This window comes from Archocentrus centrarchus, chromosome 23 (assembly GCF_007364275.1).
Source record: "Archocentrus centrarchus isolate MPI-CPG fArcCen1 chromosome 23, fArcCen1, whole genome shotgun sequence".
Lineage (NCBI taxonomy): Eukaryota > Metazoa > Chordata > Actinopteri > Cichliformes > Cichlidae > Archocentrus > Archocentrus centrarchus.
Genome location: NC_044368.1, coordinates 6,898,045 through 7,042,223, shown reverse-complemented (window position 1 = coordinate 7,042,223; position 144,179 = coordinate 6,898,045). Strand labels below are relative to the sequence as shown.

General features: G+C 40.5%; 2 protein-coding genes across 4 annotated transcripts; both read left to right on the top strand.

Annotated features, from left to right (window-relative positions):
- Positions 1-378: 378 nt before the first annotated feature.
- ppp1r12a (protein phosphatase 1, regulatory subunit 12A) lies at positions 379-57,954 on the top strand. 2 transcript variants are annotated; one of them, XM_030720356.1, is made up of 26 exons: positions 379-753; positions 26,030-26,160; positions 30,444-30,562; positions 36,237-36,396; positions 37,022-37,166; positions 37,238-37,312; positions 37,404-37,495; positions 38,648-38,805; positions 39,009-39,133; positions 41,657-41,881; positions 42,023-42,114; positions 42,375-42,488; positions 43,310-43,456; positions 44,332-44,496; positions 45,436-45,600; positions 47,384-47,474; positions 48,326-48,499; positions 48,606-48,774; positions 50,147-50,268; positions 50,416-50,481; positions 52,066-52,082; positions 52,222-52,339; positions 53,029-53,133; positions 53,225-53,272; positions 54,293-54,343; positions 57,832-57,954. In XM_030720356.1, the coding sequence occupies exons 1-26, from the start codon at positions 517-519 to the stop codon at positions 57,916-57,918; spliced, it is 3,198 nt and encodes a 1,065-aa protein (XP_030576216.1). In that variant the 5' UTR covers positions 379-516; the 3' UTR covers positions 57,919-57,954. The 2 variants fall into 2 exon arrangements, with proteins under 2 accessions (XP_030576216.1, XP_030576217.1); XM_030720357.1 differs by lacking the exon at positions 57,832-57,954 and adding an exon at positions 55,520-55,708.
- Positions 57,955-73,168: 15,214 nt separating this feature from the next.
- Positions 73,169-142,493, top strand: pawr (PRKC, apoptosis, WT1, regulator). Of its 2 annotated transcripts, none has more exons than XM_030720457.1 (7): positions 73,169-73,301; positions 73,575-74,262; positions 117,504-117,629; positions 125,076-125,110; positions 129,318-129,444; positions 134,558-134,662; positions 139,611-142,493. In XM_030720457.1, the coding sequence occupies exons 2-7, from the start codon at positions 73,699-73,701 to the stop codon at positions 139,695-139,697; spliced, it is 1,044 nt and encodes a 347-aa protein (XP_030576317.1). In that variant the 5' UTR covers positions 73,169-73,301; positions 73,575-73,698; the 3' UTR covers positions 139,698-142,493. The 2 variants fall into 2 exon arrangements, with proteins under 2 accessions (XP_030576317.1, XP_030576318.1); XM_030720458.1 differs by having other exon boundaries at positions 73,201-73,301; positions 73,578-74,262.
- The last annotated feature ends 1,686 nt before the right edge of the window (positions 142,494-144,179 follow it).

Sequence of the window (144,179 nt, the reverse complement as noted above, 5' to 3'; positions counted from 1 at the left end):
AATAACCTGTATATCACTGTTTTCTGCTGCAGTTACATTCACTGATACATCCTATATACCTGGATTGTCACTTCTGTTTTCCCAGCTATATCACGGCAAACCATAGCTTAGAGGTGGTTAAAAAATATTAGCTGCTGTACATTAGAGTGCCTCTCTTAGAAAATGCTTGTGAGCCAGCAGAAGGTTATGCAATATTTTTAAGCACTCTTGTCTTATTTGATGGGCACAGTGTATAAGGGATTACCATGCGCACTCACTCACTCTCCCTTATAATCTGCTGATAGTGACGTTATACTGCAGTTCCTGGTCTTCAGTTCTCGCGAGGATACGGAAAACAATCCAGACGCTCGCTCTCGCTCTCGCTCTCGCTCTCTCTCTCTCTCTCTCTCTCTCTCTCTCTCAGTTTCCCCCTCCTCCCCAGCCCTCCCTTCCCACGCCCCACTGCGCTGTGGGATAGTGGCACTATAAAGTATATCCTCTCTCGGAGAAAGATAAGAAGCCCGAGACAGGAGGGGGATGAAGATGGCGGACGCCAAGCAGAAGCGGAATGAGCAGTTAAAGCGATGGCTTGGCTCGGAAACGGACCAGGAGCCTCCTGTTTTGAGAAAGAAGAAGGCGAAGGTGAAGTTCGATGATGGCGCCGTGTTTCTGGCCGCCTGTTCAAGCGGTGATACCGAGGAGGTGCTCCGAATGCTTGACCGGGGCGCTGACATCAACTACGCCAATGTAGACGGACTCACCGCCCTCCACCAGGTTTGTATTCGCCTGCCGTGTGTGTTTATGTCAGCCGCTGGCACCATTAGACACAAATATCGACTGGCTTTTAGCAAAAGCTTTCTCTGGTACACCTGTCAAATGGAAGCCATTCTCATCCCGTTGTTTACCTACCTAGCATAGTCGTCCTCGACGCAGAGAAGGGATGAACACGCTGGCTTCCTCCTGAGGCTGGTTAACTAGTAAACAGCACTAACTCTGCATACACTTTGCAGAGTACAAGTGACAAAAAGCGGCAAAGTCAAACACTTCGCTTCCAGAACTAATTTTACTTTATGCCTCCATAAACTATCCTGAGTCTGAAGGTGCAGTCTAATTGCAGTACTGCTTCGTTTTTCGGATTGAAACACTGGCTCATTTTATGTTGTAAATTACAGTCAAGTCGGTCATGCATCCAGTGTTTGTATGGTCCATTGATTACTGTCGGATGCAATTTAGTGTGTTTAGGAGTTTAACATAAATATTGCTCATGCAAAATCAGTCCAGCAATGCATGGCTGCTACCTGGCTAACAGTAAAAGCCGTTTTGTTGATAAACCGTCCTCCGCGACTGTGGCTACTTGCTAACTGCATTAGTTATAACGTCATTCGGATACAGGCTAATATTACCATAGCAGGGCAATATGTACCTGTCACTCTGACTTAAATATTCACCCTGTCATAAATATTGTGCATATTAGTTTAACTGTGACAAAGGAGTGAATGTTAACAGCGCACTATTAGCCCAGCGGAGTGCCTGCTAACGCTGCTTTAGCATGCTACAAAAAAATGTCGCTAGCTGTTTGGGGCTTTAGCTGAGGTTAATTCATTCATTAGCTGGCCGGAGAAAGGGCGTCAGTGGTAAATTATGGGCCTCCTAATTTGACGCCGTTTTGTGTGTATTTAATCGAAATGCTTGTGTAATTGATGCTTTTGCTATACCGGGATGTTAGCCCTGCCAAGCTAATCATTTGCCCGCTAACTAGCATCTGTACTTCCACAGCGAAAAACTGAAAATGGCACTTCATCTTGGTTGCTTTTAGTCAGTGACGACAGGTACTGCCGCTACGTGTGCGGTAATTTCAACCCAAACAGGGTGAAATCCCTGATTTTTAAAAGCTTTACAAACTACCAAGGATCCAGTGATGCAAATGGGCTGCTTGATCGTGCGGTATGCTTACATAAAGTTAGGACCAAATTGAATTTAGTCAGGTATACAGAAGCTAGACTTGAGTTGAAACATAAATGGCAAAGAATAGGATCGTGTAATTATGAATGAATTTGTTTGTTCTGTGCCTCTGATGTAGCTTTTACTGTTAAACAAGTAAAAACGTATTAAACAATAAGATTTAATAAGATGAGGTGTTTGTACTTGCTGTATCAAGAATTGTGCAGACATTTTTTTTTTTAAATATCTGCCTGCTTTTGTACTAAGAACATTGCAGTTAAATGAGGTGTAAATAAGCAGGGTTCAGGGGAATTCGGGGGGATTCCAAAGATCATTTCACTCAAACTGATTCCGTTTCTAGTGCTTGCGATCCTGCATGGGATTGAACGATCAGAACAGCACTGCTGTTTCAGAATGAAGTCTGTTCAGTAAATAATAGAGAAATGAACCAGATTCAGAGCGTCGCGACACTCAAAAAAACAATCTTAGAAATACTGTGTGCCTCATTGCCTACAGAATTTCCTACAACGTTGAGTTGTGCATCATCTTCTCACATTTTCTTCAACTGCAGCTACTCACCTGGCTGCTGTCTGTGACATCCTTCAGAAATTACATGCATGATTTGGCTTTGTGAGATGGTGCAGTTACATTGATAGGCTGATGGAGAGAAGCAGACACAGTCCTGCAGAAAAAGATAACCCTAATCTGACCACTGTTCACCGCATCATTCGCAAGTTAGACCTCGCGGCTTATGATGCTGTAGAACATGTTACAGACCTGGGTCCTTTTCACATATTTATTAATTGTGAAACTGGAAGGTCTGCTGCTGATCTCAGAGAAAGCAGAATCGCCTCCTTCCCTGTACAAAGATGCAGATGTGGGTAAAAGGGGGTAATGCGCTGGAGATGACACTCTGTAGGAAAGCAGAAAAATGTCATCAAAGCAGACTGTTTTCTGTGTGATATGTTGGAATCTACCATAGCGGAATATTTATTCAGCTTGATATTCTTTCAAATTGACAGTATTTTTGCACTGTTGAAATTTGAGATTATTTCACATTAAATATTGAAGTTTTGGCACACCTGGACAAATGGCAGTAAGGGGAAAGGGGATTTAAATTCATTATTTATATAGTTATGATTGATTCGAAACACCTTTGTCTGAAGAGGGGAAACAACACCCCCCACCCTTCTGTTTTTTTTAAATCCCCACAAATTGCGCTCTGGAAATAAATATTTTAAATTGAAGGCATAAAAGCACCAGATATTGCTGGTGGAAATGAGCATTTGTTCATCTTGTGTGCACTTGCGTGGATAGTGTTTACATGGTGTAAGGATTTACAAAAGTATTCACATTAAATGTTTTATGCTTGCATAGATCTCCTGTGATGTCACCTCATTACTCACCTCCACATGTCTAGTCTTAGTAATTATGAGCACTGCTTTATGCACCACCTTGCTCCATCGTGTGTTTGTCCAAGATTTACACCGCTACACAGATTAAAATTTTTAAAAGCAGGTTTTCAGGCATGGGTCATCAGCTTTGTCTATATGTGATTTCATGCACGTTGGTAGTTTCTTTATTAATTTACCATTTATAAAGAGACCCCAGCCCCCCACCCCCATGCAGACTCATTGGGTGGAAACATTGCCTTTTTTTGGGCTGATGTCCAGAGATGAGTTTGAGTGAGGAAAGAATTTGCAGTGCTGCTCTCAAACCTAACCATCTCTGGAGACAAGGGGCTGCTCTCTCTCTCTCTGTGTGTGTGTGTGTGTGTGTGTGTGTGTGTGTGTGTGTGTGTGTGTGTGTGTGTGTGTGTGTGTGTGTGAGTGAGAGAGAGTGATAGGCCAGCATGTGATCTCTGGGTTTGGGGTCTTACTAAGGAGCTGAGGAAGGGTGATAGAGGGATTTGTGTTTAAAGGGCTAATCCTGGGTTCAACTGTTGTTAGTTTTCTTAGGTGGAGTGAAGATGAGCTGGGTAGTCACCTGTTTTGTCTTAATGTCTTTGTGTGGCTTTTCTTATTGATTTTTAGACAGACCAGAAAACCTCTAGAGGATAACTATCCTGGTGAGAGATTAACCTCTGCCTTTGTTATGAAATGTGCCATTTTGCTGCATGAGGACTCACTCATTGCTGCATTCTGAGTGCAGCAATGTCACTCCCATTACTGGTGACCGGTGCAGGGTTATAAATACCACCACTGCCGCCACAAGTTCTCCTAACTGGGTTTCAGGAGATGATACTAAGTTTGGGTATGACTCAGAGTCTGTAGCTTTGCTTTGTAGTGTAGCTATGGTATAATCTCACATTTAGGCAAGAGGTTGTCTCTCTGAGTCATGAACCTTGTTTCTTTCAAAGTGACCTGTTGCTGATGAACCTGTAAACACCTCCATGTATTTTTGCAGAACTCTTACGCACATGGATGCTGTGTAAGATGATGTTTGACCAATGACAATAATCAATGATGTAATTACAATTGTATACAAACAAGAACACCACGGTGAAAAGTCCAACTTGTGCCAGGTCATGCTAGAGGACTTTGAAGTCCAGTTGCATAAGGACCAACTTCATTTTCTTCTCACACATCTCAAATATGCACATTCTACAAGATTTTAAATTAATGACACACTTGTTAGGGTTACCGTGTTGGAGCGCACACTATCTTCATCAAAAGTCCTTCTAGGCATTCACTCTCACTGAAGGCACAATCTTAACTCTAAATATTAGACATGTTTGAGATTATTGGGGCAACTCTTCTCAGTTTTTAAGCAGTACCAGAGATTGAAGACTGGTTCTGTAAAATTCTCACATTGCCAAATATCAGTACCCACCAAGGTCCTTGGCAAGATTCCTCCTTGGGTGAAGCAGGGCTAAAATGTCCCCAAACTCCTGTAGTCTGAGCCAGCATTAGTAAAGCTTAAGTAGTTTGACAGATTCAACTTTGTGATTTGATTTACTGAGACAAATTAGGTCACCCAAACATGCACTACACAGACGCAGGTTGAGGGTAGAGAGGGATGTTCAAGTGAACGGGGGATCTCTTGGACAAGTGGAGATCCCATCAGCTAAACTTGTCCCAGAGGGTCACATTCCAAGTCCTGTCGTTCTAGCTCGTGCATTCTTCACATGGCGGTCGCTGGAAACCATAGCAAAGCGGGAGCAGAGAAGACATTCCTCAGCTGTCACCTAAACCCCTCCCCTCCAGTCATTCCCTCTCTGGCTTGCCTTTCCCTATACAATGCCAATGCCCAGCAGACTGTTGCTCACTGAGCTCCATCAAAGCAATTAGAGTGGAGGTAACTGGGGCTTGTCGCTTAACACAAGAAAATCTCCACACTGACCTACACCTGAACTTTTTCTTTAGCACTCAGGGTTGCTGACCCCCCCAAGGACCAAGGTGACAGTACTCAGCTCAGCTTAACATGTCAGTTGAGCATTACAATGCCTATGCTTTGTTGACATTACACACCCTCATTATTGCCCTGAAGTCTATGAACATTATCTTGCACTGTCTCCATGACGACTCGAGGGTTGCTAGTCACTTGTGTTGGTGGATTTGCATGGACAGAGTGGGAGTTGCATAACAGAGCGCACATAGAGAGACTCTCTGGCGGTGCTTACCAGTTTGAAATAAGAGTCAACCTCGTGGACCTGTAATGGAACAGTTACAGTCCTATGTTGTGGATGATGTGAGGTGGCTGTATTTCTTTTCATCCGGAGCAGCACCAGTCATTTTAACACATTACATAATAGCTGCAGATCTCGCTACAGTCCCAAACATGAGATTCTTAGCTGTGTCTGAGGCTTGCAGTTGGCCAGTGAGAGGAGCAAAAAAAGTCTTTGACATGTTACTGTCCCCCTGATAAACACAGCATGACATTCTGTTACAGAACCTAGGCCTCCTGTCTTTCTGCTTCAGAGAGAAGATGCTGCCATCTCATTTGGAGAGGCCCCAAGATTGCTGAGCTCTAAATATCTGATGTCCCCATTCTGTGGTCTCGAACAATGTCCTACCTAAATAACTATCTCATTACATATCACAAGTAAAGGCTTATCTGCATCAAGCACAGAATTGTACATTCAGTTTCAAGCACCTGTAGTGAGCTAGTGGAGCTGTCCTGCAATATTGATAAAGTTGCAATAAACATCTGTCTTCTGTTGAACTTGCATCTCTGAGATAGTGGCTCCATTTCATTGCTGACAAGCATGCAAAGTTTCCCTCTTACACTAAAATTCCCAAGTAATGCACACGGGAGATGTGCATTGGTTATTGGTCTCCTCGATTACTGATATTCTGTATCAGTCGTGAAGAAGTCTTATTGGTCAATCCCTACATTAAAGATCTTTTTACACTCACTTGTTCTGCTAGCCAACAAAATAAAGGTCCAGGTTAGCGACTTACTAAGAGAGGCTTATAATCCTCAAAAATAAGTCTAGCTTGATGATCTGCCTGTATAATAACCCCCAGATTTGTCTGTTAGATAAAGACTACCTAGGATTACATATTTTGGTGATGAGCTGGAATGCACAGTGATGTGAGTACTTCAGCAGCTTGTGGGGTTTTGGAGGGGGTGTACAGCGTGTGGTCGAAAAGCTTTAGGAAAATGAGCACAGATGACAAAGCAAAACTCTAGCATGTAAATTTAATTAGGAAGCCTGTTAAGATTTGGTACAATATGTGAAGCATTTTTGAATGCGCTGCCATCTGAGATGTCTGGTCATCAAAAGCAACATGATTAGGGTCTGTTTGAATGCTAGGGAAATCTTTGGCTTTCAGGTAGCTTTAGAGGGTGTTTATTTTTTGACTGATACTAACCTATTCTCGAACATGGTTTGGATATTAAAAACACAACTCAAAATGACTTGAAAGTCCAACTGTTTGTTTGATATTTAATTCAGTGTCATTAATTTGTTGCTTACCATAGAGGACCTTTAGATATACTGGAAGCAAGATGTTATGAGAGCAGTCATTGCGTGTAGGATGTAACAATACATGGCACAAAGGCGCTTTGATGTGTATAGGGGATGTTTGTTTTTGTTAGAACTAGTTTTGTGAATGAGTTTATCTAAAGAGGTATTCGGGCAATGAATGATTATTGACAGTGTGATAAATAAAACTCCATTTTAGAATGTTAGCTTAATTAAACATGTACAGATTTATTTATTTTTAATTACTACAGTATTTAGGCTGAAATGTGTTCTTTATACCCAGTAGTTACTGCCGATTTTACAAGTCTGCTTTCAGATCACTTTTTTTGTAAAAGGTTGCACAAGGCCTTAAGGTTCCTTGTTATGGTTTAAGGGCAGACTAACTGGAGCTGCGTAGTCACTCATGCATTTCTAACATAATGCTGAATACATTAAAATTTAACTTAATAATTCATGGATATGAATGTAGACTGTCTAGATTTTGTTCTTTGTCTAGCCCAAATAGCCTTCACCGTCACCCTTGAATATGTTTGAATGTGCCTTTTTGTACTCAGTCTTAATACCTAATTACTGCTTACTATAAGAGTTATGTTTGCATATGGTTTATAATTAGACATCACTGTTTAGTATTTCAGAACCTGGTCTAAAGGCATACAAAGAGAACCAGTTGTACAGTCCATATGAAAGATGGTATATTGTTATTTAGTCTCCATTTTGCATACATTTTATATATAATTGTCCTCTGACAGCATTGCAGTCTTTAGAAAGCCAAGGAGATAATATTGCATCATGAAATTAACTACATGAAGCAAAACACAGCTTACAGAAGTAAACTGCAACTGCCTATTAAATTAGTGGAATGGCTGTCCACAATGAAAGGTGTTGAACTTCAATGTACTGTATGTTCGCATGTAAGATAAGCCTCAAATTAACTTCTGACAGAACTGCAAGACATCTAGCATAATACTGGATTCCAGTCTGGAATGAATCACTCCAGCACTATTGTAACCGCAGCCTGCTTGAGTATATATTGGAGTCCCACAACATATTTTACCTGCATATAATTGGCAGGTCTCTCCTTGTCAAGCTGGCCCTCCTTGCTGTTTCATTCAGCTTCCTTACCAACCCCATAATCATCAGCAGGAAGTCCCTGTGGTGTTTGCGCGCCAACACCTCACAACATGCGAGGTCATCTGCTGATTGTGACACGTCTACGATACTTCCTTGCATACGATATTGAGATAAGGTGTGGTTTAAAACTGAACAACACAAATGAACATAATAACAAGCATTCGTAGTTAATATATCAGATCAGAGCATATGTTTATTTGTAATTGGTGAATGTTGTATGGCTGCTTGAAAATGGCAAAAACAATATTTCTGATTATTGAACACAATTGTTTAAACCTTATGCATTGTATTGAACTTGACGTCTTTACAGGGGATTGTCTTGAACTTTAGACATTCTTCATTTGAATTCTATTTAAACTAATAAGGGAAAAATGGAGGTAGAGAGTTGGGCCCAGACTAGTGGATGTTTTGACCATAAAGCACGTCTTGTGAGGGCAACCGGAGTCTCTAGGAGGTAAAAAACAGCTCCCAGCAACTGTTAAAGATCCTTCCACATCCTTTTGCCACATGATCCTTTTACTTCTAGATGCATTTTCTTGACCATGAATGGATTGATCTTCTTGAGGCTCTTTCCTTTTGAACTTTCAGTGCAGTGGCTAAAGCTTCCTGCTGTGAAGGATGCACTTTATTTATTACGCAAGGCAAAATGAGAGCTTTGTAGCAAAAATGGAGGCAAAAAAGTAATTGTTTTATCCTGGTTATCTTGTTTTCATGATCATTGAAGGCCAACATTGTAACTTTAAATGAAAATCTAATAAGGTGTTATCATTGAGTTTACATGAAACTGTTTGACCTTTTGAAGAAGGAACTGTAGTGTAAGTTGGTGCAGATGATTCCTGTGTGGTTTTGACACTGCTTGTGGCAGGGATAAAGTGACAGAGACATACCCACCATAGGACCTGAAATGGACAGACTTTGCTGAAATGTTTCGGATGAGCATCACTGCAGGTTGGAACTGGTTCACCTGGGGCTGTAACTGCTGGGATCAAATTCCTCAACAGAGTAAACCTGCTGCCACGTATGAGCAGTGCTGATGTGACCTTGCCCAAAAGTGCATTTCATGTCAAACAAAACATCTTATGTCACACTTAAGTTTTTAGCCAGTTGTAATTATCGCATTTCTGAAAGCTGGCTGCACTGCTCTATAAGAATGTAGGAAAATGAGACGCTGATTTCAAACCAAAGGCTGCTATTTTTACCAGCCCCCTTCTTCTAAGCGTTTTTGATGAGGTCAGTGTTGTGCTTTCTTTGATGGTTATTTATCACTCTTAAAATTAGACTGCATTTCTTTCACTGCATCATGAAAGGGCCTGAGAGGTTGATGATAAATAAAATGCAAGCTCAACTGCAGAACTAGTAAGGGATTTCGTCAGATGCTTTAACAGATTAATGACGACCACTTGCCTTTCTGTCTGCCCCCACTTTTTCAAGCTGTGCATAGTATTGAGCTCCTGTGAAATGTTTGTGGGATGACTTCAGCTTGTTTTTTTTCCCACCCTGTGGCACATAGTGCCTGTCTTCTACTTAAGCCCGGTCTTCTTGAAGCGATCCCGCTGTTGTTTGCTTGGCGGCAGGCGCACGTCTCATGCTGAGTGTTTTTTATGAGCTGTTTTTGAAGTGAAAACACCTGGACCCAGACACCGTGAATTCCTCATTGTCTTACAGAACAGCGAGTACAATTAAGGCAGAGGCTGCATGTCCGTTTGTTGTCTGTAAGGGTGAGGTTACATTCTTTTCATTTACTCTCAAAATGGCTGCATCTTCAGCTGACAAAGAGAAAACGGTGATTGGCCCATTATACTTAACCTGACTTTGACATAATATCCATGCGCCTTTATGCGCCTAATGATTGATTGATACTGCTTCCACAATATCACAAAAGATACTTCATCCCCACTAAATAGTCCAAAAATGTTGCTGCCTTCACTTGTCTGCACCAGAAATGCTACACTACTTAAGTGATTATTCATATTTTATTAATGTATGACACCAGATGTTAAGCATCCAGAAAGCAGCAACCTCCCCATTCTGTGATTGTAAGTTGTCAACAAACATGTTGTAAGGTAAGACAGATTGCAGCTGGACAAACCATCGCGCTTCTGCTGTAGTTCAGTCAGGAAAATAATTGTACGTCAGTTGTGTCAGAGTAAACTGGCATATAACCACTCGACTGGAACGCCTTCCTTCTGCACAGGTGTGGATGTTAATCCACACTCAGCAGACTGATCGAACATCATGTGACAGCAGTATTATGTATGCATTAGTTCAGCTGCATTAAAAATACAGTTTGATTATTGATGAATGTGATTAATGGTTTCAGATATCTATTAAATAAATGCTTGAGTTGACCTGACAATGTTAGTTTGTCCATTACATTGACCTAAATTATGTCTCATTACTTCTGTTTTCATTTGTGCACATATTTAATGATAATTTTGAACCAAATTACAAGAAATTTCAAACTAAAGCTCTTTAAATATTTATTTTTAAATGTCTTGCAGCACACCTGCAGTACCTTTACGACCTCTCGAGGACCCAAACTTTGGGAATCACTGGACACTGGAAATAGCTTAGCAGAAAGCTCCCTAATACAATTGTTGTTCATACAATTGTCTTAGTGCTGATTCAAGAGTGGCGATGAGATTGAATGAACCTTCTGATTGCTGTGCTGCGCCATTAGCGTTCTTGTAAGCTCATGCAGGCCATACTTTTCCTGCAGCTAAATGGCAGTGTCAGTAAATGGGCCTGGGCCTGGACCTTGACAGTCTAAGTACTTTGGCTGGTGATTCAAAGAGACTTACATAAGTATGGCCTCTGTGTATGCTCAGAGCTCATGCTTTCTTTTTGTGTATCTCTTTCATGTTCATGTTTTGTTCCTCAGTGAGCAAACAAGAATCGATAGCCTGCCTAGTAAAGAAAAATGAGTGGATCTTTACTGATGCAAAAAGTAAATGTATAGAAGGATGAAATTAAATTTCTCCCTCATTTTACACACTTTTTTATTAAAGCATTTGAGCAGAACTAATTATACTTGATGACAGATGGCAAGTGCTAGTGATACTTCAAAGTCAAAAAAGTCGCACTATTATAACAAAAAGTCTGATTGCAAAATAAGACCTGATGAAAGTTAATTAGTGTCTTCAAACTCAATTTTATTTCCCTGTTTTATGGAGCATAAATGTGAGGTCAGTGAGTCCAATCAAGCTATGATGTTAATAGACTGTAAAATTAATAATTAATGACCCAAAACCACTCAAGCTGCTGTATAGAGAACCAACAAATTATTACGCTTTGGCACTAAAACCCAGTCAAGTTATGATCCTCAATATCAAGATCCTGAGCATTTTCTTTTAAAAATAGATCATGCTCATGAGGGGAAAAAAAAGCATTTTCATATATGTTGATGGTAAAGACCTATGCAGTTCTTTTAATTTGTTAACTAATTATCGCATGATGGTGATTATTTTTTTTCGCTGTATTAAGTGACATGTCACACATGATTTATCTCTGAGGGATCAGCTGCATAGGGGTGCATGTTTAAGGAAGCTACTCATTAATTACTAATCGATGTGGCTAAGTTTAAAATCAAATTAGCATTTGTGTTTGAAAGACAGTAAAAATAGATGTCTGTCCTCGTAGAGGTAGTGATGGCTGGAGGGATCTGGGTGTTGGGAGATTTCAGACCAGAGAGGAACAGGAAGTGGCTGTTTATTTTTCTCATTTCCTCTTTGAGGCTCCACTAGTGAGCTTGCTCCTTCCACTCCCTGTGCTTTTATCACTGACACCAACCTGTAACACAGACACATGTGCACACATGTATATTGCTCTTTACACCACCAGGTTCAGGCTCTCAAATTTTTTTTTCTTTCTTTCATAGATTACTGAGAGGTCTACATTCGATCTGGGTATCATTCAGTTTGCTATTTCAGACTCACTTCTGGCAGAGATTATATAAGGAGAAGAAATGGCAGTCAAAGAATCTGGAATAGAAATCAATGTATCAAAACAGTCAAATTGGAAACACATTAGTCAATCGTTTTGTTGCAGTGATGCATAGGCACAGTAGAGGTCCACTAGAGTTTCAGCTTTGCAGTGGCGGGTGTATCTCTTCATTCATTTCATAAAAAGTTAGGATGTACTGTACTCTCCTTTCTTTTTCCTGGCTTATATCTGTAATGCGGATACATGACTTTTGCTCTGTGCTCTTGTGGGAAAAGCAGAGATGCTGTTTGCGATGTCACTCTGAAGTAACCTGTTTAAATAGCCACAATATTTTGTAGTAAAGGTACCTCTTTTTAGATTGGATCTAATTGGAAAGACTATACATGTAGTTATTATGTAAGTGATCATTGGATTCCCTGTTCATTTTAATATGGGCTTAAAAATAACTGCCCAGATCTGTTTCAAGGTAGTTGCTGAGGTGTGAGACTTGCTTCTAGATGCACTTTGTGAAACTCGTTTTCTGGACTTGAGTTTACCCATTTTTCACCCATCACACAGGCGTACAAAAAGGTAAAGTACTCCATACGGAGTATGGAGTACTTTACAATGAACAAAACAGAATCTACACACACAAGATTTCACTATATCGAGCTTACTTTGAGCCACTTGAGTGTGAATTTAGTCGTCTTCGCTGTCTGATGGTAGTAGCCATTTCATATGCATTGTTACTCTGGTGATCCATATTTATATAAATTGATAAAATGCCTACCAGGCAGATTTGCCCTTTCCATTTAACCTCTTGTTGGTGTGAGGGGTGACAAAGTGCCATTACGTGGAAGGGGTGTACTGTGGCTCAATGCCTCTTCAGTCAACTGTCAGTGACTGCTTACTGAACCATCTGTACAGAAGCATCCACATAAGGGCTCTATTATATGGAAATATCAACAGAGGTTGCATCTCTCCATGGCAGTCTGACCTCTGCCTCTCTTCTCTCATTGCCCCCTTGTGCCATTGGACCCCTGACATAGAAACAAACTTGGCTCTCAAGTAAGGCTATTGTTTCGGCTTCTGTGCAAAAGCCCAGGCAATGCATACAGTTACAATCTTGCAGGCCTTTTTTCCCCTCTTCCACAATCCTGGTCTCTTTCCATGGGAATCCCAGGGCCATATATGGTTGTCCTCAGTAGCCGCAGCAGCAGTTAGAGCACTGAAGCCAATGCTGTGTGTGTGTGTGTGTGTGTGTGTGTGTGTGTGTGTGTGTGTGTGTGTGTGTGTGTGTGTGTGTGTGTGTGTGTGTGTGTGTGTGTGTGTGTGTGTGTGTGTGTGTGTGTGTGTGTGTGTGTGTGTGTGTGTGTGTGTAGTCTAGTTACAGCTCCCGACAGAGCTCATCTAGTGTAGGGACCCAGCTGGTCGCCCTGCAGCGCTTAAGCCCTCCCCCTCGAACCCTCTGGCCTCATGAACCCTGCCAATAGCACAGGAGCTGAGAGCTCTTTGTCTCAGACGTAAATACACACACACCCACATGCACAGACGTGTACTTTCAGATGTATACCATCCTATTAAATAAAATATCCTACTCCAGTTTTCCTACAAATACATATCTCTCTTTGTTTTCCTCTCTGGTGTGTTTAATTTTTAATGTTCCTTACAACTCTTTGTCTGTGTTGGCGGGTGTGTGTGTCTCTCACACACAAACATGCAAATGCAGACACATAGGGCTCTCATACTTACATGCAGGCGGTAAGAAGGAATTCCTTTTGTGGAAGTGGCTGTGCGCCTCTGAGCCAGTGACGTAGCCCACGAGGAGTGGCCAGAGCGCTGATGCCTGAAGCCTCAAGGCTAGGAGTATTACTTATCTGGGAATTTCTCCACTGGTATGTTAGTCCAGGGCCTTGCTGCTTACTGGCTAGGTGGTAGAAGAGAGAAGTTATACTATCTCAAGGGGGAGGGAGAGAAGTAAAGTAAGGAAGGCCAGCTCTGAGCTCCAGCTGAAGCTACCTTACTGTCCATTCTGTTGCTTTATAAAGGAGAAAGCTGAGCTTTCCCTATAAGCTTAAAAAAATATATGTTTTTAAGCTTTTATTGTTGATCCCCTTAACACCAGTTCTGAAAGCTACTGGGCCTCTTTTCCTCCTGATTTTTGTGCATGCAGAGCTAGATAATGCCTTTCTGTCACACACTGGAGTCAGTTTCTGCCATCATCCCATCTCAGCACTGAACTAGAGTAGTTTTACATCATCCAAGATGAAAAATGTCCTTACTGAAGGCGTTGGATGACTGGAGCGTATTGCTTAAAAATGAGCTAATAGAGTTGTTTTTCTGAGTCTTGATTGGTTTCTTGTAATGAATGGTGGTGGTGGTGGTGTCAACCCTCTTTTCCAAACAGCCGTTTTTTTTTTTTTTTCCGTTTTTTTTTTAAAGGGTGTCTGACTCTTGTGGTTGTGTAGTTGCTTTGATCCTGACCAAACACTTAATCACAGTCATAGTGAGAGTGACTCAAGCCTTCTGTGGTCTGAACCTTCTACACAGTCACCCAGCAATCAGACTAGCAATCTTCTGTTTTACTGCTGTTGTAGATCTTATTAGGAGGTGGGGAAAAAAACTAATGGGGAAAGGTCCTTATGAAAACAGACTGCGAGGTGTGTGAGTTATCCTGAGCAATCTGGACATTGTTCCTAAACAGATATGCCACTGTTGAGTTGTGAAACACATGCTGCCATTGGCAAATAAAAGCAAAGATCTTTCCTGGCTAGATTCTGTCTGATTATAGAAAAATCATGGCTCATATGCATATATCAACAGTACTGTAAATTATGCTCAGGGCAAGATTAATTCATTTCGTGTTAACCCAATGTGGATATCAGGTTGTTGAGGGCTTACTTTATGGCCTTTTAATACTAATTACACGATAATCTTTCTCTAACAAGCAATTAAACAGATAAGCAGTAATATACAGTCTTGCCAACATGTGCTGCCAGACAGATGAGCTGAATTTGCTCATGGGTTACACAATGATAATGAAATCTGTCTTTAACGTTGTGGCTCGATTATGTAGTGAGTACTACAAGTGATGCAGAGTTACTGCAATTTTTACACGCTGTGTGTGCTCTGTTGTGCAGGAATACATAAACACATGTTAAGTGGCTGACACTTTTGTCACTTCTACACATATTTCAAATGTTGCATTAACACTTCAAATGAACTCTGAAGCACTAAAACAGGTTTCGAGCCTAAAATGAATTTTATACAGCAGTTGCTCAGTTTTTAAGCTGCATGGATTTCCACATATATCTGAATCTTGTTCTAGGTCTATTAGCCATTTTTACTGCAAATCATTACAGTATGGAAGTGGAAAATTATAATAAAATCAAAGCATATAATACTGAAAACCATACAGATTTACAGGGCCATAAATTACCTCCCATTATTTATTACCCTTGCCACACCAAATAGTCCAGTTTCTGTAAACTATAAAAAGTGAAAGGAGCAATAGATTGGTAAATTAATGGTTAGGAAACATTTTTATGATTTCAAAATACCACAATGGCACATACAAGTATACACAAGTGACTTACTCAAGCACTTGGCAGTTAAAAACGATACTCTACATGACATTCTGGTTATGTGAATGCCTGAAGTTCTCCTGTTTTATACGTCATCTGTGGTACCAGTTGATGGTACTTCTTAACAGCCAGACACACAACTGTCAGTCACGGGTGTTACCGTGGGTGCGCGCCATTGACACTGTCATTCACTATACAATAGCTGGCAACATAATAGGCTGGCAGCCTGTGCCAGTGACTTCCTTGGCACTCTGAGGAGTAAATTGTGCAGAAGACACAACAGCAGCTTTCTTCAGGGTGCTCGAGTCAGCCATCTGAGGGTGCTGCTAAAGGAAGTCAAGAAGGGGAGTGGTCATGAAGTGTCTCCTTGATGTGGAGTGGCGCTAAATTAAGCTTGGAGCTCTCTGTAAGATGTCCCACTAGATAATAGACCTACCCCTTTTTTTGTTATGACATTCAGTAGCTATACCCTTTCCCTATAGCAGGCAGAAGACTTTGTTCCTCATAAAGTGTTTTGTATGGGGTGTCACATTGCAGAAGCAAATGATGAAAAGTTCATAACTGCATGAATTTTGCTAGTGGTTCGGGGCCTTCTGTTGGTACAGTGTGGTTTTAACGTGGGCTAGACACAGGTTTATGTAAAGATGTAAATGTGGGACCCATGTAAGGAAATGACAGGTTTGGGTTTGCATTTAATAAAAAGTGAAAACCGTTAAATTGAAAATCAACCATCTGCAGTGTCCACCACTGTATCACAAACCAGCAGGCTACAAGGTCTGTCCTATGCACTAGGAATTTCAATTTGAAGAGAAGCATACACTCAGGATTTTTTTCTTTTTTTATTAGTCTACTGTTCCTGTTTTTACATGCAAATGTTATTACTTAATGCCATTCTAACTGTTCAGCTGATGTCTATTTACATGCAACTTTCTCTTCAGGCTGAAATTGGGAAATTAACCCTTGCCTCCGTTTCTCTTCCTGGCATATGACACATGCAGCCCTGCTCTTCTGTCTGAGTCACAGTACCTTTTAGCAATTAGCATTACAGCAGGTGAGTAGCTCTACAGTATGGAGTGCTACGCCAGATTGTACTGAAGCACTGCAGCCAAGCCAGTGTAACAACTTTTCTTGTGAACTCCTAAGTCAGATTAACAGCTTAACAAAGAAACCAAGGAGTAACTGTAATATAGATGCACATCACATTAGGTATAGCTTTGGGTGAGTGGCTTTATATCACTGCATTGAGTTTAGTTTGTTAAAACAAATGCCTTATTTACAATTTTACAAGTTAAACACAAATAAGAATTTATAGCACAGTTAAATAGAATACAATATAATAAAATCTTAAAATATCTTAAAAATCTGAAATCAAAACAAATGTAATAAAGTAAAATAACTATAAATACATTTTAAAACTGTATTGTAATATGTAACAAAAAAAAAAAAATCAAGTTCAACAAAGCAAGAGTATGGAACGGCTTACTAAATGTAGTTAAAACAGTGTAGCAAATATCAAAGGCATAATTTCACAAGTATTTTTTGACCATAAAAGGTCCTGAGTTGCTCCGATAACTGTTAAATGTTCTGTCTGCAAGAGGTTTAAAAAAAAAAAAAAAAAGATGGCACCACAAGATGCTCCTTTCGTTAGTTTTGTGATGTTGTCTTGCTCAGTAGTTTGCTGCAAGCACTGCCTTCAAGGGTTATCCAACGAACCCCCGCGTGTTTTTAAAATGAAGTCTTTTCTCTATTTATTTATGTTTCTTACAAAAGCCCGGCAAGGCCTGAACCCATGTTCTCTCTTTGGCTTTTTTGTCATGGCAACACGCCGGCCTCCTTTCTTCGAAGCACGTCACGGGTGCATTTTTGGCTTTTCCCATCTTGTATGCAGCACTTGTATAGAGTATGGTTTGAATTCCTCCATATTATCTCAGGATTAGGTTGACACGCGTGGTATTGTTGTCTCTGTCCGGATCTGCTCCATATTTATCTCTGCTGGATTGGAATTGTTTAGTAATTTAATTACACAACTGTGCTTTTAAACAGCCCTCCATGGTGCAATAATTTATAAATATGAAAAGGAGAGAGATGTACATAGTCCTGCTTAAGATGTGTGTCCAAGAAATTCATTGGCAGCTGCACTTCTTTGAAACCTTGGCCTCATAGAACAAGTCAACAATGAAAACACTGCTTATATCGAGCATTTGATGACTTTATTTAGCAAGATTAAGCCTGATGACATGTTTATGATCTGTGTGTATTTCCTACTGTAATGTTTACAGTGGTTGAGTAAGAAGGCAGGTTTCCCTTTCCTGTTGCACAAACAGCCATTTGAGGCCAGTTCTTTGTTGACAAATGCAAGCATATAACACAGACACATTTTATGATTTAGAGCAAATTAGATGTCGTTTGTGACTGATGTTAACCCATCAGTTCAGGTAGATTTGCACTGGCTTTAAAAAGCATTACAAGAGTGCATTTCTCTAATAAACATGGTGTTTTCTGTTTTGTCACTTTCAGAGTACTTTTAAAACTTTAATTTACAATCTTTATTTTCTTCATGTGATGCTTCTTTTGTATTGCATTTAATGGCTGAACTGATGGACTCTAGTGATCTCTAGAGATGGCAAATTTCTCCAAAAAGCTTTGCTGATCAATATTTTTCCTGCATAGAGAATTGTGGTACTGATAAAGAGATATTTGCCAGCCTCAAAGATGAAATCCCTACTTACACTGTTGTAATGAAATTTTTCATTCATTTTAGCTTGGTTTTGTTAATCTTGGATTCATTTGAGTATAATTGGAATTTCTTTTTTATCAAATGGTGAGAAATCATCGAAACATTGATAGGTTTTTGTAAAATTGGGTAACATACTGCAAAGGCAATGAGTATGTGGCAAAGATACTTCCTAGATTGTGTAGTCCCCCTGCCCCCCGAAAAATCCTGGTTCTATGTATGCTGTGCAAGATTAAGCAAAACCTACCACAGAAACATGAAAGGACTGTGGGTGAATGTAGAACCTATTTGTTGTTACTGATTATTTTAAAATTGCAATAGGGTCTTGTTGGCAGACTTTATTCTCATCCGGACTTCACTGTATGTTCTTCCTGAGCCACATCCCACAAAACTGAAGAGATTAAGAGAGCTGTTTTCCGAAGCTAACCACATAATGCACATTAATGACCGGTCAAATAGAGCATCCTGTGTCCATTGATTAGTTCTTGATTTTTATTTATTTATTTTCCCCCTTCCCAGAAGTGTCACATTGTCTTATGGAGGACCTTTTTTTTCTGAAAGAGCAGCAAGGTCTCAGCCATTATGTTTTATGGCAGCACAGACTTCAATGAGTTATGACTTTATTGGCTCCATGATGAATGTTGGAATTAATGTCGTTTAAGGGCTAATTAGAGAATGGCTTAGTATCATTGAGAGAATTTATGCATAATTTGGAATAAATTTGAATCTTCCAGTATAGTAAATATATTAATAATGGAAATAACTCTCCATTCACCAAATCTTTTTCTAACACAAATATTGAAAATGCTTTTTTTTTTTTTTCTTCTCTTCTTCTTATGGTATATCAATATAGCATCTCTTTATGTGTGACTGGACTTTAGTTTAGCTAGGGATGCAGTGATATTTTGACCATATTGGTTTTGTTGAATGGTACCAGCCTATCAACTCACAGAATGACTGGAATTCACATTATTTTGGTTTAATCTACAAATATATTGAGAAGATTAATTTAAGTAGATATTTTTGTGCAAGTTATTAAATAAATCACATTTTAACTCAGATTTAGTTTATACTTTGGCCCTTTTTTTATTTTTTATTTATTTATTTTTATTTTAATCTGCTCAATGCTATCCATTAACTTGCCTTCAGGCTTCACAAGGCCTTCTCTTTTCCTCTGAGGGACACTGGCCAAACAGGTTTAAATGACTACGTGTCTGTTTCAGAGTTAGTCACTACATGTCAGCACACTACAGCACCTATATGTTGCTCAGGGGGTGATTGTGCTGTATAAATAGGATTAAGCTCAGCTGGAGTGTGCAGTCTTTCTTATATCAGCATGATAACCAGAAGTGCATGGCATGCTTAGTTTATGATGTGCTAGAAAGAAAGATTGATGACGCCATGGTACTTGTTGTAAGTCTCATTGCTCTTTTTCTTTCCCTTGGGTGTGGGCTCTTTTAGGGTCATTGAGATTTGGAGATGATAAAATGTTCTGTTAAGTTTGTCATTCTGAATTAGACTTTGTAACCCTGCGTCTGTATCCAGATACAAAGCAGAAACCTTTGAATTTTACCTGTTTCAGTCTGTATATGAGAATCTGATTGGACAGTGACTATAATAAAGCAGAACAGAGCTGTTGATTCAAAGGGAAATTGTACCATTGCTTTCCTCTGTGCACAGTTCCAGAGCATGGACATCATTTCTTTTGATGATGCTGTAATAAATTGGAAGTTTTTCAAGTTATGAAAATGTCCAGTTTTAGGATACCAGGTTAATGAATATTTTCTCCTTACAATTGAACTTGTAGCTAATATCATCTTTTATGTAATGGGTTTTCTACAGCACTTGGATTAAACATCTAAGTAAATATTAGACATTCAAAGTTTTATTATTTTTAATTTTTATTGTATTTATTTAAACCTGGACTTAAAAATTTGACAAAAAAAATGTTGCCAGTGCTGTCTTCAAGGTTGCCTGCTTTTGGTAAAAAAAATAACCAGAACTTAACTAAAGAACAGCTGGTTATTCATCAGCTGTTAGCCTGCTTGGAAATGCCTAACGATTAGTCATTCTACTTAAGTCAAAGACTGGTTAAAGTAGAAGATTTAGAGTAACTTTTAGGTTTATGCACAGTGTATGTACTACAATAAGTATTTGGACAATTGTTAGATTACCCTTGATTCATACTGCTGTATTAAATCTACAGCGAACTCTTAAGTAGCTCTATACCTCATGCGCAGAGGTCTGTATGATATGAATATGCAGTGTAAACAATATATTGATTGGAACAAGGATAATATCGCTGAAACAGACTTTAGTACGGTCTAATTGCGTCTGGCTTCCTGATAATGACAGTGTAATAGAATGTTCTGCAAGTGTGCTATAATGGTGCATGCATGCTGGCAGTACATGCATAGCAACATTTTGCAGCGTTATCAAATTGAATTTAATCAGCCTGGATCAAGGAAGAGCCTGCAACATATTCAGTTTAAGTTTGTCTGCTTTGTGATAAGATTGTTAGATTTGGGTCAAAAGACAGCCTGAAATCATACTTGTTGGTGTCGTTTGTGTTTAGCAACTTTGTTTTTTTTTTTTTTTTTTGTTTGTTTGTTTTTTAGCACTGGTGCAACTTTCTATTTTCTTACACATAAAATGCTTTCTGCCTTTGAACAAACTTTAAATTTTCTTTTTTTTTTTTTTTTTGTTTCTAAAAAGGTTAAATTACTACTACAAACTTTGGAACTATTTCAACATCAGCTTGCAAACAAAACTCTTATCTTCCCTAATTTGAGCCCATTTTTGGGGCTCCTATACTAAGCATACTCTTGATTCAGGCTGTTCAGTCTGGCACCTGTCAACCACAGAAAATTACAGCCATTAAGGGATTACCTTTGTTGGGCTCCAGTAGCTGCTGGGAGGAGTCAGTGGAGGAAGGCTGGTGACGCACTGAAGAGGGAGGTCGCAGGAATCACTGCGTTCACCTTAAGGGGCTTGTTTCCATTCTTGGACAAATACTTTGAAGAGATAATAAGCGTGGAGGATGACCGAGGGGGAGGATTTAGATGAGGTATGGGGGACAGTTTTCAGATGAGCAGCAGAAAGCTGTAAAGATAGCTGCCAAGTATATGCACATTTTGCAGCTGTGGGTAAGGGAATATAAAGTACTAATCTATATTTATTTTTGCAATTCAGATTAAAATGTCAGAGTAAAAAAAAATGAGACTGTTGCCTCTGCTTTTCATGTGTGTTATCATTTGTGTTGTTGCTTGTGGAAGAAAGCCTTGATGGACTGTACTTAGAGTTGAAACAACCAAGCGAACAGCTTACTTTCACTTCCTTCCTTCCTTCCTCGGGTGCCAATTGAGCACACTCAATAAGCATCTGTAATTGCCACTTATCTTCATTTCCAATCCTACAAGGCAGTAGACTCATGAATCCTGGAGGCTATGCAGAGCAAAATGGCCACACCAAAGACAGTGATAAATTACAGCTGTTGCTCCTCATAGGGAAAAAACATGGGGCTCATTATGTAATGGTAAAAGTCTACGTGCTTTCTGTCAGTATGATGGTTATTATAATTGCCTGCATGTGCAGAATTTTGACACTCAAAGGCTTTGGCCTTCCCCTAAAGGAAAATCACAAGAATTGTGATGGAAATACTTGCCCCTTTTTAATTTTCCAAAAGGCCACCATCAGTCCAAACAATTGGTATCTGTAGGTTTATTCTGAGCGATGTGTGTAGATTCCATAAAATGAGACAAATTCTCCAAAACACCCAACCCGTAATATTTGATCAGACAATTACATAGTAGAGGTGTCTCAATATAGAGGCATTGGCAGCTTGCAGGTCCCAGTGTTGCCCTTAAAGAAGAATAAATATAAATAAAAGTAACAATAACCCAGATTATTAAAACTGAAAAATTGATATTGTGTTGAAATTGCACATCTGACAGTTCACTAAATACTCCAGCATCAGTGTGGTTAGAATTGTGGACTTGCTGTGCAAGTAGTTTTCGTAGCCACAACATATCTACACATTTTATGGATGAGTAAAGAAAGGTTGACTACTGCTAAAGGTATTCACTCATTGGGTGCTGCAGCTACTTCTCTTGGGAGAGACTCTTACCACAACAAACCTGAACAAAAGTTAGACTGAGTCACTCACAGGTGCAGTGGTTGTTATTTTGAGTAAAGGTTGTTGAGGAGTTAATTTGTAATTGTCTCCTCTCCTCCCCACTTCTGTTTTGAATGTTTGAACCAGCACTAGCTCCTGTGTGCTTCATGTGCTCTGTGTCACTGGCCTTTTTGAGGCACTGCAGTTGTGTAAAAAGTGAATCAGCATTACTTTATATCAGAGTTCAGACTGGTTAAGGTAAATAGTTTATTCACTGTTGACCTTATTGGTGAATTCCCATGTTTTGGCCTAGTATGGGGTAAATTATGTCCTGGAATAACTAAATGTGGTAATGTCCATTCTGTATAATCTAACCTAAATATTTTTTTCACTGTGTTGGAATTGGGATATTTATGTTGACATGCATGTACCTTGATAAGTACTTGGCTTGCCTTTAATTAGTTTGCTCAGCTGTGGCCATAATGCAATATCTGTGCTTTTAGGTTTCTTTTTGAATCATTTTTGGCCAGTTTTGCCAGCGCAGCTCCTGGATAGGGACCACACAGTACTGTTAGCACAGAGGCACATAATTCACCTGTGATGATGGCATCAAACTAATAAACCTGTTTTACAAATGATGAGAGCTGCAGACTTGATTGTTGAGTCCTTTTATAACAAAGTGCGTCTGCACCTTCAGGGACTCGGACCCACATAAAATCCTGCAGCCTCATACACAAACACTCATTTACATGGTCAGTAAGCTCAGGGAGGCCTCTGCAGGCGCTCTTTAGCTGTGGTGCTGTAAACGGCCCAAATTTGGACAAGGATTCCAGCCAGATAGCGGTTTGCCCCGAACGTGAGGCCATCATGCGTTCACGTGTCTCTGTTTCCCCCGTCAATGCTTTTGTTGTCATAGCAACTACAGGCTGAAAGTGTTCAATTATAAGTTTGAGAGTTTTCTTTTTTTTTTTTTTTTTTTTATATTGTGTAAGTGGTACTTATTTTGGATTTTAAGTGTTTATCTTGATTATTTACTACAATGGCTGGCTGTTAATGTGGAATTCCCAGATAATTTTTAACAGTTGAGCTTTTTTTTTTTTTTTATCTAATTTATTTTTGGGGGAAGGAGGGGGGCACAGATTCACTGTAAAATAAACATTAGCTTTTAATACTACAACTTCAAGACCTTATTTATGACCCCTGCTTTGCAGGTCACCTAGTCTTTGATGTGAGGCATCTTTTTACCCTCAGGCTCTTTGTGTGCATTGAATAAAAAGTGCGTTCCTCTCCTCTTCTCACTACTTCTGGTTTTATTCACTGCCTGATTTGGATTTCAGCTTTTGAGCAAGTAAAACTGCTTCCACCCTGATTGTACATGAATTGTATGCAGTTTTTAATAGAGTATAAATTTAAAAAATATATAATTTGATAATTAAATCCTGATTTACTTATAAACATCACGCAGTTATTGAGCTTAAACATGACTTTAAAAAAAAATAAAATAAAGAAATGGAAACAGTTGAGGGGGATTCTGGGTTTTCTGGCAGCAATTGTTTTTGACCATAAAGCCCATCTCTCAATGACAACTATTGACCCTCCAGATGGGAGCAAAAAAAACTCCATGCAGCGTCTGACTTAAATGCCACAGGAGGCTGCACAGTAGCCACAGTGCTGTCATGAGAAAGCTGAAGCTCACCAACCAGGTGAAAGGCCCTGATGATCCAGAGAGCGGCAGCTACAGGCAACCGAAAGTAGTCCTTCCACAGGTTCACCTATCGAAACTTTGACATTTCTCTTCTGGATGTTATCTTGCTAACTTGAGTCTTGTATCATAGCCAGTTGGCATCATATGCAGTGCTTTGGTTGCCATTCTTTCTGTCCTTTTCCTCCTTTGTATTGACCTCACACTTGTTGTAAAAGCTAGCAACCATCAGTTATGGAGATGTGCAGCAAGATTCCAACAATAATGCAAGTAAATGGGCAGCAGATGCTGAGAGTGCAGGAAAAAAACTGCTTGAAGATATTGATTCATACTTGAATTAGTTTTAAAAAGAAATGGATGAATAAATTCAACAGGAATAAAACAGCTGATGATTAGGTGTGCGTAAAACTGATGTTACTTAATGGTATAGAAAGAAAAAATTCTCATTTGGCAGTTTCACCGCTTCCTAAGGATCTACATGGTAAAGAAGGGATGCAAAGTGAAAGGAGCAAGGAAGCTGCATTAGCATAATGAAAATCACCCATGGTTGTTGATTTAAACATTGGTGCTACTAGAATGAACCCCTAGACGGGCATTTTAAACACCTTCCTGATGGCCGCATTGGACAAACGCAAGGCTGAAATTCACATGAAGAAAAACAAAATGAAAAGCATTTTTTTGCTTAGAAAACTCAAAGCTGTGATGGGTATATAATAACCTTGGCATGCCTTAAAACATTGTTTGCAATCTAATGAAAAGGAAATGAGGTTTTAACAAAAAATGTAAATTTTCTTTAAGCATTCTATCAGTACTTGACTAACAAATAGAAAATGCAAATTTGTCCCTACCATGATGCAATTTTGCCTTCATAATCTAAGCAAAGTCACAACACCTCCCACGTCATGAGTCAGAACATCTTATATTAATCTAATTTGTGTAGGTGTCACTTTCATTTTTGTTGTGCCATTCAGATAGTTTGGTTTGGTGGGGGCTTCCAGGAAAAGGTTCAGTGTTATCGCCACTAAAGGAATGATACTGCTTTATGATGAACACTAACTGCAAAACTGCTCATATAAATACCAAAGGAGACTTTGTGTTCCTGATCTTAAGTGACTCTCGGTGATGTGGTGTTTATCCTCCTCTTTTAGTGGGTGGTCCTCTTGTGTGCTGCACAGTAATGTTACTTTGGACTGTTTGTGGTGTTTTGATCAGAGTAAAATTTATAGTTAGGATGGGTCATTTGACCATGTGCATTTGTAAGAACATTTATAAAAAAATTTTTTTTTGGTTGTTTCACTTTCTTAGTTTTGTCACAATACTGGATTTTCAGATTTTAGAGAAGTTGCCAAAAGAGGGCCTAAAAACAAACAAATGTATATTAAATAAACAAGGCTGTGACACGATAAAGATGACAGCACGTTAAGTAGGAGGAGGTGGGAATATATGGGCACTGTGGTACATCAACTGACTTTGAGAGAGCAAGAAAGTGCAGCTGGTATCGGTTTATTAATGTTGCAAAAAAATAATTGAAAATTGTTTTAATATGCATTCAAAATTAAACACTTGAAAATGTATAGCATGTGTGCAAAACTGACCTTTTTTTTTTTTTTTTTTTTTTTTTTTTTGTTTTTGAGGTTTTGTGTTTCTACATTGTATAACTTGCAGGATAAACCAGCAGCATATACTGTATGCACAGCACCCCACTGCCTCTGTCAGCAGCGTTATGTTATGTGGCACTTCTAGCACCCCTGCTATGTGCAAGCATTTTGTGAATGCTTCAGCTGCCAAAATCTCCCAACAATGCACATGGCAAACTGTCTGAACCAGTGTAATACCCTTTCCATGCAAGATGTAACTATAGCACAGGGCATCCCACTGACATAAGCACTTGTGCATGTGTACACAAGTGTATCCACGTGCACTTGAAAATAGTTTAACACAGTGAAGAGGTTGTGGCCTTACTCCTTTTCTCCCTTTTTCTCCACTCTTTTAGGCATGCATAGATGACAATGTTGACATGGTGACTTTCCTGGTGGAGCATGGGGCCTGCATCAACCAGCCTGACAATGAGGGCTGGATCCCCCTCCATGCTGCAGCTTCCTGTGGATACCTAGACATAGCAGAGTGAGTATCAAGAGGCCTGTTTAGTGCTAGTATCTGTTTCATCAGGTTTGATTTCTGCCGACTCATCTTCCCTTCCTGTTTTGCACTGTAGCTTATTCAAAGATATTTTGTAACTGCTGCACTCCTCATTGAACCTTTGCATAAAGTTTTGGTGAAAATGTGAAGGACAAAGTGACTCCAGGGCTGACACAGCTGATTATATAATTGAAAATAATAATAATGGGGGGGGGGGGGGGGGGGGTGTGACTTTAGGCCTGCAATAATTCAGCAAATTGCAGTAATGATGTTCACAGCCCTACTCGGCTCCAGAGTGTGTGTTTTACAAGATCGTGGTGCCGTGTTTTTCCATAGCAGAGCTTGCTTAAAACATCCGTTCTGTAAGTTAGCTGTTTTCTCTTTAAATCTCTACGTGGAAATAAGTGTGCCTATGTAAATAGTTCTATCTCTTACTGGTTGGGCCTCTTGTGGAGTGCAATATTTGAGTCGTTTGATCTGCCCCCCCCCCCCCCCCCCCCCCCCCACTCCCCTCTAAACAGTAAATAGTGCTGAATGTCTACAGTCGGTTTCAGATTTGGGTTTTGCCTGTGCAGACTGTGCATTTAAAACCAGAGAGCTGTCTATGGGTGAAAAACATTCAATTCTGAAGCTGTTAAACCCTATAGAGCATTTTACCTGCTAAAGAGGAGACTGAAGGGAGTAACCCCCTAAAACAAACAACTGAAAACCTGTGAAAGCACCACGAACGAAGAATGCAAAAGTTTAGTGATGTCAGTGGGTCTCAGGCTTGATGCAGTTATTGCAGGCAAAGGATTTGCAACTAAATCCATCCATCCATTCGCTTTTCCAATTGAATCTAATTGAATAATTGATCTTTTCAAAACTTTTGCTCACAAGAAAAATGGGCGGTTTCAAACAAGATTTTATTTTCTAAACTGTGTATCAGATCCAGATAAAAGCTGAGATGTTCTTTTGGCTCATTCTCTCGTTCTTTTGGTCCACTGCAAAAATAAAGGGACTGGTCTCACTGTTCAACACTTTTGGAGGTGAGTGTATTTCTATATAGCTACTGCTCAGTATGGCCCACTGCAGTGTTATCATGTATTCTCTCTGTACAAATTGGATATCGAGCTATGTGCCTGAGATATTAGTGCTATTGACACCAAGAGCAAAAAACAAAACTCCCTGAAACAGACTGTCTACAGCAGCCTGAAGCTTGTTTGGGGATGGGGGGTGTTCCTTGCTTTTGGGGGTTGAATAAACCTAATGAGCACATTGCATGTCTATTGTACTTGAGTAACTTGAGTGTCTTGAGACCTTCAAAAAACAAAAAACCCAGTAAAATCATCTTTATTACAATGCTTGTAATTTTTCTTTGGCTCTGGCTAAAACCTCTTTAGGGGGTATGCAGGAAAAAGCCAAGATTATAAAGCTCCTTGAGGCCAATTTGATATTGGGCAATGGAAATAAAATAGATTTGGCTTAAATACGTCATCCTTAATGACTGCCAATTGGGAGTTTGTTGACTCATGATGCCATTTCTGAAGGTGTGCCAGAATCAAAATGCCAAAAGCCAATCATAGTCAGGGCAACACACTACTTGTCACATTTAGACAAGAGCAGCAGCCCATTGTTTCTGTGATGTAATCAGATATGGAGTGATCAGGGTCATCTGAACTAAGCTCTGGAGTTGCACTCAAGTATTTCCTTGCTCCTTTCCTTGTTTTTTTTTTTTTTTTTTTCTTTCTTCCAGGTAAGAAAACTGCTCATAGGGCAGAGATGCTATCAAAGGATATTTAAACTAGCTAAAGGGGGCTGATGGAGCTCAGTTGTGCTCATTGTTCAGCTTGTTGGAAGTGTGCTATGACCTGCTTTATTTGTTACATTACAGGAACCTGGCTAAGAATTTAACCCCCCCCCCCCCCCCCCCCCCCCCTTCCAAAAAAAAAAAAAAAAAAAAAAAAAAAGAAACCCACAAAAAAACATTGCAAGTAGTTATAGGAGGAAACTAGCTTCTCAGAGCAGCAGGCCTGCGTTTAGCAGGCATCATGAACTTGACATCAGCACGAAAAAACAAGAAGCTTTTTGTTGTCACATTTTGAAGGAAAAGGTCAAGTGGCCATCCTGATATTTGTGACTAATGGAGACATCATGTCATGGAGAGAGAGACTCTGCAACTTGATGTGGGCGGTGAGCTCTCAGCAGGCCCATTTTAATTCCAGCATCTTCATTCATAACAACGGGAACTGCAAAGTAGGGCTGTATCTGTTCCTGGGAGTGACCACAGCCTTCTAATTGTAGGCTTGGTTCAAAACCTCCAGCCTGCAAAGCCATGAAAACTAGTAAAGCCAACTAAAAATAGGCAGAATAGAAAGTCCAGTCAAAAAGAGATAAAACTTTGAAATGTAACTATGTAGTCAGTCAGTTGCCATTTTAAGGGGGGGTCATAAGAACAGCATGTTTCAAGTGGCATGTTGGTCTAATGAGAAGGGCTTGAATTGCACCACAGCTTTAAATGGAGGCAGCTGAACTCAAGATGTAGAATGGTTGAATTTTTTTTCAATGACTGCTGAGGAGTCAAGTGTTTCAAAGGTGAAATTGCCAAGTAGCCATGAATGCAGTGTTAAATTTTGTTTATTTATAGAAAGTTTCATTGCTTAAGCTGTGATCTTTCCTGCTTTCAGAAGACTGTCAAGGAGTTTAGATGAAATCATTTAGTACAGATTTGAATTATCTTAAAGAGGTATTGGTTTTGGTAAATCAAGGGGGGGGTGGCTGTAGCTCAGGAGGTAAAGCAGCTCATCTACTAGTTGGAAGGTTGGTGGATCCTTGGGCAAGAAATTGAAACCTGATAGAAAGCACTTAGATTTAGAAAAGCACTTTTATGAATGGGTGAACCAGGCATGTTGTATAAAGTGCTTTGAGTGCTTAAGTAAAGTAGAAAAGTGCTAAATAAGAGCCAGTCCAGATACCATTTACCAAAATGAACAAGAAGCATCAAGCCACCGCAACAGTTTTAGTCCTCCTTGGTATTGATTGGCTAATTCTTTGGAAGGCTTGGTGATGATGAAACACTGTTCTTCAAAAAGAAATCCCCTCATTTGGTGTTATAATTCAGATTGTTTCCCATAAATGACACCAAACTATTTCTGTTTTAATAGCTTCACATTCTGGCTTCACAAAATATTCCATTCCATTCATTCATTCATTCAAACAAAATGAATTTTTTTTTTTCTCTTGTTTTTTCAGATCAAGTAGAGGAAACAATTATCATCAACCAAAACATCACAATTAGCACTTTTTTTGTTCCTCAGACTGAATTCTTTAAGCCATGGACTAATGCAGGGAAAAAAAAAAAAAAAAAAAAACACTCCACCAAGCTGGTTCCAGCTTTCTCAGTCAGCAGCTCACAGATCAGCTTTGCAGGATGGAGCCTTGGCATGGACCTTTTTGTCCTTGACATGAACTGCAAACAGTCCATCTGTTTGCAGTTCATGTCATTGAGCTGATATGCCTATCCTGAAGAAAACCTTTAACTTTTTTTGCTCTGCAGTAAGATGCACCATCAGCCTGAAAATGACTTCATCACCAAACCCATTTCTAATGGAATAAGAAAAGTATGCACAATTTTACTGTGCACCTGTGCATTTAATGTTGAGGTAATGATTTCCATCTCCCTTGGGCCTTTACCTGGCATGCAATCCTAGATCATAAATTACTGGGGAATCCTGTTAGAGCAGGTTTTGATTGCATGTATGTTTTTTATGTGTGGGGAGCAAAAGAGTTAAATTTGCTGAAAAGCAGTTCTGGAAGAGCCTCGTCCTGTCAGAATGGAAATGTTTCATCATCACTGACCAGTAACTTTTGAAAATTGTTTAAGATTATTACACATGGACCAGGATTTATTCCACTCATCGCTAAATTTTCTTAGCTTCTTAGCTGTGGCATGTTCACTGTGCTTACAGAGAAGGTAGAGGACCCACTACACACTATGTCAGGGTAATGACTGTCTAAACAAGAATGCAGGTTGTGGTGTAGCTGTTAGCTAATGTTGGCATTGAACCAAAAGCAACATTGCACGTCACATAATTTTGAACTGTTTACTCATTTGTTAAAGGAGGTGACATTTGCCTTAAGCTTTTTATTTTTCCACTCTTGAGAGACTAAAGTTGACACCGACTTTTTTTTTTTTTTTTTTAAGTGTAAATATCAGCTACATTGAATATTGTTTTGGAAAAATATTCTGTTGCCACTTGTTTAACTGTTTTGTGTGTTCTATTTTGTAGATATCTCATCAGCCAGGGTGCCAATGTAGGCGTTGTAAACAGTGAGGGGGAGACACCTCTAGATATTGCAGAAGAGGAGGCAATGGAGGAGCTCTTGCAGAATGAGATCAACCGGCAAGGTACAGCATTACACTCGTCTTGAACTCTGTTCTTCTAGTGTATTAATATTTTTGCAAAAGTGAGCCCTTATATAAGTTTACAGGAACTCTTTTTATTTTTGTCATAAATCTACAGTGACATCTAATCTTACCATTCCGTGCCCCAAGTAAGTAAAAGAAACCCACACAAGCAAGACTGGATAATCTGCTTTTAGTCTCTTGGCAAATATTAATTATCTGGCACAGGGCTATAGAGATTCATTTAGTCCTTAGTTCATTTAGTCCTGCTTATTAAGGACTGAATAATTTTATATTCATGCTTTTAGGTTAGACAATGTAATGCTACCTTTTGTTGCCACTGTGTTTAAACAAAGTCAGCATGTGGCTCATCAGCGTTAATGTTCATTCTGACTTATTGTTGCAAACCGTGAGGCACAGATGATTCTGTCTCCAGGTAAAAACACCTGTGAGCTTTGAGTAACATGTTATCTCTGCCTGTGGCTGTGTGTTGAGGAGCTGCCAGAATCTCGCACACAGTGAAAATCAACCCACGAAGCAGTGCAAACATAAGTGAATCAAAACATGGCTTTGTTTTTTTGGAATAAAGGAAAAACCCTGTATACAGCACATACAGTTTGTCTCCTGGTCACAAGTTGTTTTGGTGCATCTCTATGAAATTGTTTCTCACACGAGGAAAAAAACTGGATGCTAAGCTTTTGGTAGCTTAAGTTTACTGTCTACACACCGTATAAATAGCTCACGGTTAAGCACTATTGTGTTCCAACTTAGTCATGGACAGGACACACTTGAAAAAGAGATTTTAATCTCAGTGTGTTTTTTTTCCTGGTTAAATAAAGGTTTGAAATGAAAAATCATGTGACTTCTAGAAACAGGCCGGCTGGCATGCTGGAAGTAACAGCAGCTAGGGGCCTCTTTTGTATTTCATGCTTGTATGAGTGTGTTTTCAAATAGGATCTCAATTCTCTCCGGGTGCCAGTAACCTGCTGTTTTCCCCAAAACTTACATAATATAGGAGAGTGATCCAGTTGTGTTATGACCACTCGTGATGATTCAAAACCGAAACGTCAGGTCTTACTATTTTTGGCCAGGGCACTCTTGATAAAAGGCCCTCCCCTATGGTGAGGGGCCATGCACAGACGTGCTAACTGGCCCCAAGCCAGAAGGGTGCTCCTCGGCTCATATTCACTAATAAAGTCAGGCTGGCTTGCCCTTCTCTTAGGCACACATTGCACTACTGCTAGCATTTTAACATCTTTTTCTTTTTCTTTTTGTTAGCATGCAGCAAGAAATGTTACATTTTTGCTTAAATACCTTAAGTGTTTTTGTCGTTTAGAAGGATCGCTCAAAATGTAGTGGACATGTTGCATGATTTATTTATTTATAAACCAAAGATGGTACTTGGTTCAACATTGAATGACTAAACGTTATTAAATTCTAAGAAGTTTTTTAGGGAAACGTTATGAATGCACCATGATGTTTTTCATCACATCTACACATACCAAATTGAAATACCGGTAAGTAATATTAGAAGACATGTTCTCAAGAAAATTATTAATCTGCATCTATACACTCTTCTTGATCCAGGGACTCAATTAGAGGGAATTGTTTGGAGGGAGTTTTTAGTCTTGGTGGAGGCATGCAGTCCTAGACTGCTTTTCCTAATCATTTGTATTAAGATTGGAAATGCACACCTTGCCCATTATACATGTCTTAGTTTTGTCATCAAGTTCAGAAGGCGTGTGTGCGTCTGTGTGTGTGCGTCTGTGCGTGTGTGTGTGCGTCTGTGCGTGTGTGTGTGCATGTGCGTGTGTGTGTGTGTGTGTGTTCCCTCTCAGTCTTTAGGGGAAAAAAGGCTCTCTGAACTGTCAGTCTGTGTTCTCTTTAGTTCAGGATTCAAGTATTTGAACGCTTGTGGCATCCAGTGATAATTGCACCCAGAGCACTGTTTGCACCATATTATGTAATGGTGGGTGAGATTTGCACCCACCCAAACATCAGGTTTCTTGGCCAGTGGCTGCTGTCAGTTTTGATTTGCCCGATGCCTAATAGATGCACTGCCTGGTCCATCCTCACACTGCCTCCTCTGCAGTCCATTCCAGATTTCATACACTTCTTTGATCACTGAAAACATATTCCATATGTGGATATTAATAATTTAATTATGAAAACAGTCTTGCATAAACTGATTTTAAGATTAAATCTCTGCTGCAGAATGAATTTCCAAAGCTTCTGGCCTAAAGGCAGCTGCAGACAATCCACAGCTCAGTCCTTTATGCTAGAGGTAGCAGGCAGCATTATGCAACTAGCTGTTGTGTAACACTTCTGTATGTTTGTAATGTGATTTTTCTCCTGGCAAATAGATGCCAGTCATGAGGTAAAACTTGTTAGTGATTGGCCGTGGTTTCCCTTTTGCAGGGACAATCCCTAGATGCTCTCCTTGACCCTTTTGTGTCAAGTGATTTTTAAGTGCCCTGCCATCTTCCTTGTGTTCTCCATCAGCTGCATCATGCAAGCTGCTGCCTGTCCCTGTAATGGATTGAATTTGGACAGCCTCACAGTTGATTCAAGGTATTGTTAGCTTGAGAAAAGAGAAATAATGTGGATTCAACTAACAGCAGCTTTTCTTCAGGTCAAAATGTAGCCTCATTTCATTTGACTTCTCTTCACATCTACTTCTTGGGTGGGGTGGGGTGGGGAGTGGGGGGTTTGTTCTTGGTTCATTGTGGGTTTCGGTTAAGTTTTCTCTTTGGCTTCATCAAACAATTTGTATAGTGGTAATGAGACAAAGTGGGACCCAATGCCTTTTTTGGTCTAGTAAACCTTTATCTTCATCTTTTCATTGCTCAGGTAGAAGATGTGCTGTTCCCTTGTAAAAACTTTGTGAACTGCTGCCAACTCTTCCACTCGCCTCTTGTTCTGTAGTCCTACTTGGCCATTAGGCTCTCTGCTTTTTATAGATGCAGTGCAGGCTTCGTCCCATGTTGCCCTACCTGGCTCGTCCCAATTCACAAGATTAACCCAGTGGTTTTTAGACTTTTTCAGAAGACATAAAAGGTTTAGACTCTCCCCACAATTTGTATGATTAATAATTCCCGTTAGCTTAGTTTCCATAAATAAGTCATAGTTAATCAAATCAGCTTGGTTTAACTCCGCTGGTAGATCACAGACTACTAGTGGTTCCTGATACTTTGTTCACCTCTTCATTGACCCAACCAACCTAGTGAGATTTAGATTACATTTCTTCTATTTATCTGCAGTAAACTTGTGGGTGTTTTGATTTGATTATACAAAGACTGGCACTGTATGATTTTTTTTTTTTTTTTTTTTTTTTTAAAAGAGTTAAAACAGAATGAGAGCATTTTGATAGAAATACAGTGACTTACCCGGTCCAGTCTTTGTCCCAAAGCTGCTCTCTTTGAAATGAAACTTGAAAGCCAGTCAAGACATAAAGCCACTCTTTTTCTATTTGGTTTCACTTTTAGACTTTAGGGCATGTTGCACATTAAGACGATTAATGAGCTATCTTAATCAGATATTACTATTTCCTTGCTTAATTAGTGTGGTGGTTTTGTATGGTAGATTTAAGATTGCTCAAAGAGATATGGACAGATTTGCATGAAAATTTCAGCTGTCTTTGCACAACTTGAGCTGCGTCTACACAGGAAGCAAATTCCAGTGATGTGGCGACCAGACACCATAAAAAGTTAATGACATTAAGTGACTGCGGGCAAAAAGAAAAGCATTGGTAACATGAAGTGAGCAGATCCAGTGATAAACTTTGCGGTGAGCGATTGACGCAACTACCAGTGTGGGCGCAGGATACTGGTGATTGCCACAGGTTAGAAAACCAATTAGAGCCTTCAGTGTTCACTAGCAATCGGTGTGACAAGTAAATTGGTCCCCATGTGGACTCCGCTTTAGAAATCATTAAAAAAAACGTGGCAAATTAAAATGAAATCCAGAGTTGACGGGTTTTTATAATTGATTCAAAATTGACTAACAACTCAAACTATGTGTGGAGGAAAAAAAAAATAAAATCTGACAACACATCAGGTGTGAAGAGACATTTGTGCATATATGTACTGAACCTCTGATGTCCAGATGACTAAGTAAGTTGCACTTCAAAAGTAAAGCATTTGTTAAAAAAAAAACAGATATCATGTTAGTTATTGGAAATACGGCAAACATCATTAAACCATGAACTATAATATCTCTGAGATTCACATGTGTATTATGTGGAGCAATTATTTAGCCTTATGGTTAGAAGCAATGCTCTTGTTTTAGCTTGCATTGAGTGAGGGTTTTTTTTTCCCCCCTATGACATTTAATACTCACTGACCTGTTATCAGATGAGATACTGGAATCCAGTTGACTGTGTCTGACTAACTTTGTTTAGAAATAAAGTGTTCATCTTGTGCTCCTCTCCAGCTAGCTGAAGCTAAACCCCTGGGCAAATGCAGACTTTTCCTCTGCCCTTTCTTCATGCCAGATTTGTAGACACAGATGTCCTTTCATTGTTTTGAAAAGCTTGAGGTTTTCAATCATTCTAGGGTTTCAGGAAATGAGTGATGACATTTCCCTGGGTGCAGAACAAAAACCTATAAGATCAGCTGAAGTTTTGGCTCTCACCCCAGAGCGCTTTTTGGATCATTGTTTATACAGTTCGTTGGAGTTATCTCTCACAGATTGTGCAGCAGAGCATTTCAGACTGTCTTGTGCTCCAACTAGGTATCATCAAGACAGTATAGGCATGTCTGTACAGGCTGCTCTACATCCGGTGTATAGCTTCAGCATATTGACCCACTTAACCAGCTGGAGCACGAGTGTTTGCAGCCACTGTTTTATTACTAAATTGACAGATTATTGGCACAAAGCTGTTGCCTAGAACAGAAGAAATGTTTATCACCTGAACATTTTGAGATGGTAGCAGAATGTTTTCTGTTTCCCTCTATAGAAAATTTCTTAATGAAGTGCAGCAATGCCGGGCTTAATAGAATTACAGTTTGAATTTGTTCAACAATTCATCTCATTCTTCACAATTGAAATATTTTCTGTTATCTCTGCTGTAATCCAGAGCAGAGCTGTCTGAGTTGGTGAAAAATTCATTCACTTATTTAAAAACCAGAACAAAAAGACCACACACACACACACACACACACCCACCCACACACACACACACACACACACACACACACACACACACACACACACACACACACACACTGAAACTGTTCAAAACCAGTAAACTAAGAAAACGAAGCAGGTGGACGTCACATCCTGGCTTTATGTTCCCTGATTACAGAAGGTTGTAATCAGGGGACTGAAGTGTGAGAGCTACACCTAAGCTGTGGTGACTTTTACACTTGGTATGTGGTAGTACAGGTATATAATGGTACATTAACCCTCCAGGGGTGCCAGATGTAACAAATATTCAAAATTTGCTGCTGTTAGTAATGTTTTTTCCCCCTCCACAGCTGAATATGAATTAACACTGTCTCTCCCAAACATTTGCATACTTTACTCTGGATGTAAACAAGTGGAAATCACAAGTATCTTGATCGAATTGTGCCTCGTTCTCTCTCTAGATTCATTGCTGCAGCAGGCAGCTTATTCCTAAGTAGCAGCTAATCCCTGGGTGTTCATTCCACACTATCATTCTCCTCTATCTTATCAGGGGTTGATATCGAGGCAGCCCGGAAAGAGGAGGAGCGCATCATGCTGAGGGATGCCCGGCAGTGGCTCAACAGCGGCCAGATCCAAGACGCGCGGCATGCGAAATCTGGAGGGACGGCACTTCATGTAGCTGCTGCGAAAGGATACGTTGAGGTTTTAAAGTAAGTAGTAGTACACAGACTGTAGAACATGTAACAGTTTGTTACATAAAGCTTCTCCCGTGTGTTACTTTGTTTAAACACTATTTATAGTAAAGATGGTGGTGATGCCTAGTGTCACTGCTAATACCAGACATATCTCGGTCTCTGCATCTTGTCATCTTGCCTTGTTCTGACATCGTCTCTGTGGGTTGTTAATACAGTTGCACTGCTCAAGGATAGAAACCGCAACCGCCTGTCCATCTGGTCTGGGAAGCCAGCCAGCACACTCTGCTGCCATAGATAGCTCTAAGATCTCTGATGTTTAGCACAACTACCGAACACAGGACAGAGATCCAAATGTTTTCCAGATTTATTGGCTGAAATATTTGCTAAGCTCACCCAGCTTTGCTAAGGGATGACTAAGATTTTCAGATTACGTCTGTTTTTTGCTTTTTTTCTTATTCTTTTCTTCGGCAAATCTATATCTCATAAAACTGACCTGGGGTTATAGTACTGATGCACACCTAAGAGCCTGAACCCTGGCAATACCTTGAAAGATTGGTTTACAGAAATAAATCTGAGAACCCCCTCTGATAAGTCAGCCTGTAACTCCTTCTCTCACCCTCCCCCATGTCTTCTTGTGTAGGCTTTTAATCCAAGCAGGGTATGATGTAAATATTAAAGACTACGATGGCTGGACTCCTCTACATGCAGCAGCACACTGGGGCAAAGAGGAGGCCTGCAGGATACTGGTTGAGAATCTGTGTGACATGGACATCATGAATAAAATGGTGAGTAGCTAATACACTCAGGAATCCAGTGATTGGGTCCTGTGCCATCTTTAACATTTGTTTCCCTTCAGGGTCAGACTGCTTTTGACGTGGCAGATGAAGATGTTCTGGGATATTTAGAAGAACTACAGAAAAAACAAAATCTGGTGAGTCACTTTGGCACCTGCGCAAAGTTCTTGAAAAAAATAGGAGAAGCCTTCTCATGACATAAGTGTCTTATTATCTTCTGAATTCCAGCTGATGAGTGAGAAGAAAGATGTTAAGAAATCTCCTTTGATTGAAACAACTACCACAGGGGACAACAATCAATCACTGAAGCCAATCAAGAGGTAACGTTACAGTGAGACATGATCAGTGGAAATGGTTAACTGAATAACATTTTTGGACATGTTCAAAGCCCCCTAAAGCAAAGGTATGACTAATGAAATGTCTTTTTAGTTAAAATATGTTGTGACTTGTCATCTTTTATTGTTTTCTACATAGTCTGTACCTCTGCACCTCCACACCAAAGATATTCCTAGTTGACTAGTAGCTTTTAGTTTGATCAGTTAGGAATCTGTAAATGGTTTGACTGTTAACCCTGCTATATTACAGACATGCAGAACAATGATAATGAGCCTTTAACACCTCAACAGCCATTGATTTGGCATTAAATCTCTTAGGGTTTGATTGCCATTTAGCCACATACTAAATAAACATCTGTAAAATCCACGATTATACTTTGATTGTTCTAAAAGTTTCCCTTTGGTTATGCTAAAGTAGATGCAAACCTAATTCAAAACACACTGGGCTTAGCAGCGTTGTTCCGGCTCCCAGTTCAGCTTGCAATCCCACTAAATGTCCTGCAGTGCATCCCAGAAGCCGCGTTTTCCCACCCTCTTGTTAAAGATAATGCTGCGTCTGTTTTAACAGAAGCCACGCACTGCGCAGAGCAAATGAGGAGGGCTGGAAGGGAAAAAGAAGGAACACCATGGAGAATCCAGTCAGTTTTCAAAATAAAAGAGGACGTGCAAGCGTAACTAGCTAACTCCGTTGATGATACCACACCTTATCTTTGTCATAGGTTGGCTGAATCTACCTGCACTTTATATTTAGTCAGGCAGGTAGCCTTCTGTTCCCATTTCTTTAACAAGTGGGATTGCTCTCCTGCTCACTCTGTTTTTTTTTTTTTTTTCCCCCATTTGAGTTTCATAATATTGGCAGACTATATTTTTAATTAAAATCTTTGTCTCCTTCTTTCCTGTCATGTTTTTTTTTTTTTTTCCTTGTTTCAGCTCTGAAAGTATCTTGTCATACATCCTGTAATTGGTCATGAGTTAGACACCACCCCCCCACCCCCCCCCCAAAAAAAAACTGGATCAAACTGAAAGCTCTTTAAAAAAAAAAAAAAAAAAAAAAAAATCCAGACCAAATTACTCAGGTGCAACCCCCTACTCTGCACTGATGCTGTGTTACTATACTGTTAACTTTGTGTGTTTCAGCAAAGAAACGCTGCTTCTGGAGCCCGAGAAGAGTGCTCCTCGCATTGAGACCTTAGAACCTGAAAAGGTGGATGAAGAAGAGGAGGGCAAAAAGGACGAATCAAGCTGCTCTAGTGAAGATGACGAGGAAGAAGATTCAGAATCAGAGACTGAAGCAGGTACTTATTTTAGACTTTGTGTGTGGGCTATAAAGCTTGTGCATTTTTCTGGTTGCAACTTTAACTACCAGCTCAGTTTTTTTTTTTTTTTTTTTCCTCTCTTCCTGGGCCTTTTATACTACTTCTATGATGTATTTATGTATGTATGTTCAATAAGCCTTATTGTGATAATTATCACACCTCCTTGTTTTTAACTTCCCCAGAAAAGGGTAAGCCTTCAGCAGCAGTAAGCAACAGCACAACGCCAACCAGCGTCACGGTGTCCTCTCCAACTAGCCCGACTAGCCCAACTAACCAGGTGACGACCCCCACTTCACCAGTTAAAAAGGTACGATCCGGTGAATTCGTCATTTTTTTTTTCTTTTTCTCTGAGGAGGAGAAAAAAAAAAAAAAAAAAAAGACAAACCTGTCAGAGATAATTGGCATTTGAGGAAGTCAGGCACTGCAGCCCAGCCATGACGTAATCACATCGCTGTCCTCCCCTCAAACGCCCTCCCGCTGTTGCATGAAGCCCCGGCACATTTGTTCTACTGAGACATGTTTGTGCCTCATTGTCAACACAAATCAATGAAAATCCTTTTACTTGTTCTCACTCTGCAACAGAAACCTGATTTTGCAGTCAGCTGTTTACATAAAAAATTTCACAGCTTAAAATAATTAGAAAAGTAAGTAAAAAATAGCTCTGGCTTGCTTGAATGAGAAGAGCATATAATTGTAAATGGCATTTAACAAATATGGCAGTAGGGTGCACAATGAGAATGTGATTTCCCACTTTTGAAACTGCTGCCCTCTGCTGGCAGAGTAATGCCAAGCATTTAACTAAAGAGAGCCCTGTACATTTTTTTCCCTCTTGGACTGAAATACCTAATGTATTTATTTAAAATGTTGTGAATTAGCCTTAAGTAGTTTAGAATAATAAATATAATTTTTTATTTTTTTTGTTTCTGACTTCTTCTCTTGAAATGAACTTCTTGTTCCTGTCCTTATTTGAAGCCTATTTCTCACTCACATCACAATGTCCTCTGTCTAATAAGTTATGAATGTCCAGATCCAAGTGTATGGATCTTATTTTGAGAACATTAATGTCAGTGAGCATTGTGTGGTGGGTCTAGGCTTTAAAATGCCTGTCTTTGCTGATCAAGTGTGTTTCTTTTGCTGCTGCTTCTGTCTTATTCTCTGTCTCAACCTCTCTGTCTTCCTCTATGCCCTCCCTCCCTCCCTCTCTGCATCTTTCTCACCCTGGGCTCTTGTCTTGGTTGGCTTTAGTTTGAATGTATTACTCCCCTCATGCCTGTGGCGGAGCCAGGCTGTCCTGCATTGTGGCGTCAAGGTTTGCGCAAAACTGGCATTTCTCTAGTACCCAAAAAACTTATGGTGAGGCCTTGGTGTGCACCAGAGTTCTATAATCCTACCTGCACCCGTGCACTGACAAAGCACTAAACACACCTAACCACTCTGACCTGATCCAGACGATGTAGGGTTTTTCCACTAGTTTGAGTCCACCTGCTTTAAGGGCACTGTGCAGCCGCAGTAAAGCTCTCTGTGCTTCCTGAAAATTCAGCTTTGAATCCTAATGGCATTTAGTTTTACATCCGTGTTAATGATGTAAACCAAACATTTCCTGCTGTTGGTTCTTCATGCTAAAAGCTTTCTGCTGGTGAATGAACAGGATGCTTTTATTGTGAAGAAAAAAAAAAATAGAAAATGCATGCACACCACAGAACTAAGCTTCATAAGCAGGTCATTTGAAACCAGTTGACCTTTCTGTGCAGTAAGGATGGGTATTAAGAGTTAAATTACTTACTCTTACTGACACTGCTTATGGAATCGGTGCTATTACGTTTTTTTTTTGCTTGTTTTGTTTTTTATTTAATTGTATAATTTATATTAATAGCCTTACATAAAAGTACTTATTGTGACTTCTTGTTTATAAGTTGTTTAAAACTTTCCAGTTAACAAGTTATCAACAGAATGTGATGAAATAACTATCATCGCATTTCCAAACATTTTTTTACCATGCTGAAGTGATATCAGCTGAAGTTGAAATAGGGCTGGTCTGTACAGGTAACTCTGCTGCACAGTGCTGCAGCTTGTGAGAGCGAGAGTCGCCCCTGCAGCTCACACACAGGCTGATGAAATGTGCAGCAATAAACAGGATATTTATTTCCTTAAGTAGACCAGCACAGAGCAGAGAACTGGTTTCAGTACCCATCACTCCTGTATGGTGCAGTGGAAAAACACTCACAACAAGCCAACACGGTGCAACTAACTGTGGATATTCATCGCATGACAAACCATGAACAGTGGAAAAACCAAAATGGGGATATAGCAGCTTTTCACCAATTATCCTTGCATGGTGTTTTCACTTGTAATCACCAGATGCACTGTCTTAATCCTGCTTTCATTTCTTGTCTGTACGACTTCTGTTGCTTGTAATCTTCTAATAGTTTTTCAAAATGTATATGTTGGCAGGCAAAACTTCCACAGGCTAAACGAGCTGTTGCTAAAAATTACTGAAGTCAGCGTCTTCTGAAAATGCCGTATATCCAGGAATATATTTTACACTTAAGTATTGCAGTCAGGAAGAGGCATATGTTTTTATTCTGAATATAGCAATGATCATGGATCTCACAGCTGCATGTTTTTGAAAATGCTCTTCCAGGTTTCACCCTAAAAAATAAATTAAAAATTGCAGCACTTATAAATTAATCCAGCTTGTTTTTGACCATTGTTTTGACCTGATTGACTTGTTACTCACCATGATGACTAAAAATCTCTAAACGTCTTCATACCATATTTATGTATGGGCAACTGTGTCTCAATTAAGCTGCTGTCCTGTCCTCTTATTCAGGTCATTCAGCCTGCTGGAAAGGTCTCAACTAAAGTGGAAGAGGAGAGGAAGGACGAGTCTCCAGCGTCGTGGCGTTTGGGTTTGAGGAAGACGGGCAGCTATGGAGCGCTGGCAGAGATCACAGCCACCAAGGAGGCTCAGAGGGAGAAGGATACCACTGGGGTGATGCGGTCAGCCTCAAGTCCCCGTCTCTCCTCATCTCTGGACAACAAAGACAAAGAGAAGGTCAGAAGTGATAAAACAGTTTTTGGGATTGGTAGATGATGCTGCTTCTTATTTCTTTATCGATCAAGATAAGTGAACTTTTATGTAGCGTTACTACACAGCTCCTTTACAGTTATGTCCTGCTTATTCTGCTGCCTGCAGGAAAAGGATAAAGGAACCCGGCTTGCCTATGTGGCTCCGACCATTCCGAGGAGGCTGGCCAGTACTTCAGACATTGACGAGAAGGAAAACAGGTAAGTTCCTGGAGCCAAGTGGCTTTGTACAAACGCACATTGGCTGTTGCTCACTGCTGGGTGTCGCAGGCAATAAGCCCCAATGCTGTGCATGGTGTGGCCTTAAGCAGCTGCATTATTTATTTTTTTTTCTAATGTGCAGTAATTAGATTTAGTAATCAAACACATCAGGGAAGATTTCATAAAATGGGAAACTCATTCCTGTCGTATACATGTCGGTTTGGAAACATGGGGTACAATTTTAGCTTGTGCTTCCTCAGGGACTCTACTGCTCTGATACGTAGCGGCTCCTACACCCGACGACGCTGGGATGACGACCTGAAGAACAGTGAAGGAAGTGCCTCCACTAACAGAACTCCCAGCTACCAGCGCAGGTTAGCCTCGGCTGCCTCTGCCATGAACCCCATTCCTATCAGATCTTTGATCTGATGTGTTCATCCATCATAAGGTTGCCTTTGTGTAGCTTTGGAACTAAATTAACTTTGTACACATCGATTGTCAATTTTATCAGTCACCTGCAGGGCAATTTGCTTTTAGTTCTGTCATCAGAGATATGTATGCACATGCTTCCATTTGCAGCAGCTACTTTGAAAGCCATGTAAATCAGCCCAACGCCTCTCTGTCACCGCCACAGAGTCTGTTGCATGACTCTACGGGTCCTGTCAGGTTGCTGTGCCACTGAGAGATTTTAACAAGCCTACATTCAGTCTAATAAATCAGATAAATAAGAAATGCCTAGTGTTGCTCATGGCACAGAACTTAGACGTGGACTTATGCTGCATTCATGTCATATGGAAGAAATGCTGACTACACCGATGAAATCACATTAGTATGTAAAAGCTGATTGGGAGCTTGTCGTGTCTTGTATTTCTTCAGATTCCTGCCTTTTGATGTTGCCAACCAAGGCACCCTTAAATCTAATTTTGAAATGAGGAGAGGGGGAAAAATGAGACAAAACATCTTCCAACCATTGGATGAATTTAGATCATCCCATGTTTTTAAACTCCTGACCAGTGCTTTTATTTGTCCAGCTACTCCCAAATGACATGAATGCAAAAACAGTGTGTCAAAGCTTAATAGTCTTAAATACGTATGTTTCTTGTTCTCTATGTATATATGTGTATGTCTGTGTGTGTGTGTGTGCTCCTTCACCGCTAACATGCCTTTCTCGCCCACCTGCCTGCCAACACGCTAGCACTTCCCATACGCTAGGGCGGAGCGGCAGCACGCGGGACGTGCCAGCCAAGTCTTCGTCAACCTCCAACTTGGACCCTAACACCTGTAATACTAAACCCTGGCAGCCACCTTCCTCCCACTACCAGTCTTACAGCATTTACCGCAGGTACACCAGCCTCAGCGAGGCACCACCACCTCTACAAATACCTGTCTTCTCTCACTCCCTGCGTTTCTGCTCGGCTGGAGTGCCCACCATGTGTTTTGTGTTCCCTGTTTTATATTAAATGTCCTAATTGATGTTTATATCCATCTACTGGATAAAGGGTGGTTAAAACGTTAAATAAAGTCAGAGTTTAATGTGATCCACGGTGATCTATTACATTTACCATCTTATTACTTGTCCAGTACTTTTCCTAAACTCCAGTCCAAACAAAAAGTATTAGTACCTTCTTCAAGCAAGTAGCCCCATGTTTCTTGTTTGGATGAATACATACATGTCCTGTATGTGTAAGTGGTCACTATGATCTGTTTACAGGCATTAATATAGACTGTGAATGTCGCAGGAACTGTTTAAAAACACTCATCTATCTTTTTTTTTAATACAAATTATTATTATCTTATTATATGATTCAATATGAGAACTCATTAGTTTGTTTGTAACTTTAATACTGCAATTAATAATGCAGTTATTACCTCACCTGGCCAAAAGACCAATGAGTTTATGCCATAGATTACCAGATGAGTCTTTTAATTATTGCATCTAGAACTATGGAAGAAAAAAGATGTCACTCTTGTTTTAATTTGCCCAAAAAAAGCTTTAGAGCAAACAAGCTGTCTTTGATGGAGAAAAATGCAATGCAGTGTAGCGTTCGCCCCTTAAAACAAACTGGTTGGACAATTTTTTTTTTTTTTTTGCCTTAAATAAAAAAACAAACACGCACACAACAGTCGTGTCTTAAAGTAAAAGTCGAAACTGTGATTTGCCGTAATCAATCAGCTCTACTTGCATACATTCCGTCTTACTGGTCATTCTTCCTTCAGCGGCTCATTTGGCAGACGACACGAGGACTTGAGCTCCTCAACCACTTCCTCCTCCACGACCACCTCCACCTCCTCATCTGTTACCTCGCCCACAGGCCATCGCGGCCTGCTCTCAAGCCTGGGCTCCTCCTCCACTCGCACTGGCTCCACCAGTCTCACCAGCAGGTATGATTTTTACACCGGGGGGGGTAGAGAGACAGACGCGGCTGTAAAACATAGTTTGTACATATGAATCCATACAGTAAACAGCTGGTGTCATGCACCCCTTCTCTAGGCAGCAGAAATACTGGTTGGTTTAACTATTCATTTACTATTGTAACCCCACCTTTAACCAAGGCCGGCAGCTTCATCCGTCTCCCTCGCTGTGATGGAAAATTGCAAGGGGTGTGGACTGCTGCAGGGAAGGAAGGCTATTTGTAGCATCACTGCTAAGATTAACCACAGAAACTAAGACAACCTGATCTGGTATCTTTTGTATGCAATATATAATACTTTGTGCTAAATGCCATGAATTTAACCATGTGATTTAGTTTCAAATTGATCTTTAATACAGTTTTTATACAGGAGAATATTTAGCCTGCTCCATGAGATTGTGCTCAACTCTGTCTGTTTTCTGTTTGTCTTAATAGTTTAAGAGTAGTCAACCAGTTTTTCCTCCAATTTAATCAACTAGTAAATTAGTTGTCAGGAGCATACCTAATTTCCAGAAGTTTCTCAAAGCTTGAACAGGTTTTTTTTTTTTTTTTGGTTGTTTCCTTTCTTCTTTTCTCTGTTAAATGTGTATCCAGTACAGTTAGTGGACTTAAACACTTCATCGTATTACTAGGTTTTGTTTATTTTGTTAAAACTCAGCAGAAGTGGTGCCAGAGACTTAGCACTGTGGTGCAACCCATACAAAATAGTAAAAAGATGGTGACCTAACTCTCAAAATAATTGTATAACAAAGTAAGTCCGACATGATCATCTGGCAGGCAAGAAAATGTATAGTAATTGGCCCTGCAGTGTTTATATGGGCTTAAGATCCTTGCATTTTTTTTTTTAATTGCAGCAGCTGAAAGGGAATCTGTGAGCTAAAGTTTGTGTTTAAAATGTCTGTATAAACAGGTACTGGTCAGAAGAGAGTGCAGAGAGGGAAAGGGAGAAGGAGAAGGAGTCGGCTGCTGTCGTCCCCACTATAAACACTGGCTCTACTACGACCACCACGTCTACCACTACCACCACCGCCATATCTACCACTACCACCACTACCACTGGCACCGAAAGACGCAGGTAACGCAAACACCCACATACATATATCCATTTTATTAGTTTTCCTCTTAAGCTTGTGATTATTATTATTTTTTTTTTTTAATTAAAAAGTGGTTGTAGTTTTATTTCTGGTAGTCTTTGAATAGTTTTTTTCCATTTAGAAAAGCCGCTGTCATTTCCATAGGGTTGTGTTCACTCCTAGGCTCCGTACGGACACTCTGGGAAGTGAGTGAGAGTTTCTCTGTGAAAGGGGAGGGATATGAGTTTGCGCTTGCACGTGTATATTTGAGTGGGGTTGAGTGCATGTCTTCCTGTAGCAGCGCTGAAATAAGCCACCTGTCACGGTGGGAGTGGGGCCGGGCTGCTTCAGAGCCTGAACTGCTCCAGTGACTTCTCCTTATAAGGAAGGTGGGCAGAAGCAGCTCATTTTCCTCAAGGCCAAGGCCCCATTCTGGGCTGAATGAGTTCATACTTGTGTGTGTGGCCAACAGAAGCGTGCTTCAGGCTGAGACAAGCGATTTACTGTTTTATTTTCCAAACTGTGTTGCCTTTTGAGCTTCTTTTCTTATATCTGTGCTTTGTTGCTATATTACAAATGTATATCTCTAGCAGGCAGCAGTGATTTTTAGAATGGCTGTTTTTAATTTCCCTTGTGAAAGTGAAGCATGGATGCCTTCTACTCCAACCCAACTACATAAAGTACTAGAAAAGCAGTTAAGTTAAAGGCTTCTTTAGTTAATATTAAATACTTTAAATAAGCTACTGGGGAAAAAAAAACACCCATACCATTAGGAAAAAGCTTTACAGCAGTATTGTAGAAGAAACCAGATGTCCAGAGAGGATTAATGGGTTACATGTCTGGCAGTGAACACACCCAAATTAAAGAGAACCTGCTACTTTAAGACCACACAAAGTATAAAACTGTCTTTGTCACTTCATGCTGGGACTTTCCAGCACACAATGGTGCTTTCTTAGCTCCATCTGTACACTTTTTGTGACATTTTGTGATGTGAATGTATGATTGAAGGCCAGACCCTGTGAAGGTCCTGAACCTGTTTGAGAAACAGTGCTGAATGATTTAGTCTAGTGTAGTCTTCATATCAGCTGAAAACAAAACATCAGCTGACAGTAATAACTTTTGCCTGGTTCTTTTTGGGGAGTTCAACTAAGCTTTTCAGGTGGCTAAAGCTGGATCCTGGAAATACTTAAAAGTAAACTGCACTGTCTCTAAGCCTCTTTTTTTTTTTTTTTTTAAGCTTGGGCTGTGGTTTACGATAAGAAATAAAATATTAATATACATATTCCTATCACATTAACACATTTGTTCAATGTTCTTAAACTCAACAAAGTACTTTACTGTTTTTTGTTTGTTTATTTATTTTTTTGTGCTTGCTTGTAGATACCATATTTTCACTTATAATATGTTTCCACTGTGAGCTTGCTTTTAAGTTTGAAATAAAATGCTCCTAAAGTCTTGTTTATAACTAGAAATACCCTGTGTAGTAGTTGTGTGAGCAGGTGTGTTACTAGATAATGTTTCTAACAAATCTGTGCATTTCGAGGTCTTTTCTGCTGATTCCAATCTTTTGTTGACATCTGTTTCTTTTGTGGATGGTAAGAATCAATATAATGAGGACAACTACAACGCTGTATAGGAGAGATGAGATATCTTTTAATAGATAATTTTCCCATTTGATAAGTCTGAGAGTTGTTTGTTTTGATTTTTTTCTTTTCTTTTTTTTTTCTTCCAAATCTTTAACGTACGTGTGTGTCTGTGTCTGTATCTTGTGTCTGTACCTGTCAGGTCATACTTGACTCCAAAGCGAGATGAGGAGGCAGAGTCTCAGAGGAAAGCTCGCTCCAGGCAGGCTCGACAGACAAGGAGGTCCACCCAGGTTAGTTAACCTGTGTCCCCTTTAATATGCTGACTCTTCGTCTGCTGTATTTACTTTCTTGTATTTAAATTGAAAATGGTAGATGTCCCTGTTAAACAAAGTTTATGTTCAGGTAAACCCTGCGAGTCGGAGGCTCAGGCTTCAGACTGCTCTAAACCCTGTTTTTACTGTTCTTGGCTCTGTATGTCGTCAGTGAGAGCCGGTATCCAAATATGGCCATCTCAAGCCCACAGCGCTGTTTCAGCTCCACCCACCTGCTCCTCTAACCTTTTTGTTTACAAGGGGCAGCCAATCAGAAGAAAGTTGGCTTGAAAGAAAGGGGAAGAAAGCTAAAATGCTTTTTTTTTTTTTTTTTTTTTTTAATTAAAAAAAACAAAACAACCTAATATTGCAATTTAATCTCAAAATTGCACCCAGGATGGTTGGACAGGTTTATCTGTCTGCTGGCCAGCAATAAAGGAAGTAAAAATTCAAAGAAGAAAATCTGGTATTTAGCCAAGGTTTAACAGCATGGCTGAGATCGGTACCGCAAATGTAAGTGTGTCAATCTTGACATGGTAAGAATTAAGGTAGTGGAAGAAATCACAGGAACACACTTGTTTTAATCTACAACTCAAACCTCGACTGTACCACAAAAGCCTAAAAACCTGAGTCTCTAAACTTTCCCATCAGTTTTTTTTTTTTTTGTTCTTAAATAAGACCTGTTATTTTTGTTGAGATAGCCCAGAGTTGTGTACATATGAATCAAACTAATAAATCACCAATTCTGCTGCAGGCCTAGAATGAGTAAATATTAGACTGATTTTTAAAAATCATCCAAGAAAGAGAGAAAATGACTTTTCTTCTTCCAGGGTGTGACTCTTACTGACTTGCAAGAGGCCGAGAAAACAATCGGCAGGAGTCGTGCCACAAAGACTTGGGAGGAGGAGAAAGAGGAGAAGGAGAAGCAGGACAAGGAAAAGCAAGAGGAGAAGACGGAGACGAAGGAGGACGATTACCGATCTAAGTACCGCACCTACGAAGAGGTACATCTTTATTTAATTTTATTTTTAACTTTCCTGAGAAGTATTGCTGCAGTTACACAATATTTTGGCTAGCCTAACCTCTTCATTTCACCCTCCTTTGTCCCAGCGTTCCAGGCCTTCATCTTCTTCCACCTCCACCATTTCCACAGTCAGCACTGCCTCCACCCCTTCCTACTCTAGCACCACGTCCTCCAGCACTAGCTCCCTCAACAGGCCTAACAGTCTGACGGGGATCACCTCCTCCTATAGCCGTTCCTCCAGAGATACAGAGAAAGGTCAGTATCTTTCATATCTGACAAAGTTACTGAAAAGTTGAGGTTGAAATAACTTGTATAAAGCTGTATAGGCACAGTCTGTAGGTGCCTGATGCTGTAGCTGTCGCCACAGTTTTCACAAGGGCCAAATGTTGATTAAGAGCACTGACACAGAAAGGGACTGGATTGCCTTTTAATTTAAGTACCTCGTCAATTAACAAATAAATCCATGAAGTGTCCCTGGGAAAATGGAAAGCAGCTGAAGGAAAGAGTAACTGCTTTGTTCTGTGACCAAACCTTTGCTTTTTTTTTCAAACCCTCACCAAGTCAATTTGTCATGATTGTGCATTTTATGGGGTCAACTCAACACTTGTTGAACCTGAATGTGAACTTAGGTATTTGACACCATTTGTCAACATTAATTAAAAAAAAAAAGCAAGAAAACTGTTAAGTTGAAGGAGTGTCAGAGGTGAAAACAGACTGGAGTGTAAACTTGGCATGTCAGTGTGTCCTACAGATTTAGATTCTACTTACGGTGGGGTGAGGGTGTGTGTGCGGAAAGAGGCATACTTTTCTTAAATGAGCTATTGAATAATACTAATACTGCTTTTAAGTATTTGATTTACCAGTCTATCCCTCTATAGTCCAACCCTCAGCTATGGTCATGAGATCTGGATAAGGGCATAATGAGTAAGGCTTCAACTACAAACTTTTGAAATAAGTTTCCTCCGTAGGCTCAGCCTCAGTTACAGTGAGGATCTCCCTGTTCCTCCGTGTTGACCAGTTGAGCTGCTTCAGGCATCTTGTGAGGATGCCTTCTGGGCATACTCCCTTTTGAGGTTTTTTGGGCAACTCAAAGTGGGAGGAGACCCTGGGGTAGACCCAGAACCCGCTGGAGAGAGAATAATCTAATCTGGCCTGAGAATGCCTTGAGATCCCCCAGAATGAGCTGGAAAGTGTTGGGCAGAAGGGTGTCTGGTATATACCCTGCTTAGCCTGCTGCCTCTGCAACCTCACTTCAATAAGAGAGAACGTTTTGACAAATAAACAGATGAATCTACTGGCTTTCCAGAGGTTTTTTTTTTTTTGGTAACCCTAATGGACTCCAGCTGCATGTTGTTGGACTGCAGACCAGTTTTGCTCTGCACCCTTGGTGAGATCAGGAGAGATGCACATGAACCAGTTTTCAGCCCAATCAGAGTATTCCTGCAAAGCACAATATGAAGGATAGGAAATCACAAGACAGAAGGGCAAGGGCTAGCTGATTAGGGACTGGTTTTGGTTCTTTATAGTAATGTTTAAGAAGATATGAAATACTATAATTCTATAGCTGTCTTTATGTGACATAATCTGTGAGTACAATAATTGTTGACGTTGTTCTCTATGAAACCAGAAACAGACAAGAAGGAGGAGGAAAAGGAGGGTGAGGACAAGTCTCAGCCCCGCTCCATACGGGATCGCAGGCGGCCCCGCGAGAAGAGACGTTCCACTGGGGTCCCCTTCTGGAGTCAGGATGTAAGAGATTTGCACACAATATTAAAAGATTTCTCTTTAGTTTTTGAAGTACTCATTCATAACTCGTGAACAGCTCCAGGTGTTTTTCTTTGATCATTCGGATAGCTGAAAGCTGCAGCTAACCCCTCATATCTTTTTAAACTCCAGGGTGATGAAAATGACCCCGACCAACAGTCCGACTCAGAGGAGGGCAACGCCAAGGGAGAGACACAGGTAACTCAGCTCACAGGGCAGAAAGTAGATTAAAATGACTTAAGTAGAAGCCCTCCAGCCTGTTAACCAAATCAGGCTAGTCTTTTTGCTCTCTGTGTATCCTGAGACTTCCGTTTGATTTTTGCCCTTTTGCATTTCTTTTCTATTCTGGTCCTTCTTCCTCAGCTCATCTCATGTAGTCAAAGCCAAGGAAGTGGAGCGCTCTTTGATATTCAGTCTTCTACTCTGTACAGCAATGATTTCCTCCCCTCCCACTTATCTTTTCTGTCTGCGGCCTTTGAATTTTACCCCCCCACCCACCTTCCACCTTCCGGTGATTGTCTGGCGTCTGAGGTGACCTTGCAAACCAAAGCGCACTCAGCAGCAGATCAGTGGGCTTTAAAAACATGTAGAAACACAAAAGGAAGGAAGTGCAGGTCTTTTAAGGTCAGCTCACACACTTCAATAAGATGATTTTTCTCAAGTTGAAATCTGGCGTGAACTTTTTTTTTTTCTTTTTCTTTTTTTGTATAAGTCACTGAGAGCCACAATTTGTAAGAAATTTATAAAGGGCTCTGGCCCCTGAAATAAGGATAAATAGGTTGAGGACTCGGGTGCATTCATACGGTCTTTAGAAGCCACTGAAGCTGCAGCTCTGAAAATATTGCCCCCTGGGTGCACTTCCTGTTTGGATGGGAGTGCCTTTTGTAGTATAACAGAGCGCACAGTTTTCCTTTGAGTACCGTCATCGTGGGGGTGAGAGGGAGATGCAACAGCTGTTTATCATCGCTTTCTGTAGGACAGTAAAAAGGGTGGACCAACAACAGCGTGCCCTAGATCGGAAATGAGCAGTTATCTGTGTAGGGATTCAAAAACATACAGGAAACCCTCTTCCCTTCCTGCTCAGCTCTCTTAATTACAAGCACAACAATTTCTTTTTGAGTCAAATTAGCAAATATTAAGCTCATCTAAGCTTATCCTGGTAAGTGTTGGAGCTGAAACAAAATTCCTGGTTGCTTCCTAATTGGTAGAGAAGAAGAGAGTAAAGTCATGAATATGAAAAACGGCTAAGCAGAATATGTCCAGAATATGTCTTCAAAGCCTTTCTGAATAATGTCGAGAAGCACTCTCAGGGCTTTTAAACCCAGGGTGTAGCATTGTTGCCACCGCGCTCTGTCCACCTCCGGAAGGAGACTGCAATTTTTAAAATAGCTGGAAAACCGACCTCTCAACCTGCCCTCCCTATCTGATGTCTGGCTTCATTGTCGTGGCTGTGGCACTACACAAACACAGCAGATATGGAGGCGCAGCGGGCGCCTCAAGGCTGTCACTGGCATGTCAGCTGTTAGTGGTTACTGTGTTTGTATGTGCATGTAAAGCAGTTTGAAGGAAGCTGACTACATGGGAGTGAAGGTCAGGTGCTGAGACAGAGAGGCTGCAGATTAAATAACCGGTTCCATCCTTCAGTTCACTGTTTTTTAAGTCCTCCATCAAAAGTGGATCTTCAAATATCTTAGCAGTTCCCCGAGTGTAAAGACTGAAAACATTTTATGGCAGAATAAAACATTTTCTAACATTTTTGTTTTGTTTTTTGCTTTCCTACAGAGTGACCGATTGTTCAGGTAGGTTTCCCCTCCTTCGTGTTAAATTCCGTGTGTGTGTGTGTGTGTGTGTGTGTGTGTGTGTGTGTGTGTGTGTGTGTGTGTGTGTGTGTGTGTGTGTGTGTGTGTTATAAACAAATGCGTGTCATTACTGTTGCAGGAATGAGAGCACTTCATCCTCGGATCGTAATGACGCCCTTTTTACCCGTAGCTACAGTGAGAGTCGAAGGCCATATTCCAGCCAACTGGATAAAGATGACGCCATTGACTACAAGAAGGTATTTATTTTCAACAGCATTAACTCGTACATACAGTACTGTGCAAAAGCAATGACCCAGATTTAAATTGTATCTTTGAAAAAATAAAATAAATTGTATCTTTAGGCACTTTGACTGTAAACCTATCATAAAAATGCATAACTTGTTTGCATTTCGTTAGCTTAATCTGTGAGAAATTCCAAAGATTCAACAGGCATGGAATGTTTTTGCACCACCAAGGTGATTCCCACTGTGTTTTACAGCAATCTGTAAAAAATGGCGGAGGCTCTGTCACAGTTTGGGGCTGCATTTCAGCCAGCGGTGTCGGGGATCTTGAGAGACGTTTTGGAATTGTGAATGCAGAAAAGTACAGTCAGATTTTGATCCATTGTGCAGTACCATCTGAAAAGTGCTCCGATCGGCAACAGCCTCATTTTTCAGTGTGACAGTGATCCCAAACACTGCGAATGCAGTAAAAAAACCAAACATTGATAGAAAAACACACAGTTGGAACACTGTCAGTGGTGGACTGGCCTCCCCAGAGCCCGGACTTCAGCATTATTGAAGGTTTTAGAAGGGTTTTGTTTTATATTTGAGGCTGTCTGTGTGACTCAGAATTAAAGGTTTTGTTTTGTAAGCTAAAATATTTTTAAACAAAAACTTGACGGTTGCACTTACTGACTGTTGGATGCGATTGCCTTTCTCTTCAGCTCTACGAGCAAACATTAGCTGAGAATGAGAAATTGAAGGCCCAGTTACGTGAGACAGACCTGGAGCTGGCAAACTTGAAGTTACAACTAGAGAAGGCCACACAGGTATGCAGAAGTCCTTCATCAGATCGCTAAAAATCCCGATGCGATGATTAAGGTCTCTTGACGTATTCCACTGTTTTATCTTCCATTGCAGAGGCAGGAACGCTACGCTGACCGATCACAGCTTGAGATGGAGAAAAGGGTAATGATGGAGCTAGTTTAATAACCCACCTCTGTTCCAAATGTCCTTTTTTTTTTGTTTGTTTAAAAAAAAAAAGACCTTTTATTGAACATGTATATACCTCTGTCTCTCGAGTGTCTCTCAGACTAAATGCAGTTTATTTCAGTTATATTGGTTAAGCATCACAATAACACTGCCCCAATGGGTTTATGTCTGAAGGTAACAAGCAGGCCCCAATATCATCTGGGTGGTGGTATGATCTTACCCTGAGTTTTTGTATTAGTCTCTCCTCTGCTGCTGGCTGTCATCTCTCACATAGCTGAGGGTCAAACGGAGGCCCGCCCTCCCTCCACGCCACCCAGAACACCGCCACCTTCTCTATTCACCTGTTTTTGAACCTCAGAGGCAGCGTGTGGTCACCACTTTTCAAGACTGCTTATTTTTGTTGTTTTTCCCAGTGTGTGAAAGTGTGAAGTACCTCAATTTGTGCAGAAAGTTGAATTGTCGGCTTTTATATTTATATTTATGTGCATGTGTGTTTTCACTCTTTTCTGTAATGACTCTGGCATCTTCAGCTGCAGCTCCTGTAGCCACAGCATCATAACCAGTGGATATTTAAACTTGAGCCATTATTTTTAAACCCCTGCTTTCAATCTTAGCAACATTTGAGGCCATCAGACAAGTCTCATCTCTCTTCACAGCCTTTTACAGTATAAGAATATCCTTTTTTTTTTTTTTTTTTCCTCTTTTTGTTGTTCCCATGAACCATGTCTTTAACTTACCATCCAACACAACCTTTAAACATCTCCATCCTCATTTCTTGGCTCATTTCTGTCTTTAGACAGTTTTAAATTCATTGAAGGTCTGAACTGGCTGCTGCTTGCAGATGCCTCACGAGACATGCGTGTGCTCAAGTGTGCCCTGTCACTACATCCTCACCATCTCCCACGCCTCTCCTTTCCTGCTGTGTGTTGAGCCGGCACTGGACTGCGTCTTTGTGTTTGTTAGTTCAGATTTAACTTGCTTTTCTCCGCCCAACAGGAAAGAAGAGCTCTAGAAAGGAAGATTTCTGAGATGGAGAAGGAACTTAAGGTACCAACACACAATCACACACATGCATACATTTTTTTAAACTGCATATTTATACACTATGTGTCTTTTCATATTTTGTTGCTGCTTTCTCAGATCTCTGTAAGGACTAAATCTTTAAAAAAAAAAAAAAAAAAAAGACAAAAGTTGTATATAAATGTCATTTTCCTTAAACTATACTGTCTCTTTCTTAGGATCCAAAGAACAAATATAATAATAGTTAATGAAGGGAAAACAACTGCATACAATATTCAATAAGTTATGAACCAAAATTGCAAATTTTATCTTAAATATGAGAGAAATAACCCAAAGATTACTACAGAGGTCATCATATTTTTCTCTAGTATACTTTTATTAAACAGACACACATCCTACAGTCATGTATCAACATCAGTATCAGTGCATCACTACTTATGTAGCTCCTATATCTCTCATATTTTAATGAGTCATTCTTTAAAGGCAGTTTAAAAGACTGTTTGGTAGAGATGCCAGCAGCAAACGTTACAGGTGTGACAGTTTTAAGTGACTAGTTTAAAAAAAAAAAAAAACTCACTAGCCAAATGGCGTTAAGCTTAAGCTCAGTTGTGGTTAGATTTTTATATTTGGACCAATAGAATTCACCGCCTCTGTCCCCATGTGCGCTCCTTATACACCTGCTGATGTCGTCTTTGCTCTTCGGGGCACGTCTGAGGTCAGCTGCTGTAATATTTGTTCACTATTAACATTTAAGCCTCTGTACTGAGATGGCCAATTAAGTATTCCTTTTCTGGAAAATTGATTTTTAAGCTGAGAAAAGAGGGGAGAAAATCTATCAAACCCTAGTAAGCATGTGTTGTTCTGTCACTGATAACAGTGTGTTTATTTTTAGGTCTTAGGCAGCTGGCTGATCTTATCAGTGTCACTTTTCCATTCTGTCTACAAGCATCAAGCTGATCCTCTTAATCATTCCTTCGGATTCCAAAATCTGTCCCCATTTTCTAACGATCTTCCTTTTGTTTTCCCTTTTTTCCTTCTCTCGGCCCCTCTTCTTTATTAATTTAAATTGTCCTGTCTTTCATTAATCCTTTCTCTCTTGATTTGTCTCCTCAAACATGTGTCCTCTTCTGCCACTCTCGCTCTGTCCTCCCTCCTTTTCTTTGTTCTTTCTGTGTTGTGGTTGTTCTTTTCCCCCTCCTGCAGAACCTCCCCCAGGTAAAGCAGGTTCAGGCCCTACGCCAGGTTAAGGAGCGGCTGCAGGCTGAGAACCGGGCCCTGGCCCGCGTGGTGGCAAAGCTCTCGCAGTCGGCCTGCAGCCAGCTGCCCACCGTCGACCTCTAGGCCACGTCCGTTTGTCTGCCACCATCTCCTCCTCTTCCTCTGCTTCTTCTCCTCCTTCTTCCCCCCTTCCAACCCCATTTTTCTCATGCTCCATTTGCGCTCTGCCCCGCACCCATAGACAGGCAGGTGTCCAGCCGCCCAGCCATCACTGGTTTTGTAAATGATCCCTTCTGCCTCCCCTGAGCTTTTGTTTGTTTTTTTTTTTTTTTTGGATTGGGGAGGGTGTCTTTGATTTTCACAACAGGACACTCTCCTTTTGCAGTACACGCCTGTCCGGTGGTTTGCACACCTCCCAAACACATGAAAACATTATCCAAATACCCCAAATTGCATGTTAATAACAGATTGAAGCAAAGCTCAGGTAAGTCTTCACAGTGTGACAGATGTACTGTACTGTGAAGGAAAGTGTCCTCTTTGACGTTTCGACTTGTGATGCTTTCTTCAGGGGGAGCTCAGTAGTTCAGTTTGGCTTGTTCTGGCTTCTTTGCATGAAGTGGTTTCCTACAGCATCAGTTTTTTTTTGGACGGAGATCTTCAGAGACCCAACCCACCTTGCCCTCCCCTCCTCGTCTGTACATGAGTTTAACAAATGTTTAAGACGAATGCATGCACAGATGGGTTTATCTTGGACTTTGCCCTGTATGCAATATAAAGTTAATATTTAGTCACAGTGTCATTAGTTAAACTAGCAGACAGTTTTTATACTATGTAGTCAAGCAGGACTTGGATCTCTGGGGCAGTCTCCTCTGAACCCTGTAGAACACCTCTGTACAAACGTGTTTTTGGAGAGCAAAGTCATTTATTTAATCAGTAATTCATATTGAAGACGTGCTGTTGCCCAAACGGGAGACGTTTCAAGTCTATTGTGCTTTTATAGGAAATATTTAAACCTCGCAGAAGGCCGGCCAATGCCAGGATTTATTAATTATAGAGCTAGAGAATGTCTGGCCTACTTATTACAGCTCATTCAGTGATGTGTTGCTGCCTATAATACAGTAATATGAAGACATTTAAAAGAATGTGTTCTTAAGTCCACTAGATGTCATGAAGAAAAGGGAATTGATTCATAATCTGGCTTTACTTAAGTCATACACTCACATTTGAGATGTGATCGCAAAGTTCTGCAGCTCTGCCTGTTGAGAAAATTAAAAACCTTACCTGATTTTAAACCTGGCGAATCTCCTCTTTGAGGTCATCTCCTTGTGCAGCCCTGCACTGCTTCTAGAGCAGCTGCTACTTTTAGATCAGACCCTTTCTGACCACTTCCATGTGTATCTGCAATATTTTAAACTTGAACTACATTTTGAAGAAGAGGAAAAAGAGCCCAGGTGGGAGCGGTGAAGGAAGATTGTGTTGGTGTGCATCATCAGTGCCGTGAGCAGGCGTGAGACGACGCGAGCCAGCTCAGGCTGTTTGTGCTGAATGTTTTCTTTCAGATTTGCCAGCGTGCTGTAATAGGAGCCCACATTAACAGTCTGACCCTGGGAGGCAAATTAGCAGTGAAAGCTGGATAAATGAGTAGCATGCTCGCTGCGTGGCACTTAATGCAGGAAGAACCAGCGGCTGTTATTTTGACATGAAAGTTTGATACAAGTCAGGCACAGATGTTTCCTCCCTGCACAATTTGAGGTGAAATGTCAGATGCAGAAGTGTAAGTGGTCAGAACAGGATCTTCTTAAGCTGTTTGAAATTAGCTGCTGCATTGGAGGCGACTCAGAGATGCACGAGGAGACAACTTTGAAGGCGCGATCAGCTGATTGTAAGTGGGGTATAGTTTCTGATTTGCATCTGTGATCTAGAACTTTAACCAAAAACAATACTTTGACAGTTTTGATCAGATGTTTTCCTCCTCCTCTGCTGTGTGTATTTTTGGGGCTGCCTGCAGCAGCCACTTAGATTCTGCATGGCTTTCCCAGAATCTTTGGCCTGTGGTGTGCCCGCTTTTACTTTTTCTCTCTTGACTTGGAACAAAATTTTTTTTCCCTTCAATTTAAAAGAAAAAAAAAGTCCAAAATTGAGATGCTGTGATTCCTGAGATTGCTTTACAAAGGCTGCTATTAACAGTTTGTAAAAACAGGCCTGACTGGTTTAACAGCGTGTTTACGTGGCGAGACTTGTCTAAGCCTTGTCTCTGTGTCTTCCTCCCCTCCCTGTTTCCCTTTATTCCCTTTCAGATGCTCCCAGACTTGAAAGCAGACAACCAGAGACTAAAGGACGAGAACGGAGCGCTCATTCGAGTCATTAGCAAGCTTTCCAAGTAGAACATACCCCCCCCGCCCCATCTTCTGCACCCCCCCCCCCCCCCCAGTCCCCCATGGCAGTGACTAATGGAATTGCACATTTAGATATTAATTGCAACAGACATCAGAGACAAGACTCCTGTCTTTTTGGGTTTTTTTTTTTGTTTTGTTTTTTTTTCCTCCCAACTCTCAATCTCCCTTTTGCTCCTTCACCACTGCAGCATCCACCCATCATATCCATCCATCCCTCGTTCCGCACCTCCTTGACTTTAACCCGCCAGATTGTGTGGCTGCTGTCCTGATAGAACCACTGAGTTTACAGAGCAAAAAGGAAGAAGGCTTGTGCGTGTGTGTATGTGAGTGTGTGTGTTTGTGTGTGCGTGTGTGTGATCAGCATGTAAAATTATTGCGGGCGGGGAAGCCTGAAAACTATTTAACCAATAAGCCTTAGTTGTACATAAAGAGAAAAAGAAAAACACTTCAAGCTCTTCTCTCTCTTTCTCTCTCGGCTATCTTTGAGAAACCGATATCCAGCACCTGATTTTATTTGTGCCACAATCTCTTATTTGATGTAACTTCTCGTTTCCTCTTCCGTGTTGTACTGTGTTGTGTGCTGTGCAGTCCTTCACTCCCTCCCTCCCTCCCTAAACCCTCAAAGTGCCACTTCTGCCTAATATCAGCTCCTTGTGGCGCCATCTTTTTTTTTTTTTTTTTTTTCCCCCTCTTTTTCACCCTCCACACACAGATCACCAATGCGCGCACACACACACACACCCCCTTTCCCCCCCAACTTTTTTTTTTTTTTTTTTTTTTTGTACCTCTGCCTGTCTTCCTCCAAGAGGGAACATTTTGAATTCTCGCTTTAGCGAAATGAGGCGGACCTGGTGGAATTTAAGCTTTCACTGTACGTGCAATATGCATTTTTTTTTTTTTTAATGCTTTAATAATGATGAGTCCATCACAAGTAGGATTTTTCACTCTTCCACCGCTCCCATCGCTCACCACCTTCCCTCTTTTTTTTTTTTTTTTTTCCTTTATTTTTTTAAAGTTTGTAGTGTAGGCAGTTTATACTCTGTATTTCTCACTTTGTTTTAGCAGGTACTGAGTGATGCTGTATATACCTGTATGTATTTGTTTGAGACCAGCACATGGCATGCATTTATGGTTCCCGTCTGTTACTATTAAAAATTTCAGAGGACAAAAAGGTGTGTTTTTTTTTTTTTGTTTTGTTTTGTTTTTTTTTTTTTTTTTTTCTTTTTCCTTTATAGCCTAAAGACATTGGATACAGTACAGTAGAGCCTCTCTCATTCACGGGACGGCTGGCAGTGTTCAGTGCTTTTGTTTTCCGATTTAAAATAAGTGTTCGCACAATTGTAAAATTAAAAAAAAAATTAAAAGTAATCGCTTCACTACATTTCACTTTCTTTGTATTCAGTATCTTGGAAGAGTGCTGTTAATTTTGTTTCCTTTTTTTTTTTTTTTTTTTTTTGTTTTTTGTTAAAAGCTCTAGTATTATAGCCAAGGTGTTGTCACTAAAAGAAAAAGGAAAAAAAAAAAAAAAAAAGATTATCTTAGGTATTGCTAATCCAGTCCTTTCTACAATGTCTACATGCACTGTCGATGCCATGTGAGGGGTCTTGATGTCAGGTTAACGCAAAATCGCCACCATCAAATATTCCATTCATCTGAGAACATTTTATGCATTTCAGTGGCCTTTTAAGGATATTTTAGTCAAAGAATTTAAAACTAAGTCACTGCAGATGGACTGATGACCATCGACTGTTTTTTGTCTTGGGTTTTTTTTTTTTTTTTTTCCTTCTTTTTTCTCCATCTTGTAAAATAGGTGTGTGGCTTAATACATGCAAGCTGTGCTGTGACTACCAACCACTGAAGAGTTCATTAAAAATAAACTTGTACATTGTAAAGTTCCCATGTCTCTTTATTTTCTGCTGATTTTTGTGATTGTGGTTTCTGAAATGGTTCCCATTGCATAAAACAGTTTTATTACACATATTATTTTCAGTGTTTTCAGTAAATGGGACAGACATTCAGTTCATGAGCTGTATTTGATGTCAGGTGGGCTGGATCAGTAACAACGTTGCTTAAAACCTTAAGAAAAACACCGTAGAGCAGGTCACAGACCAGACGACCAAACTGAGAGGGCTTAATAAAAATTACTAGAGCTTAAATGATAATATGCACACAACTCCTGTGAATTAACTATCAGGTCGACTCTTCATAACAGGTGGTGGTATTGCATTTTTTGCTGTTGTCTCTTAAATTTCTGTGCATCAGTTTTGTTTTTTTTGTTTTTTCCCTCTATAGGCTCCTCTTAAAGTTTTTCTGTTATTGACTCATTTATTTCTGTTCCACACAATATGACACTGCCAGCTCTGACAGCCAGAAAGAAAAGAACCAAAAAAGGGAAATAAGAGCACAGGTACGTGCACATTCATACACACACAGATTTATTTATATATATATATATATATATATATACATATATATATATATAAAATATAAAATAAAAAAAATTACACATTACACACACACACACACATATACACTTACTAAAACCAATCAAATAATGTGTTTGCAAGTGGCAGGATTAGTAGTTTACTGAGCATAAATGTGCACCTCAGAATTAGTTCAATTTACCACATTCTTGAGCCAGTGGCCTCGGGGTACACATTCACACAGTGTATGCACAACATTGTCATGAGAGACATGGCTGAGACTGGGCTATTGGCATGCTGGATGATGCAGCCCTGCATGACAGACTGGATAGAGGTGCAGAGATGAGGCGCTCCAACCTGTATTTGTGCCATTCTCGCAGCAGTACCCCGCCCTGCAGCCATTTAAGCAGGGCGGTACCTGCCCACTCACTGCTGGAATACCCCAGGTCGTTCTGGATCAGGAGTCTGTCCAGACACTTCCTTGGCCCTCAGCCTGGGACATGCTGAGTCGATGTGTTCATCAGACCACAACCAGTGACCGCTGCACTCCATAAGCTCAGGCCATAAGCTCTTAACAAAAGTCTTGTATAATCATATATTATAGCAGGGATCCTCACATCCAGGCCTTGAGAGTCAGTGTCCTGCAGGTTTTAGATGTTTCCCTGATCCAACACACCTGAATCAAATGGCTGAATTGCCTCCTCAGTATGCAGTCAAGTTCTCCAGATTCCTGCTAATGACTTCTATATTTGACTCAGGTGTGTTGAAGCAGAGACACATCTAAACCCTGCAGGACACCAGCTCTTGAGGAGTGGATGTGAGGATCCCTGTAAAAATTATGCCCCCTTTTTCTGCACCATGCAGCAGTTTGGTTGTGCTGGCCCTTTATCTACAAGTTGCTAATGAATTATTATTTTTATGTAATTTTTTTTTTTAAGTTTGTAACTGACTTCTTCTGCTGGGCTGGACTGAACCCCATGAGATGCTGCTGCTACCAGTAGATGGCACTCAGGTTTGCAGACTATCATGAACTCCATACCATGTAACTAGGCAGTTTGAACCACTCATGCAGTTCTGATAAGACTTTGTTTTTTGTACTTCACATGTGTAAACACTCAGTACTGAGATGCACGGCTCACTCACTCTTGACATGAAGCTCTGATTGTGCTCTGCTTCCTCCCTGAGCTTAAAATCCCTGCAGTTGTATTCATCCTCTTCAGCCTGCACTGCTTTGCTGCTTTTTATTGGAAACCCAGAAGATGACGGTGGGTTTTGAGTCAGACAACATGCACACGCACCCATTAAGTGACTGACTTTACACTTCATACAACTGAAATTTTTTCATCATTTATAAGACCATGTGAGGAAACACCTTTGCAGTAAGACTTTGTTTTTGCCTGTTTCGTCAGTAGCTTGCTGGGTGTGCCTAATGCTCTCAGGGTCTGTGATGAATTTCCAATCTTTACCTAAAGCTTTGGGGATAAGCGGTGGTATCTGCTGTAATTGCCTAAAGTCGTGCAAAAGTGTCTTGCTTTTCTATTTTCCGTTGCCTCAGCATGTGGTTGTTAAGAAGTCTGGTCTGTGCCTCGACTGTGATATGGATATGCTTCTTCAAGCATCTCAAGCAAAATGTCTTCATAAGGATTTTGACAGATGATTGGAAAAGAAGATTCCCGGCCTTGATTATGACCCCATGTAATTATAGAAGCAGAAAGTTTGAATTAATGCTGCCTTTTCCTCATATTTACTTCAAGCACCAAGAAGAAAACATCAGAGCTCAGCATATACAGGCTAATGTTCCTGTGAGAACCATGACTGTGATTACCAAAATTCTTAGTAATCCACTCAGTAATTTACAAGACAGTTCAGTTGAATTCAAAAATAGATTAGCAAACGTAGTGCTTCAGATTTGTAGAGAGTAGCTGGAGTTCTGGAGACCAGGAATGTCTGCAGAGATTTTCAAAGTAACCGTTCAAATAATTACTGAGATATTTCAGGCCAGCCATCACAGTCATGAGTGGGACCATACCAAACTGCAGTTCCTCCAGTGGCCAGCCTTAACTGGCCACTGGAAAAGTGAGTCAATTCTCACACACACGTGCGAATGGCGTTTTGATCATTGTATATAGTGTTATTATTATTAGTAGTATTAAGGTTAATATTGTTTGTTGATTTTATATATATTCTTTTCTTAATAGTGTGAATTATTATATCTTTATTTATATTTATAATAACTGCGGCTGCTGTTACACCCAAATTTCCCCTCTGTGGGACAATAAAGGCTGTTTCTTCTTCTTCTTCTTCTTCTTCTTCTTGTATGTGACTAGAAGGTGGAAGAGAAGAAAACTCATTGGCATTTCGGTGCCATGGAGGCAAATTTTAATTCATCCCTACACCTTCAGACTCAGGTTACGAAGGATCGTACCTGTGTTTTATAATCTAAGAAGGGCCCCTTCACCAAAGAAGCAAAAATGCAAAGAGGCAATGACTCACATCCTGATAAAATGTCATCCTCTTCCTCCTCACCTGAAACTGAAGTTGGGGCTCTAACATGGGAAAATGTTCATAAACATCCTTATTTATTCCCAAAATAGTCAGAATTACTTATTGTCAGCAGATGAGACATGTGACCATCTCATGTCCAGACAGCTGACAAAAACAACAGCTGGTTATAAGCTGACATTATGCCAGCTAACGTTAGGCTCAAGCAAGGGTGATTCTAGGATCAAACCTTTAAGGGGGCTCAGCCCCCAGTCATAATGTCATAATACAGTGCCTTGCAATTAATATTAATGTAATATGCTGCCTGTTAATGTATGCAACCCTTTTCACCTTCATTTCAGTTACAATTTTACTTTCAAAAGCAACCTAATTATTTGGATGACTTATTGTAGTCCCAATAGCCAGTCTCGATAGCCGGGCATCGGTCCGCCAGGACCACTGCCCGACACACACTGCACCCCGACCCCTACAGTGCCTCCTGCAGGTGGTGGGCCTACAGGAGGGCGGGCCCATGTCATCTCTTTGGGCTGCGCCTGGCCGAGCACCACGGGCTAATGCCCAGCCACCAGACGCTCTCCCTTGAGCTCCCTCCCCAGGCCTGGCTCCAGGGTGGGGCCCCGGTAACCCTATCCTGGGCAGGGTAAACAGTTCCCTTGTTGGGGGTCTTCTGAACCACTCTTTGTCTGGACCCTCTCCCAAAAGAATAAGATCGCAAATACAAGCAGCAGAAATGAGTTTCCTCCAAAGGGTGGCTGGCCTCTCCCTTAGAGATCGGGTGAGGAGTGCAGCCATTCGAGAGGGGTTTAGAGTAGAGCCACTTCTCCTCCACATCGAGAGGAGCCAGTTGAGGTGGCTCGGGCATCTAACCCTAACCCCCGCGACCCGGCCCTGGATAAGTGGAAGAGGATGTATGGACTTGTTGTAGTGTCCAAGAATAATTCAGAATAAATAATCACTGATTAAAATATAGTACAGCAGTTTTAATATGGACCCTTCAGTTGTCAACTGAGCTGCCTTTACATTAAAGTTTTGTAATTCATGCAGACCCTCACTTTATTGTCCAGACTCAACACAGGGCATCACATACTCCAATTCCAAGACCGAGGAATAGATTTGCAGTCTGTAACTTCAGTGTAGTGGGGGCCATCCTGTTTAAGCCTGGCTTGTTTGGAAGAGTTTTCAGGAGAAAGCACAGCAGCAAATCTACAACAGGATGACTGAAAAAGAAAAGAATCAAGGTGGTGCAATGACCCACTCAAAGACCTCAATCTGATTGAAATGCTGCAGTGGGACCTTAAGAGAGCTGTGCATAAATGCATGCCTGCAAGCTGCAATAAAGTGAATCAACATCGTGAAGAACGGTGGGCCAAAAATGTAAGAAAACAATAAAGAAAACAGAAAACAGTTACTTCAAGTTATTGGCACTAAAGGTGGTTCTACAAGCTACTGAATCATGGGATATATAGCTCCAGTATTGCTGTTCATCACGGGCTGTATTTAAATAATTTTATGACCTGGTCAAGACCAGGTTTTTATAATGTCCTGATGTGTAAAAATTTTGAATTACATTTTCATACTTTTGGTCATTTTCAAACATCTGCAACATGCAAGTATCCTTTAAAATTTGATTTTTTTTTTTTTTTTAAATAAAGAAATTAAACATTGGCTTGGGCCTGTAAGCATCAAGGTCAGAACTTCTTAGAACTCCACGAAGCACAAGAAACGTGACGAGAAATAAATCTCAGCGGGCTTAAATGGTCACAGCGTGTCATCTCCACCATGACATGCTGTGCTTTTCAAGGTTGGAAACCATCCACAAAGTCAGAGTTAAATCTCTGCAACTGTCACACACTGAGACGCTCTCACTCATCCTCCACACTCATTTTATTTCGTCAACGGCCGAATCTCCCCTTCTTTTCCCAACTCTAATGTTACAGTGCTCCAATCAAACCTCCTCTCAGTTGTAATTTTAAACTCCCAAACATAAACCTGGATTACTAAGTGGAAATGTTGAGGAAAAACTAACATTTTTGTATGAAGTGAGATTCCAAACTAATGATCAAATAAAAAACAGTAAATAAAAGATGGAAGGATCCAGCCTGACACTGGTTTTTGGACTCCAGATTTTAATGCCTCAACTCAGTAATTTGGCCACCATCATGTTGGTTTTCTAGAGCCAGAAGTGACCATATTTAGACCAGAGGGTGGATTGCTAAGTTATCAGCTAATGCTAGCAAGCTTGGTTAGCACGTTATATTGCTAAGATGCACACATCCGCTAATTACTAGAAATTCACTCAACAATGTAAGTGGAAAATATTTAGATGAGTTTTACCAGATTGCAACTCATATATTATTGTAGGGTCTTTACCTTATAATAAAAGTGCTTTGAGATGACTGTTGTTGATTTGATGCTATATAAATAAAACTGAATTAAATATTATTCGTTAGATCTTTGCAATAAAATGTATAGTTATTGTGAATGGGGAAATATACTATAGAGTCCAAAAATGTTTTTGCACCAGGCTGTAATATGTTACTTTCATGGCCGATGATTAACTTTGTTTGGAGCGAGCCTTCATGGAACCATGGAGGATGTCTCTTGATCAAAATGAGGAGCAGAAACTTTACTAGGTTCATTTTACTGTTAGTGGGTTAGACCCTAAATTTGTCACGAGAGCTTCCTTCTTAGATTGAACAAAGTGCTGGAAACATTCCTCAGAAATTTTGGTAGATATTGACATGATTGTGCCATGAAGTTGCTGCAGATTTGTTGCCTCCACATCCATCCAGTCTGTTGTGGTGAAGCGAGAGCTGAGAGTGAAAACAAAGCTGTCGACTGACCAGTCAATCTGCATTCCTACCCTGACCTATGGCCGCGGGCTCTGGGTAGTGACTGAAAAAATGAGATTGCAGATATAATGTGTGGACATGAGCTTTTTTCCGAAGGGTGCTGGGCTCTTCCTTAGAGATAGGATGAGGAGCTCAGTCATTCAAGAGGGCCTCAGAGCAGAGCCGCTACTCCTCCACGTTGAAAGGAGCCAATTGAGATGGTTCAGGCATCTGACTAGGATGTCTCCTGATAGGAGTGGCACACAGTGTGGTCTTCTACTGCTGCTCAAAGTTTGACGTGTTGTGTGTTCAGAGATGCTCTTGTGTATACCTTATACCAAGCTTTCCTGTCAGCTTAAAGTGGCCTAGCCATTTTTCCTCTGATCTCTGTCATGAACAGGGCATTTTCTCCCAGAGAACTGCCGCTCTCGGGATATTTTCTCTTTTTCAGATGATTCTCTGTAGATCAGCATTTTCTGAAATACTCAGACCAGCCCCTCTGGCACCAACAACCATGCCACATTCATTTAAGTCACCTTTCTTCTCCATTCTGATGCTCGGGTTGTCTGTTTTATAGTGTTTAATTCGTAATTATCACATTTTTTTTTTCTTAATGTGCATGTTCATAATGAAATTGTTTTATATTATGCACTTGTCCCTTTAAAAATGAGCAATATAAAGAACGATTTGAGCACTGTTTTTGGCGGCGTGAGCAACCAACTCATCAACTTAGAGCTGGAGGAGAGGAGGTTAACATGCTGACCCACCGAATTTACCCACAATCAAACCATCATCATCATCATCAAGAGATGGTAACCTGCAGATGGCACAGGGAGCCGTTGGAGGGCACAGATGGGGTAACGAACAAAACTGTGAGCTGGGCAGAAGACAGGACCTGCAGAACAAAGACAAACCTTCAACAAGGGGATCATGAGTCTGTGGAATGAGCTTATTATGCAGCAAATTAATGCTGCATGTCATCTTCTCTCCAAAATTAATGGTTCACATGAGAAACTGGACCCAGCAAATGCTTCACCGCTGCATTTCTCCTGTATTTTACAGGAAGTGTGTCACCTAAAGCCCTCTGCTGTCTCTCTAGTTAACTTCCTTCCGGCTGTTGTAGCTCAGTGCAGAACTCTGCTGACTCACGGTCCTGGACATGGAGGAGGATTAAACCACAATGGGACTGTAACAGGAAGCTCAGCAGTTCAAATCCAGGATCATCTGGGGGAAAACAGGGAGGCCAAAGTGAGCAGAAAAAGTAATCTTTCCGGGTTTCACAAAAAGCTCTCGAGCAAGAAACTTGACTCTCTACTTGCTCGCATTTTTGTCCTCATTTAACAGACTTACATGGCCTGTATTTTATAAATAAATGATTCAGTAATCAGTGATTAGGTTTTTTTTAAAAAAATATGTCATTCTCGGTTCATTTACATAGTTTTGAAACTTGGTTTAGATTTTGAAAACATTGCAAGGATCAGGCTTCAGGCTTTGGATCTCTTAGAGAAGTCAACCCTCCTCCTCCTAGTTTCATTAATATAAAAACTGCAAAAACAGACTTCACAATTAAAGCCCATTTTCTTGAGCTAGTTTCCCCCTGATGAAAAATACAAGAGCTAAAGTTTTATATTACTGAGCAGTTTAAAATGCACTAAGGACCAGAGTCACGCTGAATTAGGGGTGTGAGCTGTGTCGTGAAACGCTGTGGCAGGCAGGTTTTAGGACCCCAGCGCAGGACTCGAGAGACACAGAACATAACAGCATCACACAGTTGCTGCAGGTTTGTCCGCTGCACATCCATGATACAAATCTCCACCACATCTCAAAGGTGCTCTGCTGGATTGAGATCTGGTGAGTGTGGAGGACATCTGAGTGCAGTGAACTCATTTTGCTGTTTAAGAAATCCATCTGAGGTCATCTGAGCTTTGTGATATGGCGCATTATCCTGCTGGAAGCAGCCAGATGATGCCGATGGGTACACTATGGTAATAAAGGGATGGACATGGTCAGCAGCAATACTCAGGTAGACTGTGGTGTTTAAATGCTGCTCAGTAGTAACAAGGTTTAAGAGTTTAAAAAACACCTGATTTGTGCATCTGTTCTTCCAAGTAACAAGAGATCAGGTGACTTATTTACCTTCATAATCACCAGATTCTCATTTAAAAACAAGCATCATTCCTCAGTCTTTCTCTTGTGCAATCCCGTGTTCTGTGGCGGGTATCTGCACGACTCCTGGCCCTCTCGACATCTGCGTGCAAACATCCAGGAGGCTTGGGAGAAACATTTCTTGAATACTTACTTAGATTGGACAAACAATTTCATGGGGGAGTGAGCGCGGATTGAGGCTCCTCGCTACAGAATTACCCACCTAATAGCTCCTGACTGCAACATTACTGTCAAAGAAATGAAAATGTGTGAATGCAAGAGTGGCCATTACACATTGTTATGTTTAATATATTCTTATGTGCAATGCTCATTTTACAGCCTGGCAAGCACAGCATTTTATTCCTCTTTAGCATAAATGCGTTATGGGTTACAAAATGCATGATGGGGCCACTTATTAAAGCTCTCGGTGTTGTCAGGTACTTTGAATACAAACTAAATGTTCATTATATGCAGAGTCTAAGCTCGACTATTTTGGTAATGCATTACTGGAATGTTATATGGTATTTAAGCAGCAGCGTTTGTGTTGGCATGAAAGGAAACACTTAGTGAGAACCTTTAAGCACCCCCATTCTTTCTCCCCCCCTCCTCAACAGCAGACAGAAATATGCTAAATATGCAGCAAAGTGACCTGAGTTCATAGATCAAGGTTTATTTTTAGGAGAGGCACCTCACTCCCATGCTCCACCCAGGTTTTCTCATTATCTGTAGCAGGGTTAGCACATGCAGAGATAATGGCTGAATGCCTGGCCTCCCACTCACCCTGAAGGCACGTGGATGGGTCACACACACACACACAAAAAAACAGTGTAATAGCATGTAAGCAGATTCTATTTCAGATACGTATATTTGAGTATCTGTGATAAACTTCCCTTAAAGTCAGTGCACCCTTGGGAGCAAGCTAGCCGCACACAAATCTAACACCAAAAAGCTCATATCCTTCAGCACAGTTGAGTTATGGGGCTATTATCGTGGCATGAAATTAGGTTTCTGACAGTAAGCGCCTATAGCAGGTTTAAATCACTGCACGGGGAGAAACCTGTGCTCGTACAGTTGGGTAATGGCATGCACATGCATGGAATATCACTGCAATGTGATGCAGAGTAATCACAATGGAGCTTTGCAACAGAATGCAGCAATGACAAGCAGGATGTTATATTAATTATGTTTCCTCTAAGCCCGGATCATTGTGCAGAGAGCTCCAGAACAGGTTTGAAATGGTAATAATGACTTTGTGACTTGTTTTTAGAAACAAAGTTAAACATAGACTCTGCTAAAAACAAAGCTGGTAGCTGTTGTGCAGCTTCCCATCAAATTAACTCCTTGTTGTGAGTTTGTGCTTGAGCTTGAAAACACTCGTATCATTTATTGACTCCCTCATAAAACTGTCACTGCACTTCTTGTCCTGTAAAGGAAGCATTTTCTTTGTTCACTAATAATAGAAGTGAACTGTATCTGTGAAGCACTTTTCTTGAAAGTAATGATCTGGCCTTAATACATTTATGAAGAGTCTTAAGGCCTGTTTCTGTGAAGTCAGGCATGACTGTCATGCAGCCGTGGCTTGGGAGATAGTGCAGGCCATCCACTAATGGGAAGGTCTAGTTTGGATTCCCAGCTCCTTCAGTCTGTGCGTCAGAGTGTCCTCAGGCAAGACATTGAACCCCAATAATATGCAGGCTGACAAGACAAAGAGTGTACTATAAATTATGACATTGTACTTGCTTTTAACTTGTCTCATATCTCCATCCATCCATTTTCTTCTGCTTTTCCAATTCAGGGTCACAGGGAGTCGGAAACCTATCCCAGCTGCCACAGGGCGAGAGGCAAGGCGCACTCTGGATGGGGTTGCCAGTCTGAGAGACAGACAACCACCCACACCTATGGGAAATTTTAGAATCACCAATGAACCTAACCCCACTACCTGCATGTTTTTGGACTGTGAGAATCCATGCAGACACAGGGAGGACATACAAACACCGGCCAGGTGGTGGATTCAAACCCAGGACCTCCTTGCTGTGAGGCAGCAGTGCTAACCACCGCACCACCATGCTGCCCTCTTGTCCCATATCTCATTACTTAATAATGTGAATCTCCCCAACCAGTCGTGGCAGATGGCTGCCCCTCCCCGAGCCTGGATCTGCTGGAGGTTTCTTCCTGTTAAAAGGGAGTTTTTCCTTCCCACCATCACCAAGTGCTGCTCATAGGGGGTCGTTTTGATTTTTGGGGTTTCTCTGTTATTGTAGGGTCTTTACCTTACAGTATAAATTTGGCAATACATAAATAAAATAGAATTGAATGCTACATATTGTTAATTTTTTTTTAGCACTTTCTTACTACAAACTTCATTCACCCCTTTTAAAGTGTAACATTCATACACTCACATGGACGCATTGGGGACAATACGCACACTAGAGCAGCTGTGGATGAAACCACTGACCTGATTAACAGAGAACATGCTCTACCTCCTGAGCCACAGCTACCCCTAAATACAGACGCAGGTCAGTTAACTTGTAACCACATAAAAATATCTGCATCATTACCAGCTATGAACACAAATCAAGATGACTGACCTATGCTTTGACTTGCAGGCTAGAAACACCACCAGAACTGCGTTTTGCTATCTTAGAAATACTGTCCATGTACCAAGATATTAGAGGAGGGAATGGGAAACCAGCAAGCTCTCAGTTATGCAGATTTTTCTCTCCCAAGCGGGGCCATCAGCATGTTTTTATACCATGACAGTGGATTATTTATTGGTCAAGTAACCACAAGCTGAATATTGTCTTATTGATTTTACCCTGCCTCTGAAGGGTGTATAATCACAAACGGTCTGCGTTGTACAGCCACCTGCCACCGTACAAGCCGAGTTCTCAGAAGAAAAAGGAAAACAAGATGCTTCATTCTTCTGGCTTTGACTGCAAATTCAGAGCAAAAAATTGAGAATCTGCGGCAGACCCATTTTAGTGCTTCGATAAAAGTCTGTTGAAGCCACGTGCTGTGAGTACTTTGAATCGGTCTTCTTTTTGTAATCTAAACTAAAATGTAGTTGCTTATGTTAATGTGTGATGTTTAAGAAATGAGAGAGAGGAATGGCACTCAAAGAATCCTGAGCCTTATTTGGGGTCAAAAATCAACAAATAATTTAACAATTTTTTTTATCCATTTTGACTGGCAATTTTATCCATGCAGTTTTTATGTCCTGGTGCTCATAAATACATTCACCAGCCACTTTATTAGGTGCACCTTGCTGATATCAGGCCTCTTTTTCATTGGTTGTTAGTGCCATAGATTCAACAAGGTTGCAGAAACATTCCTCACAGGTGCAGTTTCTGAAATACTCAGACCAACAACCACGCTATGTCCAAAGTCACTTAAATCACCTTTCTTCCTCATTCTCATGCTGGGTTTGAATTTCAGCACATCATCTTGGTTATATCTACACACCTAAATGTATGAGCTGCTGCCATGTGATTGGCTTACTAGATATTTGTGTTAACAAGCATTTGAACAGGTATACCTTACAGAGTAGCTGGTGAATATAAGTGCCTGAAGGTTCGTCAGCATGGCTGCTGAGTGGCAAGGACTCTTGTTTAAGAAACACACTGAAAGTGTTCCCGCTTCTACTTCTAGCTTGATTTAATTATTGTGATACCTTGTTGTCGTGCCTCTTTTCAGCTGTCACGGAGGTCTCAACTTTCAGCAACTATTCTCTACAGCTGTCACGTCATAACACAAAAGAAATAAACTGCTCAGTCTTCTTAAGTTGTCCTTACCCCACCCTGAAATCAGGTGCAGATATCAGCATGTTTCTCCTCTGATCAGAACTGGTTGGGTGAGTTATTCTGCGCCTAAGGGAGTCTGTGTGGGAGAACTGAGTCGCTGAGAAATGCCCTTGTGCTGAAATTTTGCGCTGCAACTGTGCAAATATCAAAGGGCCATTGAAGACTTGAAATCTGTGACACTGTGCTGTTGACTGTCAGACCTGCAGAGATGTGCAGGAACTTTAAGTATCACACTTTCAAGGTCTCCAACGTCTGCTCAACTCTTAGAGCAAAAAAAAAATAAAAAATAGAGGTGGAAAACAGTTGGTTTTAGTGAATTAAAGAACATTTTTAAAGAATGGAATGGAGGGATTTTCAGAGGGTCCAATTTAACCTATTGCAATGCCATAAATTACACTTAATTTTAATAATTTTTAGAACTAGATACATTGTTTGAATCATAAAAATGTAAAAAAAAAAAAAAAAAAACAAAAAACTACATGTGAAGGGTTTTTGCCTTTCTAGTGTTACATCATTACTGAACATGATTTATTGATATACAGAATTCTATTAAGCTATTTGGCAAAAAGGAATCCCGGCAGAGATGGGAATTAGAGTGGGACCTCCGTAGTCTAGAATCTGGTGAAGATAAAGATGGAGGCTTGGATGATGAGATGGGGAGGAGGTGGGATGCGCCAATGAATCTGCAAGGGAGAATGACAGGTAAGCGGTGAGATTTAAGTATGCAGAGTGGAGACTGACTGGCTTGAAGAAGGCGGGCAGAAAGATGATTGCAGTAGAGCAATGACGTCAGCTTTGAGTTTGACAGCATGGGAGAGTAAAAGTGATGTGAAGAATAAGCAGCCAAACACCTGGGAAAGCAGCCAGAGGAGTGAATACAGATCTTTCTTACTTTTTTTTGTAAATGATGGTTCATCAAATGAGAAAATGCTTATTCTTTACAGTTCTTAAAGAAAGGAGAAATTTAAAGGAGATGTTTTGCAGTAGTTTAACTGGTTTAAACTAAAATGGATTTAACACCCCCCACCCCATTTTAAAGGATTAACTATGGATAAGCATGATATGCTGCACATTTAAGCAGGATGCGGTATTTATCACCCCTTCCCCCACATGTTGAGAAGCAACTTTTGTTTTTTTTGTTTGTTTGTTTGTTTTACTACTAAATAAATTATAAATATGTGTGCATCCTACACATAATTTGCTTAATAATTGCACTTTTCCAGAGCTAAGTGTTTCACACAAAGCCACAAATAAATAAATAAAAAAAAGTCTTTCCATCCGGCTTACCATTATATTATTATAGGGTATTTACTGGGGAAGCATGAAATTACAGAAACATTATGACGAAAACATTACACTAATATATTAACCTATTAACCTTTAGTGAAATATCACTAAAGTACCGAGAAATATTGCCCAAGCCTTTACAAATAACCATAAACCTGGAAGCACCTGTGGGAACGCTAAAGGGTTATTACAGAGAGCGCCCTCTTTGCTTCGGCTTCAATCGGAAGTGCTCGTTCGTTGTCGGGCCCAACCGGTGTGTCAGAGGGCAGAGCGAGCTCAGCGGCTCACAGCGCTGCAGACGAGAGCCGTTCATGTGAGCGCAGCTCGGGCACACCTGGTCGGATCGTAGACAGCAGCTCAGCGACCCAGACAGCTTCACTCAGGTGAGTTTCTACCTGCATTTATAACTTTGCCGTTCTCTCATCAACTTCTCCATACTTTGACTTTCTTCTTTCGGGGGAAAGTTTCCCTGAAGATAAGCGGACCGTGGAAACGTTTAGGAAACTTTGTTTTTAAAAAAAAAAGAAAAGAAAAAAAAGGGTTAAATACGCCGAGTGCCGAGACGTGGGGAAAAATACCTCTAGGCTTTGGGAAGAAGCCATAATAAATAGTTCAGAGTTTATTTGTCTTGACTTTATTTTCATTCTACCTTCCAGCAGCTCCCGAGTTAATCACTTGAGGAATGTGGTGCAATTAGGACGGTGGCCCAGAGCTGAAAATTCATATCAACTTCAACTTTAAGTTACTTTTCACCAACTTTGAACTTATCAAAAAGGGATCATGGCTACAGGCGGATTTAAGTCAAACGCCCCGACAGACTTTTTGGAGGAGTGGAAGGCAAAACGGGAGAAAATGAGAGCCAAAATGCTGGGGGACATTGCCGCAGCTACCGGTAATCCCTTAGGTGCCAACAACACAAACAGCGGCAGCAGCCGCCAGGGCGCTCCTCCGGCCACCGAGCTCACCAACAACGGCAACCCGGACCGAAGTGCCTCCGCTGGGAACTGCCACCCCTCTTCCTACTCTGTGGCTCGGTCCTCCTCTGGCACAGCTCTAAAGAGACCCGAGGAGGAAATGCACCACCCCGTGGCACCCTCGGCCACCCCGGGGAGCAACCTGAAGAAGGCCCCGCCTCAGCCGGAGAAGACTCAGTGCGCTTCCCCCCAGGACTCCACTCCCATGGCTTGCAATGACAGTGACAAGGAGAGCCCGTCGCCCAGCAGCAAGGGCAAGGAAAAGAAGAGCACTGGTCCCAGCGCCAGAAAGGGGAAAGGACAGATCGAGAAGAGGAAGTTAAGGGAAAAGAGGAGATCAACAGGTGTTGTGAGCATACCGTCCAATGAGGTGAGTCAGCCATCACGTTGTTTTGAAAAGCACATTTACCTTTTGACTGGCATACCTGGGGAGGTCAGGGCTTCACCTCAGCAGAATGGGTCTAAATGGGTATTTTGGGATGGAGGTGGCTGTCATAACATTTTTTTTTTTGGTCACATTTTTCTGTGATCATGGGGGACTTAGCTGAAAAAATTCTTCTTTATTGAAAAGAAAGTTTGAGAACCACTGCTGGGGGGTCAGAGGTTATCTTTGGTGTACTGTGTCTGACTATTAGTGACAGGTCAGCCTCTTCTATGTGGAAATGGGTGGATGTAAACTTGTACTGCTGTAATCAGACTTTCTCTTTGGTAACTTTGTTTTGTTAAAAAAAAAAGTGGCTTCTGTGTGTTGCACTTCCATAAATATTATATCCCAAAGAACAAAAAAAAAACCAACAAAAAAACCCCCACTTGTTTTCCTAAACTCCACATTCCTCCCATACATGTGTCTGGTTTAATCGACCCTCTGTAGAGAGAAATGAATGCAGCTCTCAGATGGTGGGAGAGAAAAGGAGGCAGGCAGGGAGGGAGGGTGGAGGTGTACAATATGTGTGTTGCACATTCATTCTTACTGAATTTAAATCATGTCACACTCCTGCCTGATTCCTGTGGTTCAGACACATGCAGGAACTCTGATATGAAGCTAGGCCAGCACTATGATTGTGTATGCTCACACACTCTTAATAAACACACAGTCAAATTATACAGAAATTCTCAAAACAGATGCCTTTTTTTGTAAGGAGATTATATTCTGATGTGTTTCAAAGTGGTCCGTAACCACCCTTCATTTTCCTATTTGATAGCCACCCAGAACAGTGTGCCCCTGGGGCAGCACAACTTGGAGTTTGACCAGTCTGTCAGTTGGCGCTCCACATCCTGTTATTAGGTGCTCAGCAGTGCCGATCAAAGCCGTTTGAAAACTGGTCACAAGCCAGGCTGTAATGCTGGGCTTCAGCACTCTGGGCTGCGCCAGATATGCTAGATCGAGCCCATAGGCAGCTGATTATGTAGTAAAGTGGGCGAACCGTCTATTATTGGGGGAGGTAATCTGATGAAGTGGTGAGCTGATTTGTGTGAGCGGGGCAGAGAGAAAGAACTGGAAGCAATGTGGTCTGAGAAAGTTTGCAGAACTTCCTGAGTCAGGCTCTTATATCTGTGATATGTTTGAATGCCTGAAAGTTTAAAAAAAAAAAAAAAAAAGATGGAGGGTTTTGGTTGCTGCATTTGGAACCTAAACCCCAAATGTCGTCAAGAGGTCCAGCTTAGTGACTCTAATTAGCTGAGACGAGTCCTTATTTTCCAAACGGTCATTGCTGGTATTGAGGTATGCGTGTCCAATGCTCTCATAAAGTAAACTATTTATATAGCTTAATTCCCATCAACGCTTTACAATTCCTGTTAATGTTCTCTTTTAATTGTGCTTTTAAAGTTAATTATGTACTGAGTTGAAGCCTCAGTGAGGCGGACCACTAAATTTGGTAAATAAAATGACAAACACCATGCAAATAAAAAAAGAAGCTCATTGCCAAAAGCAGTGCTATTCATGTGATTGCCCTGATTGATAGATAAATGTAGGTTCTTATCATTCTGTGCCCGGGGTGAATGCTTCGTCACCTGGAGTTAGATAACAGTGATTAAACAGTTTCTCTTGGCCTCTGTTAGCGGTGATCAAATTGAGACCTAAAGTTCATCAAAGATCGATCTTTGATGAGGTACCTCAGCTGGTAAATTACATCAGTGTGTCTGAAAAATATGTTATTGGCATTTCATATCACATTCACCCCTACAAACTGTTTTTTTTTTTTTTTTTTTTTTTTTTACAGTTGTATGTATACTGTAAGAAGGTTCATAGAGTAATTTCTTCTGAAAATCAGCTTTACTCTTCTTTCTCCTTCTCCCTCTTTTACACAAACACCCACACTCTATCACAGTGTCACAATTTGGGTTGCAGAAAAGTGCTCCCGCACAGATCAGTGGAGGTCATAATTCTGTTTACTTTGAGGCTTATTTGGGTTTATATCTGGGCACAGCGCTCTCATTCGCCTTTATATATTTACCACTTTTCAGTCGTGCTGCACGGAGGCCGCCGATGCTGAGGAAGTGCAATCAAACCAGATGATTACCATGCCAGAGTTCAACTGAACCATGCCCAGACTCATCTCTTTCAGCGGGCCAGGCTATGGTTGTGCTGACCTGAGCATAAAGCAAAACGCTTGTTAGTGAACTGGACTTAGGGCTCAAACATGCTGAGCACGTTATGGATCACCTAGTGTTAGTACACCATTAAAGGGCTCTCCTATAATCAACCTCCAGCATCTTAAATTTGTCTTTAGTATTTCCAGACTTTCTAAGGATGCAGTTTTAAGTCATTTTCCTGCATTGCCTCTGGCATAGTGGCCTGTTCAGGAAAAGCTAAAGAGATGCAGTTTACAGTTATTATATACCTCATAAACACAAACATGACACTCAACTTAAACAAAAAACTATCAAAAGTATAATTTTCAGCTGTTGTTTTGTTCTGTTAGTAACCAGCTTCTCCTTTTTATCCATACTGAGAAAACTAAGTGCTACAAGAATCATTAATAGGCTTTTATTGTTTTAATGTAATACTCTTGTCTTTTTTTTTTTGGCATTTAAAACTGTTCACCCAACTGTAGCCACTAGCACTGAATAACTCAAGTTTTCTAATGCAGCTTTAATAATGGAAGCTTTATGTCGTGGTCTGAGATCCTGTGAGTTTTGCACACAGATGGAAACACACACAAAAAAAATGCAGAAACCGGTTGTCTGGCAGATGGATTCCTTTTGTGAAATGTTTTCTCTTTTCTCCTCCTGTTGGATGTAAAAAGAACCAAACTATGCAAATGAAGACTTCCTCACACAAGGTCCCCTTTGTGATGTGAATATTAGTGGACAGGTGTGAATAGAGATGCCTGGGATTATCTCCCCACTCGTTCTGTGCGGTATAATAGCTGCTGAGCGGGATTTCATAGCATCCGGGGAACCCAATCTTCTGCCTGTTGAGGCCTTAATGGCTCGATAAAAGCTCCCAAGCTTTGCTGGAGAAAAAGATGCTTCTGCATTGCATCAGTCAGTACCTCCTCCAGCAATCCAGGATGGTGTCTCCTTTCTTTCACCCTGCTCGCTGCCGCAGGTCCAAAGCCATTGTTGCTGATGCTGACCTTTGACCTGCTCACCACATTCTTATGCATCCGAGGAATGCGAAAAACAAGAGTGCGCATTCAGTGCTGAGGTCTCTTGTCTGAAAGTGTTTTGGGTTGCGATGTGTGTTTCCCATCGGGTCACGCCGCCTGCGGTCTCGTGTTGATGATTCATGTCGCTCATTGTGCTGCTGCTTTTTTATGACCTCAGAGTTATGAGGTTGTGGTCAGACACTCCAGCCAGTGAACGTTGTTTCATGTACACGGCTGAGTCTGCTCTACAGAGACTGCTGGGGAGTGTGGCGTTATCCGGCCCCTCGCAGCTATTTGTCTGTAGCGTCACTGAAGAGGAGGTCAATGGGTTTAAGGTGAAACACTGTGCTGGGTGCTCACGCAGTTAACACTCTGGTGATAGGGAGATATGGGAGACAAGAGGGGTCCTTGTTTAACCCAGTATTTTATGAAAGCACAGGGTTGTTAATACACGTTATGCTTCATGCAAACATATTTTACGCATGAGCCAGAGAAAAACTAAACTAAAACTAGGTGTTAGAAAAGCATGTTTTCAGCTGAAATAAATATCAGAAGAACTGACTACAATGATATTGTGCACTAAAAGGAAAATATACAAATTTAGTCTTGGTCAGTTTGGCCAAATTTGCTCGTACATCGATCATGAAAAAGTAAGGCAAGCATCTGAAACTAATACAAACTAATCTAAAGATTTTTAAATAATAAAAATGAATCCAAAATGATCAAATCCAGTCTGGAAACTAGCTGAAAATGTACTGAATTGATGACAAAAGTTGACCAAAAAGGAAAAAAAAAAAGTAAAATACAAAAGTGTTAACTCTGTATCCAGCCTCTGTTAGGTGACTAAGGATGTAGGGGTACACAAAATAGTTTAATTTGTCCCTAGGGGTTAATTTGAAGTACATATAATTGTTTTCTGTATGACTTTATCAGCCTCTCACATAACTGGAGCAATTTTGGCCTGCTCTTCTATATAATATTGCTTCAGTTCATTGAGGTTTGCGGACATTCATTTATGCACACCTCTCTTAAGGTCCCACCACAGCATTTCAATCAGGGTGAAGTCTGGACTTTGACTGTGATACTGCAACACCTTTGATTCTTTTCTTGTTTTTTTTCAGCCATTCTGCTGTAGATGTGCTGCTGTGCTTGGGAGTTATTTCCTGTGTGACCCAGTTTGGGCCAAGCTTTAGCTGCTGGACAGAGAGCCTCACATTTGACTCTAGAATACTTTGGTATACAGAGGAGTTCACAACCAACTCAGTGACTGCAAGGTGCCCAGCTCCTGTGGCTGCAAAACAAACCCAAATCATCATCCCTCCACCGCCGTGCTGATGGTTGGTGTGAGGTGTTTGAGCTGATATACTGTGTTTTGGCGCTCTGCATTGTGGCCAAACGTGTCCCTTTGGTCTCGTCTGTCCAAAGCACATTGTTCCAGAAGCGTTGTGGTTTGTTCAGATGCAACTTTGCAAACCTAAACCGTGCTGCCATGCTCTCTTTAGAGAGGAGAGACTTTCTCCTGGCAACCGTTCCAAACAGGCCATACTTGTTCTTTTTTCTAGTTGTACTGTCATGAACTTTAACATTTAACATGCTGAGGCCCGTACAGTCTGAGATGAAGCTCTTAGAGTTTTTTTTTACAATTTCTCTGCGGATTGCACGAGCTGGGTGGGACCTTGGCGTGAATTTGCAGGGGCGCCCACTCCTGGGAATATTGTCAACATACACCTGAATGATCCACACATGCAAACTGCCAAAAACCTCTGCTTTTATAGAGGTGCTCGCATTTGCTGATGATCAGTTGAGTGCATTTTACTAGCAGTACCTGGCTGCTACCTCATTTCACATGTTCAATGGCAACATGTGAAATGGCAACAGCAAGTGTTGGTTTAGCAACAGACCTGCTGTAAATATGTGTAAAAACAGCACACCAAGAGAGATTTTGTGTTTGAGTCACATGACGCATTACTGACAACTAAAAATGGTGTCAGAGAGCAGTTCAGATAAAAGGACACACCTGAAATTGAGCTCATCAGCACTTGTCACAGGTATCCAGATCTGAGCAGAGTTTACGGTGAGCGAGCTGCAGTTTTATATCAACGGGATCTTGTCAGACTGTCCACGTCACCCTTAATGTTTACAGACTGTTACGGCTCAGTATGTTGTGAGAATGCTTCAGTGGTCGTCATCTTTCTCTTGTTTAGGTTCATGTATACCTCATAATGTAGGCTGGGCGCTGAACATCAGTGAGCTTTTAGCACACAAATGTAATAAATAAATCAATCCACTGAGGCACTCAGTGCAGTATAGTCATCATTAACTTAAATTTAACAATAAAGTCATCGCTGTAATATCAACTTTAGACATGCGCTGTCTCCAAAGTCCCATACTGTGGGTGCAATTGTTACAGAAATTACAGGTATGTGATGCAGAATGCAAAACAATCAGAAAGATTTTAGCTGCCCCAAAGCTACTCAAACATATCATCTGACATCCCTGAAAAAAATCTGGGCCCGTATGTATGTCTGCATTCACACTGAACTCTACACAGTAAAGTATCTAAATGTATATGAAGGGCAGTGTGTCGCATATGTAATCAGGTTTTGGCATCAGTTCTTTGATCTGCTCTCACAGATACAGACTGCACTGACATTAGTCAGCAAATGCCTTAAATTCAAACACCCCTGCCTTGTTTGTTCCCAAATTAGTTTCTGCTCCATTTTGTTCTTTGGAGAAGTTCATTGAAGGGTGAGAGTTTGGACAAAGGCCATGCTGAGGGCAAACGTTGGGTTCCTTCCAACCCAAATCCAGATGCAGGGAAAAGGTCTGAAAGTGGTTTAACAAAGTGGTCGAAGATGAGCAGTGGTTTTTTTTTTGTGCTGAACTGTCAGTTAATAGATTAGTATTATGTCGTGATGTACTCCTGATCAATTAACTGATTACCCATCTAATCACTGTATCTTTTTACAAGACATTAAATTTATATGACTTTACTCCTCCGGCTGCTACAGAATCAGTACATATAAAACTTGTGTGGTCGCTTTACTACTCCCTTGCTCTTATTTTTAAAGTTAAAGCTAACCAGCTAGCTTCGGCCCTTATGTTTCCTTCCTTATTTGATGGGCATTTTGCTATTGTGGTGGTCTTCAATATCGTTCAGCTTCCTCTCCAGTGAGTTGGACAAACTCCAGCTCCATGGTCTTGAGCTAAATTATTAAAGACTGGAGTATCGATAAACTCGGACATTATTAGTACTGCTTTTGTTAGTGGACAAATTAAGATTGCTTTGTTTGTTAAACATATTTACTTGTGCCTCTTCAAGCCTGTTAGTAGAAGTAAGTTAAAACAAGTGCAGTTCTGTAAATGCTCAGCACAGAAAAGCTGGATAAAGTTTAAAGCTGCAATAAACTGACAGTAGAAATTAAAGTCTGCAGTAGTTTGCTTATTAAAGGCTCTCAGTTCACAGCTGGACAAAAGCATGCAAGAATGTAAATTGTGCATAGGGTGGAGTGTGCTTCGCTTGCTTTTTTAAAACCCTTCTCCAAACAAGGTCACATCATCACAGTAAATACCACAGGGATTTTATCATCGGCTTAGGTAAGCATGGGGCTATTTGGGCCGGGTGCTTTGTTTCCTTCTTTTCACTTGTTGGTTGAACAGCAGGAATGCTAACCTGTTTAATTAAAACACATGTACTCAAAAGTGAAATCCCCCAAGCAAGAAATACCAGCTTCCAGGGAGCGAATTTTGTTTGGTTTACTTAAAGGAACAAACTGAAATGTTTATGAGAGCCACTGTTTCTGGAAGTATTTCAAAGCGGTGGCTGCGTAACCCCAAAAAAAAAAAAAAAAAAAATGAAGGAAAGCTCAGCACAGGAAGGAAAGAGCTGATCTGATCCTGCGATGAAGTCTTTACCAGCTCACCAGGCACCTGGGGGTCTATCATCACCTCATAAAGCACACAGCACCCTTGTAATGGGCTGTGGCACGTGGTTTAGCGCCGTTTGTAAGACCGTTACATAAATGCTTGCTCCCATTAAAGTGACCTCTGACCAGGTGAGCACCCATTATACTGTCAGAATACATCAGATCAGTGCTAAAGAGGCTGTGGGAGGGAAATGTTTGCGTGTGTGTGTATTATGACTGCATGTTTGAACAGTTAAAAAGCTTGATAAATCATTAAAAGAAGCCAAAAGGAGAATGTTTAAAGTCCTGAAAGTAGCATAAGTATATAAATTTGTCTGCTGTCAAACAGACAGCAATACCGCTTTGCCACTGATTTATATCTGCTTATATTTAGTAAGTGGGCCTCATGAAACCACACAAGCTTTTTCTTACAAAAAGGAGTTTAACAAATCTTCAAAACGGATTCAGGTTTTTTTTTTTGTGCCCGTTTCGATTCATACCTTAGATTGCTTAGAGGTTATAAACAAAATGTGTGGTAAAGCAGGCTCGTCCAGCACAGGACTGATTGCTTTATCTTGATTACATCATGAACAAAAATAAACTCATTCTGATACTCACCCGTTACCTGAACGTAAGCTCTCACCAGATGGAGGATGGACTGTGATACAATAATGTGGAGATTTGTAATGAGATTCCGGTTTTGGTTTAAGAAATGTTACAAACCTTCTTACATGCGATCTAGGTCTAAGAACAACTAAAACACAAAGAGGGGAAAAAGGGTCACAAAACAAGTAAAATTAATTCAGCTAAAGAGAAATAAGATACAATAGGCAAAATAAACTTTAGTGAAAACATAAGCAGTCTAGTTTGAGGTAACAAGACGTGTTTAAATAAGCAAAGGGATGTGAAGGAGTCACACTGCAAGATGTCACTAAAAATGTGGACCATCACATACTAATAGGTGCATTTCAGATCTCAAAAGATCTCTTGACATTTACTTTTTTCTGTTTTGCTGCCATCTGCACACATGGCAGGTTCAAAGAGTCTTTTATCTAGGTCACTGCGCTTTAGTTATGTCAGTTCAGGGACTTTGGAGAGCAGACTGTAGATTATTACCGAAGAACGACGTACCCCCTGCACGGCACGCACAGAAATGTACGGTCATGCAGAATTTGCTCAAGTCTTGCGGAGTGAAAGTTTTCCAGCATGTTTGCCTGCAGCCCGGCTCGTCTTTAAGTTGAGAGCTCACTTAATTTTATCACAGATGTGATCAAGTATAGGTGATGCAATCAGACTCAGTGCGGATGTCCACTCGCACTGATTTGTTTGTATAGATAGTGAAGCATGTAGACTTGTGTCTGAGACTTTTGCATTGCTACTTGAGTGACATAATTGGTATCTTTCTGGCTAATTTGTAACTCTCGAGTGTGTAGATATCCAGGGATTTGCGATCAATAAAGGTATTGTTGTATTAGTGTCAGCCTGGAGTTTTAAAACAAGCCCCCTGAATAAAGCAGAAAATGATTGATCCTGTGGAGTTTGCATTGGTCAAATGTGGTAAACGCTTTATTTAATTATTATTTTTTAAGCATAAACCAGTTTAACTGAGCACGCGCCATCCATAAGCCATGCAAATGTTTAACAAAATCCATTCTGACTGTTTTCTCTGCAGGCGCGAAACGATGTCAGAGTGAATAGCCTCGTCCTCATCTGACCTTCAGTTTGGGCCGTTGCTTTGGCTTCATAGTTCATGTCTGTCACTTTTTACTTACTAATTTTGCACCTTATTGTTTAAATTTAAATCAGGATTTTGCAGAGTCTCTGTCATAATTCATTCCCCCTTTATTTTCGTTTCCTTACCAGTATTTAAGCTGAGAAAACAAACATGATCTAGTGTGTTTTGCGGTAACTGGCATGCGGTGTTTTTTGTGGAACCACGCAGAGATGAATGATAATCGGTTTCATGCTTCCGCTTTTTTGGAAACGAGCCTCCCTCCTATGTGTAGTTGTTGGGAATCATTCTGTATTTTGCTGCAGGGTGTCGTGCTGGTTTGACCGCATGCAGACACACACACAACGCTGACCTGGCAGGGGGTGTTAAGTAACAAAGTTGGGGATCAACAGAGCGGGCGAGTGTTGTGACTTGGTGCGTCTGCAACATGTAACCTACTTGTCGGACATTCCTGTGTGTTTGCTGACGACTGTGGGGAGTTTTTGTGAGTCAGCCCTAATCAGGCCACTCTGTGGAGACATTTGGGAGCTCGTCTGTTTGTGTTCATTAAAGTAGAATTACTTAGACCCAAGTCTCCCATTCCCACTCTCTTCTATTTTACAGTCTGGGCCACATTTGGTAGCTTCTGAATGCTTTGGTGTGTGCTCTATGTTCAAAGGATATTTCAGATTACGTTTTAATTTTTTGTTTTTAAGGGGGACTTTTTGCAAATTCATAAGCAATACTGTCATCATGCATTTAGGCGCTCAGCTTTCTTCGTAATAGCTACAGATAAATGGATTAAACTGCCTGATTATTTGAGGGGCTGCAGCATTTCTAAAAGTTTGCTAAAATCTGCTCAGCATCTTTAAATCGTCTCGACTTTGTCCACAAAGCATCTTTGTTGTGCCATCATGTGTAGTTTTGTATTGCATGTTTTCTGTGTTCATTTCTTGGATTTCTGTATTTTCTTCTAATGGTTGCATGTTAGCTTAAGGTTTTAATCCCATGTTTAGGAGGTATGCACTGTCCCTTTTTTTTTTTTTTTTTAATTGGCAAATGATAAAATGTATTAATTCATTCAAATATGATTAATTCAGTCATACAGCCTTTTTTGGTCTGATTTGATATTAGGTTATGTTACATAGCTAGTTTAAACTATGTGTTTAAACTAATGTTTGTGTAGTTTTACTTTGAGTCATGCCAGACAAACAGCAAGCACCAATCAAAGTAGCAATGCAACAATTGAAATAGACATGCTACAATACTAAGTGCATAATTATTTGTGGCATTTTTTTATGTAACATCCAGAGTTCGGTAATGGTTCAGTCTTTCTAGAATAAAAATGGGACATCAATGTCCATGTGACTAGGAAAAATCAGTGGTTGCCTGATGATTGCATTTTTTTTTTTCTGTCAGACTGTTTACAAGTAATTGTTGTGATCAACTAGTTGCCTGAAGGTTGACCGTGCAGTACTCTCAATGTCTGGGTGACTACTTTCGATTGCAAGAAGATTGCCTGATGGGAGACAACCTGTCTCCAAACAATTGCTCTCCAGCTCTGACTGCCTGCAATCACTCTCAGACAAAGGTTTGCAAAAAAAAAAAAAAATGCTGTCTAATTTATAAACACAGACAGATTGTCATCACGCTGTAATCTCCCGGTCAGTCTGAAGGCTCAACTCAACCAGTTACCAACTGGTTATATTTATATATATAAGCAAGGTTGCCAAGCCCCTTGTAGTTAAGTCACTGTATTTCAGCAACTATGTTACTATTTGTGGAGAAATTCCTGTTTTGCAAACTGATAGCAGACTGACTGAGAATAATAGAAAAAGGAAAATGAAAAGATTATGACCAAAAAAATGGCACAAAAAAAATCCAAGTCCAGGCACTCAAGGTAGGTTTTTAAAAGTAATAAAAATGTTTCATTTTAGTGGGCTGAAATAAAGGCATTTTATTACTTATAAAACCTGCCTCGAGTGCCTGGATCAGAAACAAACCTGTTTACGGTTTGGTGTCCTTGTGGAAATGTGGAGTCAATAGTTCCTTCAAAGTGAGAACTCTGTAAATGTAAAGGTGCAGTTGCACCTCTGTCAGTTTTCAGAAGCCAAAAATTAAATCAGTAATCTGTCCTTTGAGCAAGTTTAGCTAACTTGTGATCAGTTCAGTCTCAAATGTAAAACATTTTTTATATTTTGATCAAAATGATTCAAAAAGAGATTCCTTTTTTGATGCCGCCACAGTCACAGCGCTGCTCACGCTGCTGTTGTATTGCATTAGGGACAATAAGCCTGGGCTATATTTGCATGAGTGAATGCACACTAACAGGCTGATTTTTGTCTGCGGGCTAACAGGTTTCACGCACTGCCTCTGGTTATGTCACCATGGGACCCGTTCAGAGTGTCCTCTGAGCATCACTGTTATCAGAGGAGCTGGTTTTACACGTGTAACCGCACTGGCCGAGCGATGGACAAACACGATTAGTTTTGGTGTGTGTGTGTGTGTGTGTGTGTGTGTGTGTGTGTGTGGGGGGGGGGTAGTGCTGCTGAATAGGATGTTGTTTCAAATATTGCCGGTGCTTTGTTTGGCTAGTTTTCTTCTTTCCTCACTGTGGAGAGGACAAACATCATTTTCATAAACTGAACTGCAAAAACCACATATTTTAATATTAAAGTTCAGTGGTGTTCTTGGCGCACGGGTTGCCTATGAATGAAAACAAATCAGATTTATTAGAACAAGTTGTGTGAGAATTTATGTGGTAATTTTGGCTCCAGTAGAAATGCCAGTGGATTGAATTAATTTTCTACTTTCTCCTGAAAGTCAGATAGCTATGAAGGATATTCTCCGCATGCGTGGCTCTTTGAAACATTACACATAGGCCACAGAAAGTCACACTTCAAAAAGACACAGTGTTGAAAACACGGCTCAGTGAAAGGGCATGGAATGCATGCAGTTGAACCCTTGAAATTGAATAAATATGTGGCTCTAAACTGCCAAACGCATGAAGCCTTGATCTTTAAGCTTTTCTCCACAAGAAAGAAGCCAGAAACTGGCTTCAGTCGAAAGAAGGCCTTACAGTACCTGCTCTCATGCTCCTGCCTTGAAGCTTGAGTGTCTTTGTGTTTGTGGATGTACTCGTGTGTGTGTGTGTGTGTGTGTGTGTACAGTTTTACCAAGGCATTGTGCCACTTTGAGACACAACTGCTTACAAAATGCTATCCTCTTGTTGACTTGGAGAAAATACTTTATATTCGTGTAATAAAGGCATTCTTGATTCTTGATTCATTTCCTTCATTTTTTTTGAGCCCACAAAGTGAAATTGTGTGGCGCAGCTTGCAAGACCAACCGTTCAATAGTTGTATGCATTGTTCTAGTGAGTAATGAGCAAATATTTTTATGGTTTTCACCACAGTGAACTTCAGCGCAACCAGGCCACCAGAGTGTTCTGCTATCATCGTAAAAATCTAATAAACTTTTATGAACTAAAGGGAGCTATTGTGTGCTACTTCACACAGTGAAATGCCTCGTATTTAACAACCTAAGCTGCAGTGTAGGCGTTTATCTAATTAGCAAAATTATCATAAAATGAGATGCATAATCAGCCCACTGAAATGCATATTTTTTTAAAAAGTGTTAGACATTAATTTAAAGTTAAATAATCACTGAGCAAACAAAGCAAAAAGTGGTTATGAATATAAAAATTACATTTTAACTTTCATACATTGGAGTGAAGTGCAAACAAACACCTGCATTTTCAACTGCATCTTTTTTTTAGAAAATCTGACACTCGTATACGGCCCGTTGTGCTCCCCATCATAATCTGTACCACTTCTTATCAGACAAATGCCTCCAGAATAACCAATATAAAAGCAAAGATGGATCACAGTCATTAGTTTCTCCTCTAACAGAAGAGAGAGCCTACTGAGGAAGATCACATTTAGTCTTCAAACGGCACTCTTTAATTGGTTATGACATGAAGGCTTTTGATCAACGCCTTTCAGCCGTTTGAGGCCGACCTTTGTCCGTCTTTGGTGAATAAACGTTTGATTACTTGTGCTGTACTTACAGTAATGTAGCAAGATGTTGTAAACTTAACTGTCCACTCTGAGTCATGCAGTGGAACAGATGCAAAAACACAGTGAGGGGAAAAAACTAAAACAACTACCAGCAGGACAGCCTGGACAGGTTACCAGTCAACACTCACGCTACGGCTAATTTAGAATTACCAGTTAACCTAGCATGCATGTCTTAGGACTGTGGGGAAAAGCTGGATTACCTGGCCCCCAGCCAGCCAGTGGATTTGAACCCAGGATCTTCTTGCTGTGAGGCAGCTGTGCTAACCTTTGCACTTTTGGTTTCTTGGGGGAGTGCAGAGGTCCCATTCTGTGGTGTTGACAGAGTTGGAGGAAATATGTTGTCAGGTCCCTTTAGGTTTTACCTGCAAGAGAAGATCTATTTAAGTGGCAACACGGATGATGGTTGCTGCTTATGCTGGCAGGACTACCAAATATGAGATGTGACTTTAACGATAATCTTTCATTAAAATGTATTAATCTGTAGTATAAATGCACAAAACAGGTGTCCTCCCCATTCTCCTTGTGCTTTTAGCAAACTCAAAATAAAAAGATAAAGTGTGGACTCTCTAACCACGTCATCTGTGGACTCGCATGTGCGGTCAGACAGGCTGATCATAAATAATGTTTATCAGTGAAAGAGGAAAAACAAACATGCTCCATGTTGCAGCTGAAACATCTGTTGCCACTGTTAAGTTGCTCTGTGTTATTCCAACATGCTCTCTGCCTTCACACAGACGGCATGTCCAGTAAATTAATTTAAGATGCCCGTCATTATCAGAAAAGGAGGTCACAGCACAGAGCGGGATCTAGACGCTGTAATTTGTGCGCACTTTGATCTCCGAACTTCACACATTGGCCCGATCATCGCCCCACTTTCTACTCTAATCACGCTGATTATTTGTCATGATACTTTAAAGCCTCGTGAATATTAAAAATATGAAAAATAAAAAATCCTGTCCTTCCCCTTTATGGTAATACTTTCCAAAAAAAAAAACAGGCAACTAGTTGATCACAACAATTACTTGTAAACAGTCTGACAGAAAAAACAAATCATGTCTTTTCAGTGTGTTCTCAGTAATTGAGGAGGGTTGACAAACGTGATTTGCAATGCACTGGAAGAGAACAACTTGTTATGAGACACTCAGTGAAGTGCAGACAGACCATGTAATTTCCTCCATGTTATTTTCCTCAGGGGTCTGCGCGCTCACCCCTTTAATTTTGCATCATCCAGGCTCTGTGCAAGTAAACTATGCACTAAGCCGATCCCAGCAATGGAATAATTCAGACCCCGTATTTTGTTCATTTTTTAAAAAAAAAGAAATCTTCACATCTTTATTGATTGAAAATTCTAGCTTTTTCTAACTGCTGCTGTCCGACCTTAACGCCTCTGAGTGAAAGTTGAACAGACAGATGCAGACACGTTTCCGTCATGCCTTTAGACGAAGCCCGTCAGAGTGGTAAATTTTAGCGTTGTGTGCCTTTGAGCCTTCTCTCCTTCTGCGGGTATTAACCTTTGCCTGTGGTGCTGACGGCCTTCTAAAAGATTCATAGCCAATGAAACGTCTCTTCAGTGTGACAGATTGGATTTTCATCACAAGCCACCCTGGTTTGATTGTATGCTTTTTACTGTCTACCTAGCCAATCCTGCTTTTCCACCAGCAGCTCCTTGTTTTGTTTCTGTCTGGTCCTTTTCTTTTCTGTATTTCATCTTTCTTGTGGTATTTGGCCTCTGGACCCTTAAGGTTTATTTTCCTGTTTCTGTTTGCTCCCTCCTCCAGTTCTAATAAAAACCCTGCTGTCTTCAGCGATCTCCTCAAACAGCTCATTAGCAAATCAGTCCCCGAGCCTGCATGGATGCACAGCTATTTGTTTGCATCTAATGACTTCAGGCTTCAAGCTCATAAGTAAACATGAGGTATAACTGTGCGTGTGGCCCGTGTGCCCTCTCTTTTGCCGCAGCTTTATTTTTTTCTCTCTCTCTCCTTCTTTTTAACGCTGGACCAGTAGCCGAATGCGGAGCTGTCCGGGGCGCGATGAATGGGTCGGTGTCACCAGCTCTCTCTGTCCACGGGGCTGGATTTATCTTCCTCGTGTCGGCCTCAAAGGTCACACAATCAAGTGCAAACAGTTCTTGCCTCAACATTATCTAGAGGACAGAGAGAGAAAGCCTAGCCTGTTCTCCTGGAAATTCTTTGAGACATTCCTGAATGTAAACTGTGCATTTTAGGTGTGTAAGAGCTTCATGATTCTCACAATAGGCATGGTGTTTACATCCAAGTGTGCCTGCCTTATCATAAAATGGAGCTATAGGGGGGAGTGTCATGTTAGGGGACCAAAGACTGGGCCTATAAAATATCTTGAGATTTTTTTTTTTACTGCTGTGGCTCAAAATGACCGAATTAAAGCAGCTTTAAAAAAAATAAAAATTTTAAAAAATCACATAAAACCCTCCTAAAACTGTCCACTTTGGGGAAAAATGAAAAGGTTTGTGGGTGTTTCTGCCGGTGCTTCAGTAACTACAAAATTCTATAGCCTCTTTACCTGAGAAAGGCTGTAATGTAACATAAGTGCCTCCTACAATGCCACAGTGTGCTGCCTGATGGTAAACCTGCAGCAGCTTTTGTGATATTCTATTGATTGAACAAGCATTTATTCTGGCAATTGAAGACAACATAAAACTGTGTGTGTGTGTGTGGTCGATATTCCTTTTATCATTTGGTCTAAGACAAAACAGAATGCTTTGTGCTCTTTAAGCTTTCGTTTAAAGATACAGATGATATGATTCCCATAGTGTCTTAAATCTTGGTCTTATTTGAGGGGTTGATTTATTCAGTCCCATATCAACCTGTGTGTTAACTCCATCATGATAAACTCGTGTATTTTGCTAGAAATGATTCCAAAGTTGATTGAGCCACCAACAAAGTGCAAGCAATTAGAAGGTATTTCAGGCTTGCTGTACCTGTTACCCGTCTAATATTCAGGAGAATTGTAAGGTGACTTGATTGTTGTTAATAGAACAATAGATAGAAAATAGAAAAGTGTATTTGACCACACTGCCTCTATAAGCCTCTGTCCCTCTTTTTTGTTTTGTTTTTTTTTTGGTTAGTTTAGGTACACTTAACACTAATTAAGAAAGTTGCATTTATCGTAACATAGTGAAGTAGGCCAGATATTGCTTTAACACATAAAATAATAATTCCCAGTATAGTAAATATAAACCTAATCTTTTCTTTATTCAGTCATTCAGGTCTTTACTCTAGTGGTAAATATATATGTGTCCTTTATGTCTAATTCAGCGCTATCTCTGGCATGTTTCAGTTCAATGTGTGGCCCTTCTTTTACTTAAAGTATGGCCTCTGAGAAGAACGCCGCCTCTGCTCCAGAAGAGCAGAAGGTGGTATTACTGTAAGAAACACCTAACCTTAAAATTCAATCATGTCTGCAGACTTGAAGTGGGAACCCGTCTCATGTAGGTGATGTAGTTGGTGTGACATGTGAAATTGAATTTCTTTTTTTTTTTTTTTTTTTTTTGCAGTCTTTATTTTTTTCTCCTCACTGCAGCACGATCTCGCCAGGGACCACTTTGCACAAACTGCAGTCTTCTGTGCTAAAAGCTTTTAATTTCCAAGCTCATGTACTACTTCTGTCTTGATAGTCAGGTGTAAAGGTGAGCCAGGCTTGAATTTTGAGTTGATTTGAAGTCTGTGTGGTGAACGAGCCAAAACCTTTACCAGCCCTTGCTATTAGCTGCCGGTGGGGAGTTCAGACTTTGCTTAGCATGACTCATGGTCTGGTTTGGTGTCTGCCAGCGGACAAACACAATGGCCCCTGTGCACAATGGTCCTGCCTCGCTCCGGCTGGAATGCAAAACATGCCTTAACGGTTTCCGATACTGTATATCTGAGGATTGTGTTACTCGGCAAGCAAGCAAGGTGCACTCCACAACATGCCCCCGGCCTACAAATGTACTTAATTATCATGACTTTGCTGCTGTTTGTCCTCTTCTGGCAGGATACTTTTATCTGTGATTTTTAACTCTTTAGTTTATTAGATCTGTTTGCTCCAATAGACGGTTTGAGCTCAGACCAATACTTGTATTACCAACCTTTAAAAAATATATATTTTTAGATTTATGTGGGCCTGTGCTGTCTGTTTAGGTTAGAAATATATCAAGAAAGGATGATTAGCATACACAGATATGGGCCAGAACTCTTTCTGCAAAGTAAAATGTCTTTTTTTTTTTTTTAACTACTTTTGAATAGGAAGGAAATGTTCTTTTAAACAGGAAGTGTTGACATGAGAAAATAGTGCTTCTGATGTCACTGCTTGGGAGTTGAGCTCCACCGGGACCTGCGGCAAATTCATGAACATTAGTGTGATTGTTGCGGCAGTGCAGCCTCAAGAAATGGCCAATCACATGCCAACTGTCAGGCTTATCTTTGTGTGTTCCAGATGTTTTTTTGTTTTTGTTTGTTTTTTTTTTACCCACTGGGAAAAGGGGGATAACTGGAACTGCTTCTGCTGAGAAATGAGATCCAAATTATTAACATGAAAAGTAAGAAACTCTCATTTTCCCACCCAACTTTATTGGTTCAGTCTCCTTCCACTCCTGCAGGCCGTTGTTGAGATGTTTACCGTCCACTCTTTTTAAGTAGGGATCTGGCATGTGTGTATGTACAGAAAGGAGGAGGCTAAATGGTGAGGGAGGTTGTGCAGCTGCGTGCGTCTCTTTTGTGTATCTGCTTCACTGCAGTCTCCGAATGCCTACTATGAAAATCCCGGTGAATCTCGAGTGCCTTAGAAGAGAATGATTTAGAATTGTGATTGATTTATTTTTTTTTCCCCTGGAGATCTGTTACATAATGTTACATTGCTTCTGTGCTGTTATGCAACCTTGCACAGAAGCCATCGTGACACCTCCGGCAGTATTTGATCAGAGCCTATTTTGGATGCATGGACAGGACTAATTTGCAAGGCACTAGCTGTCCAATTTTGTGTTTGATTTATAATTTCCAGCAGGAATCACAAACATTAATGGACATGTCTTGAGTTAGTTTGGGACCTGCTGTGTGCTGTCTGGACCGACGTGCTTTCCATTAATCTGGCTGTGTTTTCTAGCCGCTTTCTTCATTTGCATGCAAAGCCCTGCCACTCTCATTCTCTTTAAGCATTAGGACTGCCCTTCTCTCCTCGAGTGACACTTCAAAGAGCAGATAAGGAGCTCTAGCCTTGAAAAATTAAGAGGTTTCAATCAGCTGTCTGTGCTTGTATTTTATGTGGCAGGAGCTGAAACGGAATGCCTACGCTGTATAAAGTATTGACTTCACTTTTTAAAAACTTGGGAACATTTTGTGCAAAGGGTTGTAATTTGGAATCGTGCTGCAGCGTTACAGCTGATAATTATTTAAAATCTGTTTTTGCAGTTTGTTTAGGCTCTCTGGGCTTGGGTTTGACTTCAGCATGTGCCTGAATGCACACTCTCTGTACCACCCCCCCCCCCCCCCCACCCACCCCCCCCCCCCCCCAAAAAAAAAAAGCTCTGATGAACACTTGGGTTTATTCCAAGTATATCTATTATCAAAAATACTGAATTAATTCCCCCACTGGCTCTTTTTCCTTCACTTTACCCCCTCCTCCTCCTCCTCTTCTGCCTTGCATACATACCAAGTCCAACCCTCTTCTTTTCTCTTTACTCTGCTGAGCAAGATAAGCCGCAGCAGGGCGCAAGGTCATGGAAGAACTGCAGACTGGCAGCACCCGTTTCTGTCATGCGCTGGAGAGGACCAGTTCATTTGTCTGAGCCCACAGTGTAATTTTCCCAGAGCCTCACACATTCTCATGAATAACAAACAGGGCTCTGGTCAGGGGAGGGAGTTCACACTGGTTCTCTCTCCTTCTCTGCTTTCTCACCTCAGACCTTCAGGCTGCTTCTGAAAACCCCACAGACTTTATTGCAAATTTCTTGGGTGATCCTCTCTGTGGGCTAGGCATGAGCAAAAGGAGAAGCACGGTGAGGATGTAGTAAATCTACCTATCATGGAGGAAGAACAGAATGAAATAGCAGGTCTTTTTGCCCGAGGGCCAACATAGTAGAGCCCTAATTAATGCTTCTCAGCAGAGGAAGCTGACAATCCAATGTGGTATGCACAGACCTTTATTTAAAAGCCCATGATCCCCTTCTGTCAATACACGCCTGTATATTCTCTAAGGCACTGTTGCTAGCTGATATCTGTAGTCTTCACTCATGTTTGTTATTCATATTCTCTTTGTGTTGCCTTATCCAGGTTAGGGAAGGTTCCAGAGCTCTAATAGCCCTTGGCAAATCGAGTGGCTTTTCTAATCTGACATCCATGCAGGTTTTTGAGGAAAAACTGGCAAGTAACCCCCAACACGTAGGGGTGGGTGGGGGTGCAGCGATAACTATCCACATCCTCTCTCTTATTTGTATGTAAATATGGGAGTGCAGTGACGCATTGAATCAGCCCTTTAGAGACAGCTAGCAGGGAACGGAGAAGTGAAATTATATTGTTGCCCAGAACTCGTCGAGTCACTGCGTCTGTGCCAGTGTGCCGGGTGGGGTGAAGCGGTGAGGAATGCGCTAATCACGCTGCTGCGCTGCCCTGCCCTGGCCAGCCTCACTCTGCCTTTTGTCTGCAGTTGGAAACTGAAACAAAAACCACAAAGGGTACAACTATTTGTCTTTTTCTGAACAGCACGCTCTGACATAAAGTTCTGAGATAGTGGAATATGTTTGTCCTGTTCTTCCAGGATGAGCTGACACCCCCCCCCGAACTTCCAAATCCTTTCCTTTATTCTTGCTATGACAGGAATGTTGTGAGACAATTGGTAATCTGGCTTGAATCGTGCTACAGAGAACAATAAATTGTGTTCAGTGTCTTCTCTCAGCCTTCATGCGTCACCAGCATCTTCAGACTATTCATAACATTTTGGCTTAGTTGTGATATATGCAGTATGCAAACAGAAGCGACGTGTTTTGTAAGTCCTTGGTGTTTACCTAAAAAAAAAAAAAAAGTATTTATGAGATAATAAAGTCCACAGTTAAACGCAGCCAAAAACTGTCTGCATGGGAGCTGCATGCTTTACATAGCAACGAGCTGAAGCATAAAACTTACCGTTTCCTAGAGCACGCTGTGCTCTGCTTCCTGGTTGTAAAAGTATACTGCTGCTCTGGTGTCCTGATGTAATGTTGTAACCAGTCACATTTATACAAAAATAAATGTCAGGCTCCACATGGCTTGATGGTTCGGCCTCAAGCACAGCCCATATTTCATTAGGCTTACCTTATTTGCCTTCAGTGAATTTTTTCAGATTATTTTCCCTTTTGGAAATGAGGGATCGGCAGCAACAAGGAGAAAGCAGGGTTCTGAAGTGCTGTGAAATTTCAGAATTTCTTGCTTAAGGCATTGTCATCAGATTGAATTATTACTTTTTTTTTTTTTTGTAGTAAGTTAATTATATTTGGTTTGTTTTGCATATTTTTTTTCATGAAAAAGTCAATCATCCACTGATGAATTTTACTTCATTCTCATCACTTGAAATATTATTATTGCATGCATTTGCCTTCCCTTCTGATTTTTTTCTGTGAGTTTGCAGCACATGAAGAGTTGAATATGATTAAATATTAAAGGCACAATTTGTCCTCCGTCTGCAAACCAAAGTGCTGCCTCGACTAAGATTTGGAAACTGCTGTCACTCCAAGTTTGACTGACTGTTTATAATCAAGTTGCAGATGATACACTGACTGTGGGCGAAAAGTAAATTGCGCATTCGTTTGAGTTTTTCATGCCATTAAATGATTGTTGAAACCACATTGTGCGATAACACATGAATATAATTGGACACTGGTTCCAACTGTATTGTCATCCATCAGCACCTGATTATGGCTGATTCTGCTGTTTGTTTCTAATTTTGTTATCTTGTAAAAAAGTTGCACAAGGAGGAAAAAAGTAGTTTTGCTCATGTGAAGGAGCACAAAACTAATGCAAATGCTAGTCTTGTGGTTTTAATATCTACAAAAATACTAACCCTAATCCATGTTTAGCATTGTCGCCTCACAGCAAGAAAGCCCTGGGGTCATTGTGTGTGGAGTTTGCATGTTCTCTTTGTTCCTGCACAGGTTCTCTCTGGGTACTCTGGCTTCCTCCTACAGGCAGTGTTAATTAGTGATTCTAAATTGGCTCTAGGTGTGAATGTGTGTGAATGAAAAACTAATACCATTTCTGCAAATGTAGCACACATCGGGAAATGGTCTGCTATACTGGAAATACTCCGTTTGGTTTAGGCAAAGGAGCTGCCCATAGACATGGCAGACTGCCTGTTGAAAGTACCTGACTACTACCTGCACTGTTCCACACATCGACACAGTCTGACACCACACAGCCTTTATATCAGAGAGCTGGCAGGTTAAAGACCATTAATATCCTACAGCACTGAACATTTTTGTTCTCATGTGCCAGGTAATATGTAGAAAGGCTGCAGCACATGTGTGAAAACAGCTTGATAAACTCCTACTCCTATCATGATTTATATCTGAAGTATCCCTTGGCTCTGAAGCCACTCAGTGTTGAATGGATGAGGAGATGTCATGACTGGAGATGCCACCAGTCAAAACATAAAAGCTGTGGGATTGTTTTAAATGTCAAAGCAAACTGACGGCCTCTGAGCTGCTCGCATGATGATCAAAGCACCGTCTGTCACATGCTGCACCGGGTCCAGCTCACTGTTCTCCTTTGAACAGATTGTTATCAAGACGTATTAGATTATTGCTCAAACAGTGTCGGGTAACTGAGAATTCACTCCTGCTTGGACCCAGATTGGAGACACTGAGGAGATTAAAAATTCTGTTCTTCTTGGCAATAAATTTCTCAAGTGAAACTGCAAAACAAATAATACTTAAAGGTTTGTTTTTCATGAAAAAACATCAAAGATCAAAATATACAGCATGAAAAGTATAGACGGGAGCTGCTGGGGACACTTCATTTTGTTTAATACTTGGTTCACTTCAATTCTTTGTATGTTAGAACTTCAGTTGAACCACATACTTTTCAGACTGCCCCCATCTGGCAACAGATGCTCTCTGCAGGTACAGTAGACAGGCAGCCCAACATACCTCCCTAAGGTCTGCCAATGCTCTTAATGATGGTGCTGCTGGCAGTACCTGTGTACCACTGCCTCTATCAGCATGTCTAAAACAAAGGCTTCAATTAACTCGGGTTAAATTAAATACGGGGTTCGAGTAACTCCTGATTATACTGAGATGAATATAATTATTTGTTGTTTTAGAGTTCACAGAACATTAAAGCTGGCTGCAGCTCCCTATCACTTTCAAATTACTTATTGCAGGGTTTAACCGGCACCTTCATTTCAGGCTTCAAATCAAAGCGCTTCTTTTAATTTTGGGTTAATGTGAGCTAATTGGTCCGTGCTGCTGAAGCACAACGTGCAGGAAGGCGATAATCATGTTGTCAAATTAAGAGGTTTTTGGCCCTGAACATTTGTAGTGGTCATGTACCAACCAGTGTCATGTGCAGAGGCGCAAACAAGTTTCACGTCTTTTAACTTTGGCTAGAAGGAAGCCCCTGTAAACAGCAAGGACGACGGTCCTCCTTCACTACTCTGCAAGGATTGTAGAAGTATTCTCGCTCTGCACCAAAGTAAAGGAGAAATGGGCGGTTTTACTGACTCTGTTGAATAATGTGCTATGTGCACTTTAAGAAGAATCTGGATTTCAGGGGCCAACGAGTGCTGGCAGGAGCTGGACCACAAAACTGAAAATCCACAATTTTTGTGAGTATTGTGATCTCGGTATGGACCAAAATAATTGTGATTATGATTTTTTTCCCTAATCAAGCAGCGCTAATGCACCTTTTGCACACAGATTTGCGAGTACTCAGTGTTTGTGAACAGAGCCCATCGGATTAATGGGAATACAGTTCCTGGAAAAGTATGTTAGTCAACATTTTTTTTCACATATTTTAACTCCACAGCATCACATTGGTGGCAAAGTAAGATTTGGATATGTGGAACTTTTCCAAAAACAAAGTGCTTTAAGATAAGCCTTTTAAAGACAAAATAAGCGAGCGCAGTAAAGATAAAATAAGTACAAGGTCATGACCAAAACCACACTTCTTAGCACAGTGCCCAAAAGACTAGCACCAAAATAAATTTGATCCTTGTCATTTAAGAGTTAAAGTGGCATAAAAGACACCAGTGAATAGACAGAACCACTCCCAGAGGTGGACGATGAAGGTTAATATGGTTGTTTGCCTTTCCTCTTTGCTAAAGGGCGCGTGATCACCTCCTGTTACAAGGGTCAATTTTTATTTATTTTTTTAATAGTCTCTATAAATACATGTGGCTAAACAGAGTGTATCATTATGTAATCCAAAACACAACCACATAAAACACATGAAAACAGGGTACAATATCCTAACAAAAACTTGCCCTAGCTATTCCAGTGCCACATGCTTTTAGTTCCTGAAGCCACTATACATAAACAGACGTGCGCGCGTGCACACACAGACACACACACACACACACACCAAAAAAAAAAAAGTATTGGCTTTTCATAAATGTAGAGACCAGCATCCTCTTTCTGCACGTGTATATCTGCACATGTACTTGATGACGTCAATATAATTCTGGGAAAGTGCTGTTTGCTTTGATTACTTGCTTTGCTACGTGAGAGCACCCGTCTGATCGCTTTGTTTGAAACCTGTGGAGCCAGTTCAGTTGGGAGTACTCATTAGAAAGTAATTCTTCTGAAATTCTTGTAATTTGTGCAACTGCACCGAGTCCTTTCCCCCATTTATAGATTAATTAGCTGCTTGTTTTAGCACCGAGAGCTGGGGGATGTAGTCGACTTTACTGCTTGTTTCAGTTTGCTGGTCCAATTCCAGTTTGTCCACAGGGAAATCCATTTAACTACTGTTTTATGGTGGAAATTGCAGTGTTGATTGCTCCAGAGAGTTTGCCTTGAGGAGAGCAGATGGTAGCGTGGAGTTTACTCTGTGTGCTGTGGCTCTTGAGCGTTGAGGAGGAGGGAGGGCATCTGCAAAGTTGGCCTGCTCTGAAAAACAGAGCCTTGCCCCCCAAAAGATAAGGGCCCCGTCTTGACCCTGTTAGTGGTGGAACGGATGTAATGGGTAAGACAGGGCCGCTGGCATACAGCTGTAAAAGGCAACTCACTGTCACCTCCAGTGAGTTACATAACCTAATCACAGACCGATGCAGACACACACACACACACACACACACACACACACACACACAGATGCATAATTCTTCTTCTTTTTCTGCTTTCATCAACCCCCCCCACTCACTGTGGAAGAGCTTCCAGTAATGCTGTGCCATATGTTTATTTTGAGCATAAAGCTTTTGCAGTGTCCTATTTTCAGACTGCAAACTACATTTTAAGTCTGTTCAGAAAAATACATTTAAAGACATCAGAGGATCCACTAAAGTTACTTAATGTTTGTTTTATAGAGGGAAAAAAATGATGTGAAATGGAGATTATAGTAATGATTGTGAAGATGTGCTTTGAAGCAACAGGTTATTATGCATAATTTTGATTATTGAACTAATCCTTTACTGTGTTTGGCTTTAAGTCAGAAAGCTGTACATGACCTAATATTTCAGAGGTAAAACTATAGATGAATTGCTTTGGAAAAAATGAGGACATTACACTTTAGACTTAGAGTTTGCAGCCATCTTTTTATAAACAGTCTGCAGGTTTGCATGCATACAATACTAATGTATACAAAAATGAGTCCTGAAAATAGTGTTGGATCACACGAGGTTTCTCCTCTAAATAAATGTAAAATAGCAGCAGCAGCAAAATAACTTTTTTATATTTTATAGAATAAAACAGTAATAATATTAGCTAAATAAAAAAATGCAAATATTTAAGAAGAATATGGATAGAGCAACTTCCAGAGAGCTGAACCCTTAAAACCACAGATGCCTGGAAAGAAGCCAGACTACACATATTCACAAGAGGCTCACGGAGGGAGAAGAGCAGAGAGCTGCTAAGAGACGATAAAAAAACTGTATATGATAGCAACTTAATGTAGGGGGGAAATAAATGAAGCCGAACCCAATCCTGAAAAATAGACCAGTACACAGTTTATTAGTGTGCGGTTTGGAATTTAGACACATTTTTACCCCATCTGCACCACCTCAGGGCCACTTTTCTGGCCCTTTAGCATCTCTAACGTACCACCGAGCATCAAAACGTAGCAAGCAGACAACAAGAGAAGAAGAGGAGGTAACATCTCTGTTGTGTGCTTACATCTGAAGTTGGTTAAATGCCAACCTTGGCAAAAACATCCTTTGTTTGTCCTCCGCCTGAGGGTATAGCATGCAGAGGAGAAGCCCACCAGCGCACAAGCAGACTCACTCACTTTCATCTTCTCTGCTGCATCTTTGTTGTCTTGTGTTTTGATATGTGTCTGTTGAAGTCAGATAAGATTGTACCTGCCAGTGAAATGAGACTGAGTCTGTTTATTGTGATGCCTCAGATAATATCTGCTCACTTATTGAACACTGGTTCTGTTCAGGGACCCGGCAGCCTGTCTTGTCATATTAATCTCACACCCCCACGTTCGTCTCGGTGCAGAGTCAACACAATCTCCAAGGTTTGGCTCCATGCCTCGGCCTGGAAGCAGCAGTTTTCGATTTTTCCTCCACTTATACGGACATCTACAATGGGAGAGCAAGTCTTGTTTGGCCAAAGTGGTCAGTGACCACACAAGTTTAATCATTTTGCCAGATGTAATTTTCATGTTCGGCAGCTGCACAGGTTAAAAAAAAAAAAATCCTCCTTTGCTTCTCATCTCTGCTGGTGAGAAGAGTCGACTCTGGAGAGAGTGTGGTGTAACCTGCCAAAGCAAACCCACAGAAACCCGATGAGTGTCCCACTGCCGTCACTCTGGGGATCAGCTCGCAGTTCATTGAAATTCCTCTGATACACCTGGCTCGCCACTTGCTGTTAAGTCTGATTACTCTTTCGTCCAAAACGAGGGACTCGCAGGCCTGAGCACTAAACCCTGGCAGACTAAATTGACATCACCTGGTAAGTGATTGAGTGCAAGAGTGTTGAACGTCACAATGCTATGAACTGTGGGTAATTCCCTCAGGCAGAGTCTGGAGAAATGCATACTTGCGTAAAGTGGGCATAAAGGGCTCAAAATGTCTGTGAGAGAGGGATTGATGATTTGAGAGCGGGACAGCCATAAGCCCCTCGTGGTCTTAGCAGGATATAACCTTAAAGTATGCGAGTCTGTGAGAGTCTGGGATTGGGCAGAACTCACTTTGCTACTGTGGTGTGTAATTTTCATATTGAAAAGATAAACCTCTGCTTTTTCCTTGATTCTTATTTATTTTTGTAGCTTTTCCTCTGTAAATGATTATTCCCATATATACTGTCACAGTCCTGTGGTTATCAAACTGTCAGAGTTTATTCAGCTACTTCACTTAGACATGAACTCAAGCAAACTAGCTTTTGTTACCTTTCCTGCACCAAGCTTTTGATTTAAATGAGAAAAAACAAAACAAAAAAACTTTATTGGATAAGAAGGGGGGGAAAAAAGGGTTGACGTGCGCAATACCTGATTTCTTGCCCTGTTGATGCATAACCGGGCCTGTAACAGGCTTTTTACGAGAGCTCATAAACATGAAGAAGAGCAGACGAGGGAAGCACCTCCATACACCGCCACAGTGGATTGAATAGCAAACAATAAATATGTGACTGTGCAGACTTTCAGCTTTGATTCAAGGCATTTAATAAAATGTGGGTCTGTGTGTATAAAAATGGCTGTAATTTCTAAACAGTTCATATAAACCTTTTGTTAAAGCCCCTAAAATAAAGCTAAAAGTTTGATCACCTTAGTCACGTTTTGATTGTTGGATTTTAAAAATCCATTGTGGTGGTGTACAGAGGCAAATTCCCCCCCCCCCCCCCCCCCCCCCCCCCTTCCCCCCCCAAAAAAAGTGACACTGTCCTCAAACGTGCAGACTTACACATTCATGCCAGCCACCATGACTGAGGCTCAGCAAAATGAAGATGTGTATGGGCAGCACATTTTTACAAATGCAGAATGTAAAGTCTTTTTTTTTTTTTGTTTTATGGTCAAAGCTACTGGGTATACTAGCAAAGGGCAAACAAACCACATGCAGCTCTGCAACTGCGCTTCAAGGTCCCTGGTTTAGTGTGATCAGATTAAACTGGACTTATTTTTAAATGTTTAAATCTTTATTTACATTAGATTATTTACATTAGCTGATTGGACAACCATATCAGTTATTGATGATTTGCTGGGGTGAATTTGGTGATCTGCCGTCTTGAGAATTCAGCTGGGTAAATAGTTAACTTGGAAAGCTGATTTGGTTAAAAGCACCACAGGGCAGTGCCTCCTTCCTTGTTGTTGTTAGGTGGTGGTGTATTCCTACAAGCAGGTGTGTACAGTCTGGGGCAGGGAAGCTATGTTGCAGATGTACTTTGACCTATTGTTAAATACTGGTTGTTGGACTGCTTGGTGGAAAAGTTGAAACTATTGTTGGACCTTACAGAGCAGTATTTCACATCATAACCATTTTCTTTTGTTTTTGTAACAGTTCATGTATAAAGATCAGTAATTAAAACAGATTATTGTTCCACTTTCCCAAATGGCTCATATCAAACTTCACCTGCCCTCCAGCTCATGCCCACACCAAACTTTTTTTTTTTTTTTTTTTTTAAACAAGCAGAGTAAATTGGTCAAGTCTGTGTTAACAGCCTGTAATTGTCTTGGTTTACAAAGAGAAGACAGAAAAGCACAAAGGCGTAAACAATGCATACTTTGGTCTTAAATGGTTCCAAATGGTTTAGGAATTTGTTTTTGGTGACGTTATTGCCTGTCGTACCTCCCAGCAAGACGGCTTGGTTCATGTTTCAAACATGGATTCTGACAGATGCGTCCTTCTAAAACCTCTTACTTCACCATTCATGAATGAGGAGCTCTCTGGGTGTCACCCACTTTTTATTTTGAATAACTTTTTGATGTATCCGCTAGCCAGCTTTCCTCTCTTTCACCTGGAATGGTCCATCTCTCAACAGGAGTCGTCATGAATAGAAATGAAAATGGGGAATGGTATTGCATGGAGAATAGGTTGGCAGATGTAGGCTTTAAATAGAAGTGTTCCACTCATTGTTTTTCTTCCTAAGCCGTGTCAATCATAGCTACAGTTGTCCCAGAGGCCCCTCTCCTGCTGTGCTGTGCGGTAGGTAGATGGTACTCAGTCTGCTGTTTGTTGGGGAAAAGCTGCTCCTATGGGCTAAAAGTAGGCTCAATAGTGAATTCCACCCATGGGTTCAACCACGCAGGTTGGCATGCAGCATGAGTCACAAATGAAAGCTGCAGACCCAGCATTAACAGGCACTGAATGTTTTTCATGCCATTTATCATCAATTTGATGTAGTTTTTGGGGTTATTACATGCCCCACACTGACCACAGCTTCTATTGATGAACTAAAGCTGACAAAAAATGAGACATTACTCAGCAACCTGAAGGTAGGGTCAGTAAGCCTCTGCAGTACTCTGCAATCTGAACAGGATATTTCTATCATTAGCCTACCTGCTGTCATAACAAATACAAAGTTACAGCCTGAGGATTTCTGCTGACCTTGTCCATCGAATTTTGATCAGTGTACTTATCTTTTGATGGCTGCTTCCAGCAGGTTAACACATCATGCCACAAAGCTGAAATCCTCTCAAAGTGGTTTCTCAAAAATGAGGAGTTCACTGCACTCAAATGACCTCCTCAGTCACAAGATCTCAATCCAATAGAGCACCTTTGGGATGTGGTGGAACGGGAGTACGCAGTTGGGAACTCTACGGCAACTTTGTGATGCTCTCATTTCAATGTGGACTAAAAGCTCAGAGGAATGTTTCCAGCACCTTGTTGAAGCTATGCCACAAATAATTAAGACTGCTCTGAAGGCAAAAGGCAGTACAAGCCAGTGCTATCAGGGTGTAACTAATGAAATGGCCTGTGAGTGTATATACTCTGACATGTAGAGGAGCACGATGAAGGTGCATCTCTACTAAGTTCCTCATTGTCTAGTCAGACTCAATTCTACCATCTTGGCCTACAGCTGATGATGTTCTTGTTAGCCTCTGCAGCCTCAGTGAGCTATTGCGTAGCTGCACCAGTTCTCCACCTGCTTTTGGATCTTGTTAGCGTGGCTCTTGAGCTTGCAGCAAATCTCCAAAAACTATGAACCCCTTATGCGGTCCAAGACCTTGAAGTTGGACTCTGTCTGACCTCGAGATGCGCGACTCGAGAATGACGAAGAGGACTGAGAGAACAGTGTCCCACAGACCACTTGTAGGGAAACACGAGACAGGAAGGACCGGGGCCTGACCTGAACTTTCAAAATAATAGTGCTGTGATTGTCCAAATATTAAATCAGTCATGTACTGTCTTGTGTAAACGGAAAAAAATACAAATAGATACCTGAGCAGTCAGCAGTATAACAAGACTGTGAGCTGTGGGCTCTGTGTGGGAAACAGTAACTATTGTGCTTTAATCATCTGTGCTTTTGAATTTTCCGCATAACATCAACAAACATGGAATAACCTGAAATTGTTCAATATGGATGGAATTACTCTTTCTGTAATGATTCAGCCACAAATGCAGTCAATAATCCATAGAAATGCCATATCCTGTGAATGCTTAGATTTTGTCTTGTGATATTTTAACACAATAAAGGGTTCTAATAACAACAAACAAAATGAGGGGAACAAAATGAGTTGAAACGGATGGATACAGTTGCATGGTAGATTGGGACCTCACAATGGGTCTTAGGGTTGTTTACCAGATGGTAGTCTTGTATAGGCTTGTGTGTGTATGTATGTGTATGATTTTTCAGTAAAAATTATTCCATAAAGGAAAATATGTGCCTTTTCTTCTTCTTCTTTTTTTTTTAAAGAAGAAACCGCACGTGGTGGAAAATGCAGAATGATCCAGAGCTAACAAGACAAAGAAGGCAATTTATTTTCTGTAAAGCAGCCTAATCCCACTGCTAAATTTGATTTTTAAGAGACAGCAAGATGCTCTGTCTAAAATAATTGAATTGTGACCTGCTCTGAAGCTGCAGGGTACGCTGGTTGCCAGAGGTACTTGTTGTATTTTTTCTACGAGACATTATCTCCTTAATTAGGCTGTGATTTAGGCTCAGAAATTCCTCTCCGACGAGCCAAACCTTTTAAAATGGCGAAAAAGCAAACATTCTCAGGAGGAAATCTTTGCTTTCCAGGCCATTCTTCACTAATGACGAGATCAAGGCTCTAAGCAAATACCCCAGTACTCTGGCATCTTGTGGGAACCACAGTTTTTGTGTGCTGTTTGATTGAATGCTAATTTATTCCCCTGTTTTGGAAGGGAAAGAATTTCCCTCTGGCCCAAGTATAAACTTCTATATTTATATTTTATTTTATTACAGAAGAATTTAAACTTTTCTTTATCTAAAAGTGAAAAAATAATTCAAATACTTGAAATATGCACGGAAGTGATAAGTTTAGTAGTAATAATGAAAAAAAAACGCAAGTTTACAGGCACTAATTTTTTGGTCTAGATAATCATATTTTGTTATCTGATAAAGTTAGTCCACTAATTTTGAGTTCGGTTACACATGATAGTGGCACTCTAGGACAGTTGGAGCCTGCCAAGAAGACATGCAGCAGTAAATGAACTTTTCAGGTGACATACTGGATTTTCTAGCATATTTATTGTGGAAGAAGAGCATTGAAATGGTTGATTTCAGTGCTTCCTATGACTAGAAACTAGAGCCTTATGTATGTATTGGTTGGAAGGTATTACAGGCCAATATTGGCCTTTATGTTGTCATATGAAAAGTTATAATGCAGCACATGCAGCAGAATATCTACCACAGTTATTTTGCTCATTCTATTTTTTTTAATAAGGGAAAAGGCAACAGAACTTGCACAGAGATGAAATTTGCTCAAAATAATACCTGCAAAATGACACCTGCACACACCTACTCACCATTCAGCTACGCCAGACTTTTTCAGGGCTGTGTTTTGATCTTTCACCTGTGAGACTCCATGACAGCAACAGCTGTGTTTGCCAGGAGATGTGACACAACCACAAAACCTTTTTATAGCCAGGTGTGTTGTTCAGGTGGTGGTCGGGAAACCGGATGGTTAAGCACTGCCATCAGGTGCCCTCAGGCTGCTACTGCTCTCCAGCTGCCCGGCAGACAGGCAGCAAACTCAAAACACACATACACACACAAAATGAGGGCTCGGCTGACATGCTGCTGCTTCTTCTCTCATATTCTTCATAATCAAGTCAGTCAGCAAGCACAAGCAATCTCAGTTGTAGTCTTCTGTGTTGTCTTTTTTGTTGTTGTTGAAGTTCCCTCACTGATATTTTATTCGCTTTCCCTGCATTGTGCATTTGCTGTTAAATTTTTCTCAAAAGTGATTTTATTTATGTAAATTTTCTCAGTGTTTTCTCCAAAGCTGTGATGAAAACAGAGGGTGGTAGAAAGCAGGACAGGGAAACTTGTTTAAAAGCACTGTAGTGTGAAGTTAAAACATCCATGTTAAAGAGGCTTACATAATGCACTTGCCAGCAGTTTTTGGCTCTTAATTCTCCTAAATTTACTCTATAGACTGTATATGAAAGATGGTTGCTGACACTGTAAAATGACCCATTGTTTTGTGGACTAGCCTCTAATTCAGCAATTAGGCTGTCCTCCATCTTGGATTTTTAGAGGGTGAAGAGCTAAAAAAAAAAAGTTTCTGTGGGTACCAGTTTTACCCATAGGGTAAACAGACGATCAATGCAGTAGTTCAACTCCGACCTGAGACCCTTTGCTGTGTATGTCACTGCGTTCCTGCCTGCTCTCCACTGTGTTATCCAATAAAGGCAAAAAAGGCCCAAATAATAATGCATAAAAAAGGTTATCTGCAATTCTAAGTAAAAACATTAACCAATATAGTATAACTATCAAGTAATATACTATAGGAATTCCAAATACCAGTAAGACTAAAGCAGAATAGGTGACAAAATTTAATGAAAAGTTAATGAACTAAAGGCAAAGCAACAAGAAAGTGTTCCACAGTAATCTGCAGCACTAATGTCTATAGCAGAATATGAAACCACCTTGCTTTGGAATGCAGAAACTAAGGAACCAATTATTCACCCTGTTGTAATTTAACCTATTAAGACATTAACGTGCAAAACCGCAATCCAAATTCAGCTGTCTGGAATTACTCTAACGCTTTTGCTGTACATGTAGAGATGAGTCATCTGTTTATAGGCAAATCCATTTTATGCAAGTCTCAAACAAGGAGGGAGTAACCATTTGTAAACTGTAAATATAATTGCTTGTGTTAGGCATTGTTTTGAATTCTGGAATATGCAGCATAATTACACAGCATGTTGTGAAAATTGACTTGGAAGTTGTTAGTGTTGAACACTGGATGTGATTGTAGTGTATAAAGGCTTGTGAAAAATTACACATTTTGCTGTAGTGTCATAAATCTCACAGTGTGTGAAATCTATATGCTCCTCAGTTGCTGCTGCTACTTTTGTAGCTTCGTGGATGTAGTGGACCTGGCTTTACTCCTGCCCAGCATGTCTGTGGTTCTTTTGATAGGTCTATGAAACCTGAATAGTCCCAGAGTCGTTAGAGCTCTGAATGAGCGTGAGCCCTGGGCCAAGAAAACCCAGCAGCAGTAGCCAAGAAACACGATGGCCCAGCAGAAAGGCAGCAAGGACTGAATGGCACTTGGCTCTCTGTCCGATCCACATTCATTAGATAATCCCAGTGAACTGAGAGGCAGGACAGATTTCTGCTCTCCAAGTGTCAGAGCTCCACACCGACCCAGGGCATTTCTTCTCTTTGTGAGATGTCCATCACGAGAAGGGTCTGCTCACACAATAGCGCTCTGTCTGAAAGCGGTGCTTGTTCCTCTTCTGCCAAATGGATGAGCTCAAGCTATGGCAGATTCCAAAGTAGACCAGATACTCAGGAGGCTTTATTGGTAAAACAGAAGAATGGCTTAGGATAGCAGATGTTAAACAAACCATTTTTGTCATTGCGTTACCTGCCAGGGTAGAGATCAGTTGTAAATTTGGGGAGATACCACTCATTCCACAGAGGACAATTGTAAATTAATAGGCTTCCAGCCTCTATTAACTCTTACCTTTGTACAAGATATCCTTCCTATCTACCTTGTCACAAGGCAAACACCCATAATGTCAGATGTACAGTATATTTTCACCATTTAAAGCTGTCCATGTTTTCCATACTTTCATACATGCACATCCACATGTTCTGCCATTTATATTTGTAGTTTCAAATATTGAGGTTAGTGTATGTGCAAGAAATCCCTGTGAGCTGAAAGGTCAGGCTTCAGACTGCTTATATAGGCCCTGTTTTGATTTTTTTTTTTTCCCATAATGCAAATTATTTTGCAGTGAACAGTTATTCCTAATGGCCATCTCAAGTCCTCAGCTCTGACTGTGAACACAGAAGTCCCGCCCACCTGCCATTCAAATCTTGTTTGCAAAGTGTGGCTCATTTCAGATGGAGGATGAACTGAGGGGCTGCACCAACACCAAGTATAAAATAAATTATGCTGAACTGCCAATCATGCAAAGCTACTCTACTAGAGTCCAAGAAGGAAAAATATAGAGCTTGCAGTGACCATAATAGGTCCCCTTAAAATCAGCATGCAGTCTCCAGCTGTAACTAATCCAGGGAAGCTGCGGCCTCTGGTGAGCACCTTAGCCTGTTTTACTGTAATATTAAGAGTAAAAACTAAAAATTAACAGGCTGTGGGAGAACAAAATCCAGCTTGTTGGGTTAAAGGCTTAACTTTGCAGTCAGAAAGCTGCAGGATGTTTGATGATGTCTCTGTGCCCTCTTGTCCTCTGGCTCCTCTCTTCTTCCTTTGTATGTTTTTTAGCAGCTTGTGTGGTTTTCTCAATCCGGCTTGTATTTGGACAATGAGAAGTAAGATGGATAACAACAGGGTAGCCGTGGTTTTGTTCTGCTAAAAAAAGGTAAATGTGCTGGAGCTCCATTATCATGATGCAGCTTGGTACGACTTTAGCCATGAAAACAAACAAAAAAAAAAAATCGTCACAGGAAGGAAGGCCTACGCATGCCAGCACTGGGGCGAAAACAAGATTAGGGGTTAGACAAAACACAGGACCACTTCCCTCCACAGCCACAGTACTTTGAGCAGAAGGTACCCCGTTATTACTGCTGGCTTGCAGGAACAGGATTCATTACTGGGAAAGAGGACTCAGGAGAGGCTGCTGGGATAAACGCTGTAGCAGCCCTCACCGCCAGCCTGCCCCCGCCATCTCTGTCTGGCTTGTGTAACAAGCATCTTGGTCTGTGGTTGGGACATGCAGATGTTTAAACTATCTTACTGCGCTTCAAGAAAAGCAGTTATTACTCAGAGTCATGTATTAAGAGGATGAGTGTCTGTATGGGCTTGTCAGGATGGCTGAACCTTTGTTAGCTGCCAGATTTGCCAAATTTATCACTTTTCTCCTGAATAAAGGTGCTTATATTTCATTAATCATTGTATACACTTAAACTGATATTCCTCTTAAACGGCTCCTATATTTGTAAGCATTGCAAAGACCAGTTCTTTAAAAGGTATGCCACATTTTGTTTTTTGGTAGTGAGCTTTCAGTGTTGAACAATCCCATCACTGCTGTACAGTAACACTTAAATCTTACTTGAGTATGTTATCGGTTTGTGCTCCAGTTTTTATACCTACCCTCTAATGTGGCGCTGGTGCTGATAGCAATAGCAGAGGAGAGACAGGAAGAACAGAAGGTAGCATTACTTGAGTTGATGACAACTCTTTGGTTGTGATTATAGTCCAGACACCACAGATGAGCATTAGTCCTTCATATCACTATTTTCAAGCAAAATTGATCTACCTGAAAGGCACATGCACAGTTGTGGTTAATTGTAGTGTGTTGGGAAGGTACACCGACATTTGCACTGTGTCTTGCACTCACCCTCTGACTAAAAGGGCAGACCCTCATGTATTTGCGTGTGGAAACTATAACGCCAGCATTCAGGTGTTTCATCAGGGTTGGAGTTGAGACTGTACACCATCCACTCCCTCACAGCAGTAAACCTAGGGAGAACACTGAAACCCTTAACTGATAAAAATTCAAAAAAAGTGCACCACTGAGTTAAAAAGGGTCTCTTCTTTGTTGTTGTTGTTGTCCTAACTTTTTCTCCAGACCACTCAACCTTTTTGTGCTTTGTTAAATCTTAGCTTTTTCAACTTTAGCACTATATATAAAAAGGTGAATAATTTTTAATTAATAATTTCTGAGAAATCCAAGCCTTGAACATCAAAGCTTCTGTGACAGACGTGTCTGTTTGATACCACTGGGGGAAAAAAAACTCATCTCCTTCACTCTGATCCAGGTCAGTGTTGTTAATGAGGCAGAGGGCAGGCCTGCTCTCTCGTTTCCTGAGATGACAATGTTTATACTTTAGAGGAAACAAAGAGCAGACAATGGTCAGGGTTCAGGAAGCTGAAAAACGATGTTCGTCTTTAAGAAGACCACAATAGTATATGCATAAATCATGGACGCATGACATAAATTTGCAGTGCGTGTGGCGCTGGATTACATGCTTTAAAATACATGATTATTGCATGAATGGAGATAATTTTGTATTCTCTCTAGTTGAATAAACTAATCAGATCTGTATAAAATTCAAGTTATTTACCAGTGATTCAAGGAACAACTATAATTACACAATTTCCTCATGATTCCTGAATAATTTCATGGCATTTAACAAGATTGGTTAATGTCAGCCATTAACAGTACTTTACAGTTTTACACACAGTCTGTCATGCATCTTTTTTTTTTTTAATTCTGTACTCTCAATTTCACTTCCTACATTTAACTCCTAATTTCATGCTTAGAACGAGCAGTTTAGAAATCATCCACAGCTGGATTTAAATTGATAATAATTGTTTTGTCTGACAGGTGAAACACGTGTATTTTCTCATTGATGCAGTGAGTCGCTGGATTGATATTCAGCTGGGGAAGCTCATGTTGATAAAATCCTGGTAACCTACTATGGCACTACTTCTAAAGCCTGTAGGTTTTTGCAGAGGAGTCACTGCCACGAGACTGAGACAGTCTGCTGAGGGTCAGAGTTGCAGTGTGGGTCAAGTAAACCTGTTTTAAAGCAGGGAAGAGAGTTATTTGTGGTCTTCTCCTGACCTCCTATGTGCTTCTCTTAATCCATGTTCAAGAGCTGTCTTTGAAAGTGTTGTACGTTACAATATTTATTTACTTATGTAGCTGCAAAAAAGGAAAAAAATACCTCTGCTACAGTGGCTGAAGAGACCGTGTGCAGACAGAAAGGTCTGAATGGTCAGCTTTGCATCGTCGGCTTGTACCTCACTCCTTGTGTTGTTATGGTGTGTTCATACTAAACAAGAAGCATGGATTTTGTGTGTTGAGCTATTTAAAATAAGTCATATTTTAAAAGTTACTGAAATGTGTGGTATTGTGAACTGTGCATAACACGCACACACACTGTCAACTTACAGACTGGGGCTGAAATTATCAGTGCTAGGACCAGCAGCCTTCTTTTCTTGCAGAAAGTGCTAAGACATTGTTCCGGTTGGGCAATTATAAGCCTTAAACCTTTGATTTTTGTACACCAGAGTACTGCAGAACTGAGCTTGTTAGTGTGTCGGGGAATGGTCCAGGCTGGTGGCTGCGTAATGTCTTAGTACCAGCAGTTAACTGGCATTGGCCATTGTTTAAAATGAGAATAGCTAGTGTAACTATATACTAGTATTTTAGGTGTCAAATGGCGAAGGCGGCAATGTTTAATTGTCTGGACGAGTCCTGAAGACCCCTGAGACAAAGATGTGAATCAGAGTAGATTTGGACCTGAATCTGTGTTTTCCAGGAGATTCCAGCTGTGAATTCAGCTCAATCAGGACAAACTTATTGTTATGATTGAGCTTCACCGAACAAACAAGGAGTGGGGTGCAGAGTCCAGTGGGGTCCGCTGTAACTCACCCTGTAATGGCAGCTGCACAGCAGTAGTCTTCTATTCACTAAATGCCAACTATTTGGTGACCCAGTTATATAGTTATGTGGTTGGTTTTGCGTTGGCCACCGTGGCTGGATAGTTAATAAAATTCCTTTGGGGAACTGAGTGCTATGGTATCAACAGGTGAACTATAATCTATGAATGAAAATAAATAAAATAGGAAACTGGCAGGGCTTCCTTTAACTCCCCGTATCAACTATAAACCTGGTTTTAGAGTCTGATGCTGTTTTTGAGGCAATAAAAATGTACTTAAGAATACTGAAAATTAGAACCAGACTCTGCAATACAATTCTGTGGGAAATCTTGACATTTTAAATATTTATGCAAATGCATCCAATTTAACATTTATTTAACTGTGGCTTCTTTCTGCATATCTACCAACGTGCATGCAGACACCGACATCTCATGTTGTCTCTAGTTTCAGACTCCTTACCGAGTCCCACATCACTGAGCTGAGGGCTGAGCAGGGGCCGTGCGGTTGTCTGTGGAGGTCTGTGGTATTGGAGTTTAACGTGCCATTTAAACAGCGTGACCCCTCCCCAAAGCTGCAAATACTCCGCTAGCCTCTCAACCCTGCAAACGCATACTTAAACACACTCTCGCCAGGCTGCTTACAAGCCCAGCAGTGCTCCGTTCCAACCTACTGTGGAGGTTATAGTCAAGAGAACAAGTTTGGCAAACTTAAAAGCATCAAGTGAGTTGTTTCCCACAGATGTATCAAAGCTTTTGATAGTCAGACAGACAGTCAAAGACCTTTGCCCAGACCTGCTGAGGCCAACTGGCCGGCCCTCAGGCCTTCGTCTCAGGCTGACACATCCTGAGGAACGCTGATGCTGCTCTCTGGGTCAACAATAACAGCCGTATCTCTGTTTGTTTGCAGAAAACCTCTATTTTTTTTCCTCTTCTTCTTCTTCCTCTTCTCCAGCACCCCCCGTGTAAAGGGAACTCGTTTTGAGGTCTGGCTAAGTGCTGATTAAAAGTGAAAATGAGGGTCAAGAAGACTCAAAATTCAAAGCTGAAGAGTGAAAGGATTTTTGCTTGATAAACAGACTGTTTTAAAGAAAGCAGCCTGGGGCTTTGAGGCCAATAAAAGCTTTTGATTCTTGGGAACGTCTTGTACGCTATTTGACTTGACTCTGTCCCTAAACAACCCTATCTCCAAAAACAAAAAAGGCCCTCTTGTGCAATTTTGAGACCTAAACCAAATGCAAAGGCATGAGATTTTGGAAAGGATGGATATAATAGGACCGGGTTTTCATTTTTATAAATCATAAGTGAAGTGGTGGCAGACGTGTTGTTTTGAGAAGTGGTGCTTTTATGTGCCTTTTATGTCCTCCCCTGTCCCTAAATGCTGGTTGTGCCAGTATGTAAAACTATAACAAACCACGCTGTTTGGCCTGAACCTGTTAGAGCGATCTGGACACGCATACACCCTCTTTGCACGTGAAAATAAGACCAGAGCGCATATCTAGTGTCTTCTCCTTCTCAGCGTTTTGTTCCAGCATACCAGTAACTTTGATTAAAGAAAACATTATTTTTTTGCTTGGAGGCCACAGACAGCAAGAGAAAATATTTTCCTTGGAGAATTAAATGTAATATTTTTCCTGGTGATGATCCAGTCGTATTTTTTTTTTTTTTGGGGGGGGGGGGGTCAAAAGATGTCTCACTCTTGCTCAGAGTTGCCATACCTCTGCTGCACCTAATGGCGACCTTGGCAAGCCGGTAGTGTCGCATTAATCAGCCAGCAGCTCCGGGGTGGATGTCCTCTCTTTGATCTCTGCCATACCTGAGCACAGCGCTGTGCCGGTCTGTGCCGTTACCTGAGCTGACTGGCAGTCTTGATTAAAAGACAGTGGGCAACAGTGTGTCAGTTTACCTCTTCCCTAATAGATCATCTTAATGAAGTCACTGTGCTGTGGCGAGTGGCAGGTGATTAATACACACAAGTCATTAAAGTCTGCTGTATACAAGCGTGCCTTTTGTTGGAGGTGCCCTTTGCTTGTTTAGAGATAAATCTGAAGACTAAGTGGTCGAGCCATTGGCTGTTTGACAGAATGTATGTTCAGAATAGATTTCCACAGGGTTTTTTTTATTGTTATTTATGAGTATGATCCACCAGATTAGGACACCATACTATACAGCAATTAGATGTTCACCTCTAAAGTTTTAGTATTTAAAAACATGTGTCAGATGGTAGCTTATTCACTCTTTTGCTCTCTATATCTGCTGTTTCCCTGCATGAAACCAAAGCCTGCTCAAGAAAGAGCTCAGACTACAAATGAAAACCAGAAAGCTTCCAGCACCAGAAGTCTGCAAGATTGTTGATACTGATGTAAAGACAACAGTTTATAGAGAGTAGAAGCTGAGTTATAGTTGCACTGTATATTTATATATGTTTATATATGTTATATATGTTTGCATTGCTACAGCAGTGGTTTCCATGGAAGTCGTTGCAGCTGTAACTGAGTCAGCGCTGCTGAAAAGCTCTTTGTGGGCACTTAGTTTGAAACTTTTGAATCTCTGGAGTTTGAGGGTTTTATTTGTGCATTTGAAAATCAGATGTTTATCTTATGCAAAAAGGACTAAAGAAGAGTGAAAGTGTTACCACCTACACAAATGAAATGTGCTCAGTTTCATTTGCTGATTACTTTTTAAAAAACAGACCTTTGCTGCTACTCTGTTAGATGGAGAGGATTAATGCTCTCTTTTTCCTCAAGATCATAGTGTGTTCACTTTGTTTGGCTTGTGACAATGCAGACTCAGTAATAATAATAAACTTTAGCATACTATAACTTAAAAACATTAACATTCTATTTACATCTTATTGAATGGTCTCTTTCACATGGATGATTTGAAAGTAGACATTTTTTTTTTTTTTGGCAACCCATCACCTCTTACCTGTTCTACAGTCACACAGCATCACTTTTAAACGACAGTCATTTAAAAAGCAAATGCCGGAGCAGGGAAGTAAAGTGCACAGCGTGCTGTGCTGCACACAGAGACTGCAGCATTCACGTAGTTGCTGCCAGAGATGGAGTTTTAGAATAGATGAGTGATCATTTTCCTCCCCATGGAGAGACTTTCCAACCACAACAGACATTCCAATAGACCATGAAGCTCTGCTCCAGATGTAGCTTCTTTAATTCTTCATAGAGAGAGAGAGTGACGGACAAAGGCCTTGAGGCAGGATATGTGCTTTTCTTAAGTAAACACTTCTGTGAGGCCCTGACACTTGGTCCTTTTGTAAACAGGAAGCAGAGAGGATTCTGGAGATCTGGCCTCGTCTCACACTCAAGTTTTTAATGATCTTTTTTGATATCATCCTTACAAAAACTGATACCTCTTTATTTATGCACTTTGACTTTTGGCTGTGTTTTACTTTTAATTAAATTTTGGCTCAGTATTTAATAGTGTTGGAATATTCAGTATATTTTTTTAATCTTAATTAGGGGTTAGCGTTGTGTAAAAAGTGCTTCTCCCGCAGATAATCGGTCCCATCTGGGCAGCGTGCACTCAACTTTCCAAAACTGATTACAATTTAGAGTAGGAGACAGTAAAATTACCATTCTGGGAGGGGGGGGCACATGTCTTCACTCTCCTTCTGGATCATTTCTTAATTTAAAACATAATCTAAATAAGTTAACTTTAGCCCAGTGAAGTGTGTATAAAATTGTCTGTAAAATATTAAATGCATACCAGATGATATCATTTGTATATAGAAAAATGAAATGTTTTCAAAATATGTAGAGAATGGACTGACATCGCTTGCTATAAATGTGTACTTACATGTACAAACTTAAGGAGAATGATCTGTCAAAGTGGGGGATTCTTGAGTCCCCTACAGTGATTCTAAAGAACATTGCATTATTTCTGTGACAATATTTGGGCTGAAGAAATTATCTATAATGCTGAAGTTGAAAACATTGCTTAAAACATTCACAGTTAATGCCCTGGACGCTCATCCTTCAGCACTTTCAGTACTTTTGTCAGCTGCCCGAGGTAAGAAACTGGCCAGAAAAATAAACACTTTCTGATGATGTCAGGAGCAAAAACACCCCTTATATGGATGCATACAGATATCTTTTCTCTTTAGCTGGAATATTTAAAAAAAAAAAAAAAAAATGCACAGCAATTTGGAATGCTAGCGAGCAAAGTGGGCTGCATATCTTTCCAAAACAAACTTTGAGATTCCTAATTCCACATTTTAGGAAAGTTTGTGCATAGCAGAGTGGTTAGTCATTGTGCAATCGACTCTGCGCGGACGCAGTCAGAATTGTTTTATGTCTTTCTTTTTTTTTTTTTTTCTTTTACAAATCCCAAAACCTTTTATTTCCCATACATCGTTGCTCTTGATCTTTTTTTTTTTATTATGCCTCATCAAGTTTAGAATGATATATTGCAGCAGAAAACATTTTATGTGTAGGCCTGTGTGCATATATATGGATACAATATAGAGTAAAAAATAGTAACCTAATGCAACATCACACTATGAAAATCAAAATCACTGAGATAAATATGAGAATACTTATTTCAGGGCTTGGCTACCCCTACGTGCATGTGAGAGATAATGAGTACGGGTGAGGGAAGAGGTGGAGGAGAGTGCTAGCATTAAGCTCTGAGTGAGAATCGAAAGGAGCTGGCATTTTCCCCAAGGACAACTGATAAACCATTTGGCAGGAAAGGCCTTGCAAATGACTGCATTCCTCTTTAACCTTGTAAGGCTATTTTTACCTCTGAAGGGTCTGCTGGGCAGCCATCTTTTGTTCACCCTGCGGAGTAAAACAGGAAAGCCCGGTTTGCATTGTGCCCCTCTGGGAGTTTGGCCCTGATCTCTGCCTCGTGTCACGATCCAGCCGTCAGTGCTGAGCTGTGTTCGTGCAATGTGTCTTCACCTCTCCTGACAGATGAACCCAGTAACTCCGTCACACTACGTCTCATTGTGAATTAATTCAAATAGGAAGCTGGGGCTGTGTACATATTTTAGGATAAAAAAAAAATAATAAGATTATCAGAAGTAAAGTTGGAGGTTTTCCCAGGCAATGGGAAAGATCTCTGCCTCAATGATGAAAGCTCCCTCCCTTCTCCTCTGTCAAAGAGATGTTTGTGCTCGGGATGTTTATACATGTCTTTTATTGTTTTCAAGGGACATTCCACTCGTCAAAAATCCCCCCTGTCTGTCCCCAGGAGGTGAAAGGCCCAGTACAGACTGTTTTCCTGTTGCCTTACTAGAGTCCATCTGGTGTTAGGGTAGTTTTGAGCTGCAGCTCCTCAGGGATTCCTGGAAGTGAATGTGACCATGTCTTAAGAGGATTAAGAGGAGACCCTGGTTGTGTTAAGCCAGAGGTCAGTATTGCGGTTACTGTGGGAATGACCTTGCTTATCACCGTGCATCTGTCAGTGCACACAAATGCCACGAAATGAGCAAGTTACCGATGACTTTCTCCAGGGAACTGATTTCTTTTAACCTGTTAACATCCATCAGGTCACCAGTGACCTGTTAAGCATTGGCGGTTGGGTTGCTTTGGTTGTACGCTAATCCTAAATAGGAATGGGTGGATGTTCGTGGTGAATGCTAAGTAAAGAAAAAGGTTCAGATCAGAATAAAGAATTTATGAAAGCTGATTTTCAAAGCAGCATTTCTGTTTTGGGGGGGACGGGACTGACATTTTAGCCATGTGTAAAAGGGCAACTAACAAGCCGAGCATATTTTTATACAAAATAATAAAAAGTCAGACAGAATCTGCCCTGCAGCCATTTTCAGAGATGAATTCTTGACATGATTGGGAAAATTAGGTCATTGCATTGTCTGAACTTTTCCCTTTGCACAAGCAGTACACGGCAGGAAATGGTCCAAAAAACTGGAAATACGCCGCTTGAGTAATGTGAGGGAGCTACCGTGTGGCACAAATAACTAGTGTATTCACCACTAGCAAGTGGTGGATGCACTAGGGATTCACCAATTGCAAATTCTGGGCTGATATTGTAATTTCCCCCCTTTTTTGCTTCAAGAAACAAGCAGGTCTTATTTATAAAAATGTATTCACTTTATCATTCTTCAGAAGGTCTGTCCTTGAATGCTTAGCTAGTGCAAATTGATGTGACACCACAGGTAATCACTGATGTCAGTAAATGCCATTTTCTAATTTTGTCTATTACCATCTTCTCTCAGAGCCTGGATGAGCTGGATGATGATGATGCTGGAGAGAAGGACAGGAGGGAGGAGGAGGAGCTGGTTCAGGCCAACACTTTTCAGAATGAGGCCATGACAGCTGACCCTGCCACTGGCTACTTACTGGTAAGAAGTGACATGACATAAAAAAGGGAGTCTTGTTTTGTTTTTATGTTAAAAATCTGCCCTAGCACAGGATGTCCATGGAGTGCAGTCAGTGTTTTTTAGCTTGTTATGTCTTTGAGCACAGTATCTTGCATATTGTAACATCAGTGATGCCAAACAGAGACGCTGTTGCTCAGGGAGCCACCGGGACTGCTTAGTTTGTGCAAAAAAGCTGCAGTAATGCAAATCACAAAGGTGTCTTGACATTTCATCATCAATGGAAAATGAGGTTAAAGGCAAAATGTAACAAAAAAAAAAAGCAGCTGGTGTAACACTTCCTCCAAAGTCTGGGTTTTTTTGGTGGTCTAATTAACTTTTTTGTGTTAAGATGCTTGAGCATAATACTGAGGTGCATGGTGTAATCAGAAAGTTGTGTCAAACTTGTAAATTTGATCAGTCTCCTCTTTTAAGGTGCTCCAGGGATTTTTTTTTTTCTCTGTGGAAGTTCTGTTCTGACCAGTTGCACTCGGACTTTTCAGAGAGCAAACATCTTTCTTCCTTCTGTGTCAAACTGAACTGACTTTCATGTCAAGGAGCACTGGTAATAAGAGCTGGGTCTCCCGCTATGACCCAGAAAGCAAATAGGTGTTTCAGCAGAAGAGTTCACAGTCCCGGTCTAACACCCTGAAACATCAGAGGAAGAACAACCGGCACTTTGACCACTTGCCCTACTCACTAGCTGTGGCTCCCTGAAAGTTTGTCCTTTCCTCCTGAAATAAGAGTTCAAGTTAAAGAGTCACTGGTTTGAAGCACTGGAGGAAATCCAGCTTGCATCACTGAAGGGCAATAGGTCAAAATGTGACTTTCAAGGAGCCACCTTGGTAGTAGAACAGTGCTGACCAAGGAGATGACATACGGGAATACTGGCAAAATTAAACTTATGAGGTTTTTAATTAGTATGGCTGGAATCATTGGACTTCAGTAGAGCAGCTTTTCACTTTTTCATTTACAATAAATTAAATCTCTTTGGGTGAGTAGTGAGGAGAAAAAAAGCCATTCATAGACATTATCTTGGCCTCTGTTCACTTATGAAGAGCACTGTTTTATAGACCAAACAAAAATAAAAGAGAACTGATAATGATTAGCTTTAGTCCTGAACGTGAACGGACACAAAGCAGGATCATCACATCGCACCATGTGTTTGCGTAGCAATGTGGAGCTCAGGCCAACAACGCGAATGGCCACATTCATCAAGCCTCTTCTGGAAGCCAGAATCTGCTCTGTGTAGAAGGTGTCTGGTTCTTGAGAGTGTGAACCTGACACTGTTGATGTCTACAGAATGAATCTTTTAATCTTGGCAAGTGAATCTGTGTTTATTTAATAGAAGTGAACCCGTGCAGAGGCAGTCTGGTCTTTGTCAGGATAAGTTCAGCAGGTGTTCTGTAAAATGAGGATGTGAATGAATTAGTAAAAACAGAACCTTAATAAATAATGGCACATTGGTAATTTGAGTTCTGTTTTTCACTAGAACAGTAGTTTACATTCCACTGTATGTAATTTCAAACTCACGTCTAATGGGCATGTATTGATTTTTCAACATAACCTTGAGTGCAGCGAGGCTATGAAAGCATCCAGCTGTGTACCGATGACTCAAACATCCTGTGCAAAAATCATCTGACTGACGTGATAATCGGCTTTTGAACGAAATATAAAATAAATAAGAATATCAAATGGCTCTGCTGCTGTGTGACAGCTCGTGTAGATGTAGCAAGGAGATGCATTGCAGATGGATTGGCTGTTATGCATCAGCAGGCTTATTTTGTTTTGGGATGGAACTGTCTGAGGCTGTTTACGCGAGGCAAAGGCTTGTGTATGAAATATGTACACAAACACCACACTAACAGGAAGACTGTGACAGTACCTGCCGAGATGTGGCCTCAATAAAAAAATTTTTTAAAGATTCAACTATTTACATAAAGTGGTCTAGATGTAAACAAATAGCAGGGAATTCAGTAGAAACAGCTTTATGCAGCTTTTCCCCGCATCCAGTTTTGTAAAGGGAGACCCCCAGTTTATAATTTGGAAGCGAATCTGCTCAATCATGCCAGCCTGAATCTAATCTTACCGTCTCTATATTAGTTGTAAACACAGAGCAGATGTGGCTATGCAGGAACTAACCATTAGATGTCTCACTGTCACTCATATAAAATTGATATTTCTATTCTCCTGGGGCTCTGGTGCCAGCTTGTTCAGAAGAAGTCAGACTTGGTGGAAAAACAACGGGAGAGATACAATTCGATCCGCAGATTTACAGCAGGGCTGTCAGTTAGACATCTGCAGAGACAGATCATGTAAAAAATGTGCCGTTCTCCTTGGGCGCCGTTTATCAAATGCTATGTCAGCTTCGTGATGATATACAGCATCAGGCCAGGCCGCTTAGCTTGTTTCAAGATACGTAGACAAAAGGTTATGAAAAAGAAAAAAAAAAGGAAGCTCTGTTCATCTTCTCTTCAGAGCTGTGTGGCTGCTAACGGTCTTCCCAGGTCTCAGAGCATTTTCCAACCAAAACAAGCTGTAACTCTTAGCTGCTTGAGACATAATGGAATATTTTATCAGATGTTTCAGATTCAGTAATGCCTCTTTTATTAAGGGGCCCATGATGCATTTAAATTAGTTTAATATGTGTTCACTGTGTGTGTGTGTGTGTGTGTGTGTGTGTGTGTGTGTGTGTGTGTGTGTGTGTGTGTGTGTGTGTGTGTGTGTGTGTGTGTGTGAGAACGCACACAGTTCTCCATGTGCCCAGAACACATGTATCTGATATGTCTGATAATCAGAGAGGCTCTCTGCAGACATGTGGTCCTTGTTATCATGCCTTACTTCCCTCTGGTATGCAGGTCCTACAAGGAAACCTGTTGTAGTGATCTAGCAGCCCAGAACCATATGGAACGTTCCTCTGGATCATCTGCTTTTATCGAGGAGCCAGGTCCACCGCAGACCAGTTCAGTTCTCGTTCTCGCTCTTTCACCTGGAGAAGGCATACTCCTAACAGTCTCCATCCAGCACTCTTTAACAAGTCACATTTGCATTTTTCATTATCGCCTTTCGACACCAAAAAAAAGTGTCGCTGATGCAGAGCGTCACGTCTGAACAGCAGGGACGTGTTTGCAACCCGTCACATGGCGTTTCCAGCAGGAGGTGTGCTAACAGCAAATTCACCTTAGAGGCTGAAATAATATTTGATAACATTCACACCTTTGTTTATTCAAGATTACGGCTATATGAGCCAGCTGCCAGTATTTATCATTGACAGGCATGCTTCCAGCAACAACTATAGAGGAGTTAAATTTTAAAGATCCTTAAATTTTATGTTTAGTGCAGGCACTTCAGGGGGGGTATGAGAGGAATCTGAAAGGGAGGGCAAGAAGTTAACATGACCTTCTGCAGCTGTTTACAGTGCTGGTTATAGGTTAGTCTTATTTTCATCTCCAGCCTTCGATTTATGTTCCAGGTTGGCATTTTGACATCTATTTCTTCAGCCGGCATCAAAGACCCAGACAGCCAGGTGTGGTTAGCATCTTAATAAAAAGTGTGAGAGGACTGCAGAACATCTTGAGTATAACAGTAGGGTAAAATTTTAACTCATAATTGCAGCCAAAACCTGCAAATATTTCTTTTTAAACACACTGAGTACTTGCTGCTGTTTACCCAGGATCTCTTAAAATGCCAATCATGCATCTTGTTTGAGCATCTCTCTCTCTCTCTCTCTCTCTGATTTATTGAATGCCCTGAGTAAAAAATGTGATTTTTATCAGCTTTGTGCAGATAACCAGACTATTCGCTCCAGTTTTTGGCGACTGGATGGAATGCCAAAAATAAACTTTTCATGGGCAGAGATAACGATCTTTGAGAGTTTTTTTTTTTTTTTTTAATGAGCTGCCAAGACATAAATCTCTGACAAAAGCAGCTCATAAATGTCCGAAGCAAGACATTCAAATGTGTTTCATCACAAATTCAAAATGATGTGGAGTGTTGAAGAGAAGAAGCAGGTTACAAATGCACAGAAATTCCCATCATGGAGTAAAGGGCTCGAGTTTAGTGATGAAGCGCTGAACTCGAGCTTATTTTTACTGCAGATATTTGTCTCTGTGTATTCCTGGTAACGGAGCGCTGCAGTGTGGTTTGTGGGAGCTGTCAGCGCTGCTCGGGAATGATAAATAAAGTTACACAGACTCGTGTTGTGCGCAGTGAAGTAGTTGTGCATCAATTACATTGACCTTCACTTCCATATTCGAATCCCAGGCAGGTGGTTCACACTGAAACGCAGCTAAAAGGTGCCGTTTTAATGTGGTGAATAGAATTTTTTTTTTTTTTTTTTTTAATGATTAACAGTTTTTATTTATATTTCAAACAACAAATGGAGAGAGATGCCATCCCAAAGCAGACCACAAGCCATGCAATCATTCACTCTTGATGCAAGTCATCACTCATAATCGGCTCTATAAACACATTTCATCATATATAGTGGACCCATTTGTGTCCATGACTAGAAAACATCTGACCAACATCTCTCCACATCCAAGAATCTGAATTTACCGAATTGGCATTTATGAGTAAAAAGTAAGGGACAATAGGAATAAAATAAATAAAATACATTTGCACTAATTTCAACTTAGTGTGAGAGTCTTTACTGAGTTTTTGGTCATTTATAGTTGTTCTATTTTCCTCTTTTCCTGCTCTCTGTCTCACTGTGAGCGCACCTTCACACTCACGGTGTGAAGGTGCAGAGTGGAGCAGACAAGAAATGGATGACTGCAAGTGAAATAATGGCTTCCTGATAAGTGTTGCACGTACGTTGAACTTAATGACAGTAAAAGCAAGTGAATGGGAGGGCAGTGTCGGCAAAGCTTTTCGGTCGTCTCTTGACTGCAGTTTGCAGTGAAGTCAAAAACAAGTGCAAAAGTACAAAGGAAAGCTGTTGGCATCACAGGTGTGAGATATCTGGAAACGGCTGACCCCCTGCTGTTTGAAACATTTCAATTGAACTGTATAGATGGGCCTGTTGTCATGGATACAGTCTAGCTTTTTTAGTCAGGATTCAGCTGATATCAGATTCAAAAGCTGGGTCATTGCATCCCTATGTGCAAGCCACCGTATATCATTAAAGTATAATTTTCCAAGCAACACTTTATTCCTCTTTCTCAGGGTAAAAATCACAAACTTGCACAGTATTAAAGGTCCGGGAGCCATCTTAATGTAATGAAATGTTATTGTAATTTAATCGTCTCTAGCGCTGCTGTGATTACTTATTAAATATTCATATTCTTTCAGATAATTAATGGTGACATTTAGATTGGAGATCATCTAAATGTGTGTGATAAAGTTGTTGTTCACCAACCAAAAAGTCAGAAGAGATTTATTCTTTTTTTCTACTGTGTTGTTGCTTCTTTGTGGATAGCAGTCACTGTCAGTGTTTAATATTGTAGTACGCAAAGTTAGATTATTACTGGTTGTGGTTACATACTATGCTTTTGGACACATCTCGTGTAAGGTGTTTTATTTACCGTAGATCTACAGTATCTGATCACTTTATGTATTTTTTGTTTGAAGAGGTGTTCTCTCAGATTAGAAGTGTGTCCATTTGACTTTTACAGTACAAATATTGCACAGAACATCGTATGCATCTAGATTTGAAAAGTGTAACCACACCTGAAACTGCCTGAAACGGCTCGCCACCGCCGGCATTTCCCTGTGTTTTTCAGCACAGGAGTGACGTCACAAGGTCTGGCTCTCTTTCTTCCTCTCGTCCAGACGTGGTTGGAGGAATGGTACTGGTACTGAAATCTGCCATCAATTTGATTTACTGTGAATTGGTAGAATTGGCGTAATTCGGCATACCCTCAAAAGTACCAAGTTCGGTACCCAACCTTAGCTGGCAGAACATCGCAAGTATTCCGACTGCTATGATCTTCCTTCATGTTGTTGTTTTGACTCACATTTTCACTGACTGGAGTGATTATTATTGTTTGTAAGCCAGTGGACCTGATGTTTGAAACCTAGGCTCGTGGAGGATTGGCTAAGCTGAAAGCAAATGTTCTTTACTAAAATCAAATTCATGTTGGACAACATCAGAGTGGATTTCTAGGTCAGTTGTATATCTGAGCATTCTGTTCTTCAACTCATGCCAGACTTTGGAACCCAGAGCAATAACACACATTTACATTTAGACAGCTTTTCTTGACTGACAGAAAAATCAACAGTTTTATTTAAAGTTATTTAAAGAGTAATGGTGATCGCAGCTTCTCAGATCTGAGCTCAGTAAACAGTGACGGACAGTTTGTGTTTTCTGACATTGACAAACCAAACAGACAGTTTTGAAAATGACTCTCATCTTGCATATATAGTCCTCAATGTGAAACACTGATCTGAAAGCTGAAGTTAAACTAAACTTCTTTCAACTGCAGTATTTTCTGAGGCTTGTGTATTACGGTTAAAAGGTTTAGGCCCAACCCGAGGTACAGTACATTTGTAGCGCAGCACCATCTGTCTGCCTTAAAATAAACTATCGATAAGACAGTTTTTGGAAACAGATCAAACAGCTAGACACGGGCTTTTAAGAGCAGCTGTGGCTGCTGTTGGATTATACAAAACGGCAACCTTATATTTTAAATTGCTCTTAATTCCAGGTGTCTGCCAGGCCTCATAAGATGTGCTGTTATTTAGTGTAAGAACAAGTGTTGCTACAGTTTGCCCTCTGTCTCTTTTCTATCTTTGTAAATCAAGCCAGGGAAGAGATGAGGGCTCCACAGGTAATGGATGATTTGCCAGTGAGGCATAGAGTCTCTGACTGATAGATTTTAGCAAAGCCAATGCTTCTCAGTCAAATATGGGACCCTTCACTGCACAAGACCTTAGGAAAGAGATGTGAATTCATCTCACAGCATCTGTGACACACACGTCATTTTTCCAGGGAAACGCTTTTTTTTACCGAAAGCGATTTTATTGGGAGCATCACTGCTGCAAAGATCTAAACAACCTTTAGATCACACAATAATGGGGGGAAAAAATAAGATAAATATACACCCACATGTTCCAAAAATGAGATTGCCTTCCACCTCTCGGGGCTATGGGGCTCCTCCTGAACTATTAAATGCAACAAAGCCCATCTATATCTCAGTTCTGCAGTTGCAATTCATAAAGGTTCACAGAAAACCTAAAGGCTTTCTATAAATGCTGCCCCTGATAAATTTCCCTCATCCTGTAGATGACTTTTTTTCTCCTTTGGTAAACCAACACAACCGAAAGGCAGATGAATACAGCGTGATAATGATACCAAAATCAAACAGATGTCCTGCTGTTTTTCTGAAATCATTATAACTCTAAAAAAAGTCAACATTTCTTAAAGGAACCCTTGAGTTATTGTTTTTCAACTAACATTATTTCTTTCTTTTCTTTGTTTGTTTGTTTCAGGAGACTCCGAGATCTGGAAGTGGCCGCCACAAGAGGTGAGGCTCATTTTTCTAACCCCGACTGAAAGTGGAGTTTATCTGCCATAACATCACTTGTAATGTGTCAAGAGCAGCTCTAGAGGCCAGGATGAGAAACGGCAGTTTGTCATTAATTACGAAATTGTTCAAGGGCCTTTTTCCTCAAGTGTCGTCTTTTTGTTTTTTATGTCTTGTTATTATGGTTCAAAAAAAGATGATGGGTTTGAACTCTGGTTGACAGGACGCCATTTGGACACTGGACACTTTGTTCACACCATCACTTCCCTGCTGTGGTTGGCAGAGAGCGCTCAGAGTAAATGATTTGCTTTGAAAGGTTTTGGTTCTAAAATGAGAGGCTCTGTTTGGTCAAGTTTCCTTTGGCATTTGATAAATAGCTTTCAACTTTTTTTTTTTTCCCCTCCTTTGCAAACAGCTCAAAAAACCTTTGGTTTGGGCTGAAGCAGAAAACAAGTGTTTGTATTACTGAGAATTGAAGTCCCCCAGCGTGAGTCTACTGTGCATTTATTTAGCATTATTTGCAACCAAAGTGAGAAGTTGTGACCAACCCCGACAGTCAGGTTCACCAGCTGACATTCAATCTGGCTATGTAATTATGGCTGCTGCTTTCATCAGCTGGGCTGGCCTCACTTGGATGCTCAGCGGTTCTGCTGCAGATAACCCACCAGGTGGGCTGGGCAGCAGAAGCTGGCCGAAAGAGCAATTTTAAACATACACGTCTCTCTAATTTATTCGCCTTTTAGACCATTTGTCAGTTCAGTTTGTCTCTTTTTAAAAACTCTTATGTGACTGCTGATCCACAATACAATCCTGTTTTCTGGCATTTTTATATTTCCTGAGTTAGAAAATGAGCACGCACAGATTATTGTATATGATATAACATTTTACAGCTTCTTAGAGTATATTCAGCAAAGCAGAGGACGTTATTTCAGCAATAATCCAGCTTCAATCTGCTTATTACTCCCCTGCCTCCACTATAACATAACTGAAAAAGCACAATTCAGATCACAAATAAACACACTGAAAAGCTACCAGTAAGTGAATGCACTTTAGAAACATCTTGTGGCAGCTTCTGCACATGCCATTAAAAACCCTGATACTGATACCCTGATTGTTTATAATTTCTAATGTTTTTGTCATGATTTTTCATATTATTGCTTTGCCCATTGAGGGGAAAAAAATACTTTTCACACAAAAAATGCACATCACTGGGTTGTAGCTTACTGTCGATCTACCTCTGAACCCATTAACTTTAGCTTATCTCATTGCAAGTTAATATTGGAAGTATCTAAACTTAAAAAAAACAAACAAAAAAAACAAAATATATAAATATATATATTTTAGCCACTGCCTTTTTGGAGCACCAGCATCATTTTCCTCCTCAATGTTGTGGAGCTTGCAGGTGCTTGTTCAGAATTTGAATTGGAGCCCTTATCACCTATCAACCCCAGGGTTGATAGGTGATAAGGGCCCCCCCCCCCCAAAAAAAAAAAAAAAAAAAAAAAAGTGAAAAACTGCCACCAGGTTAAAGCTGTCTTTGCTAAAATTACCAAAACACTGTCAGTCACTAAGAGTTTTCACTGGAAAAATATCCACACCTGCACAGAAGACAAAATGATTCAGGTCAGTCGGGACCATGCTCTTGACTTGTGTTTTATAAACTGACAAACATCCTGTCTAGGAGGGCACGTCTGCTCTAAGTGCTCGGTGTTATGAACGAGCAGCAGTACTGTGGTGTTGACAAATTTTCCCTGTCTAAAGCCCTGTCTTTTCAAAAGAAAAAAAAAATGAAACTACATAAGCAGCTCATCTTCAGGGGGGCCTGAAAGATTGAAGATTTCAAAACCAAAGCACAACCAAGCTACCGCTGCCTGCTTGAAATCCCAGCAGCCACTGAGATAACTGAGGAGTGACTGCATCTTTAAACTAGCAGCTCAAAGCAGCTCTGCGTGGAAGCTGGCTTTATACTGTCTTGCTATTTAAAGTAATGAGAGCATTAAACGGATGACTGAATCCAGTACGCTCTTGCTTCCAGTGTAGTTTTGACTCATTCCACACTGACACTTGTGTTTGTGGGGAGATGCTGTTATACCTGTGACTGCTGCTGTTATTGGTGCTCTTGTCTGTGCTTTCTCCTTCCCACCTGCTGAGGCTCCCAAGAGTGTGCGATTAGCTTAGCCTCTCTCTCCCCCCCAGATCTCACCCTGTGGGGTGCTAAAGGGCCACTGTGTCATATTTAGTGACGAGGCTATGGATGTTTACGCTTGGTTTCAAAACCCGCTGTGCATCCTAGAGAACCCATGTATGTTTGATGTTTGTGTTTGACTCTTCAGGGGAGCAAAGGCATGTATTGTACAATGTATGTGTGTGTGCGCATGCTGATAATGTTGCCTTGAAGAGCCACAATGAGAGATAAATGAAGTCTCCTTCATCCTGATGCAGACAAACGTCAAGGAGAGCGTTTCAAGAACTCCCTCTTGATCAAAAGCCGCTGCAATGCTGGCTCTGTGAGAATGAAGAAAAATAAAATGCATGTTTTGTAAATGTCAAGGTACACGAAAATACTGCCTCTGCATGTGTACAAGAAATGGCACAGCCACCTCCAATAGAGGAAAGAACTGGCTGATTTTAAGTGGAACGCAGATATGGAGGCAGGATTTGAAGCCATTTACATTGAGACCTGTGTCTGTAGTTTGTCACCACCCTCACTATATAGTAAGTCCGTATAGATTTTAGGCATTTCTAATTAATGATTTTGGCTTCCAGACCAAACTTAATCGCTGTTTAGTTCAGCTCCAGCACATGCTTTGGTCAACACGAATGATTTAGACTAGAGGAAGTAAAACTCAAGGATTCCGTAGGTGAACCTGGGGAAGGATCATAAAAGATAGACTTTGTCTCGGGATCATTTACAGTCCTCTATCTGTATCTTTGTTGCTTGAACCATGGCTACTGGTCTGCTGCTCCCTGGCCCTCTCTTCAGCCCAGTCTGAACTTTGCAGCCACCTAGCAGTGGAGGCAGCAAAACTTGGAAGGACATCCTCACACAGAAAAGTCAGTCTTCTGTTTTAGACCGACCAACCAGTCAACCCTGAGACTACAGCCCTATTATTTTTCAGATATCAAATTTACTAAACAAGCCAAAAAAGGAAAAACAAAAACAAGAAAGCCATTCCTGGCTGGTTACTGTTATTATTTTTTTTAAACACAGGACTTTCATGACTCAGAGCATTGAAGAAAAATAAACAAATGCTAACAGTTTATACTCAGAGTTTCCATTGGTGCTTCTACAATTTCAGAGTTAGAAGTACTTTGTAAAGTTGCCTAATCATAAGAACATCATGTCTGGCAGGTCTTAAAAAGAGTGCAGATGGTACAAAGGAGTTATATTTGTCTTCTGTCTTGCCAGCAGCTTTCCTGTCTGTTTCAGCTGTAGAAATCTGCCAACCAGCCTCTTCAGACAACACACTGAAGCCTACAAACTAAGTAATTTGATTTCCAGGGAGATTATATAAACCTGTCATAGTCTCTTGCTACTGGGGAGTGGGAGTAGTTGTAGTTATGGAGTATAGAGCCAGCAATTCATTCCCAGTTTCCACGTCAATAATTATTGGATTAAGGTCAGTAAGGAAATCGACAGCACATGAATATTCTATCCCCGGCCACCCCAGACTCTGTCTCTGAGCACAGAAGAAATGAAAATGAGATAAGTTTAATGTTCTGGTTGAGCTGCATACAAAAACCTTCAAACTCCCCCCAACCAGCTTAACAGCAGTGACGCACTAGTTGCCACTGCCATTCCTGAGCCTATTTGAAGTTGTAATATGTAAATTATTTCTTAATCAGAATCCTTTTATACCAAAGTTGCAAATCCTTGATGGCCTTCTCCATTAAAGGAATAAAAAGGGAGAGGGGCTTTAATAATGCATGCCTAATTGAAAGAGCAAACATGCGGAAGATATTCCCCACCTGCTCTTTTGATGATGGATGTGTCATCCCTATTGAAGTTTTACAATGTGGGTATGATTCATACCTTCAAACGGCCTCAGTGTGAATACACTACCGGACACTATAAAAAAATCAAGCACAAATATTACTCTTTTCCCAACTTTCCTTTTCTTATGAATAATTAGAAGTAAAAAGATGAAACATTTCCATGCATTCAAGTCGTACAGGCTTAGCAGTAGTGTCTTTGTGTTTGTAACAGCTCTGCACAGCAGGGGTCAGAGGAGGAGATGGGCGGGAACAGCCGACAGAGACACAACCATCACGGCCGAGATGGAGGAGCTTCAGCCCCTGGAAGTCTGGAGAAAAGGATAGATGAGCTGGAGAAGGTACTTAGACTGAATCTTTGTCAATCATATCACTAGTTGAACCTCATCCACATGAACACAAGCCAAAGTACATTATGATTTAGAGAAATTTTCCATCTTTCAGAATATAACTCACTCATAACTCACTTAATTAAGGCTAACATATTCCTTAAAACTTAATGTGTTTTCATTTCTTAAAGACACAAAGGTAAGTAAACGTAAGCATCTGCTCTCATCCAGATGAGTCAGAATGTGCTGGTAGATTTTACAGCCTCCCTGTGGTGATAAGGTCAGCACCTGTTTTTCTTGGCAGTTCTCTAAGTTCAAACGAGCTTAATATTTACTGACAATCTGGCTTTTGTTTAGCTGTGGATTACTGGAGGGTTTTTTTCCAACCCTGTGGAGAAAAACAAAACAATGATTATGCTTGTGGTCACAATCCTGACCATGATCTGATAATGCTTAGAGACCAATCACTCCCAATTTCACCTATGACAGCAAGCAACCACCTGTAACCACTCGCCAACCAATCAGAGTACATGCATTTTTCCATAGCAACCAGTAGTTGTCAGGAGGTCACTGACCAGTCTTTAGACTTACGTGACTGCGTCTTAAGCAATCAGTTTCACAGCAACTGCTTGCAGGTGGTTGCCAACCAGTCTCTAGGCCTGTGTGGCATCTTCAGGTGTTAACAGTGCAGGGTTTTCAAAGAAAACAAAAAGTGTGATGTCTAACTTGTATTTGAAAAATGCAGCTGTCAAAGTGACACAAAAGTTGATACACAAGTTAGATGTCCATGCTGAAAATGAAAGGTCGCGTGCAAGCAGTGCAAGAGGATATAAAAATCTAAAAATATCAGCTGCATTGGAGAGATGCACAAGGATCTCAAAGCCCTTTTCAGATCGCCTGTAAATCTTTGTATTGAAGAAAAGCAACATTTGATTTAGGTTTTTGTCTTGAAAAATAGTAAAATTTTGTCACCATTGACATTAACTGTATTTCCTGTGTAGTCTCTCAGTTTTCTAAAATTCTCAGAAACAATACTGGGGAGTTGAGCTTAGTGCCTCCAGTAGTACCTATTGCCATGATGTGATACAAAATGTAATCACATCTCCTTGATGTGATAACTCATCTTTGATTCTGCCCACTGTTAGACCATCATGATCTGTTATATTAAAAAAAGAACAGAGATTTATCAAAGATTAATGAGTGAGAGCAAAGCTGAGTTTCTATATTTCTCTGGGTGTTACTAAAGGTTCATCCCTGCAGAACACCATGGAGACCTAAAACTGCTGAAGTAACATCAGTTTTTGACATCTCCTATCAAAACCAAATTCTATTAGTGTCTCACTGCACGATGAGTCAAGGCTGAACTCTTTCAGCCAACAGAAAGCCTCTATCAGTCGCACTTTAAGATGAAATTCCACTTTGAGTCCTTTGTGCAACTGCCCAAATTGTGAATTTCTGGCTGGAAACTGTGGCTCTGCACTTACAGAAATTCTCCTCAATGTTGTTGAATAGATGACCTTTTTCAGTGCAGATATGTCTTTTCTTCCTACACAGCTCCTATCAGCCACTCAAACCCTTACTGCTCCCACTGTAGAAACTCAACTCGGAAACAAATGTCACTTGGTGGCCTTATGAAAAGTCATACAGTACTAGCTGTGACTTCAGCATGAAGCATTTCACTTTTTCATCCAGAAATCCTATTTCACACATATTCTTGTGCTTGTTTATTTCACTTTTCATACAGGATGCAGGTATGCTCATAAAAGACAGTTGTCAACTAAATCTCAGACTTTCAGCTCTACCTAGCAAACATCCCTATGCAGGCCTTCATTGGGTAGCTATGGGTGAACTGTGGGGCTGTGTGGGAGGGCAAACCCACACTTACCCACCACAGGGCCCACAGCAGGTTTGCCAATTGGGGACCACTATGTGGGTTTTCTATGTGCAAGCCCACAGTCGGTTTACCTACAGAAAATCCATGTGTACCCCATGTAGACTAACTTATGTGGGACCCATAGGAATTTTGCCTTTTGGACCCTCATGAGGGTTTTCTGTTGGCACCCCATGAGAAAAGCAACTGGTGTAAAAATCTACCAAATCAGATATGCTGCACAACCTGCTGTGGCAAAGCCTAGTGAGTAAGAGAGCAGCTGAATGTAGCTCTCTTATTCACTAATGTATTATGGGACACATGTGGGGGCTCAGTAGTGCAGCCCACACCTATAGTGTGGGGTATACTGTGGGTACGATGCAGGCAATCATTCCCACTGCAGGTCCCTCTCTGCTTAGTGTGGGCAGCCCAGTCAGCCCACAGTGGACTACCCCACAGTGTGGGGCCCAGACATGCCTTACATTTCACGCTGGTACTGGTCAGTGGGTGGAGCTTATCTGCTCACAGCCTGAGCTGCCTAAGATCTAAGGTCCAAGTTGCCTAGTGTTAAGGTTACGGTCAGATCTTAGACAGTTGAGGACATCCATCCATCAACTCATTAATGTCTTTTAGAGCATCTCAGGACTGTTTGTATACATGCTAATCTAGAAAGAAACGTATTATAGGTTCACTTTAAATAATTTACAGAATGCTTCTTACATTAACATTGCACAGCTCAGGACAGCAGAACCAAAAAACATGCTTTTTTTTTTTTTTTTTTTTTTTTTGGTGCCCAGAATGTTTAGAGTAGATGCACTATCTGCAACATAGAAACAACCAGGTGAAGAGCAAATTCTGTGAAAATTTCATATTCAACCAACATTTTGCAGCTTGGCTGAGACCTGTACGCTGTATTGGTTCCAAATGGCATTAAAACTAGTCCTAAAATGTGTTACAGGTTAGAGTGTGGACTTGTCTAAAGTTTTATAAATCTTGACTTAACCAGGAGTCATGAAGCCAGGTCAGATGACACATCCTGAACCATTTAAAATAAAGCCACTAATGGAGATGCAGCCTGTATTGTTGCATTTTTATGTAAGAAGTACAAGAGATGTTTGTTTAGGTGTCTTTGAGAGGAGATTCTGTAATAATACAATGCTGCAGTTATCTGTTGTAACCGTTAAAGCCACTTTAGTTTCTTTGTTATGCGCCTTTTCCCAGCTTTATTGTATTTTGCCATCATGATAGATTTTTTTTTTTTTTTTGTATTTAAACAATTTTGTGATTATCTGAAAGGGCAATAATGTGAAACCAGACATCCTGGTTTAATCTTCCTTTCCATGATAAAATAGCAGCAGTTTGAAAATGTGTGCACATTAACTTTTTGTGTTTATGGCATGCGTACAATCTTTGTCTCTCTCAGGAAGGCACAATATCCATTATTTCACTGTGACTGTTAGAGGAGGCGGACAAGAACACACTGGCTTTTAAGTACAATTTGAAAATAACACAAAAGTACAATATAAAAGAAACTATTAATGCATTGTTCACTGACAGTCTGCGTGGATTCATTATTGTGGGTTTTTGAAGAGTCTGTGGAACTGGGAAATAGAAAATTACATACATTATTGGAAAAATGTCATCTTACAAAAAGTCAATGCAATTGGCTGTTCTTGACGCCTTTTAATACCAAATGTTTTTGTAAGTAGAAATGTGTTTTCAATAAAGTAGTCTCTTTCAATAGACTAGTACAAAGGGTCCTTTTTTAACTGTTAAATACAGCCATTTCACTTTTAGTTTTGGCACTTTTGCCTGTGCAAAATGCAAATGAAATTGATTAAATCCAACTGAATAAATGGACAACACAATTTTTCAAAAAGTTGAGTTGTGCAACATCTGGCTACTAACGAGGTTAATTGGTAACATGATTGGGTATAAAAGTTATAAAGACTTTCATAAATAATGCGTGGAAGCAATTCACAACTTTGAGTGACTTTGGGGAAATAGTTCAGCAACTTAAAAAAAAAAATTCTATACCTCCATTTTTAGCTCGGCTGTTTCGAAGATAAAGTCGATGTATTGTCATAGCCTTGGAGTCTGTTCTATAAGAACTTTAAAGTTGGCCATAACTTGAGAACAATGTGACCTAGGATGTTCTAGGGTCAGAGGTCAAGTTTTCTGAAAATCTTGTGAACGTAATTCCAGAATGAGCTCACCTAGGATGTTTGCATTCACGCCATAGATGTGTACTGTTCAAGCTAGACCCATCAAACTTCACACATTGTTCGCTGATTTTACTATAATAGCACTTTGGCTCGAGCATTGGCACCTGCTCAGCGGTGCTCTTTTATTCTTTGCTTATCCAGTTGAGGATTGCAGGTGTGCTAGAGCCTATTCCAGCTGTGTCATAGGTTGAGAGGCACCCTGGACAGGCCGCCAGTTGATTGCAGAACTAACACATAGCCAGACAATCATTCTTGCTCACATTCACGCCCTGTATACAGTTCAGAATCACTCATTAACCTAACAAACATATCTTTAGAGTGTGGGAGCAGGGCTGAATACCCAGAGAGAACCTGCCCAGGCACAGGGAGAACCTGTAAAGTCCACACAGAAGGGCGCCAACCTGCTGGCATGTACAAACCAGGTGCCTTCTTGCTGTGACAGTGCTACCACTACACCACTGTGCTGCAAAGAACATTTCACATATAATTGCAGAAGGTTTCATAATTTCATTAAATAATTCTAAGAAACCAAAATAATCTTTGTATGTAAGATCCATTGGCCATAAACTGTGGGTCCTCAGGTGGTACACTTTAAAAACAGTATTGGAAAATCACTACATGGATTCAGAATCATCTATGAAAACAACCGTCAGTGAACACAGGTCAAAAAAATAAGAAGCAGTTTTTGTTTTTGTGTTGCTTCCATCAAATTCAAAAGGAGTTAATATTTTTCATGAAATACTAAAAGGTCTTGCTTTTAATCATTTGATAGGTTTTCAATGTTTTACTGTGAATAAAATGTGGTTTTATGGGATTTGCAAATCATTGCATTCTGTCCTCTTTTTCCTTTTCCTTTTTAGATAGCAACACTCCAGGGTGCGAGTGTTTCAGTATATGAAATTATGAATCTTGTATACCTAAACTAATTACACTGCAGTTTTCCAGTTACACCTTAATGCAGATTTCACGCACTGTTTCTTTCATATTTGCCTTTCATATAACCACGTTTGTAATTCGTGCATGTTTTCAGGAGCTGGCCAGAGAGCGTCAGGAGAACGCCAGGTTGCTGAGAGCCTACCAGGACCAAGATGATCTCATTGAGAAGCTGAAGGAGGAAATCGACTTGCTGAACAGAGTGAGTGCAGCCTACATAATTTTCTGCTCTAATGTCTGATATTTTGAGTGTTCCTTTGTGTTTGCATGCGTGGGCAGCTTGTGGGGGCTGTAATCATCATCTGGCATTTTACTGGCCTTGTGTGTAATAGCTGTATGTTTTTTCTACACTGATTTTTATTTATTTATTTATTTTTGTACAGTCCATCAGAAGTTGGACATAAGCATACCTTTTATTTTTGGATTCACATAACTTGAAACACAGTGGGGAAAAAAACCCACTGTTGTTGGAATTTACAATTAGTTTAAAGTGTTAAGTTACTGGTCAATGTGGCAGGTTGTAGATTTGTTTTATTGATTTATCAATCATGGTATGTGCCTTTGGGGTGTTTTTTGTCAGCCTAAATTTGAGGGTATTGGCAGTTCTTTCAGTAGTTCTTGTTAAATAAAGCAAAAAAGAAGGCGATCAATAAGAAAGAAATGGTGAAGTTCACTGAAAATAACTTCTAACAACTGTGCTCATGCTTTTTATCTGCAGCATGTTGTTTTGTACTCTTTGGAGAATCACTGTGAGTTGACCCTTTATAGTTCACCCCATCCCCCACCAAATTCAAACTTTCAAAGTCAATTTTTTTTTTTTTTTTTTACTGTGTCTTTTAATAGTCAGTGAAATGCAGCCATGGGCCAGACTAAATGAACACTAAATTACAACCTAGCCAATTTCAGCCAATCACTGTGGTATTACAATCAGCCACCCTTTATAAAGGTGACTTTATTTCACAGTTGGGTTCCCCGTTCAAAAATGAAAAAAAGTTCACCTTACACCTCTGGATGGAGTTTGTTGATTACAGTTTTATCTTTATTATTGCATTAATCCACAATGACAATTAATCCACAGTGCGTTTTTTTTTTTCCCCCCATTCCATTTCTACCTATTCACGCATTTGCTGTAGTTACACAATTAACTATTATGAGAGAGTCCACACGTGATGTGTGTGCATAATTTATGTAAACAGTTGATGCAGTCTTGATCACAGGCAAAGTGTTTTTGGTAATGGTCATATTTGTGCTCTCCTGTGTCAGAATGAATAACTCTATAGCTGGTTTTGGCTTCTATGGATAGCTCCCCCCTATGGTGGGGTATTTTTTTTTTATTAAATAACTCACTCACAGGGTTAATAGTATACCTTAAATTTAGGGGTGTAACCACTTTACGTGTACATTATATTTGATTATTAGTGATTGACTGTTAGATTATTTGATAACTGTTAATGTTAGTTAATCAGAGCTTTATGTTTGCCTTTCATGTTGCTTGATAGCCAGTCTACATTCCAACAAAAAACACTCCATTAATAAAGAAACCCCTTCTCGTCTCAGTAAGGTAATATCTGATTCTGCAGGTTAATTTTTTTAGAGCCAGATTCAATGGATGATGTTACTGTATCTACAGAGATGTACACTCTGTGGAATCACTGCACTTTTCTTTAGCTGCATCGTGGTGCTTTCATTCCCAACTCTCCAGGTCTTGACACTTGGTTGGGACATCTTGGTGTCACATGTTAACACACTAGGTACCCTGCAGCACTCTAAGTGGTTTTGTTCTCTTAATATACCCCAACAGCAGGTTAGAGGGGACTTGCTCAATGAAAGAAAAATGAAGCTTAACCAAGACAACATAATAAAACAAACGCAAGTCCAAAAACTTTAGTGTCAAACTGGACATAAACTCCAGTCCCAACAGTGTAATAGGTTCTGCCTCCATTACCCCACCTATCTCCTAATGTGACCTTTGTGGTTCTCTTAAAACAGGAAACCATCTTAGATTTTGTCAGAACATTTGCTTATGGTGTCTGTTCTTGTTATAGCTTGTGTGTCATGGCACCAACGCCAAAATACACCATGGTTACATCAGAGATGCCAGTAGGATTGATAAAACAGTAGTATTTGAAGTACTAAGAATGACAATAGGTTTAATTAAAAGAATAACTGGCTATAATCTTTCATAAACCAACATGAGTTATTCTTTGAATGTGTGGGAAAGTCTTTTCATGGCAAAAATAATCAGTCAAATATGGTACCTGTGGGCTCTTATATAGGCTGGACTCTTACTGAGGAGAGACTCAAATCAAGCTTAAACACATTTGAAGATAAAGCGATAATATTGAGTGTTTACAAAAAAAAAAACACCTCCTTTCTCACTGAAAAATAGAACTAAAAAGAACTCCCACAGGAAGATCAGTTAAGACATGGGAACGGCAAGACAAGTGATGATAAGTGCCGCTACTGCAATTATCGTCAGAAGAGCTTTTGACAGATCTCGTAACTGGCACAGTCTGATCATTTCACACTAAAGTGAACCCAATAGCAGGGGTCAGATGTGGTTTCACATTTGGCTTGATGGGTTGCTTTTTTTTTTTTTTTCCTTCCCTCACACTGCACTCGGGGTGAGAAACATGCTGGTTGATGGCTCTTTATATCCTTAGTGAAACCTCTCCAAACCTTGCAACCTTTTACTGTGTTTTCTGGATCACCAAGTCTGGTGGGGGGATGGGGGAGCAACAACTGCAAGAACAGCAGGAGGGGATAGTTCTCAAAGATTATCTTGTCTTAAATAATCAGAAAAAAAAAAAAAAAAACCTTTGCGCCCAATCAAGTCTTAATAATTGATCAGGCTCTGCCAACAAAGTCAGCGTTCAGTCATATGTACATTTTTAGACAGAAGTAGAAAACAGTTGCTTGGTTATTATCTGAATGCTTTTGTCATTATCATACACACTACCCAACCCACTGCAAACACAAAGAGCACCATATGCAGGAAGCATCATACTGATAGCATCACGTGGAGGAGAGGTTGGTCATAAGAGAAGTGATTTATCCAAGGATGGTTAATGCACTGAGAGCCATCAGAAATGTCCCTGAGAGAGGATCCTGCAGGGCCTGATGTTAAAGCAGGAGATAAGAGTTGATCCAGTCGGCGTCTCTGCAGAGTAAGATTGAACCTTCAGTCACTGTAAAAGTTTATTTGGGAGAGAAAGAAAAGATGAAACTCAGCTGCTGGATGTCTGTCTCGCCATTGATAGGCTCTCTCTCTTCAAAGCATATCTTGCAGAGGGTTCAGATCTGTGAAAGCTCACACAGTCGTGCCATAAATACTGATGGGATCATCTAATTATAAAGCAAGAGAGGCTCTGTATTTCCAAAGGTTAAATCGGCAATAATTGTTCTCTCTTTTTAAAAAAAAAAAGCTGATATGATCTTCTTAGCAAACAGCTGTCTACTTGCATATCTAGTAGACACAGAAAATCACTCAATATTCACACTTAACTTAGCAGCTCTACATGAATTGATCTGGCTTTTTAGGTGATTGCGATGTGTACAGTGGGTTTTTAAAGATTTTTCTCTGAAAGCAGCTGCCTGTTTTGCCCGGAAATGCAACAGGCCTGTCAGGCAGGTAACAGCTATCTTGTCTTTGAGTCTTTCAAAAGTCTATAGATGTCTTAAATTTCCTAATAAAATTAAATTCATTTTTATTTATATTATGCAAATTCAAGGCACTTTACATTGCAAGGTAAAGAACCTACAGTCTCCTATGAGCAAACACATACTGACTGTGGGAAGGAAAAGCTCCCTTTTATAACAGGAAGAAATTTCCAGCAGAATCACGCTCAGGAAGGGGCCGCCATCTGCTGCCACCGGTACGGGGTGAGCGGAAAGGGAAAAGAAAAAGGAGAGGCTAGGGAGACTGGACAAAACACAAACTGTAGGAGAAAGACGACAAAATTTAATCACATGTAATAGTGTTGTATAAAAGCATCAGCAGTGAAGAAAATAGAAGTGCCCAGTGCAGTAGAAATCCCCTAGCAGCCTGAGCATAGAGCAGCGTAACCAAGGGATGGTTCACCTGATCAAGCCCTGACTACAAGCTTTATCAAAAAGGAAAGCATTAAGTCTACAGAGGGTGTCTGTCTCCTGAATCAAAACTGGTTCAACAGGAGAGGGGCGTGAACTCTGGGAATCACAAGGAAGTCTGCGGTCTGACAGCAAAGTCCTCTATTGGGATAATATTGTACTATGAGATCCTGATTATTCAAGACTTTGTATGTGAGGAGAAGGATTTTAAATTCAGTTCTGGATTTAACAGGGAGCCAATGAAGGGAAACTAATATGGGAGAAATATGGTCTCTCTTTCCAGCCCCTGTTAGTACCCTCGCTGCAGTGTTTGGGATCAACTGAAAGCTTTTCAGCTCAGGTCAATCGCAAGTTCCAACATCCAACTTCCAAAGTATCCGGAACGCAGCAATAATCAAGGGATGCACTGGTACTTTGAACATTGGTATCAGCCAGTATCCGCAAATGATGACATTTGGCAGTATTTTTCTATTGTGTGAAATCATACTTTAAAATCTTGAGTCATTTTTTTTTTTTTTTATAATTACGATTTCTTTGTTTCGTTGGCACAAAGTTGAGGATAGACAAAAAACGAAATTAAAAAATGTAAATGTTAGTGTCTCCCCTTAAACGAGTCTTTACGTCCCTTTTTTCACAGCAGAGACAACATGCTGTGTATAAATTCGTGACCTCTTTGATTTGACTTTTTAAGTTCTTTCAAGTGTTGTTCAGCTCATTCCCAACAGTCACGCAATCATGACCAGTGATGGAAGAAACCGAAAATGAGGAGTGTCACTTTGATGAGACAGCGCTGTGGCAACTTGGAGCTTCTCTCATTTGCAACTAATTGAGGCTGTTAATGTCTAATTTGTTGCTATCAAGGCACCCCAAATGGAAGGGGAGGTTGGGGAGGGGGGAGAACCTGGCAGCAAGCAATGCTCATTTGAACTCTCAGACGAACACTCCACAACCTGATCAGGACTCTCAGCGGTATAGAGGCAGGGTCTTGAATATTCATGTGGTTTAATGGGTCCTGATGGAACTAAACACAGAGATATGTGTGTGTTGTGCCCTTTTCACAGGACATGGATGACATCGAAGATGAGAATGAGCAGCTCAAACAAGAGAACAAGACTCTGCTGAAAGTGGTAGGCCAGCTGACAAGGTAGAACCAGATCCGACTCAACAACCCAACAACTCTATCGTCTCTCGTCTCCGAACCAGCCACCTGCTCTGGGTCAAGTCCAGCAGCATCACCTTTTATCTGTTTGAATCTGTGTTTTTTGTCTGTTAGAGGTGAGACTGTAAATCAGCTATCATCAGAGGCACACAGCCTTAAGATGCATCTCCCCTACCCGAAGAGGATTTGTTCCAATTGTGGTGGGGATTTTCAGTCATCCTATATATTTTCTATGTAAATGTGTTGTATATAGGCCATTTAGATTGTTCATTTTTTGATTTCTGATAGGGTCTTTAGAAAAAAAAAATCAAAAAAGCAAAAAATACAATGAATGTATGTGCTACAAAAACAACTGCACACAAAGTATTTTCAAACTTTGGAGGCTAAAATCTCAGTTTAGACATTTCCATAACCTGCTCCAGTCACCCAGGTAAACTGAAAAAGATCTCCATTGTTGCGATGTTTGAATGATCTGATGCCAGTGCAGTGCTGCTGTTTAGGACCAAATCCAATGCAATTACTGCTACAGTATCAGCAGCCAAAGTGGGCATAGTGCATTGGAATGCATGTGAGATTTTTTTTTTCTTTTACATAAGTTTTTTGGTTTGTTTTAAATGAGTAAAGCCTGGTGCTTTATTAATGAACGCTGGTGCCAGATTTACTTCGTTCCACTAACTTGTTGGTACATCTGGGGCATCTACAAATCTGAAAATAAAAAAGATATTTACATTTTAAATATATCCATTTAAGCAATGAGTTGAAAAAAAAATGCCATTAATATGCTTTATGCATTTCAATGTTGACATCCTGAGTGTTATACCTGACACTGATGAAATGTCTTTGGGTGAAATCCTTATCTATTATATATATGGATGGATTCTTAAAAAGTACTTTGTTCTTGTTTACAAGTTCAGTCTTTGTAATATTTAATAGATGTTTAGTATGGAGCCACTTCTGGACCTTTAATATGCAGTTGAAGCAGAATTGATTGGCAGTTTAAAAAGCATGATATTAAAACTCAAGACACTGTGCTCAAAAATGTTTTCTTGCAATTAAAATATCTGTGATTAAAATGTGAATCCAAGGTTTTTAGAAATCCAAACTTTATGTGTATGAATTCAATAGTTTTGCTTCCTGTCAAGATGACCTTCATATAAAAGTGGCTAGTTTTATAGCAAGAGTCTTACGTTTGACCTGCTGCATGTAGCTAGCTGTTGTGTAATGATCCATAATGTAATGGGCTGAATTAGCAGCAAATGATTCTGAACACAGACTGAAGTATTTAAGTTGTGACTAAATGTACTTGCATTGATTTTCTGTTTTCAGAACACAGAAAATTATTGCTCTCTTTTTTCTTCCTGGCAACTAATTTACTGAGAGCAGAAAAATAAAATCAGAATAATCAACTACTTGTAAAATAAAAAAAAAAATGTAAGCACACTCTTAAAATTATTCTGAGAGCTATTTGAAACATTTTATGATATTCTTCAATAATCAAACTGTATTTTAAATGTTGCTAAAATGTGTGGCACTTCACAGCTTGACTTCAACATGTCAGATCAGTTAGTTGAGTGTGGCTAATGCTAGCAATAGCAGTCTTTCTGGATGCTAGCAGAATGTCACAGTCTCCAGTAGTTTACTTGAAAGATGGTAACTTATACGCAAACATTCGCTAGCTACTCGCAAAGCAGTTGTGAAACAGTGATGAGTGCAAGACAAACAGAAATGGTGACCATTTACCTTCAAAGTATAAGTTGCACCATTTGAAACATGTTGGTTTCAGCGGTAAGGAACAACTTTTACTTTGAAGGTGAACATTGTAGTTTGTCGCACTTTTTCAGTTTTACTACCATTTGGTGGTTAGTTAGCAGATGTTTGAAGACAAGTTGGCATCTTCCATACAAACTACAAGTGATCGCAGCAATCTGCTTTGAAACCAACACAATCACAAGTTGGTTTTTGGTGCAGCACCCTTTTAGCAACTGATTTCACACAGCGACAGCCAGCAACCTCAAGCAACCACTTGCCAACCAGTTGGCCACTATTTTTTCCCTAGCAGCAAGAGGTTGCCAGAGGGTCACCAACCAGTCTCTAGGCCTGTGTGAGTGAGCCCTTAATCATCTACTCAGTTAATAGTCACGTCCCTACTTTTTACTAACTGGATGTTGCCAAGCTGTCACTCCATTTGAAAAAAAATGAAGCGGTATCTTACATTTTTCCATGTAGATTCAGCTCAACTGCAAGGAAAACTTTTGCTTTCATAAACAATACTTTTGGATTAACATTTTAAATGGCAAATTATACTTGCACTGAAAATATTTTAGGTGCTGTGTCTTAAGTTTTACTCTAAACTCAGTTTTTTGATAGTAAACCTGCTGTTTGATGACACAAAAGTAACTCCATATTTTACTTACCTGTTTATGCCTTCTAAAATGCATGGAGCGAGTTACAGTGCATTTTTTTTTGTATGATAACCAAATGAACTGAAGGAGCATACTATTTGAAATGCATCTCTTTTGTTTACTCAAGGGAACAGGCTTTGATGGTAGCAGCATTTTACTTTCTTACTTTATTTAGCTACTGCTCTCCCAGTGAGGAGGTGCTCAGTGATCTCATGCGCTGTGGCAAATGATCTTTAGGTTCACTGCTTCCACATACATTCATATGTTTTGGGGTAAAGATCATCCCCACATAGACACAGACACCACAGACCCATCTCTCTTTCCATTACATTATGCATGTACAGAAGATTAAGTCATTTAATAAAAGTTTGATTATCTCTCTCCTCAGTCGACTCGCTTGTGTTCATTAAGACTAATTTGATGTGATGATACCGTGCCACTGAGTCGGTAATGCAATGTGACGGTGGCGGGGAGTTCAGTTCCTCTGCTTAGCTTTCACCGCGCACACACTCACACACAAACACACAGAGCCGATGATGATTCAACATGCCAATCATCAACCTGGCTGCGGCTGGGACACGAAAACCGCTATCAACCACACAGAACTTATTATGCTGTTGAAACACATTAATTCCCTCACCTACAGACAGTTTAAGAGGGAAAAATCTATACAGAAACAATATCAGGACTAATGTCAACTAAATTTCCACATAATAGCCTCTTTCAGCTGATGGAAAGTACTGGAGGCTCTTTACAATCTGTATTTGCATTTTTATGGAAACTTTTAGGGTTTGTCATTTGAAATAGTCCCAGAGGGCATAGACAATTCATACCTGCCTTTGGTTTGCCACAATAAGCTGCTAGTCTGCTCTCAGCAGCCCTGTCAAACCTCCACTAATTTTCAGACATCAGAATCCTTTCAGTGTTATCTTTACTCAGTCAATTACACTGTGTGGGAGAACAGCTCGTCAGCAAGTCCTTGTATAGATCTTGTTTCTTTGTTTTGGAGATTTGCAAGAAAACGCTGTTATATCAGCAACATTTGGAGACAGTCAATGAGATCATCTTGTACATATAGTGGGGGAAAAAAGGAATAAATGGCTGCCAATGTTGCCATTATACAGAATTCTGGACCTGCTTACCCGGACATTAAAGAGGGTAAATAACAGTATATTCAAAAGAAGATTTAAAGCTATACAAAACGGCATTGCTGCTTTTGTCGTCATTGGTGCTGCAAACAAGTGCCTGAGTTATGAGAAAGTCTTTGATATTAGAGCAACAGCTCTTTACTGTTCACTTCACAGCCCCACTATAAATACAGTGCACATTTTAAGTCCTGCTCTCACTGAAGGGGAAAACACTGCTTTCTGATTACTTTGCGTCAACATGTCTCCGTTTCTATACCACAGCAAATAAATTGGAAAAATGCTGAAAAAGCTGCAACGTGGTGTCAGCCCAACCAACATGGTAAGAACTGAGTACTGTTTTTACAGGCTGCTGAGCTGCAAAACTGAGCCTTTAAGAAGAAAATTGGATACAGGCAATAAGATGTGAGGCAGTATTAGCATCAGGAGGAACAGCAGGCATTTGTTCAGTTTTAGGCTGCAGTGTTTTAAGTTAAGCTAAAGCAGACACCACAAACTGTGTTATAGTGTATACATAAAAGCTGCATTTTAAGACTTAAAAACAATGCAGACCAAACTTTACATGTCTCATATTAAAAATGATGCGCCCATTCTGGTGTGGTTGTATAGTATGTACAGCTTTGAAGTGGCACGTCCTCTTCCACGAATTGCATTAGATCCTGAGAGGCTGATAGCTGGGGCAGAGATGAGAAGCAGGTCTTATCTTGTTCCTGAAGAAACCTGGCCATATTTCATTATCAGCTGGTTTCATGCTCTGGGTTCTCTGCCCAATCTCCTCAATCTCCAGGGTCCCCAGTGTAAGGAAGCACTCATCCGCACTGAGGATAGCAGGGGTCAGGATGCCAGAAAAAAAAGGTAGAATGGATGGATAAAAAGATACTGGACATATTTTTGCAATTTCCTCTTGCTATTCCTTCTAGTCTG

Bases quoted from the DNA above. Each gene is read 5' to 3' on its own strand.
- ppp1r12a (XM_030720357.1), top strand. From the start codon at position 517: ATGAAGATGGCGGACGCCAAGCAGAAGCGGAATGAGCAGTTAAAGCGA. The intron at 42,489-43,309 runs GTTAGCCTCGGC...CCAACACGCTAG, and splicing joins ACTCCCAGCTACCAGCGCAG to CACTTCCCATACGCTAGGGC. The intron at 53,134-53,224 runs GTATGCAGAAGT...CTTCCATTGCAG, and splicing joins AACTAGAGAAGGCCACACAG to AGGCAGGAACGCTACGCTGA.
- pawr (XM_030720457.1), top strand. From the start codon at position 73,699: ATGGCTACAGGCGGATTTAAGTCAAACGCCCCGACAGACTTTTTGGAG. The intron at 74,263-117,503 runs GTGAGTCAGCCA...ATCTTCTCTCAG, and splicing joins TGAGCATACCGTCCAATGAG to AGCCTGGATGAGCTGGATGA. The intron at 117,630-125,075 runs GTAAGAAGTGAC...TGTTTGTTTCAG, and splicing joins CTGCCACTGGCTACTTACTG to GAGACTCCGAGATCTGGAAG.